The sequence below is a fragment of the Lytechinus variegatus genome, chromosome 3, assembly GCF_018143015.1.
Source record: "Lytechinus variegatus isolate NC3 chromosome 3, Lvar_3.0, whole genome shotgun sequence".
NCBI lineage: Eukaryota > Metazoa > Echinodermata > Echinoidea > Temnopleuroida > Toxopneustidae > Lytechinus > Lytechinus variegatus.
The window spans coordinates 35,666,554-35,779,283 of record NC_054742.1 but is presented as its reverse complement, the minus strand read 5'-3'; the positions used below and the strand labels follow the sequence as shown (position 1 = coordinate 35,779,283).

Genomic DNA, 112,730 nt, shown 5'->3' with positions numbered 1-112,730 from the left:
ACAATACTTTTTCACTAAATATTAACGGTCAAATTTTATAAAACATCAGGTATAAGTCTATATGAACCTAGCACACTGAAACATGGTTTTGATGAGGGCGATGGTGGCGATATCATGCTGCTGCTGCTGCTGCCGATGGTGATGATGATGACGGTGATGATGATTGTAGTGGTAGTGGTGGTATCCTTGGTGATGGTGATGTTGCTAGTTATCATAGCGATCGTGTGGGAGGTAGTAATGGTGGCAGTAATTGTCATGATGATGGTGATTTTAATGTGTATGATGATGGTGGTGGTGGTTATGGTGGTGTATGCTGGTCTATGGAGTCATATTGGTGGTATTGATATATGGATGTTGTTATGGGAATGATGATGATAATGACGTGGTGGTGGTGGTGGTGGTGGTGGTGATGGTTGTGAAATGTTGGGACCGAAGCCGGTATGAATATATTACCCCCCCCCCCCTGATATTTATAATCGGTGGCTTGATGAGGAAAAAACAAATCAGGGGGCACAGCGTGTCGTATAGGATACGAATTTTAATAAGTGGCGGAAAAAATTCTGGCCTTTCTATAATGAAAATCTAATATTTGTGATATATTATTTTGTAGGTATTACAAAAAGATATATCATATTTACTATGTTCCCTTGCATGACTTTCTAATTTGCCCTTTCAGGGGTTTGGAGCCCCAAAGCCCCCCCCCCCCTTAATGGCCAAATGTATACACATTACCTTAACATATACTAACGACGAATCACGGTACATTTTCATATAGTTTAATATACAACGATCTTTTTTGATTGAAAATTACTTTGTTTATAAAAGTGCATAAAAATACTAATGATCAAAAAGGCATGATATAAATTGACTTGTGTTAATATCCAATGAGTATCACATTTATTAACATTTTTTATATGGTTAGTTGCTAAAGCAAGCAATTATGATCAACTATCGTCATATTATAAGCGTCCAGATTTGAACAATATTATTTAAGCCAATTAGCCTCCAACGTAAATTCATCAAGCGCTAATTAGTATGATCGATATACAACGAGCTAGTTAGATCGATCAGTCACTAAGTCCTATAACATTAGCGTTAACGGTCAGTGATTTCTGAATTAATCGTAAATAATACCCAGTGTCCATGTCGCCAAATTATGTTCCTAACACTTCCATGTCTAGACTATCCCAGTAATGATTAGACTAATTAGAGAGAAGGTCTGAAACTGACTACATTATTATAGTCACTTAATATCGCATTGTTTATAGTACAATACCCTCTGATACAGAAGATGAAAATGGCGAGGTGCCGCGATATGTCGTAATGAAAAGGTGGAATACTGGATACTTTGCAGGGCATCGCGAGAACGTGATGGAACTAAATACAAGAACTGTTTGACATAACGTGTGACTCATTGAAATCTGTCTAATTGATAATTTAGATACCGTGTGTGAAATAATATTTAGAAATCAGATAAACTTTGACGCTTAAAGTCCGTGCGCCGTTTGAAGAATGGGGTTGGTATCAAAGGGCTTATCTGACGCGCTAATTAAGAGTGCTAATTGGGAAATAAGTCGACTCATAGGTTCGATGCTCGAAGCGTTTCCTCGGGTTAAGATCTTTAATTAAAATCCACCGTTTTCATTTGATTTATCTGTTAATCTCTCCCTCTCGCTCTCTTTCTCTCTCCTCTCTCTCACACACAAACGCAACCCCCCCCCACACACACAGCCCTCACACACACCAATCCACACCCTCCCATATCAACTCACCTTCTCTCCTTCACACACCCACACACACGATCTCACTCACAATCACACATCCTCTCCCCCTCCCTCACTCCCTCCTCTCCCTCTCCCTTCCCTATGTCCTGCCCCTCCCCGCCCTACCCATTGGCTCTCCTCTACATTGCTCTCTACTAGCCCATTTTCCTCCTCCCCTGTAATTCTCATTCCATCTATTCTATATTCATCCCATCCCCTCCCTCTTGACTTCCTTTCGCTCTCTCCCCTCTCACACACAAACACGCACACCACATTGTTTTGTCCCTTCAGCGTCTCGCGTATTGTTCCCTTTCTATCTCTTTTCATAAAGTGCATGTTTTTTTTCATGATGCAAGTGTATGAGGGTGTACGAGAATGGTATACTTGGTCTGTCCTTTTCGTCCAAAGCAGAATAAACTAGCTCGATGAATGTCACTTTCTTTTCTATCTTTAAATTCAATAGTTTATGCTGAATTATTAAAACAGAAAATCTGTGTAAAAAGTGAGTAAATTGGTATTCAATTATAAGGTAACAATCACGTTATTCTTTTCAACCCAAATACATACAGGAATCCCCCTTACCAAGCTAGTTGTATACTAACCATTGTAGAATACGAATGTACTTTTAATCTTTTAGTACTGAAACGAAAATGATAAATGGAAATATATTGGGTGTCTACCAATTCTTTGAAAACACTATCTGGTCTTTGGATTATGTACATCATTCAATGATATCATCATTAACCTCACTATTGTCATATTAGCAGCACCAGTGTCGATTCCATCTTCATAACTGTCATTACTGTCAGACCTCATAATCAATATTGCTTTATAATAACTATCTAACTTTAATTTAATTTGTCTTAGCAATATAATAAAATAATAACAAATTTACACTGATAGAAATAGATAAGCTTCGTTTCCACTGAAACTGTTACAAGACAGTGTAAAGTCATGTTACATCGGTCCTTCTCTAATTTCAAATTTATGAAAATGACTGCAGAGAGAATTCTGCATCACATTTGCACCTCATAAAAACCCACATGCAAGGTGAAATCTTATAAAGACACAGAACAGATATTTATTCATGTACCACTAGGCAACGCATTTAGCAGCCGCGGTATGTTTATTCAGCATTTATTAACTCGCGATTTCTCTTTAGATATGATCTTATCACTGTCGCAAATCGATTGCATATTACGTTTTCCTTTCGATTTAAATTGAATAGGAAACAAAATATTTATATAGCATAAATTACTTCTCAATAAATAATTGAAGTTAAAGAGCAGGTAGAGACAACATCAATTCCCCATTACTTTTATTTAATTCTGATATTGCATCATCATAGTGTTATTTCATTTTTTTTCCTGGAGGACCCCATAGTACCCTTATATTCCTATAATCTAGTGTACTTTGTCCCCCCCCCCTCTGTCTATCTCATTCTCTGTCCGATATATCCTCCCACTTTACCGTTATCTCTATTTACTATTCTATTTATCTATTTATTTATTCATTTGTTCTATGTTTATATATATTTCTTCTATCTATCTCTACAAATTAATCTGTAATTTACATGTATGTATTTCTATATACATGTATCTACAGTGTATACATTTTTTCGTTTATCTATCTACGTAATCGTATCTCTCCCTCTCTGTGAAAATTCTATTAAACAACCCATGAAGGCCTATTTGAAATAATTGTCATGTCGAATTTATTGACACGTTAAAGTGTCAAGCAATCCTTTTTAATATATCACACGTCATGCAGAATATATATATAGGCCTTGTAATAACTTTAATCTACTTTAACATCTAACAAAGATGATGAATATCGTAATCAAAACTATTATGTTTCTCGGTTATGTTTATATGGTGGTCAAACTTTCTATTTGCAGAGCCATCTTAAGCCCTCAGCCCCTAGCCACACATCCGTTTGATCGAGATATTTCAATTTGTTTAATTGAGCCCAACAAGACAGCATGAGATCGGTTTCTTTGAGGGTAAAGCCGCGTCTATAATCCAATCATAAAACTTCAAGTTGATTTTGGCGGTTTGTCCAAGTGCTGGTTGAGTGTCAGCATGAGGTGTGTGGAGGCTGAAAGTCATCGGGCTAGCTTCGGCGTGCTCGACAGTTTATTTTACACCTTTCTCGTGCTTCTCGCTGAATGCGACACGACACCTTTTTTTCCCCCTCCGTATTTTCATTCCATCTTTTCCCTCGTATATTCCGCATGGCGATTCATCGGATTTTGAAGCACGGCCCGGTGATTAGACGGCTATCAAAAAGTGTCGAAACCATACAGCCAAATCGGCTCAAATCTAATTTGGTCATTACGACTTCTTGGCTCGGGGCAATTGAATAAACGCAAACATCTTCCATTATTTTCCCTTTCCCTCGTCTGTGGGAGAGCATGATGATAGGAGGATAGAATGAGATTCTATGGGCGAAGTGGATATGAGGGTTGATCCAATATTCTGTCTGTTTAATCTGTTTACTACTCCATGACCTGAGCATTTATCCGCCATCTTACCCTCTTATAGGATCTACAAAATGGTTTAGCTTACCGGATGATGCCCAGTCAACCTGACAAATATATATAACGATCATGTTTTAACGAGGCTCTCTTTCCTTATAAGCTTATGGGGTTCTAAAGTAGGATGATGTTCGCCATAGCGGGTGTCCATGATGTTCATGATGACTCTCATTTGGGTGGAATGCAATGACTTAAATCTAAATTATTATTAATCACACAGCTGTCTTTTTCTGATAAATAGGTGATACGGACATGATTTTTTTTTTATACAAAGCACTCTTTGAAAAATGTTGTTTTTTAAAGCAATTTCAAACAGATAAATGATGGCCTATTGAATTTTTAAAAAATGCATTTTATTCTTTCCAAAGATATGAATATTTAGTGAAGTATCTCTCGGTCAACCAATACCGAAACTTTGTATTACTTTTGTCAGAGAAGCATTCAAGAAAAACAAATACCAGATGCAACCTAACTAACTGGAAGTTTAACTTAACATGACAACGATGGACGAGCTCTTTCTCTCCTGAGCAAGACTTGGACACACTTTAATATTCAATGGGACATAAAATTGATTGGCGATAGATATCATGTATCTGGGACTGGGTAAACCAAGATGCGTATGTCAACTGACGATCGTGGGTATGTCCCCGATGATTGATTGTAAACTCCACGAGTCGGGGACTTAATTAAACTCATCTTCATTTCTAACTTGTTCGGATTGCATCGTTAAGGTCAAATCGACCGACGCTTGCTTAGCTCTGTTATGTACTCTTTTTATATTAATGACTCTGTGAGTTTATGTGTGGTAAGGAGCTCAACTCATTTTGGTTTGGGGTTGGGTCCGTGCTCAGGTAGGAACGCTTTTCTCTCTCCATCAGGGAATACTGTCTTGCAAGATGAAAACATGAGGTAAGAAGCACGTCTCACCGTTATGCGTCCATGTTTGTAGAGGTAACTGAATAAACTCGAGCAGTAGAGAAAGACGAGAAGGATGGGTAGGTTTTATTAATATCTCCTGAACTGTGTTTCTCCTCGATCTCATTTGACTGAAATCAAGATTTCGATGGGGAAAATGGAGAGAGAAACGGTAATAGACAGTTTATTTGATGGGCAATCAAACGCTCGTTTCCATCAATTTCCTGACCATTGGTACAAGAATAACTAGCGAGATGGCGGCTGGGTAAGCGAGCGTGCGCCCACATATCCCGGCGATTGTTATGGGTTGACTGCTGAGGTCCACTCTTCCCTCTGAAATGTGCTATCGCTTTATTTATATCATCGTCTGTTTCTTTGAGCTGTCGATCAGGCTGTCGACTATGCTATCATCATGACGGAATTCACAGGTCCTCCATGAAGGACTTGATGAGAGGCTGGTTGACAGTGGGAAGAGGAAAGTCAACTTTGAGGAGAGATAGTGGGACTGATTCGTAATAACAAAAAGGGGCATTATCCAAACAGATCGTTGTTTCAACCCTGACACGTTTGATGTCTAATCATTACCACATATTATTATGGAATCTTATTAATTATATGAACAGGGGAGGGGGAGGTCTTGAAGAGAATATACACATTATAGTTTAATTCAAAATGCACCATTTGCTAGATCCCTATCTCAATGAACCATACGAATATACGAACATCTGTATAGTAATATTAATTTTAAAAACGATTCCACGAGTGATCAATATAGATTCATTAGAATAGGGAATGATTTGAAATACGATTATTATCATTCTATTCACTGCCAATTGTTTAAATAGATTATTTACTGGCTTTCCGACAGTGGCTAATAAAAAATATTGTATAATCACCACCAGATGTCTCAATAATATTGTTTTATTGAAGTATTTTTTTTTAATTTCATGTGATTGTTATTGTGTGGGTGTTACTACCATGACTTCGGAGAAAGGGGACAAATCAACAGATTAAGAGGGATACAGAATAGAAAGAAGATTAGAGAGTGAAGCAATAAAAAGGGCTATAAAGTGAGAAATATGTGAATTTGGCATTTTCTTTATCTAATAATTTTTTCTCACAGTAGTCAAAGTTTTAAGAAGTGTCACATTCGCTTGTAAATTCTTCTATTTCTACAGCCCCGTACAACATAAACATAACAAAATGCTATGACAAAAAATATTCTTAAACCATAATTATTTTTAAAAATTGATGATTAGCCAACATGGATTCCTCTCTACATTATAAACATTGCAAAATTATACTCTTATCTGTTTTCCGTGTTATAATTTTCTCACTAGATCATGTTTGGCAGTCAAATCCCTTTGAAATAAAAAGGATTGTAAGGCGAGGATGATTTATACAGTGCGTATCCAAAAAAAAGTTTACACTCTGAAAAAGCCCTAGGAATTTAAAAATATGCCAGATGTGGGTAATTTTTTCACATATATAATCTTGGGTTTGGGTCTCATCTATCCAATAAAAGTAAACATTTTGACAGAATATTATACACTTGATTGAGCACTGTCCATTTTTGTAAAGCTCGCAGAAATCTGTTTGCGCAGAAATGCTCGTTTTCACGCTGTGTCAAAGGGAAAGGGCGATATCAAACTTACCCTTGCGAAGCATTTCTCATACATTTCCCTTGCACTTTTAGTCAATTGAGATCAAATGTATACATTCAAGCATTTTGTAACAATTTTGCCATCCAGATTGAAATTTAAACACTCAGTAAGCACAACCTTTACCCTTTTTGTGCCAGCTGGATCTGAGGACATAACTGAATATGAACAAAACTTTATATTAGACATTTCCAACATTTTTTCACTAGGTTTTTATCATTTAAAGTGGGTTTACATTTCATGTTTGACTTAATACTTGATTCTCCACACTTTTCCCTAATAGTCAGGGGCCTTAGCAAAATTTTGGGGACAGGATTTACAAAAGCGCAATTTTTTGCATGTGGGTCCCTGGTATCAAAAGCATTAATTCTAGATAGGGTGCCCCGAAATCGGTGAAGGGCACCCTATTTTAAATTGCTAATTTATGCAAATTTTATGCAAAAAACTCATAATTCACCATATCTCACTAATAATAATTTTCAAATGCCCAATTTTTGTGTATTTGGGTCTTCTTTTGCTAAACATTCAACTGTAGGTCGATTTTTATAAGATTGGTGAGTATGAATCAATTTTTAAGGTTAATTTATGCAAATTAACCTTAAAAATTGCATGTAAAAACACATGTATTATCATATATCGACATATAGAATTGTCAAAATCACAATTTTTTTCTCCACATGTGTCACTGGTACCAAAAGCATTAATTCTTGATAGGATGCCTCGATATCAATGACTGGAATCCTTTTTCATAGGGCTAATTTATGCAAAATCACACTATTCACCGTGAATTACTGTATATGTATAGTACAGACCGAAACTTTTCTATAGAAGCCTATTTCTTTTCTTTTTTTACGGGGGGGGGGGTATTTGGGATTTATTTTGACAGGGCATCAAATCTATAGATTGATTTCTGTACAGTTCCTGAATAATAATCAACTTTCAATGTTAATTAATGCAAATTTATGCAAATATGTGTACAACTCATCAACTATCCTATTTCGAGGTTTTAAACCGAGGGACAAGCACAACACTATGCATAGGAGACACTGTTACACAATTCATTCATTATGATGACTTTCCATGCGACCAGAGGAGAGCATCATGTTTTAAATGCAAATTTATGCAAATTATAAATCCTGTGCATACCCCTTTCACAATTAAAAAAAACCCAAATCATATGAAAAGGATAAACAGTAATTCATCTTTCTTTTCAAAGCAATTCAAAAAACTCATAATTCACCATATCTCACTAAAAATAATTTTCAAATGCTCAAAAAAGTTTGGCCCCTTTTCCACTGTTAATACCCAATGGAATGGGACTAATTTATGAATTTATGAATCGGTAAATTATAGATTTTTTCAAAAGAATCTGGCACATTTTCGGGAAATTCTGTGGCTGTACTGTGCAAATTCTTGCATAATCGTTTGATTCGGGTCGTTATTCAGGTCGTCATTTGGCGATAATCGGAGGATTCGGGCTAAATTAGACTCGATTCTTTTGCCACAGTTCTGGTTGGCATACGGCTTTATGCTTTATGTAATATATGATTAGTCAATACAGCTTCATACATAAATTATTGTTAATTTACATAATATTACACGCTTTTGCATGGAAGCGGTATTTTAAATAGCATACAATTGAAGATTTTTAACTGAGTGATAGAGGTATTCAAAAGTTTGGCCCCTTTTCCACTGTTAATACCCACTGGAATGAGACTAATTTGTACATATAAAATATTTGCTAATTTATATAAATTAGCATATTTTGCATGAAGACGGGATTTTCAATAGCACGTTTGATAGGGAAAATTAAATCTATGGACCTGACAGAGATTTTCTTTAAGTTTGGTTTCTTTTTATTCCTTTTACTAATTTTTATTATTCATGCATAAATTAACTGCTAATTTACATAAATTAACATATTTTTGCATAAAGACATGATTTTCAATATCATGTTTGACAAGGAAATTTAAAGCTATTGACCTAAAAGAGACTTTCTTAAAGTTTGGTATCTCTTTATTTACTTTTTTTAATTAATTCCTATTGGCATATGACTTCATGCATAAATTACTGCTAATTTACATAAATTAGCATATTTTTGCATAAAGTTGCAATTTTCAACACCATGTTCTGTGGGAAAAATTAAAGCTATTGACCTGATAGAGACTTTCCTAAAGTTTGGTATCTTTTTTATTAACTTTTATTAATTAATTCCCATTGGCATATGGCTTAATGCATAAATTACTGCTAATTTACATAAATTAGCATATTTTTGCATGAAGATGCAATTTTCAACACCATGTCCTGTGGGAAAAATTAAAGCTATTGACCTGATATAGACTTTCCTAAAGTTTGGTGTCTTTTTTATTAACTTTTATTAATTAATTCCCATTGGCATATGGCTTCATGCATAAATGACTAATTTACATAAATTAGCATATTTTTGCATGAAGATGCAATTTTCAACACCATGTCCTGTGGGAAAAATTAAAGCTATTGACCTGATAGAGACTTTCCTAAAGTTTGGTATCTTTTTTTAAAAACTTTTATTAATTAATTCCTAATGGCATATGGCTTCATGCATAAATCAATGCTAATTTGCATAAATTATCATATTTTTGCATGGAGATGCAATTTTCAACACCATGTTCTGTGGAAAAAAATCAAGCTATTGACCTAATAGTGACATAGGAAAAGTTTGGTGCTTTTATAAACTCTGTCCCCAAAACTTCAAATTTAAGGCCTAAGGCCCCTGACTATAAGCTTGACAATGATTAACAAAATGAAAATCAAGCCTAAGCCATTTCATGTAAAGCACAGCTCAGGGTAAAGCTAATATCGTCACGATTGCATTGGTGTGTGGGGGAGTGGAATGGGCGCAATGCACTCTTCGAAGTATATATTCGAAATATATCTTCAAATCAATTTTAATAGCTAAATTCCATGTGTTCTTCATGACTAATGTCTATTTTTATTCGCACAACGATTAAAAGTTCTGCGCAAATAATTTTTCACTAACTTTTTCAGAAGAAAGTGGTGCTCACTCAAGCGGAAATATTTTTCGACAGTTATATCGTAATTTGCTTAAATGGACCTGTACCAATGTTAAAATGTGAAAAATCTTCAGGATATTACAAATATACAATTTTACAGGATTTTTTTCTAAGTGTAAATATTTTTTGATTCGCGCTGTATATTGGAATGGAAGTGGTTTATCACCACGGCATTTTCATTTCATTTCATTTATTTTCCACAAATCAATCAAAATACAAAGAAAAACATACAACTCATTCCGAAATAGTATGCATAATTACAATATAAAAGCAGATTCTAAGTGGATGGACCTAAAGTAAAGCAAAAGCTTGTTGTGGATAGGCCCATGGTGACCAGACGTCCCGTATTTCCCGGGATCGTCCCGTATTTTCCCTCTGTGTCCCGGCGTCCCGACAAACACTTCCCGGGACGCCTATTTGTCCCGTATTTCAGAATGTTGAACAAAGTATAATTAAAACATAGAAAAGTGAAGAATATTCATCAAATAACCAACAGATGACGTAGCAGAGATAACAATAAAATCGATAACTGTTAACCTTTGCAAGTTCTATGGTGATTTTCTTACTACCCAATATACATTTGCAAACAAACTGGGCTCCTGCCTGTGTGTGGCAGGCTGCTATAGCAAGGCATGTTGGATCGAGCAGATTCTCAATGGTGCAAACAAATCTCATGATGATAAACAGTTCTTCCACCAAAATAATCACAAAATCGGCAGGAAATTTGTATAGTTATATTATGGCTTCTCAAATTACTGATTAGGTGATGTAATCGGAGGAGAAAATTATTGAGTTTTCATAACTAGATCTAGTTGTTTCAGTTTTCGTTTTGAGTCTTGTTGTGATAGGTGCGAACTTTGCCTGTGTGTGATGCTGTGAAGTTTGACATTGTTTTATTTTGAATTCTATTAATTTCTAAAACATTTTAATGTTTTTTAAAAAATTTTAAAATATATTTAAAAACCCAAAATATATCATTATAGACTTTAGTTAAATTGATTGGATTTTTTGGTTTGCTTGAAATTTGAACATCTTCCTCTTTCTTTTTTTTTCTTTTTTTCTATCCTTCTTTCTTCATCCTTCTATCCTTCCTGCTTGCATTTTTGTTCCATTTATCCTTTTTTCCAATCTTTCCTATCTTTCTTTTTCTGATCATCTCTCTCTGTTCATTTGCCTTTCCTTCTTTTTAAAGTTCCTTGTTTTTATTTCCTTCATTCTTTCTTAAACTTTTCTTTGCTTCGTTCTCCGCCTTCTTCCCCTTTTTCTTTTTTGTTCTTTCTCTCCTTCCATCTTCTTTCTTTTTTCATTCTCTCATCTCTTCATTCATTCCTCCCTCTTCAATTCATCATTTCTTTCTCTCATTCTTTATTTAATTTCTCTTCCAATTATTTTCCCTAATTATTTCTTTCCTCCCCTCCTGATTTATTCTGTCTTTCATTGTTTCTTTCAAAGAATGAAGGAAACATTTTTCTTTCCTTAATTCTTGAATTCTTTCTTCCTCTTTTTTTTACTTTCATTTTTACTTTCTTTCCTTTATTTTTTCCCACACATTGATTCCCTTTATTCATTTCAAATAATGACGGAAACCTTTTTTTTTATTTCTTTTATTCTTTCTTTAATCATTTTCTTATTCTAACTTTCTTTCTTTTATTTTTTTCTTGTTTCCTTAATTTTCTTTACTTCATTTTCCCCTTCCTTTTTTTTCTTTCCTCTCAATTAGTATATTTTCTTTCTTTCCTCATTCTTTCATTCACCCTCCCTTTTCTTTGTGTTTTATTTTGCAAGTCTAACACTGTGTAGCCTTATTTGTTGATTTTTTTTTATTTTTATTATGACCTGGCTCGGTCGATCCACTCGTGCAGCTGCAAGCTTTGTCGATTATCCCGTATTTCATGTTGTGAAATCTGGTCACCCTGGATAGGCCCTTAACAAATAATTTATGTGTAATCATTGATTGCTACAAATAATTATAGAAAAAATAGAGCTGAGCTCGGAGAAAAGTTACAGAAACTGGACAAGGACGAAAACAGAGAACGTTACAAAGAACAGGGGCACACAGGTTACTAGACTAGACAAGGAGGACAAAACAAGACATAAAAGAAAGAAAGAAGACCCGTCTATTATATTGCTGTTCACGATTGCGACGTTTAAGCATGACGTAGAATATTTTGACAGAATTGATCGTATGCCAGTGAAATAGTAGACGGGTCCTTTGTAAGGGTATCTGCAGCTGTAAATATGAATATACATGTAATTCATTACAATGGTAAAACATACGGACATAGTGAGGGAATGGAGCACCTGGCAGACGATCGAAGAAAAGAAAAAAACTAGATAGTTGCTAGGAGAGAAAAAGTATCAAAGGACCGAAGCAAAACTTAGAAGAGGTATGTGGCTTTAAAGAGTTTCCCTGGCTACCAGGTGCCCAATCCACTCTCTGACCGTCTTAAAAGTAATACGCAATTGAGTATAGATAAATATATGAATCACAAAAATCGAAAGAAATAGTTTTGAGATTTATACGAGATTCCTACTTTTTTCCTTTGTGCTCGTTTCTGAGCCGCGGTCATTCTATATACCAGCATGACCAGCAAAATAACGATGATTGTCTGGAAATGAGACATCTGACTCTTAGGACATGAAGGAGGTTTACCTTTCTTTGTTATACTCATGCAGTCAGTCGGTTGCTGGTATAGACACAGAAACAAATTTTTGAATTCAAGCAAAGTAGGCCTATCAAAAAGGTCCATATCCAGCAGACTTTGTGATTGAAAATATATTAATGTATTTGATAAGGTTTATTTTCATTTGGTCCATTACCAACTCGTCTACTATCATTTTGGTCTACCATCAGTTTGTCAAATATCGCCATGGTCTAATTGTCATTTCGTATACTCACCATTTCATCTAATAACCAGTTGGTCCATTAGCCATTTAGTAGTTCATATACCATTTGATCTAATTATAAATGTTAATTAGGCAAAACGAATGATAGACCAACTGGTTATGAGACGAAATGGTCATAGACCAACTGGTGATTAGACGAAGTGATGATTGGACCAAATGGTTAATAGACAACATGTTGATGGACGAATTGGCAATTTACCTTTGATAATTCATGTGCTTGCCATGATACTGATAGAGTATATTGATAACAAAATTTAATATAGTGGCAGGCGGGGAAGTTTGTGTTCCTTCTCGCGATGCTCTAGTCTGATAGCATTGTGATAAAATCTGAAATAGTTGGATAACGGTAACAAAATAATGCTTATATAATATTTAGCGATCATTTAAATGAAAGTCATATACCCGTCTACATGGTAACATGAAGACTAGATAATAAAGCATAGTCCTTGTAGGCCTATAGCGCATATCAATTGTGTGGGACTTGGATAATTTCGGCTTTGGCCCCGTAGCCCATTACACCCCACCCAAATTTAAAGAATAAATTCCTGACAGGTACCTCACCTGGGTTGAGTGCAGCATGATTAGGATCAATAATCCATCGCAGAAAGAAACTATGCCATGTCTAAGATTTTAAAAAAAATCTCTGTTCCAAAATCAGGAGGCTGTGCCACAAAGCTCCAAAATAAATTATTCAAATTAGGTGAACATTATACAAAAGGAAGTAGGCCTATTGGAGACTGATCTGATGAATTAACACTATCATTGTGTTCTTTGAAATGTCAAAACTAATAGAGCCCCCATGCTTCGACATCCTTCTTCCTATAAACAATGTGTAAACCATTAATGTTTTATGCGTTTTGAAGTTCAAACGTGGCTCTTGGTGCCCCGCCCCCCCCCCCGCATTTGTTGTTGTGTTTGATCGGAATAGTGAATCGATTTAAAGACAAAGAAAGAAACCTTTGATAAACCAGCAATGTTAATATGGATGTTTTTCTACCCCCCTTCCTGTTAAAAGATATTTAGTTAACAAACCGATTCTGACCCAATTTAATTTAAATACCTTGCAATGTATCCCCTTCTTTGTTATTCTTCGCCTATATAAATCCAATTATTGATTGGATTTATATATACATTGATCTATTTCGACGTATATTTTTGTATTAATGCAGTATATAATTTAGCCTTTATTTTCGTCAACATTTTCGGCCCAAACTTTCACTGTCCCTTGGAAAATTATTAAACGTGACCATCACTGTTTTGTTAGATCCGGCGGTTTATATTATCTTTTAATGTGTTTTGGCCTGTCAGCAACATCTCGTTTTGAATGTATTTTTGCAATCTTTATATATTCATTTTTCCCTATATGAGAGTGTAATTAATTTTCTCCTTTTTAAAACATATTTCAATACCTTATTTTCAGTAATATGGATTTGTTATTTCAGCTATTTCATGTAAAATCTTTCCAAACTATCATTATTGAATTTCATGATCTATTCGTACCATCAACGGGTTATATCGTTTTTATCAATTTGCTTAATTTGTTATGTGCTTACCTGTTTACTTGACTGATGAAAGTGCAGTATTGTGTTGTAAAATTTATAAAAAGAATGGGTTATCCATCCGTTTTGTATTTTTGTTGTTTTCTATATACAGAAAATAAAGTTGTGTTCAGGACACAAGAGTATTTCTATAATCAGATCAGAATGGGTATTTTATCCGACTTATTCGGCTGATCACAATTCTAATGCAATTACATAAACATAATTTCATGACCGTTACGTCTAGAAATGTCTATACTCTCACCCGTATAATGGATCACTAAGTAGGATATAAGTTCCTTTTAATAAATCCTTAATTGGCGATTATATCGTATCTATGCCCAGATAGCAATTACTGTCAAGGTTAATAACACGTGAGGATGATCAAGTAAAACATGAAGGTTAATTCGGATTTGCTCACTGGGCAAGAGCTAGGCCGACTCCATTCGTCTCTTCGTCATTAATGATGTAATTTTTAACACTTTAAATGGAATCAATATCGATGACTCACGCAAAATACTAGTAGTTCAATTTGGATAAAGATCATTCCCTCAATATTTGATATATATATCATTATCGGTCCATTGAAACAATATGTCTGCTTGTGCATGGCTTTCATTTAATAGCGGTCGTTCTGTAAGCGAATCCATTATTTTGATACGCGTCAATGTATGCCCATACTTTCTCATGAATTTTGAAAATGAATAGATTGCGTATAATTACGCAAATCACAAAGAAACTACATGCTGCAAGCAAGGACGTTTCCTCATTAGGTTTTCAGTCAAGTATCTGTTCTTTGGGTTCAGTACGTTTACAGCAGTAATTTATTCTCCATTTGAGAGTAATTTCCATTTAATTTCAAGATTGAATTTAAAGGTAAGATCGCATTTAATGATTATGGTCCGTCGGGTTTTGATATCCAAAGAAAAACTGTTATGCTAAAAACTTTTAATCATTTTCCCCAACCCATTATCATGATTGGCATGTTTATGTGAGACTTGTCATTACTTTCCTACCTTGATGCATCATATTATAACAATATTGTGTGTAATACCCTATGCCTTTCTAAATAAATTATATTCGTTGGAAAATAATAGATGATCATAAATCAAACTAATCGACCAACCATTACCGAATATTGTATGAATGAATTTTAATAACACTTCATCACATAGCGCCAGCCATGTGTAACAATTTCTTTTAGGCCTATAGCTACATAAGCATATCGCTTGGTAGGATTTCTGAATTTCTACATAAGGCACAACAAATATGTCATTTTATATACAGGTTGCATCTGCTGAGGAAAAGATCAATGCTACTTTAAACTCCTGTTCCATTTCCCCTCGTCACAAGTGGACGATGAGGGCGAGATAGATTATAAAAGAAGGTAGTCCTCGCTCTGAGCTGAAGAGCGTTCGTTATGCGTTAACTCATCTCAAGTGGATGAGCGAGGGATAATAGGGCATTTATCACCTATGCAAGTCAAGTGCGTGTCATTCTGGTCCTATGAAGAAATCTTCATTTTGTTGGATGACACAGTGGATACTTTCACCATTCATAAATTTTACTGCAAACTTGTAAAGCGATTGTAAAAAATAATGTGAATGATGCAACAAATTAATCTGTTCAAGTTAGATTTTGACCATCATAGACATGTATTATAACATGTCCCTACCACATTGATCAGGCCCATGATTGTAGTAACAATGGGTCTGTTGCATTTTAAAAGAAAATTATGGCAATTTTTGTGACCAATTTTTCGATGTGTTACTTGTTGATGGCATTATTTTGTTTGCCAGAGTTTGTTTTTTTTTAAATTACGATTGTAATTTGAATATTATCTGTACAAGATTATAATGGGCATGGGTATGCCGCATTCTGGATTTCCATTTTACAATGACGCGATTTATTCTGTTCTGAGAGTTAAAATTGTTGATGAAATACTGGAGTTTCAATAGTTAGCTACCTTAAAGTAGACACCATCCGATTATCAATGTTTCATCACTTTGAAGGGTAACATTCGCTCCGGTCTTGATGTCTCAGAGGGCATAGGGTTAGATTTAGGATTGTAATGGATTTTCGGTTCAGAATAATGTAAAGATTAAAATTAGGGTTTATTTAGTTTTGGAGGATGGGTGTTATGTTTGGCTTAACGTACAGATTTTATTTTCCATTGGAGCAAATGTCGACGGCGCAAATGTCATGCAACCCTTTCAAGAGCTATATACAACTCACAAACGTTAAAGTAGAAGAGCGCCAACACTTGCTTCAAACACCACATGCTTGTTTTACTTATAGCTGACAATATCCAGCATTTCGTGATCTGCCGATTTGCGTTTTACATGTAGGACTCCATGTAATTCTTCTTCATTTGTCCCCACCATTTATTTTTTGGGGAAGACGAATCTATGGGTCACTATGTAAAAAAAATGCCTCTCAGAACTTTTTTTTCCAAAACACTAAAATGTACTCTTATTCATTTTTATTTTACCATAGAGTTCTACCCATCTAGTCTGCATATTTCCCTTTTTTTAATGTTTTTTTTTCTCCATCACTCCCTCCCCCTCTCCGTTAATCTGTCGGATTCACTCCCTTATTAAAATTTCTTCTTTCTTTCTCATTTAACTTTTCCCCTCTATTATTAATCACCTTTATCTATAATTCTTTAGTCATTATATGATACATGTATTTTTTTGTAATTTCATTGTCGTCCCTCTCCCCTCCGCATCCCCCCCCCCCCTCTCTCTCTCTCTGATAACCTGCTTACACCCCAACATGTATTCAGATCAAATGACTACCCAAAATACAATTACATATTTTCTTATGTTTATAAACAATTTTTTAAAAAACATAAATAGTAGATGTTGTACTCAATTAGTCACAAAGACTACAAATTCCTTATAAGGATTGAGGTTTTCTCCATAATCTAACAATTTGGTATACAAAGCCTTTGTATGTTATAGAATGTCATTTTTTTAATACATATAATGTAACTTCAATCTATCCATCTCAAGGTATCTGTCAAATGCTACAAAAAACTGTTATGTAAACAGTACACAATAGGGACTTGGTGCACAAAGAGTTGCATATAAAACTAAACCTGTAAAATTCATTATTCTACAAAAGTTACTTTCCCCACTGACAAGATGTCATTAACTGAAACATACCAGAGTAACATTTGGACATATAGCTTCACTTAAAAAAAACCAGGAAAGTTTTCAGATCTGACAGCTTGTCAGATGACAAATATTGATCATATGCTAACTGACACTTCTAGTTATCAATCAGCTTGCACTTAAATTCTGGATTGTGTTTAAATGGCAAATTTTGAGCAAAGTGTCCCATGTAGCATTTAACAGTGTGTCAGGATCTGGAGTGATGAACCTTTTAAATCCAGGACTCTCTGAATTTAACGTCTACAAATAACAAGTGGAATGCCTCTGGCCGTCTCACCTGCATCACGCGATTCAACATAGCAGCAGTGGTGACTTTGAAAACTACTATAACTCACACAAGATGTTCAGTGATACTTGGTTACTCTTATTTCCACGTTTTATGAACTAGACCAATACACTTTACAGAGATAGGATGGTAATTCAACAAATACCCCCAATGTGGAAAAAGTTCATTGACCTCACATGACCTTTGACCTTGATCATGTGACCTGAAACTTGCACAGGATATTCAGTGATACTTGATTACTCTTATGTCTAAGTTTCAAAAGTCAGATCAATAAACTTGCAAAGTTATGATGGTAATTCAACAGATACCCCCATTATTGCCAACGTTCATTGACCTTTGACCTTGGTCATGTGACCTAAAATGCGCACAGGATGTTCAGTGATACTTGATTACTATTATGTCCAAGTTTCATGAATCAGATCCAAAAACTTTTAAAGTTTTGATTGTAATTCAACAGATACCCCCCAAATCGACCAAAGTTCATTGACCCTAAATGACCTTTGACCTTGGTCATGTGACATGAAACTCATGCAGGATGTTTGGTGATACTTGATTAACCTTATGTCTAAGTTTAATGAACTAGGTCCATATATTTTTCTAAGTTATGATGACATTTCAAAAACTTAACCTCAGTTTAAGATTTTGATGTTGATTCCCCCAACATGGTCTAAGTTCATTGACCCTAAATGACCTTTGACCTTAGTCATGTGACATGAAACTCTAATAGGATGTTCAGTAATACTTGATTAACCTTATGGCCAAGTTTCATGAACTAGGTCCATATACTTTCTAAGTTATGATGTCATTTCAAAAACTTAACCTTAGGTTAAGATTTGATGTTGACGCCGCCGCCATCACCGTCGGAAAAGCGGCGCCTATAGTCTCACTCTGCTATGCAGGTGAGACAAAAACAACATATTTTACAGTAGAGTGTTCACCTTGTCTGTCAGTGACATTTTTTTAAAATTGAATTTGAATACGAAGAAACCATGAAAACACAACTCATGTACTTCTCATAACAAGACACCATTCATGATAGACCACAAATGTATTACTTTGTCTTGTAACATACATTTCCATGGTTGGGATATTTTTAAACTAGTCTGTCCGTTACAAAGTGATCACACTCTTAATCAGCCCTCAAAGCAACCCCCTTGACTGCCCTAGGTTAACACAAGCCCTAAAACAATCAATGAAACTTAAAAAGGTGATGTTCTGTCAAAAACACTTTACTGTGTACAAAAGCTCAGAATAAACAGGCTATTTATCATATAAGTCAAAGCCTGATTTGACTATAGTTGAATGCAATATCTGACACTGCATCTTTTACCTTCTAATCCTTATATTTCTGTGAAAGATCATGCAAAATCACACGGCCATTGAAGATAATGAAAGTGGGAAGGAGGTAACAATAGGCTACCATGTACAAGTGGGTCTGCTTAAGATACCTTTGGACTAGAGATATATGTTCAATGTAAGCAAAATTTGACTTGAAAGACATGCATGCCTTGCATGATCTGTTCCAGAAAAAAAAAGCTTCCACTTAGCCAAATGTATGACTTTTAGAAAATCAACATAGGCAGCCGCATTTGTGTCATGTTTAACGAAGTTCACACTTTGTAGATGGATCCATCTTCTCTTCATGTCCAATGGGTAGACCTTTAATCTTGTTAGCCATCACATTTTCTCAATAGAAAGTCCATCTTGATGGTTTGACACGACAGTCCTCAACATTGTCTATTCTGCAGTTATAACAGAGTGCATGACAAGTGAAGATTATAAGGTTTGACAGCATTGCCAATTTGAAGCCTGTCATGTCCATAGGGATCTTTGTTCTTTGGGAAGCTCTTGGTTCAGGTTCTGAATTTCTCTTAAACCCTGGAAAAGAGACAAATTGAAAGACAAAAATATGAAACATGATACTGATAAGATTTTATATTTTTATATAAGAAATATACAAGATTTAAATAATGTTAAGACTTCCCTAAATAAGTATCTATTTAACTTGTAATGAATTCAGTGCCCAACACTATTCATTTAATTTCTAATTTCTTTCCTGAATTTCATACAAGTGCATAGGGACATGCATAGCTATGTGTTATGCACTATAAAAGAACTGAATATTATTATTAATTAACTATATCAAACCCAATAAATTTGTTGATCACTGGGTTGATTGCAATAGAATACCAAAGTGTGACGTCAGGTCATGACAACAAATTTACTGGTTCTAAACTGAGTCGCAGCTGCACGATCGTCTATACACATTTGTATTTGCCAAAATGGTGATGTGTTTTGTCACTGGTTGTTACCATCACTCTGAGAGTCATAATACGGCGCCGTCTCATAAAGCTGTTGGTAAGTTAAGAGCGACATTAAGATAGACTGGTGATCCTTTCTTGTGGTAAATGAAATAATAAATTGGCAATGGTTTAGCGTGTAAGAAAGGATCAACAGTCATTCTTAAAGAAGCTCCTAACTTATGAACAGCTTTATGAAACGTGCAACAGGTTCATTATTTTGTTTAGAACTAGGCCGCCATGACAACCTGGCAACTGACATCAACGCTTTGGTACTCTACAAGCAAAACATAATAATTTCTTTGCAATAAGCATGACTTGACTAGAGACATTTTCTTGAGCTAAATAATACCACAAAATTTCCATGTTTTAACCTCATGGGAGGGCATTTCCTATAAAAAAATAATAAAACTTTCATATGCTTATTAAACTTAGAATTTTAATCTACAAAATTCAGATTATAAATGCAGCTGATATGAATGATTGAATCCAATTTAGAACCCAATAAAGGGTAACCAGTCATGAATCAAATCATGAGGAACTAATAAATAGCTTAAAACATCATCCGGAACTTAGAAGTTGGGTGTAGTGTCAAAAGCATCATTTTCACCTCATCCATTTGCTACTTCTTTTTTTTAACTTTGAAAAAAAAGTTGAAATGAAAAGCATTATCCATTACTTCAGAAATGGGAAGAATACTATAATACATCTACAATACAATGCTATATAATTATAACTCATTAGCAAATAATGTGTTGCTAAATGGAGTAAATGAAGAAATGAAATAAAAGAAAATGAATAAAATCTTCTCACCTCATACACAAGCTTGATGTGGGCTTTTATCTTAGCAGAATCTTGGGTAAGTTTCTCACTGTACCTGAAAGAATAACACATAAGGAAATAGGATGAATTGTGGTCTAATAGTCATGACTTCCAAAGCCTGGTTTAGTGATTGATTATTATTTCACATAAAGCAATAGGGGAGGGTTCTCAGAGCAGAAAAACTTCTGCTGCTAGAATAATCTAAAATAAGCAAAATACATCATATTTTCCATGTTTTGAGGGAATTATACTGTCTTTCAGTCAAGGAATGAATAAAATTCAATATTCTACTTTTAACCTTCAAAGGTCTCGGGGCGGAATCCGCCCCCCTCTACATTTTTCACGATAAATCCGCCACACGAAATTTTTTAACTGTGCCACTCGCCGACTTATTACTTTCAAATCTCGCACAACTTTTGAGACCAAATTTGCGATGCCCGGGTATGCGGTTACGAAATTACACAACATTATGTAAGTGCATGTCAGAGCCAAAACTGCTCAAAAACGTAAATTCATGTACAAATCCAATGCAAATTGTGTATTTCGTCAAAATTCATAAATGTATCATTATTTCTACTTTTACTGATTAAACTTAATAAATTTTGTCTTGTTTCTGATTATAATCAAGTCTGCAACAATTTCCATTGAAAAAACAAGGATAAAAAAAAAAAAGAAATTAAAAAAACAATATAATATAAAATATACAAAAAAAAATTGCGATACCAGATTTTTTTAAGTACATTTGATCGGGATCATACAAAGAGTCTGTGAATAAAAAATTAGCAGTTTTTGGGGCCGTATGATAGTTGATGAGAGCAAATGTTTTATTTCATGCATAAATTAGCACAATTAAATCATTAAATAAAAAATCTTTTTATTTCAAAAAAATTAACCATACAGCCTTGTAGATTTTATCGCACACTACCACCGTGCAAATTTTTTGCGGCGCTCGAAGGCTGAGATCTCAGGGTGGGGGCGGAATCCCCTGGCTTTGAGATGGGTCCAAATAACATAACTCTTTTAGGGTTAAGTTGAACAGCAATTCATGGTCTGCTCAATCATAACATGCAGTTGTATGTCATGTTTAATATGGTACAGCCTGTAGTTTGCATCTTCCATTAGCCCAGAATACATAGTCATGTTTTGGTAAGAGGGCTTTCCTGGCTGCTGAACCATGTCTATGAACCAACTTCCTGCTCAGATACATACATGTAGAATCTCTTTTTCCTTTAATTCCTCAAAAGATCCTTACTATTCTTAATGCATATAGTTAGTGAATGTAATGATAACTCTGTAATAATAATAATATCATATTTCACCCAGGGTAGCCACTTTAGTTCCAAAAACTCTTCTCCCAGCGGGCCGTGCTATACGTGATAATGTTATTATCTGTCCCTACTCTCTTCAGGGTTCTAGAAAATAGTTAGACTAGGATAGCGTTTCATGACTTTCATCAACATTTTCGTCCAACAAGTTTTCAGATCTGACAACTTTCAATGATTTTGCAATAGCTGAGAAGCACTGTTGCTATGGTAACTGTTGGATAAAATTGGATCAGATGAAACATCTGACAAGTCCTGTCATGAAACACTCCCCAGATAGATGGTGAAAAATAAGGGCATTTTAATAATTATTATTATCATATATTGTTATATATTAGTGACTGATTACAGGAAAAAGGTATAATTTAAAGTATTTGGAAAGTCAAGTTAACATCATTTGTAAAATAAAGTGTGGAATGTAAAATGATCAAAGAAAATTACGGACATATGACTCAGGTGGCCAATGTTGTGTTATAAATAGTTTTAATACTTACTGAGTAAGATGCTTTGTTTTCTTGTCAATAAACTTGAGAGCTTCTTTCAGAGTGAATTCCACAAAGAATCCAAAGCCAACATGAACAAAGATCATAGATGGATCTTGGCTGTGATTTGAAATAATAAACCAATGAGAAGTCTGCATAACTTGATGATAACACATGAAACGTCATCATACTTGTCAGATCTAAACATCAATCAAAATTTATAAATTGCTATATTTGAGTTTTGTTTGCAGTGGCTTTCAAACAACATGCTCAGATAAAGTCATCTTGATTGGCCAATGCTTTAAATAATGATTGATTTTAAACCTTCCTTTTACAAGATCTTTGAGGTGTTCCTTCACTGGGGGACCTAGATATCAAAGTCCTATGGACCTCCTTGAAAGAAATATGATCCAAGGTCCAAAACTACTTCCTTACAGATTTTTCTTATCTGATTAAGAGCCATCAGCTTTAGAAAATGATATAAACCTTCTGAAAATGTATCTAATTAAGAGTATGAAGAGAGGTCAATTTATTTTCTTTGACCTTTTGAAAAGCAACAAGGTGGATGGCTAATACCGTTAAAAGTAGATATCTTCGATGTGACACTTGCACATTATGAATTAAGCATTTTTATATCTTTCTTACCGTATATGTCGATAAGAATGACAAGATCAATATGGTCATTCATGATAAGGGCCATGTAACAATAACACAAAGCATTTGGTCTTGGTCATAAAGCTAATTCATTTACATTCAATTAATCATTTATGTGCAATCAAGTGTACATATCAACTTTGTGTTACACTTACAGGCCGCTGTATATAATAGGAAAGAAACAAAAATGTAGAAAAGTTGAAACCAAATACATGTAACGGAGTCTACTTACACCTTTGCTTGTGCATAGAAGTTACAACCAAGATCTATTTGGGTTTTAAGCTCTTCATTTTCATATCCTGTCTCCTAAAAGAAAAAAAATAAATAAAAATAAAAGAAAATCTTGAAACATAGTTCCACTCTCTTTTTAATATGTCACAGGATGACAGAGTGTGCATCATGGAAATAGTGATATACTTAAATAATCAGGGGTTGCGGTAGTGGGGAAGGGGGGCTGGGGGGCTTCAGCCTCCCCCCTCACTTTTTTCCAAAACCGTGTACAAAAACTTAAAATGACCATATGACTATGATTTTTTGCATGGTCCCCCCCCTTTAAAAACCGTTCCACGGCCCCTGGTTATATTAATTTCAGTGCAGTATGGATGAAGGTATCCTCTCTTCATTTATGTCCAGCTCCTGGTGGAACTAAGTGGCATCTGAAGAGTGAGTGGCACAGTCCACGGAAGGGACCGTCAGGAGTGATCTTAAATTGCAATTAACGCAATGTGAGTTAACTTATACTACTAATTAGGGCAAAATTTTCATGAATTTATTAGTGAATACAAACAATTTGGAATTATTTTTAAGTGTAATTATTGTGAGTCTTTCAAAGTTAGTATCTATCTAGGAACAGAAACTTCTAAGGTATAGTAAGTAACAGAAATAAACCTACACTTCAATTTTCTGTTTGTGTCTTTCTCTCACTCCTTCATGTACAGGACAAACAAAACAACAAAAAAGCCAACATACACAATTGATATATATGGGCCTTGCACAATAACTTTGATGATGCATGTTGCAACATTGTCATGTGCAATTCAAATAGAATTCAAGTCATTCTCAATATAACTGAAAATCAACTGTAGACAGAAAAAAGCAACAAACTTGTTTACGAGTCAAATGTTTTATTAATAAGTTATAGCTCCTCTCATTGGCTCCAGAATTTTCTCTTTTGTTGAGTGTGTCAATCTACATTTTTATGCATTTTGTCATAAACACCAACAGCCATGAGACCAAACTTGTAGTTCCATACAAAGCTTTCATCTGTGAAAGAGGGGAGACTGAATCTACCAGAACAGGCAGAACATTTTTATGTAACTATACTAGGGAACTTTGACAGGAATAACCATCTATTATGGGAATTTATTTTATAAATTTTTGGCATTTGTCTACCAAAAGCCAAACAACCAATAGTTCATTGACTGAAGATTTTGATGTAACTTAAACTTATGATTATTATCTTGTTATAATGGCTATATACATTTGAAATAACTATCTGACAGAATATGATAAGGCCAAGGCATAGACCAATATATTCTGTCTAGACTATATATCGTCGGTTTCAATCTGGGTAGCTTTTTAAAAAGGAAGTCTTCCCAGACCGTGATTCAACAGAACAGAGATAAAAAATTAGTCCAGCCTATGGTATGACCTTGCATAAATAGAGTTAAGTATAGTATTCAGTATAGATTCTACCCACCTGAATCTTCTCAATGGTTGTTTTAAGCTGGAGGTACTCTGCAATTTGTGAAAATATCTCATCTCTTGATGCAAGAACTTTCCTGTAAATATAAATAAATGACAAGAAAACGGTATAGTCTAGATCGAGAAGAACCACCTAACAATCTACCAAACAATATTTTGCTAGATATATTGTTTACAAGTTACTTTTCATGGCCATTATTTAGGGGACTAAATTTTTTGCATCCATTAGTTATTCGGGCATAAGTGACCATTACCTTCACCAAACTTATCTCACACTGCCATTCATTATTGATAGCCCCTCCCGGCCCCACCTCCCTGCCCTGAGTCAGGGGCCGGGGGAGGGTACGTGGATAGACGGAGGTGGCAGCACCCATAATAGGCCCCTCATTCAATGAACAAGGTTATGATATAACCTTGTTCTCTGTTAGTACTCAATGGGTGGCAAAATAAGGTTGGGAATGTTTGGCTTATTTTTTTCTTTTTCTTTGGAACAAATGCTTGATTGTTTGACACTGTCAGATTCCATTACAGCTATTAAATCAACATCTAACTTGACTCTTAAGTAGATTTGAATCTTTTAATTACCTTTTCTACATTCAAAATAGAGATTGAAAAATGAAAATTTTCTTGCCATAATACTGTCCAATTTACTTAGGTAGAAAAATCAATTTTTATATCGGAAAAGGGTCTCTTTCGTTGAAATATCAATGAAAGGTGTCTCTAAAAGGACACTGTGTTCTAAATAAGGGAAATAATGAAAATTTCGATTTTATCCAGTTATGTTTGTGAATCTTTAATTATTTTTCTTTTTTTTACCTCATAAAGTAATCTCTATACATCAATTCTAAAATCAGTAATAAAACAAACATTAAATAAAAGGTTCAGGTGACGATGAAGACTAAATATTTTTCCGATACTATCCATATCAAACGATGTTGTGGACTTGGAAGATAAAATTGCCTTCGTGAAACGGAAAGCACTGGTTTGTCGCCAATCTTCCTATCTCGGAAGAATGGTCCTAGGACGTTCCTACATATCGCTTATCTCGTCATGCAACAGGCCCCAGATGTCTGCCTAGTATTACACGGACGAGTCCTCGGCTCCAGCCCGCAAAGCGGGCCAGAGCTCCCCGGGTTGATTACTTTGACAGACCTTCCCCGCAGACATGATGTGATATTATATTACTTTCAAAAATTATAGACTGTTCATGTCTCATCTAAATTTTATTTAATTCCTTTTTTCAGAGCTACCAAGTCTCACGCATTATGCGTGAGACTCAAGCATTTTGGACTCTTGTTCATCCCTTCAAATCTCTGTCTCACGCAACTATCACAGCCTATCCCCATATACATTGTACACAATGTCTGTGATCTCACTCAGATTCACAGAAAATCTCACGCATAGCTAGTCGTTGGAACTTGGCATCTCTGTTTTTTAATTTGTGTGAATTCCGAACTAAAAACTAAAAAGTCTAACTTACTAACAAGTAACATTGTCATTACCTATTTCATTTTCAATTATGATAAAAAAAATTAAGGCAGTGTATACAGCCACACGCGTGTGTCTTTACCATCCAGCCACACGCGTGTGGTTATATCCAGAACACCTATCTGTGGATACCGCCACACGCCGCCAGTAATAACAGTAAAACACGTACTGGTATGTAGGTCTGACCGTCTATATCACGATCAAAATAACCTCATTTCTTCATTAAATTCTTACATTCTAAACCCCTTTGATATCCTTAGATCGTTTCAATTTCATTCTCACCGTCTTCTTTCCTTGCTTTTCTTGTCTTGTTACAAACGGTCGTCTGTTTAACAGCAAATTCTCTTTTTCTACTTGTGTCGATTCTGGCTTCCTTCGCGGTGGCAGACCCATACAGCGTTAGCGCAGCACAGTAGTAGACATACACAGTTTGGGTTTACGTAAACCCAAACTGTGTATGGGTCTGCCACCACGAAGGAAGCCAGAATCGACACAAGTAGAAAGAGAATTTGCTGTTAAACAGACGACCGTTTGTAACAAGACAAGAAAAGCAAGGAGAGAAGACGGTGAGAATGAAATTGAAACGATCTAAGGATATCAAAGGGGTTTAGAATGTAAGAATTTAATGAAGAAATGAGGTTATTTTGATCGTGATATAGACGGTCAGACCTACATACCGGTACGTGTTTTACTGTTATTACTGGCGGCGTGTGGCGGTATCCACAGATAGGTGTTCTGGATATAACCACACGCGTGTGGCTGGATGGTAAAGACACACGCGTGTGGCTGTATACACTGCCAAAAATTAAAGGTTAAAATACTTACTCTAAATCTTTCCTAAGCACTTCATTGACGAATCTTTCATATCCAATCACCTTTTCTGGTATATCTTCAGACATTTTGAAGAAGTTTGATGCTGATGGTGAGGTCTTCACTAGTATGATACAAGCAGGATTTGCTGGTTTTAAAGTCAGATCTACTCCCCTGTACCGGTTTTGGGTCTGTGGACTGAGACTACAACTGTAAATTTTGTTTAAAAGTGCTTTGTAATTTAATTATTTCTAGGTTTTTTTATCTTATAGTTTTCATTCATGTATTAAAATATATATTGAACAAATTCTTAATATTTTTAAAATAAAAACTGCACGGATTACAAAAAAACGGAGTTTGAAAAAATTAAATTCAGATAATTTTCATTGAGTTGTTGGAACTTAGAGATGGCCGAATTACTCTTGGATCCCAACATCAGAATTTGGGTGGTATTACCCATAGTTTTTATTACCTTTTTCGTTGGTATTATAAGACATTATGTTAGTTTATTGCTTGCCAGTCAGAAAAAAGTTGATTTGCAGAAAGTTGGTGATAGGTAAGTTCATAGATGTTATATTTTACTTTTGTAAATTTCCTTAGTACAGGCCCATATACTGTGATACGTGTAAGTTCTATTGCAAGAAGCTCCCGCCTCGCACACCACACGCCAGGCACACTTATGGCAGTGAGTCTAGTCTTGAGGACGCAATGATCATCATCATTGCGTCCTCAAGACTACAGTGAGTCCAAACTTCGCGCGTGTCCAAACTTCGCGGACGGTCATTATCTCCAAAACTAGCCAATATCCTTAAAATCTGACATCATCAATGTGAAAAGCGACCTAAAATTACCCTTCGCTGAAAGTTTCTTTAGGATTAGTCCAGTATTCATGAAAATATTGGCAAAAGATCGGCAAATTTGGCACCGTTAGCGCCCGTTTTGAAGAAAGCAACAAGCATCACGATATCACCATTTTACAAGCAGAAATCATAAAAAATGTGAGTTAAATGTGGTACTAACCGATTCCATAGCATTTTGCCATCAATCTGATATAAATATTTCACTTTTTGAGCTTGAGTCTTTGTTTAAATCTCCACAAAAGCTTTGGTGCGCGAAGTTAGGTCACACTTTTTCTGAACGGTTTTCCAGCACAGCCCGCATTCGCCGATCGGAATAGAATTTTGAGATCGCGATACCGGCGAAACCCAGTGACCTACTTTACATTTTCGTCCATGATTTTATAGTTTACGATCTTGCCGTCAATGTGGTTACTATTTCTTGAATTGGTTTTGTATAAATTATGAATAATTTGTGGACAAAATTAAGCCTGATGAATATTTTTGAAAAGTGCGCGAAGTTTGGACACCCCATCATACTACGCACCACTCATGACGCATACATGTAGCCTGGAGGCTCCTGGGGTGGTATTCTGAAAACGTTCTTTTCTCTTATCTCATTGAGAATGAGACGCTAAAATCATTGCAAATCGGTAGGATGGGAGGAGTTGGTGTCCGGACACTTTATCTTTTTGACATGTTTGAACTCAAAAGCCTTCTTTTTGTCTTTGGATTATGATGGGGTGTCCAAACTTCGCGCACTTTTCAAAAATATTCATCAGGCTTAATTTTGTCCACAAATTATTCATAATTTATACAAAACCAATTCAAGAAATAGTAACCACATTGACGGCAAGATCGTAAACTATAAAATCATGGACGAAAATGTAAAGTAGGTCACTGGGTTTCGCCGGTATCGCGATCTCAAAATTATATTCCGATCGGCGAATGCGGGCTGTGCTGGAAAACCGTTCAGAAAAAGTGTGACCTAACTTCGCGCACCAAAGCTTTTGTGGAGATTTAAACAAAGACTCAAGCTCAAAAAGTGAAATATATCAGATTGATGGCAAAATGCTATGGAATCGGTTAGTACCACATTTAACTCACATTTTTTATGATTTCTGCTTGTAAAATGGTGATATCGTGATGCTTGTTGCTTTCTTCAAAACGGGCGCTAACGGTGACAAATTTGCCGATCTTTTGCCAATATTTTCATAAATACTGGACTAATCCTAAAGAAACTTTCAGCGAAGGGTAATTTTAGGTCGCTTTTCACATTGATGATGTCAGATTTTAAGGATATTGGCTAGTTTTGGAGATAATGACCGTCCGCGAAGTTTGGACACGCGCGAAGTTTGGACTCACTGCCATACACTAAAAATATGAATTCAATACTTGTAATCATCTTCTATTTTGTTCTTTATAATATTTCCTAACATTTTGTATTAAAAATTGATAAAACTTCGCTTGTAGTTTTTGTCTCACCTGCGAAGCAGAGTGAGACTATAGGCGCCGCTTTTCCGACGGCGGCGGCGGCGTCAACATCAAATCTTAACCTGAGGTTAAGTTTTTGAAATGACATCATAACTTAGAAAGTATATGGACCTAGTTCATGAAACTTGGCCATAAGGTTAATCAAGTATTACTGAACATCCTATTAGAGTTTCATGTCACATGACCAAGGTCAAAGGTCATTTAGGGTCAATGAACTTAGACCATGTTGGAGGAATCAACATCGAAATCTTAACCTGAGGTTAAGTTTTTGAAATGTCATCATAACTTAGAAAATATATAGACCTAGTTCATGAAACTTGGACATACATGTAAGGTTAATCAAGTACATGTATCACTGAACATCCTGCATGAGTTTCACGTCACATGACCAAGGTCAAAGGTCATTTAGGGTCAATGAACTTTGGCCGAATTGGGGATATCTGTTGAATTCCCATCATAACTTTGAAAGTTTATGGATCTGATTCATGAAACTTGGACATAATAGTAATCAAGCATCACTGAATATTTTGTGCAAGTTTCAGGTCTCATGATTAAGGTCAAAGGTCATTTAGGGTCAATGAACTTTGGCCGAATCGGGGGTATCTGTTGAATTACCATCATAACTTTGAAAGTTTATTAGTCTAGTTCATTAAACTTGGACATATGAGTAATCAAATATCACTGAACATCCTGTGCGCGTTTCAGGTCACATGACCAAGGTCAAAGGTCAATGAACTTTGGCCGAATTGGGTGTATCTGTTGAATTACCATCATAACTTTGAAAGTTTATGGATCTGATTCATGAAACTTGTACATAAGAGTAATCAAGTATCACTGAACATCCTGTGCGAGTTTCAGGTTACATGATCAAGGTCAAAGGTCATGTAAGGTCAATGAACTTTGGCTATGTTGGGGTTTTTTGTTGAATAACCATCATATCTCTGTAAGTTTATTGGTCTCGTTCATAAAAAGTGGACATAAGAGTAACCATGTATCACTGAACATCTTGTGTGAGTTAGAGTAGTATTCAAAGTCAGCACTGCTGCTATATTGAACCGCGTGATGCAGGTGAGACGGCCAGAGGCATTCCACTTGTTTCCAAAAGACTTTCTAAAATTGATCGTCCGGACAGTAGAGGCGCACGGCCAATATTGGAGACTGTCTCCCATGAGAGAGATTATCTCCAATATCAGAGACTTTTATAAAGAATTTGGGTATCCAATTTCAGAGACAGTCTCCAGTTTGGGAGACCAATTTTCTTTGTTTACATTTGCTTAAAAAGGATTACCTTGGCGGCAGATAAAAATGTGATAAGCAGATTCCTCATGAAATATTACCCCTTTTCACCGTCTACTTTAAAAATCCACCGTCTACTTTTGTTTTTATAAGGATTTTTGTTGTCATCCACACACAAAACAAATGGGCTTCTGACCTCAGTGGGACAAAAGTTTGGGTGGAAAAAATCATGCTTTTGTTGGTGTTGTTTCTTTTGTTCTTTTGCAAAGCAAGTCTCTAATATGGGAGATTGTCTCCCTTATTGGAGAGAGTCTCCCATATTGGCCGTGCGCCTCTACTGCCGGACACACAACAACTGGGTATATTCTAAAAATCTTCTTAACGCATTCTTACCTCTGTAAGGACTGCCTCCTTTAGTTTTTATCTTCAACGCACCCATTTTTATCATATTACCAATCAAAATGCGCTTTATATTGGCAGTTTAACCAATAGAAGTGTTCCTTATGTCAAGAGAATATCATGGGTGCTGCACGTACACTGTTTCTGGCGCATTGTGCGAAATGTGCATTTTATATGCAATGACTGAATATTATTTCGTGACACGTGCTCAAATAAAGAAAGAAAGTAAAGAAAAAAAGTCAATAAAGCAGGTACGAATAAAGAATAAAACAGGAAGAAAGAAAGTAATTAGGTATGAAAGGAGACAGTAAATGATCAGAGTGAAGCAGAATATTTTTTTTCCTAGGGAAATCCATCTTTGTTTACATAGGTCTCTTATACATGACCAGGGGTTCAAGACTCCAATGATGAAGAAGTATGTCTAGATAGTAATAAAACATCGTCATGGAGTCCTCAAGACTAATTTTTACCCCTGGATTTAAGGACTGGAATATTTTTTTTTTGAGCAGCAACCTGGATCTATGTACTGTGTGTGCAGTTCAATAGCAGGCATGTTCATGTATCACATGCATGCAATTCTCGCTAGTGCGAGTTCCTGTAGGCTGTAGTTGTAGGGAGGGATATAAAGTAATTTTTGTCTTATAGAACAGCCAAATAGAGTTTTTACTCTAAATCTGTTTAGAAGATTTTGAAGTTGGATCTCTAGATCTCTGTTCATACTTCGCTTAGCCCTAGCCCCTAGAGGACTCTGTGATGAAGTTGTATTTGTATTTTCATTACAGAGCCTAGACATGGACCTATCCGTGTAAAACTAAAAGCCTGTAAACAATGATGGATTTCCCTAGAAAATACTCTTCTAAATTACAAATTTGATTGGCGAAAAAGACAGAATTTATCAAATTTTCATATTATGGGGGCCCAATGTTGATCGTCTGCACACTTTAGAAATTTAATTAACTTAAGACTAAACCTGATTTTTTTTTATTCTTAAGAAAGTTTCAGTTTATGAGTATGGGAGATCAGGGTTAGTTGGAACACGATGTAAGTTGAAACATTGTAATTTTCTTTAACACCTGTAAAATAAATATATGCAATACTGCCCTTATTTTATTGTTATTAATAATACAACACTGTTGTATTATTCTCATTTTGTCTGAGTTTGACTGGCAATTAACAATATTTTCATTTTTTTCCCTTTTTATTGCAGTCAAGCTCTGATGAGAAGTAGATTGTTGAGAGAAAATGGACGCTTTTTGCCAAGAAAGGTGAGAAACAATGTTCATACCAATAATGGTTTCCTTTTTTATGACAATGATATATACTTCAACAGAAAATTGCAATATATTATTATTATTTTTATTTAGTTGACCAAATCATGAAAAAAAAACAAATGACTTTTATACATACATGTAGTAAATACAAACAATACAGAATGGAGCAGTGCTTCATGCTGGTCAGGGATGATAAAGCATAATAAATAGCTGTTGCTCGGAAGCCTATTACCCCTGACATGTAGCACTGCATACAAATATCACATTACAAAACATACAAATTACACAAAATAATATAGCTTTGTGTTTTGTGAAATTTCGAAATTTCTATAAAAGAATAATGAAAATGCATAAGCAGATTGATGTTATAGATTTAACTGTAGAATGACTGAAATATAATAATTACAATGGTGGTTTACTGGTCATTGATATTACAGACTGGTGAAATAACCTATTGTGTTGTCTGTTCTGATCCAATCTGGCAATATAGAGATAAGCACAGTAAATTAATATAAGCATTAAGTATGGGTGCATCGTGGTTCAGACCAGGGGCCGCGGAACGGTTTTCAAAGGGGGGGGCTGACCTTGCTAAAAATCACAATCGTATGGTCATTTTTGCGTTTTGTACACGGTTTGGGAAAAAAGTGGGGGGGGGCTGAAGCCCACCCAGCACCCCCCCCCCCCCCCCCCCCCCGGTTCCGCGGCCCCTGCTGACTCGTCTTTCAAACAGAGGGTCGTGGGTTCAAATCCTACCTATGGCGTGTTTTCCTTCAGCAACTAAAGCAAGAGATTAATGATGCTTTGAGTAATTTATTTTAATTTTACTATTTAGTCTTTCATTATGAGGAAACATTACTTCAATGATGAGGAGACAGGATTTTTCAAGACTCAGAAGAGAGAAGGTCCCCCTCAAAACCCAATGACAGGTACGTTAATAGTGTAGAGAGAGAGAACAAGAATATTGAGACACACCATTGGATCATCTGCAATTAATATCTGATAGTGTATGTCACATTTACTTAATCTTCATGGATTAAATCTGTGGAATATTTTTATTCCTTTAAAAAAAAATAGTGGTGAAGTTCAGATTGCAAAAAATGAAGTCAACAATTTTTGCTCTCTCTCCCTCTCATTGCCATTATTGTTATACCATTCTAAAATCCTCTACCTGTAACTATCAAAATGTGCATTGACTGCCCAGTGTGCCCAGTTCTGACAATTTCTGCAGACTGTCCATCCAAAGCAGCTTCTCCTTGTTCTCTTTCTAGTTGATGAACATCATTTGCAAAGTCTAAGTGTGCCATTGTAAAACAGGATTTTCACATAGGTTTAGCCAATTTCTTTTTAAAGAATATAACTTTTTATACAAAATATGACTTTTATGTACCACTTCAATGTATATTTCAAACTAATTCAAATGAAACCAGTTCTATTTTCATAAGTTTGTTATTTGTCATTGATAATGCATGTTTGTTTGTTTTTCGTTTTTTTTTTTGTTAGACCCATCTATGATGACAGACATGTTGAAAGGAAACCTAACCAATATCTTGCCAATGATTGTCATTGGTGGATGGATCAACTGGACCTTTTCTGGCTTTGTCATTAGTAAGTTGATCACCCAGAGCCCTATTTCATTATAGTGTCATAAGTGACAGGTTACAAGTCTCCTTGTTACCTATTAAGATTGTTGCTTGATTGGCTTATTGTAAATTAGTCACAGAATCTATGTATTTGCGATTGATGATAGTTTTAATGAATTAGTACCCAGTATTTTTCATTGAACCCAATAGCACATTCAAGGGTGATGCCCTTGGTCCCATGGGATTTTTTCCTGACTTAAAAACGACCCGTCCATAGTTTATGACACACTGGACACGGTATGGATTTATAACTGAGGTACTGTACTCAATGAAGAGCAGTTTGCTTTTTGCAATATATGTGGAGAAATAAGTGATCAATTATTTTCTGTTCATTTGCTCAATACATTGAACCAGAAAATTTCAAGACTGACATTATTTTGGTATCATCAGCTCCGTATAACAAGTGTATGTGTTTTATTCCTTGATTTTATATGACTGTTACCTTCTTGCAGCCAAGGTTCCATTTCCTCTTACGTTGCGATTCAAACCAATGTTACAACGAGGAGTAGAGCTTGCATCCCTTGATGCTTCATGGGTTTCATCAGCCAGCTGGTACTTCTTGAATGTCTTTGGTCTCAGGAGTGTCTATTCACTCATCTTGGGAGAAAATAATGGTAAGTCTTTCTATTTTTGTTGTTTTGATTTTATTCTAACATCTTTGAAAGATGGAAAGTTTGATCTCCCCATTGCAGTTAATGTGACATTTCAAAGTTTTGCTCTTTTAAGGACGTTCCACAGTTGAAATGAAATCCATGTCATTTTCGCCAAATTTTGCCCAGAGTTGCTTTAGCACCTAAATATTCCAAATGTGTAAAAATCAACATGGGTTCATGTGCTTGATTTTTTGCTATCAGGCTTTGACCTTAACTCATTTGAAAGGTCTCAAGAAATGCACTATAAGAATAATTTTGCATTTTTATACCCCACAAGATCACAATGTTGAGTTTATACCTCTATTACTCGGTCAAAAATCCATCTAAATTTCACAAAATTTTGTATTATGTTCAGAATTACATACTTTAGATTTTTATTCGTTCGCTATTTAAAGAGTAGCAGCACCTTCCATTTTCAGAATAAGGTGTGAAAGATGACAAAAACATATCTAAAAATTCAAAATTTATTTAACAAATTTAAGAAGTACAATAAATGCTGTACTTTATTCAAAACCCATGTAGTTTTCACAAAATTTGCATGGTTTTAAAGGATATACTAAAGATGTGTTAATTTAAAAAAATGGGGTTCATGTGCTTGTTCTCAATCTGTCAGCACTTTTGTTGGAGCAATTGTACTTTCAAAAACAAAAAAAAACGTGTCAACAGGCCTGCACAATATCTACATGAAGGAAAATTCTACACCCTTCATTTAATCGAACTCGAAGTCTTATTCGTCATACTTTGCAACGTTGCAGAGTAAAGTATTCTGAAGAGGTAGAGGCATTTAAAAATTTGGTCAATAGATAATTTATTAGCAAATATCTTCATAAAATAACACATCAAGTTTTGCTGTTAAAGTGCCAATGTCTGGAAATATCAGCTGATATCTGGAGCTTAATGTGACGTAAACGCGCATGGCGTTAATGTGCACAGATAGGGATGCACACAATTGTACATGTATATGCATAACACAGGTGATATGAGAGAGGTTACAATAACACACTGTTTCTCTTGTGTTTTAATATATAAATCATAGGACATTTCAATTTTCCTGAATTGACCATTAGGAGGCTATTTATAATAGCAGCTGAATAGCAACTTTCAAAGAGTAAGCAAAGTTTGTTTCACATTATAATAAGGTAAAATAATAAAGTAGAAATAATACAATTCCTTAAATGTGGTGTAAGCTCTTATATAAAAGACTTTCTCCCATTGTTTCAATTTTACAGCTGCAGATCAAGCTCGTCTGATGCAGCAGCAGATGAATCAGGGTATGGCTATGGCTCCAGACCCAACCAAAGCATTTAAGGTACGTATCATTATTGTAAAATAGAACCAAGTTACTTACTTGCAAAAAGAAAAAAAAATCACTCCTTTTGCTCCCATAAATTTCATTACGGATTTATAAGGAATATGTGGTCATTTGTATGTCCATCCATGTATTAAGAAAATGATTCAGATATTTGATTAATTTGAGGTTGAGTTATACAAACAAACGAGTTCTTCATGTCATCCTAGTTCGTTGACATGCTTCATTCTTTGAGAAACTTTATTCAAGGTAATCTTTATCTTGATTTTTAGCTAGTGAACTAGCAATCATTTTCAAGATCATATTTGTGTGACCAGGCACCACAAAACCCAAAAGAAGTCATCAGAAACTATTTTTTAGTTTAAGGTCCTTTCTTAAGGGGGAGTCAGAGATTCTCAGCTTTAAATGATGGTAAACTTGATAAAATTATATCCTAACCCTCTTTACCAATGAGAATAATCACTACCACAGTGTTACTTTTGATATATAGAAGATTAAAGTTTGCCAGTCCATTGAAACACAATTGCTGTCCATCTATTGTGAGAAAGTAACAAAAAGATTAGAAATCAATAAAGTATTCATAGGAGTCATGAGATTACCCCCAAATTGGTAGAGTAATTAAGCACATCCTGTTCATTGTTATGGACAAGAATCAATGAAAGAGTTTACCCATTTCTTAATTCATGGAAGTTCAAAGTGAGGCAAATATGTCATACGTCAGAAAGAAGGAATTGCAGTGTAATAAAAGAATTACAAAATACAAGTCTAATTTAAGCAGTCAATAGGTACATCCATTCTATTTCACATTACAAGTTTTTGCATGGAAAGACATTTACTTTTGCAAAACTCACTGAAAATGAATTTTGACCATTCTTACCAAAACCAATCTTGATCATCTCCAAATGTACATATACGCAACATAACTTTTAGTGGGTTTTGTGGTGCATGCTAACAATTACTGAAGATTCAATTAAAAATTGCAAGTCATTTATCTCATGATTACTTAAATTGGAGGAAAAGTTCACCTGGACAGTCGACATGAATTTTGAATGCAGAATAACAAAAGAAGTTCATTAGTGAAGGTTTGATGAAAATCCAAAGAAAAATTATGAATTTTTAAAGATTTGATTTGTGACATCACAAATGAGCAGCTCCCCATATGCCATGTGATAAAAATTCCATGAAATGCAATTTTTTTTTAATGTACTTGTACGTTCAATATATCATCAGATGATCAAGTACATCATCTTATTACCCCTTTTATAAGAAAGGTATTCTTATACAGTATGAAGCACTTAAAAATAAGAATTTATTTCAATTTATATGGGACTGCTGCTCACCTGCAACATCACAAATTAAAACACTTCAAAATAATCATCACTAACAGATTTCTGGATGGATTTGTCAACAAACCTTCACCAATACTTCTCAATTATTTTCTGCTTTATTAAAAACAACTTAGCAGGCTGATCTTCCACTTTAACCTTATAAAGACTTGGTTATTTTGATGCCTTAGAAGACTCCTCCATTATGATCTCAGTCATCAACTGATCGTGATGAAAATTAACAATAACATGCTCGTTACTCATGGCATAATCTACAAAACTGTATTGAAGATCAAATTATTTTCTAATATACGCATCAAATCAAAAAGTTTGTTCAGATTAACTAAATAGACCGCAGAAATGCTTTTGTTTTTATTGTTTTAGAGTAATTCAGACTGTTTATAGGATTCTGATGAGATGTATTTAAAAAAAAATTCAATATCACATTGATTTTCTGATGTATTTTATTGTTTTGTAAATTTCCTAGATGTATTTCTTGTTTTTTATCCTTTTTTTCGATCAAAATTATCAGGGACTTTTTCGGACCATAAACAAGATATTGATTGAGTTTAATCAGGAGTAAAAACATTTGCATTGGATTTGTAAATGAATTTACGTTAGTCTGCATGCACTTACAAAATGTTGCTTTACTGAAAAAAACATGTATCCCGGTGTCATCAAATAACTTAATAGTTTACCTCAGTAATATTCTCCTACATGAAATTTGATGTAGATTGAATTTAAAACAAATATTTTATTTGAAATAACTGTGTCATTCTGTAATTATTTGCCTTTTTACAGGGGGAGTGGGAAGCTCTTGAAATTGCTGAACATCGCTGGGCCATGCAGAACGTAGAAGAGGAGTTAATAGGCAGGACACCCATGCCAGAGGATATCTATGTTAAAGATAAATATATTTGACCTGCAAATATGTTCATATTCTTTTTCATTATTTAATATACTGCACTGTATACCTGCTCAGTGTTGGTGCTTTTTTGGGGGGGGCTGGGCTTTCTGCATGAATAATGATAGATGATTTGTGCACCGGCATTGTAATGAATTTCGCTTACAACCCATTTAATCATATTGTTTAATTCTTTTAGTAGACCCCGTTATGGCTAATGTGTTAAGACATTAAACAGATTTGTGTTTATCCATAAATATTCAGTACAATTCATATGTATACTACTACACACTGGCTTGTTGTTTCATAAAGCTAATCATAAGTTACGAGCAACTTTACAAGTGACTCATAATCCTTTCTTGTGGTAAGTGAAAATGAAGATTTCTATTGGCAATGATTTAGTTTCTAAGAAAGGTTCACCAGGAATTCGTAAAGTTGCTTGTAACACCCATCTGATTCACAATAGTGTTTGCATTATTATGTTGAAACAATTATATTGAATTCAATGTTCTTGAATATTTCTTGAATGATGAAAAAATACTGTTTGTAATGACATTTCCAAAGAGTAAATTTGAAGTTTGGGCTGCCTATAAGAACTGACCATGCCACACTGGATACTATTGTAGGTGCTTTATGTATTCCTGTATTTCATTTGACATCAAGGCATTACTATACAGTAGAAATATTGCACATGGAATTCATGAGAAATAATTAAAATGATCATTTTTAGCAGTGAGCTTGTATCGGGGGGGGGGGGGGTTCATTAGGTTATTATGTGCTTTGACAAGGCACATTACCTTGCATCAGGAACATTATTGCTGAAGTGATGAAATGTGAGCCCAAAATTGCACAAGACTGTTAGGCACAACTGTATTTCAAATACTTTTTGCTAAATTGCTGTTTATCTTACACTTTACACTGAGAATATGTGTGATGAATAGGACTGTTGAAGAATAGGACAGTTGAATAACATCCACATATTCAAGTTTCAACACAATTTGAAATGATTTAAAAACCCAATGACCTGACATATACATGTACCAGATCTATGTAGTGTCATTTCATAAGTCTCTTAATGTTTCATTGCTTGTTGTGTAAAAGGTACAATAGACTTATAATGACACTCAAAGTATATTTGATGAGAGGAATATCATGTCATTTGCTGAAAATCTCTGGACAAGTAGACAAGACTGACTTTTTACAGCTCTTTATAAATATTGAAGGATATCTGACTATAAAATGTGATCTGTCTCGTCTCATGGTGTTATGTCTTTAATATTTTGTGTGATAACTTTTAAGCACAGTGCATTGGTGTCATCATAGTAAGTACAGTGATCTGATGACAATTTATTATCCATTTAGATACAGTAGTCTCTGTGATTGAATAAATTGCATATTTGATACAATTGAATATTTGATTTTTTTTTCATTCTTTCCTATTAATTTGAGAAAAGCCCAAAATACATTTTTTGGTAAATTTTACTTTATTAACACATGAAGACTCTACTGCTAGTCAGTCGATTAGTTCGTAGTCCAAAATGTTAAATCTGGTTCTGTCTGTGCGAATGGGTGTGGCCAGAATGGACGCATGCAAAGTTTGTTTTGTACAGCTCCTTCCTTGGACCCCTCCAAAGCTGAGCTGCCCCCAAATCTCAGTGATGAATAATACCTCGGTCACATTTGCTCTACGGCAAGTCGAAAACAGCAGTTATCTTCATTTTTATTCAAACCACCTATATTCAGTTGGTACAAAAAAGATAAAACAGCCGTTTTCGACTCGTCGTACGGCGGCCGTAGAACAAATGTGACCAAGGTATTAATGAGTTTGTAATGACAAGTCACATTGATACAAGCTATGTGGCAGAGTGTGTGAATGTTGCATTTCATGCCAAGTGCACTGCTCTTCAGCGAATGCTGGTGTATTATCCTGAATGTCATGTGACCAAGAAGATTCTATGACTGGAGTTCCAACAGGCAACAAATTTATTCAAGCACAAAAGAAAGAACGGCAATATGGACCTTTTGATGTCCGCCTTCGAAGCCGCCAGTTTCAGTGAAGAAAGCAGAGGGGTAGAATTTTACGAATATCCATTTGTATCAATTTTCCATCTTTCATATTAATAAACAAACTGAAATTTCAATGCATGACAAAACATCAATAACCAAGCACTATTACGACGAGATATTTGCCCAGATTATATCAACCTGTAATTAGTGAAAAAAGAAAGAATTTGTCCTTTACTGAAACCAGATTTTAACACTTCTGATCGTTTGCGGCAAATGAAAATTTCAAATGTGGTCTGTAGAATATTGATGCTTATTACTGTATATGCCAGATGAGTGCCCACACATGCCCAGTCGAGCAAATTTGAGTCCTATTTCAGGAAATATTGCATAGTTCATTTTCGCATGCCTCCGAATTATGTACTACACATATAACCAGACCAAGATGCGGCGAAAAAGTAATTATCATCACAAAAGTATATTTCCCTTTATGTATGACCTATAGCTGCGGAGTCATGCAGGAATCATTTGTCTACACAATTGCAAGAGATGTGCATGCCTGACATACTTTCTGCTGGCGGCTTTTAACCTTGTTCAAAGAGATTTTATTTGCTGTTACTCTAGCTCATTTGAAACCTCCTTGATGTTACTAGATTTGAACCAATCGGATTACAGACCATATTCTTGTAAGTTGGATAAAACAATCTAGAGTATGGAATGGATTAGCCGTTCATGGAAAAGCCAGCCATATCGTATATACTTTGCAGTCTCAAATGTGATAGCACTCAACATGAGTGTGAGTGCCGCTATGCTTGGGAAAGTTGATGTACACATGTATGGATCTTAACAGTTACTAATGTATGCAAATAATTTGTTTGCACCTTGGTTTATAAATTTTGACATTCTTTGTGCAGCATAGTTTGATTGAATAAATACCGGTAGGCTTGCAAGGGTCAATGTAAGTCCTGGGCAGCAATCCTAACACAATATTAAAACATTTGTCACTGCTTGACTCCTTCAGGACAGTTGATCACCTTACTGCCTATCGGTATCCTACCAGACTCTTGGCGAGGCTTGGTTCTGATTGGTTGGATCTTACTCTTCCCATTAGATATCCTGATAAGACCCGTTTCCAAACAAATTATGTTAAAATATCTGCTATAGCTAAAAAGGTCAACTTGCATTTCAGTTTTGGATGCAACATTTTTTGATCAGGCTCTAGATCATGGAAGAATCTGTTTTCATTTGCTGTCGATGAGTGAGTTACCATGACAATATCTAGAAAACTCTTTGATTCATTTCAATTAGAATTTTTCTTTCATAAAGACTTGCAATTATGTTAACTATTACATGATACCCTTAATAGTTTTGATTGCCTGCTAAGTTCTTTTACCATTGTAGTTACTATGTAGCATAATGGCAAATTTACTGTAATTGTAACAATCTTTATGGATACAGCCCGAGCTTAAATCTAAAATCAATACCCAATCTTGTAGATATTCATTAAATTTATTTTTAAAAAAGGGAATCAAAAATATTGAAATACTCTCCATCTTGACACTACAGCCCAAATAGTAAGCATGTTTCACCAATAATTCTTTCTTAGAATCAATCCTTCATTTCATTCACTTTTATTGTGAAAATATATGATGAAATATACATTTTTAATGAAAATATTCTGTGACACAAAAATAAAAATACAAATAAGTACACTTTTAAAGTACAAACATACGTAATGCAAGTACTTTTTAACTGAGAACAAGTACTGTTAAGTCCATTGGTCTATTTTTCAAAATGCGGATATTTTATGAACACAGTAAGACTGCTATATTTTGCATTAAAACACATAGTTTCAGTTCAAACTATTATGAGATGAATATTATTGATATGAGTAAAAAGAGCATAAAATGCAATTTGGCTTGAAGTCATTTCATGGCCTATTGCACCGATGGGTCAATAAAATAGCCAGATGTTACAAAATGTGATCAGTGACAATATCTTGGTGGATAGCGGCAATAAGCACACAAGCAAAAGTAAATGCAATTTTCATTAACACATAATTGGACCGAAATGGATATAGAAGTAGAATTGCAGATTCATATCAAAAATACATATACTACAGATAACTACAAAAGATTCTGGTATAAAATGTTTAAAAAGAAAAAGTGATGATTAGCTAGCATAAAGACTACTTACGTTTGTTTTGTACCTTTGTCTTTGTATGAGTCTAGTATTTCAGTGACTTTATATTTGAAACAATCTTTTATGTTACTTTGTGCTCATAAAAAAGCATTCAGATTCCCAGCTAAAATAATTACCATCAAAATTACAAATGCCAGACAATAAATATAAAATATGTTGAGGGTTTTACATACATATGTAATTTGGGTACACAATTTTTATGATTTATAAGAAAAATGTTGAACTATAAATCCATGAACGCATTACTACAATAGAGTATAAGGCACAGAATATTATAAATGATATTCTATAAGATATATATCTTTAGGCAAGAAAATAACATAATTTCCAAACAAAGAGCACGTAACAAAATCCCAGCAACATAATAAACTATACCATTACTGTAAATAATATTGCACAGTGGGGAAAAAATGCATTCACATAAAAGTAATCTGATTTCTAATAGGCAAGGAAACAGGCATATTCTTTCAGAATTATTATCAAAATATAGTGCACATTGAAATGTGTATGATTGGAGATTTCTTTAATACTGTCGTGGATCCAAAGACTACATCACACATCTCAGTACAAACTAATAATTTAAACAAAAAACACTAACTTGTCTTTAAGGAGCAAGGCACTCTCTGATGAAAAATCTTGGAGGTTTTAGATATACTAAGACAAATTTTGTAGAACATTCACAAACAAGTAATTCATGAATAAATTGAAGCATTTTTCGATAATCTGTTAAAAATTAATAACATCAAATTCAGCCATAAAATTTTATTATTATAATAGATGATTGAGACAACCTAAAATTACATGAGAAAATTGTCCCATTTACAACTACATGAGAGGCCTCCAGTGATTTAAAAGGTAATCAACAACTGTTTTTCATAAAGTGTTTATACATATTACGAAGAAGAAGTGTCTGCAAATAAGTACCACGTCATGAATAAGTAACAGAGATTGCTTTGAGTAACAAAATAAATATATTTTACTCTGTACATTACACAAGGACCTGCTGTACATTATACCACACAATAGTATGTGCCTGGAATGTTAAGCATCTTGGTTTTCTGGCACAGCAATTGAAAGAACAATTTTAATAATGGATAAATCAATCTTATACTTTAAGTCACTTCAAGGCACCATACAAACCTGTGTTTTCATTTTCATTCTAGAATAATCTGTTCATGATGTGAAGGTTATACTGACAAAGTAGAGGAAAAAATCATTTAAAAAAACACCTCACACTACCATACAGTGTTGTATTCAAAGTAATTTTGTTAATTCCTATTTAGCACCTAGTCTCCAGATGGGTCGGCAAGTTTTCCCCAGTTTCTTCTGACATCAGTTGGTCAAACTATCAAAATGAGATCATGGAAAAGGAAATGTTAAAATGCATCAAAGGATAGGCAGAACATGTATCTAATTTTGTAAATACTATTTTGATTTTTTCTTTTCTTTATGACACAAATTTGGAAATGAATTAAAAGACAAATGAAATCAAAGATGAGATGTGATTATTTACATTCAAGTTCAATTCAATATCAATATCTCAAACTATTGTACATCCCTATGATTCACAACAAGGCAATAGCAATTTGTGTCTCGCCCACTTATGAAAATAACCAGAAATATCGTGATTTGCAAGGGCACGCAACAGAATTGTATCGCAACTTCATTGTGAAATGACTGGGATGGAATAACGCTTGTCATAAAAGCCTTGCAAGTAAACTTTAATGTTGACCTGAAGAAAACATTTGACCTTACCATGTGACCTCCAACTGCAGCACATGATGTACGTCCCCAAAGTCCATCTACCATCCAAGTTTGGTTGAAAAGTAACTTACGGTTGCAGAGTCAGGTGTCATACAAAAGTTTCATGTAAACTTTAACGTTGACTTGAAAATGACCTTTGACCTTACCATGTGACCTCCAACTGCAGCACATGATGTACGTCCCCAAAGTCCATCTACCATCCAAGTTTGGTTGAAAAGTAACTTACGGTTGCAGAGTCAGGTGTCATACAAAAGTTTCATGTAAACTTTAACGTTGACTTGAAAATGACCTTTGATCTTACCATATGACCTCCGACTGCAGCCTAACATGCAGGTCCCCCAAGTCCATCTACCATCCAAGTTTGGTTGAAAAGTGACTTACGGTTGCAGAGTTTAGGTGTAATAAGAGAATTTTGCATGTAAACTTTAACATCAACCTGAAAATGACCTTTGACCTTACCATGTGACCTCCGACTGCAGTATAACATGCAGGTCCCCCAAGTCCATCTACCATCCAAGTTTGGTTGAAAAGCGACTTACGGTTGCGGAGTTAGGTGTCATAAGAGAGTCTTGTATATAAACTTTAATGTTGACCTGAAAATGACCTTTGACCTTACCATGTGACCTCCAACTGCAGCATAACATGCAGGTCCCTCAAGTCCATCTACCATCCAAGTTTGGTTGAAAAGCGACTTACGGTTGCGGAGTTGGGTGTCATAAGAGAGTCTTGCATGTAACTTTTAACGTTGACCTGAAAATGACCTTTGACCTTACCATGTAACCTCCGACTGCAGCATAACATGCAGGTCCCCCAAGTCCATCTACCATCCAAGTTTAGTTGAAAAGCGACTTACGGTCGAGGAATTATGTGTCATTAGATTTGTGACGGACGGACGACATTTGGATCCCTAAGTCTCGCCTTCCCCTCTGGTGGGCGAGACAAAAATACATTTGCTTCTGAACTTCATTTGATTTCCTAAAACTGAAAATGAAACTGTACCTGGGAATCCTTACCTCACTATATTGTATATCCCCTTGATCTACACTGGATACAGGAGAGACTGGAGGGGACTGAGAAGCAGTAGGAGGTGTGTTCGGTCTACCTGCTTCTGTTCCCTGCTAATAACAAAAAGAGGCAGGAGTTAAAGAGATTCAGATAAGATAGAGTCAAGGAGGTAACACTCAATTGGATGTAACATATTTTACATGATCCATATCTTGACTATACCTCAAAGGTTAGCGAGTATAACCATTTGCAAAGTTTCAAAGCAAAGACCTCATTGGAGATCAAATTGAAGAAATAACTTAATACCCCCCAAAATTTGAATCATTAGAACAGTTTGAATGTATATGTATTTGGATGGATATACAATGCATATCAAATATTTTTATATAGTTTGAAAAAGTCCTGAGAATTGAAAAAGATACAAGAGAATATTTTGGGGGTTGGGTCTCAGCTCTCAGAGGGAGGTAAAAAAATTGACAATGATACACTTGAGTGAGCACTGTCCATATTTGTAAAGCTTGCAGAAATCGGTTTACGCAAAAAAAAATTCATTTTCACGCTGTGTCTAGAGACATAGGCAAAAAGCAAACTGACTGTGTTGTGAATCTATCACATTTTACTTTGCATTTTTAGTCAACAGAAATAAAACAGCTATATTTTAACCCTATCTACGCCAGGAAGGGGGCCCCAGAGGCCCCCCCAACGAGTTGCGCGAATTTCTTTTACCGCGCCGCTCGCTGAATTTTTACTTTCAATTCTTATGTAACTTTTGCGACCAATTTTGAGTCCCCCGTGTACGTGGTTCCGAAATTACACAACATTATGTAAGTGCATGTCAGACCAAAAATTGCTCAAAAATGTGGTTTTGTGTACAAAGTCAATGCAAATTGTGTTTTAAACCAAAATTCATAAATGTATGATTATTTTTAGTTTTGCTGGTCTAAATGAATTCATTTTATGATCTCAGAAGAGTCCCCAACAAATTTCATTGAAAAAACAATGAAAACCAAAATGACAAAAAACAAAGAAATAAAAAAAAAACAAGGAAATTGCAAAAAAAAAAACAATATAATACATAAGAAAATGATTTGATATCACAATTTTTTTTCATGCACAATTACCTGAAGACTGCATGGTGTGGTTTGGGCTACAGGCTGGTTACTCCGGGACAGCTCCCGTATCTTCATTCCCCTGATCCAGTAGAGGACAGCCACTGTGATGAAGGCAAGTAGCCCTAGAGGGACGGCTACTGCAGCAAAGATACGACTTGTAGAATTCCAACCCATTCTCATTTCAGACTCGTTCTAAACATTAAAGGAAAAATGAAGATAGGATACATGTACATACATCAATCTACATATATACATTTATGTATATGGTTATGGTATGATTTGATTAGTATTCAGAAATTGAAAATGAACCAGAAAAAGAATAGTGCAGTTTGTAAATATAGATAACACAAATAAGTATACACCACATCATCAGATAATTTGTACTAAATAAAACATATAATTTAATTTCTAAGATGGTTGTTTACGACCTTGAAATTCTAGATATAGTTAAAGAACATATAAAATAAGATTTTTAAAAAAAGAAAATTTTTGCTTTGTGATGCATACAAAGAGAAAGACTAAGAAGAAGAAGAAAGAGACTACTAAGCCCTATGAAGGAATGTCAAGATAGCACAGAAGTAGCTCCTTGTCATCTATCATTAGCTCAGCACAAATACACTATTTTAGCCAATTTGAGGAGATCGATATAAAATCACTATCATCCACACTGAACATACCATTTGATCATCAAACTGTTCATCATTAATATAATCCATCACACTCCATATTGGCAATGGAGCCTCAATCATATGGATTATACCATTAGTTGCTTCCATTCCATACCTCACAATTGGAACATCCTCAATAGTAACAATCGCCTGCAAATCAATTAAATAAAAAGGGCAATTATGATGAAGCATCAATCAATCAATCCTCTTTTTTAAATTAATTCATATTGTAGGACAAAAGATAAAGCCAACAAATGGATTAACTAAGGTACATATAATTTCATTACATTGAAAATGTATGAAGGTATAGACTTCACAAATAATTAAGCTGCTAATAAACATGGTATATCAGAAAAATAGTGAAGTGTTGTTTTATTGTCAACAGATTAGTAATCTTGAGTATTCATGAGTTTTATTTCTATCAATTCATATAATCTATTCATTACCAACAGATAATGCTATTTTCATTTCAATTCTCATAACTGCTTTCAACATGAACCTACTCGATGATTTACCCATGACCCTTCCCTATCCCATTACTCCAATATATATAAAAATGCAGGGCAGCTCCATATATGTGGCAAAAAGACTCATTTCATTTCATACTACAAACCTGATGATGTTCGTCATAATGGACATCAACATCAAGTTTGTCTCCAGACCATGTCTCCAGGTCCTCATCATCCTCCCCTTCAAGAAGATCCTCTTTACTCCATCGATCATGAACCACATGGAGCAGGATTTGGGATGGATAGAACGTCTGATGAAAGACAGATCAAAACTTTACTTTCTGATATTGATGATTTCAGTAGCTGGAGTCAATTTCATAAAGACTTATCAATTGCAATAATTATTGAATTGAATTATATAGTCCCAAATGTATTGTTAAATCTGATTCTTATTGGCTTTTTTTGCAAGGGTTTACAACATAAGAAAGAGTGTACAACAAACGCTTAAAATATTTTAAACAATCTTTACACTTTATAAGAGACTTACATGTGCATATGTTACGAAATGGCTTCTTATGAACTCCCAAAACAACTACAGTTCCTTTTCAAATATAATAAACATTGAATAAACCTTTTATTCATGTTTCCTACTTCATAGTCAGAATACTTACCAAGCCTGATGATGCTGGATCAAGAGGAACAAAGATTGTAAGTGGGTCATTCGGTTTCAGGAAGTCTTTCACTAAACGTTCCCCAGCTCGGGACTTATTTGCCAACTGCATCATCATCTAAAATACAAATATTCAAGGAGTTCACAGGCAACAGCAGTCACGAGCTACTAAATAATTTAAAGTGTTATAATGTTGAATCTAATTTCAAGATGTGGTGATGATAAAATGTAAACTTCGTAATTAATATTTTTCAGTTTACAATAACAACTAGTAAAAGTACACATTATAAGATGTAAAATAAAATTGAACATCCCAACATATCTTGATAAATGAATAAACCATTAAGTCATAATGGTCAACTGAACAAACATAGGTCCAGATCAAGACCATCAGTCTATAGAAATAAAATTTGTATATTTGCCTCTAATTTGGTATTTAATTAAAGCATTGATTAAGGTAACCTGTCCATAAAACACCTGCAACTTAGACCACATTTGTGACTCGGCATACCGAAATGAGAGAGAAGTCGCAAATGAAAATTCCTAGAAATTCGACAAACTAATAAAAAGTCAAAATTTTGAAGATTTTTTTTTTTTTCATTTTTAGATTCTTCCATGTTTCATAATTACTGTGTGAAAAAAATGAGTGAATTTGATGACGGGAAAGTGATAAAAAAACAGTTTTTCTGCGAGTGTTTTTTTTCGGTCAGTTCGAAATTTTTTTATACTTGGCACGCTCGATTTCATCGAATTTCGCTTCATACTAAGCTCCGCCCCTAGCAACGTAACGCCATTGTTGATTGGCTATTCATTTAAACTCAAGTACAGCTGGCAGCGTCCGCCGACCATCCGCTCGATCGGTTCAATGAGCCTCAAAAGAAAGATCAAAAGCATCGCTTTCAATAGGTATTCTGAAATTGAAAAGGGGGCTTCTGAAAGTTAACAAACGGGATTCAACTTCTAAATGGCTATTTTTGTAATAATGGTAGTTGGTACTAGGCGGGGGCGTTAGCGATAGATTGATAGGCCTACCTGATTTAGAGTGTATAGCTAGCTTGTCTCGCGAAAAAGGTCATGCGTAAACGCAAAGTGTTTATATAACACGGTTTGTTGGCGAGGATTAATTTCATAAAACATAACATGGACGTGATGAAGATTCTCTTATTATTTGCAAGTGATCGGGATGTTTCGATGAGAAAACTCTAATTTCAAAATAAAGGGTTTAAAATACATAAAAATGTTGTATGTTCGCGAATGTGGGTTAATTGATCTGCAGTATATCATTAACAAAAGAAAAAAAGTTCATCATGAAAGCTTTGTGGGCTTTATTATTTCCAACCAGTTTTGCCTTCAATTTTTTTATCATGTTTGAATGAACAATAGAGAAAGAAATAAATGTCAGAACTTCGACAACTGAGGCACGGATCCAGGGGATGGCACGTCCCCCCCCCCCCCCCGAGAAGAAAAAAAAACAAAATTTGTAATGTAAAAATGCCATTGAAGCCGAGATGTACCCCGGGATGTACCCCTCTTTGAAATCGAAGACTTCTATTCTTTTTTTTTTGCTTGTCAGTTTTTTGGCGGGTACGAAGTATTTAAAAAAAAATCCTTTTTTGGTAAATCCTGGATCCGCCCCTGACTTTGACCAATGAAATATGGGACCATGCAGTAGGCCTGCATTTTTAATTTTTGGATAATGGTATACGGGACTTACGATATTGATTGAAAATATTAGTCATTTAAAATACACCTATTGAAATTATCATTTCCTAAAAGTCATTGTCATGTTGTCCCATTCGACTTTGCCCAGATCTATTCTCTCTTTCCCTCTCTGTTATTCTCTTACCTTCTTCTTTCGTCTTTCTTGTGTTTTATTTTTTCCTTTCTACTGCTCCCCCTTTTCGTTCGCAATTTTCTTTCAGATCAGTCGGTCTCTTCTTTCTAAATCTCCCCCCCCCTTATTCTTCCTCAACCCCTTTCTCTTCTTTAATCTTATTCGTTAATTCCTCTTCTGTTTTCCGTTCTTTTCCCCTTTCGATCTCTTTTTTTTCTATGTCGATTATTTTCTCCTCTTTTTTTTCTTCTCTCTGCCCTTTCTTCACCCTCCACCTTTCCCCCCAATTTCACCTTTTCTTCTTTTTCGTTTCACATAATTCTGTTTTTCGTTCTTCTCTCTTTTTGCCGGTTTTTCTTTCTTCTTTCCTTCCGTCTTTTCTCCCTCCCTCACCCATCGCCTCATTCCTCTTCCTTTTATCTTCGTTCCTCCTTAATAATTTATAATATTATTTTTGTTTTCGTTCTCCCTCTCACCTGCTCATCCCCACGATCTTATTCCTCCCCCTCCATTTCTATTTTCTTCCTCTATACCTCATTTCTTCCCCCTTTCCTTCTTTCTCTTTCTTGCTCATCCGAACGTCTTATTCCTCTTCTTTTCCCCTCTTATTTTTTGTTGTTCTATATCCTTCTTCTCCCCGTTCGATCTTCTATTTTTTTTTATATATCACAGCCGTTCTTTATTCTTCCTTGCCACATCCATCGTCTTTTCCTCCACGCCCTTTTTCTTCTTGTTCTTATCTTTGTTTTATCCTCTTCATATTTCGGTTTATCGTTCTTTCCCAGTTTGATCTTCTCTTTTGTGTGTGTAAGCAATTTCGTATGCCAATTTCTACCCCCAAATGCCATCACAAACGTGTTCTGTACGTGCAGCCCATTTCACACCCGAGAATTAAGGGCCCGTTTTTATTCCGTTAAAGGGACCCCTTTGCTTTCTGATATAGGTGACCTTTCTCTTATCAGTGCCCCTTTTACCCAAATAAAGTGCCCCTTACCAACACGCTGTGCCTCTTTCACCTGGGAAGGACAAGTTTTGTCACGGTGTATAACGAGTGCCCCTTTTAAACAAGAAATAAAGCAATATTCTGAGGGAAAAAAATAATCATACGTGCATTAATAAGTTTCATGAGTCAGGTGAGTGGGTAGATGAGTACAGATGGGGGATTATCCCCCCCAAAAAAAAAAAAAAAAAAAAAAATCACAAGCAAGAAAAAAGAAAAATAAGAGAAGGAAAGAGAGATATGACATTATTCTGAATAGGCCTATGTAAAAATCTAACACAAATTGGATTTTCGTGAGAAAAAAAGTTGATATTTGCTCGCTCGCAGCGTCGATACTACAGCCAATTAAAAAAAAAATTCGCTCACCACACTACTGTAGATGCCTTTCTTTTTAAAAAAAAAAAGATTTAGTTCCCTTTTAACGAGAAGGTGCCATTTTTCCTAGTGCCCCCCCCCCTCCCTTTAAATTCGCTCCAACGCCCCTGAAGTAAAGTGCTTCAAAGGGCTTGTGATTATAATTTTTAATCTACATAAAATCAAAAGCAATAGAACGGGCTGTGACAGAGAAATAAAAACAAAGGATCCCCCTTATCCTTTCATTCCCGCCCGTGCTTTAAAGAGATTTTAATGTGTGCCTTTTAATTATCTTATCTTATCCAAGAGTTTATAGGCTAACTAAGATTTCGCCGGTTTGACGGTTAGTAATGGCGAAATGAAAGCCAAGCACAAGAACTGTGAATTGTTTCTGTAGAAGGATCACAGGAAATCAGCGCTTTGTAACTTTGGAAAAAGCTCTTAACAAGAAGTAATTATCATTATTAACCCAAGCTCACAACCCGTAGTTTGGGCGGCCAGAACCCCGTAACACAAAGGCTAACGATCAATTGTGAATACGAAAGTACGATTGGTTGGTGCCGTAATCACCTTTACAGTATAAACAGACCGCGCCGGCGCTGGGCGGCCGGCCGTCGGATCGACCGTTGTCTGGATTTTGTATGTTACTCGCGGGCTACGTCCGGGCTTTTGTTATTTCAAAACGTGCTAAGTGTCGATCATCAACTCAAAAATGGCGTGTTCAGTGCGATATCAAAAGTCGAGACTGCATTTAAAGACGGATTATTGTAGCTTTTTAATCAGTTCTCGCACAGTTATCATCGTATGCATACAATATTATTCGTCTTCGTTCAAACCGAGTTATTCAACAAGCAATTCCGTGTTTCGCCTTCGCTTCGGTACACTGGGCCAAGGAATAAGCGAAAAACGGGGGTGGAGAATGATGGGAAAGATTAAGCGAAAAAGGGGGTGGAGAGTAATTGGAATTAGCGAAAAGGAGCGAGGAATGGGAATGAATGATCAAAAACAGGGCAGAAAGAGAGAGGGATGATAGGAATTAGCGAAAACAGGGGAGGAAGAGAGGGATGGGAAGGAATAAGCGAAAACAGGGGGGGGAGGAATAAGCAAAAACGGCAGAAAGAGAGAGGGATGATAGGAATTAGCGAAAACAGGGGAGGAAGAGAGGGATGGGAAGGAATAAGCGAAAACGGGGGGGGAAGGAATAAGCAAAAACGGCAGAAAGAGAGAGGGATGATAGGAATTAGCGAAAACAGGGGAGGAAGAGAGGGATGGGAAGGAATAAGCGAAAACAAGGGGGGGGGAGGAATAAGCAAAAACGGCAGAGAGAGGGATGATAGGAATAAGCGAAAACAGGGAAGAGAGGGATGGGAAGGAGTAAGCGAAAACGGGGGGGGGGGGAGGAATAAGCAAAAACGGCAGAAAGAGAGAGGGATGATAGGAATTAGCGAAAACGGGAGGAAGAGAGGGATGGGAAGGAAAAAGCGAAAACAGGGGGGATGGGAAGGAATAATTAAAAACGGTGGGGGGCGGAATTAAGAAAGGGAACAAAAAGAGGAAAGGGAAAGAAAGCGAGGATAGGGGAAAGGAGAAATGGAAACGGAAAAGTGAAAGTGAAAAAAAAAACAATGGAGGATCCAGGGGGGGGGCCTAATATTTGAAAAAATAAAAGAACGAAAAGGCGCCGCTTAAAAAAATAAAGGAAAGAAAAGAACATTTTGACAGGGTAAGACTTTACCCCTTTTTCAATTTGTACTTTTATGGCGCCGGTGAAGTACAAAAATATGTATGCCGCTCGGCATTACGCCCCCCCTCCCCCTTCGCCAAAAGCTGGATCCGCCTATGAAAAAGTAAGAAAAACATACAAAGCGGGAAAGGAAGGAAAGAACATGTGAGAAAGAACAAATCATTCCATTATGCTAGCGTGATTAGTCAGAAAGGGAAATAAATGACAAAGATGCACAAAATAGCAAACAATTAACGGCGGGAAATCAAGCTGAGGTAGAATGGAATGAGTCAAAAGTTCGATTGGAAAATTAACAAAACGGACAAAGAAAACAGAGAACTATAAACACAACCGGGTTGTCTTGTTTTAATGTTTGAATCATACTTGCAATTAGATTTAAAATGGCGGCTAGTTTTAAGGTTTAAAATGAGACTTGGTGATTTTATTATTTATTTTAAATCTATTATTATTACGTTTTTCTCTCTCTCTTTTAGGGGATCTCTCTCCTCCAAAATAAATCATTCAATCTTACAAAGGCTTTTGCATGGTCTCATTCTTTATCTGTTACTGTGTTAGAATAAAATATTGGTTGTGCTTGATTTGATCCGAATCAGCATTCATGTTGGAGGTGCCATGGCCGAGCTGTGTCTGGCTATACATGGAGAGCGCGGTCAGGCGCCGATCCCCGCGGCTACATTTTTGCTCTTATATCCTGCATTCAGATACATGGAAATCCTTTACGCATTATTTGTAACTTGGTGTGCACTTGTTTGTTAAAAAGTGAAAGCGTATCTTCCCTAATCCATCCTCTGTTGGAAATTATGATGGGACTTAATTACTCATGGTACCTCCTGGCTCTTTTTGTTGTAGAATTAAGACGTTTATGTCAAGGTTTTTTTTCTCTGCATCACTTTTAGAATCACTTTAATCTTTTTTCATTATACCTTTCTGTATTTTGTTCTAATTTTGAATCATTTCAATGCTGTATACCCCCCCCCCATGATGGGTACGATATTGAACCCATTTATTGAACAAATTATTCGCGTTTTTACTCACACTGTCTCAATCTAACTTGAATATTAATAAAACATGAGCACATAAGTAAAGGTGAGGTACGAATTATTTTGAAGGCCCATATTACCATTTTACAAGGGATATTTTTTTAGAACATGCGGTTAAAGTTCAGGTCATAATGACACGCTTGATAGACTACATGTCACGAGTCCGGGTAAGAGTAAACGCCATCGACATTCAAACAAGCCGATGGCACAATCCCTCCTCCATGGTTTTAGGTCCAACTTTTTAACCCCGCCTTTTATTTCATTAATAAGGGAGATCATGGGCATTCTTTTTTTCTTTCACGAAGATTATTATAAAACCCCGGTTTAACCAATGATGTGTACGTAGGCGATAATTGATTGACGTGGAACGTTGTTTCGTCTTCCAGTCGCGCGTGACTAGCAAGTTGACTATTGTTCTCAATGCAGCCTCCTCATTGGTTAATCGTTTCGCCTTTTTTGGCACGCGGTTACTAGGGCCTTTCGGTTAGCTCGGCGGTGGCAAAATATATTTTTTTCATGGAGCAGGGTCAAAACGGAAGTCAAACTTCGAAGGCGTTTTTCTCTTGATTTTTATTTTCAAGAGCCCAATTCTTCCTCCATTCTAAAGCTAATATCTCCACTAATATTTACTCCTAAGGGTCGAGTGATATATCAAATTAAAGGTAAAAAAACGGGGAATAATAATCACTAAAAAAGTTGGATTTGAAAAATTCCGACTTGTCTCTCATTTCGGTATGCCGAGTCACATTTCTCCTTCCTTTTGACCAGTCTTGACATGACTGATGATTGAGGTACTCTAAATTCTCACTGGATTCTAACAGGGGTGACCTTTTGGGACACTTTTGCGAAAAATAACCTGAAACCTAGACATGTACATAGGCAGATTTCCAAATCATACCTGATGGTGGTGGTAGGGGGGGGAACTTGGCACATTCAAAATACATAAACAGGTGAGTATACCCCCTCCCCACTCCCGATTCAGGTCATCATCAAACAAAATCATAAAATCACAAGCAGACAATTGATGCCAATTACTGAAATAAACTTGACAAATCAGGAATTAATACCTTGAAAAAGTATTGGAAATCGGGTTGGCTTGCTAAGGTGTCATAAAGATTTCCGTTGCAGATGATGCCATCACCGACATACCCAGAATAACAAGTGCATTCAATGGGACCTAGGGTGTATTTATGAAAAAAAAAACAAGGCAGAAAAAAATAATAGTAAGTAATTATAATCCCATAAGCACATCATGACATATCTCTGAGTAACAGCTTTGAGGCATTTTGAGGACTCAGTAGGGCGGTCTGCACCATCCCGAGTTTTCAAATTAGCGCGCTATTTCTGATCCGGCAAATTATCCCGATCTGAAAAATCTCGAGATTGTTTGTAATGCAGACGCAATTATCGCGCTAGTTCGTAGGATTAATCTCGAGATTGCAATCCCAAGTCAACTCGGATTTATTTGCGAAATAGCGCGCTATTTACGAATTATCGCGCTAATTCGTAGGTGCAGACGCACTCGGGTTAATTTATTCATGACCTTCAGTCCATAATACAATTCGCGTTCCATTTCCGCCTTGGTCAAAAAATAAACACATCGCGATTGTACCGAACGCATGCGAAAGTCAACTTTATCGCGAATAGCGTTCATCAATTCCCCAATCAGCAACCATGGTGTCCAGCCCCCCAGTGAATGGATTTTGGGAGAGACCAGACCGATGGGGAAGGCGCTCATTATCGCGATGGTCATAGTCAATAACAATACTGACAGCAGTTTCGTCTTATTCCTTCGCAAAATGTGAGCAAATAGCATTTCTTTCCTCCTCTCTCTCTCTCTCCCCCTCTGTCGTTACCTCCTACGCCATCATATTAAACGAAGAATACTTCACTCGCCTATAATTAAAGCGCGGCTGAGCTGAGGATTGTTGCATAACAACAGTCGAATTCGGCGAAAGTGCTAGTGAAAAGAGTACATGTACTTAATTGCATATCGCAGGAAGTTATTCAAAAGCGCGGGCCATTGAAACTCCAAGATCGAAGGTGCGCATGCTCGGAATATCGGGCTTGTTGCCTCGCTCGAGCAAGAATTGCTCTAGCTTCTTGCGATGGTGGAGACGGGGTTTCTTGAATCTCGAGATTAATCGCGAAGAGGGCTGATCGGGCTAAAATCTCGAGATTGAGCAAACTCGGGATGGTGCAGCACCGCCTAGTGACCATATAAAACAGTGCCTTTGTCTTTTCTGTAATAAATATGAGCATTAGTTTTCAAAGAAAATGTGCCCCTAAAAATGAAATGTAGTTTGCTGTTGTTGTGAGGTTTGGCAATACTGGAAAAATATTGCAGGAATGGTAAGCATCTTGAAATTTGCCAATATTGAGTAGATTTAAAAAGTAGACAAGTTTATGTAAGCATTATTTTTTTTTTACAAAGGCTTGATGAAAATGTAGTAATCATTTTCATTCAAGAAAGGCTAATAGATTATTTTCATAATAAATGATATCAAATATATATACATTTATCATTCAGAACAGCCTGGAAACAAAGGATTTAATTCAGATGATGGTAATGATCACACTGCAATATTGAGAATGCAAATTGGACAAACATTCTGCTTTGTCTACATGACATTTGCAAATTGCACAACCGTTACTACTTTGGAAAAATATTAAGCATATCAAGTCTAACAACACAAAATGCAAAGTACATTCTGACTACTGGAATTTAACCAGTGAAAAATGTTAATACATTACAAATATATCCTGGAATTTTTATCAGCTGGCATTTATTAGCCTGTGTTCTTATTTACACCTTCTTGCACAGTGCTCACTGATTAAAGATGTTTACACCACAGCTAGGAATTCATATAAATGTACATTTTTATAGTCAAGAAATAAACACCACCATAATATTCCCCAGGGAGTGGATAACATATATGCCGGCAAGTCTGAATCTTATGTTCATAATAAATATATATATGTACAACCACACTACTCCCCAAGGAGTGGATGATATGCATACACTTCTGCTGGCAAACCTGAATCTGATGGCTAGAGTTAACGTCTATGCTCAAAAAAGCATAATTATGAGCTGTATATAAATAGATATGATCATTATCATTACAATTAAGCTCCTCCTGGATTTATAGGGATACTACATACCTCCATCTTGTCCTTGTTGACAATGAGCATTGTGTGAGCATCCACCGTTGTTTGTTAGACAGGATGTAATGGGAGGATGACATTCTAATCCATTGCCCCAGTACGGTGGCCTACACATACAGCTTCTCAAATTCTGAGGGAAAAAAATTGAACAGATATTGGCCCTGATTCATAGAACTTGATTCATAGAACAACTGCTTGAAATCTGTGACAAATTTCCTCTAGACCAATCAATCACCAGATTCCAGTACCGTCATTAATGTGTGATGTTGGACACAACTTTGCAGGACACAACTTTGGAGAAATATATGAATGTATTTGTGTATCTCCCTTTTACCCAATTATTTTCACCTCCTTACTATGACTCAGCATTGCCTCATAATGTAACCCAAGAATTTCACGGGGGGAGGGCATGATTTATAGTATATATTTTTCCAGAGTTGTGTTCAGAGTTACCGAGGTTGACAGTAGCTTATCATATCAGCTCACCCCTGTGAACAAGTTTTATGAAACAGAGCTATTAAGATGTTTTTATCTTGTTTGAATTACATGACCGTCCTTCCACAATTATTTTAGGAGCAATATATTGTAATTACCCCCCCCCCCCATTCGACTACACTGAAAATTGAAGAAAGATGTATCTTGAATATCCTTTATATATCTGAAATTAAATAATTAGGACACAATATTAAAATAAAGGAGAAGACGTATATTGAGCAAATTTTGCAAAAAAATAACATAGATATTGTACACACCAAAATTTCAAGATTTGGGTGAGTTTCCAAATTTTGTTTTAATTTCTATCTAGTGTTGTAATATAATGCAAATGGAATTGATTTCAGATAAAATAAATATAGGCATATTGAAATTGTGGATGGGAGAAAAAACAAGTGGAGCGCCTCTGGCAGTCTCACCTGCACCACACAATTCAATATAGCAGCAGTGCTGACTTTGAAAACTACCATAAATTATTCACAAAAAACACTATTCATATAATGATAAAATACTACATTCAGTGACAATAAATGACATTTGACCTTGATCATGCGACCTTAGACTTGTCATTGATACTTGATTACGCCCTATATCCACATTTTATAAACTTTATCTATAAAATTTGAAAGTTATGACAGGAATCTAATAATTACCTCCAAAATGGCCAAAGTTCAATGACTTTAAATGAGCTTTGACTTTGATCATGTGACCTGAAACTTGTATGAGATGTTCAGTGATACTTGATCACTCTCATGTCCCAAGTTTTATGAACTAGATCCATACACTTTCAGAGTTATATGGTTGTTCAACGAATACCCCCAACATGGCCAAAGTCCATGGACCTTTGACCTTGGTCATGTGACCTGAAACTCGCACAGAATATTCAGTGATAATTGATTACTCTGTTATCCAAGTTTCATGAATCTGATCCTTATACCTTCAAAGTTATAATGATAATTCAACAGATACCCCGACTTGGCCAAAGTTCATTGACCCTAAATGACCTTTGACTTTGGTCACGTGACTTGAATCTCAGGCAGGATGTTAAGTAATACTTGATTAACCTTATGTCCAAGTTTCATGACCTAGGTCCATATGCCTTCTAAGTTATGATGACATTTCAAAAAGTTAACTTGAGTTTAAGATTTTGATGTTGATTCCCCCAACATGGTCTAAGTTCATTGACCCTAAATGACCTTTGACCTTGGTCACGTGACCTGAAGCTCAAGCAGGATGTTTATTAATACCTTATTAACTAGGTCCATATATTTTCTAAGTTATGCTGCTATTTCAAAAACTTAACCTTCGGTTAAGATTTGGTGTTGACACCACCGCCGTCGGAAATGCAGCGCCTATAGTCTCGCTCTGCAATACAGGTGAGACAAAAAGACTATCCCATTGCATGTAGTGCTATCACAGGCATGTTTTCTTATTTTCTAAAATTGAAACACTCAAGGTTTTGTAGCCATCGTGGTGACGATCATGGAAACACAAAGGACTAATTGACATTAGCCACAGTCAAAACCAAGCAAAGTGCTAAAAAACCTTTTTGAAATGTAAGTCAAATATTGTTGTTCATTGAAACACTACTTTTCTTATCATGATATACACTTACTGGTCCTCTGAACCTGCACATTGCATTAGGATGACAACCGCCATTATTCTTCTCACACAAGTTGACTGGGAGACAGACTATACCATCACCATAGTAACTATCATGGCATGTGCAATTAACATTAATGGCAGATGCATTGTGGGAACAGCTGGCATGGATACTACAGCCACCATTTTCCATGAAACATTTGTTGACAGCTGCACAAAAAATGAGTAAAAAAGATAAAATATTAGATTATCTATAACTTTTTACAAAATCATGTTCTGATACTCGTTAATGTAAATCACAAAACAAGTTTCAATATTCAGTAAAAACAACCTTCTTTTGTATGAATTCAAGATATGGAAGCAAGAGTGTTTTCAAGTTTTACAATTCACAGCAAAACCTTGAGAACAGACCAACTTGATATACAAAAAATACTAGTTGGTTTATTTTTCAATGTGATCTAGTCATCAGTCAATGTTGTGAAATTCTGGGATTTGATTATATATCATTCAACCTTGTCACTAATAGCACATAGGTTCTGTCTTAAATTTGGGTCCTGGTATTATGAATGAATAAGAAATACCAAAACAAACTGATTAATGATAGAGGATGACCTCTTCTATTGGTGTGTCACAAAAAGAGCATTTAATTTGGTGTACAGTCATTTATATAACATTTGAGACAAAGTTACATGATGCATTGATGAGGAACCTCCAACTCTTTCAAATAAAAGAGTACATCAAACACAAAACACTAACAACACATTACTAATAAAAAATTAAAAGGCCTTACTATTGCATGTGTAGCCATCTCCATGGTACTGCGGAGAACACTGGCACCTGTTGCCATAGCGACACACAGCATTCTGATGACATGGAGGATCACATGACGGTATGACAGTCAGGATATTCTCACAATACCGACCATCTTGATCTGCAGCACAGAAGCACTCACCAGACTGGCCGTAACATATGGACGAACGGGAGCATCTGCATTCTGCAGTAAAACCAGTCAAATACAATGTTTAACAAGACAAGTTTCTCCTTCAACCCTATCAATCACTTTACATCACAGTAAATGAATGTATTCTTATTAAAACTACACGGTAATAGGGTAACAATTTTTCATGGTTTCTTTCACCAAACTGATCATGCATAGGTTCAATAGAATACAAGGCAAAAGCAATTTTTTTATTTTGTGTCTCGCCCACTTATGAAAATAACCAGAAATATCATGTTTTGCGAGGGCACGTAACAGAATTGTATCGAAACTTCATTGTGAAATGACTGGGATGGAATAACACTTGTCATAAAAGCCTTAAACGTAAACTTTAATGTTGACCAGGATATGACCTTTGACCTTAACATGTGACCTCCGACTGCAGCATATCATGCAGGTCGCCTAAATACATCTGCCATCCAAGTTTTGTTGAAAAGTAACTTCCGGTTGCGGAGTCAGATGTCATAAGAGAGTCTTGCATGTAAACTTTAACGTTGACTTCAAAATGACCTTTGACCTTACCATGTGACCTCCGACTGCAGCCTAACATGCAGGTCCCCCAAGTCCATCTACCATCTAAGTTTGGTTGAAAAGTGACTTCTGGTTGCGGAGTCAGATGTCATAAGAGAGTCTTGAATTTAAACTATAACGTTGACCTGAAAATGACTGTTGACCTTACCATGTGACCTCCAACTGCAGCATAAGATGCATGACCCCAAGTCCATCTACCATCCAAGTTTAGTTGAAAAGTGACTTACGGTTGTGGAGTTAGGTGTCATAAGAGAGTCTTGCATGTAAACTTTAACGTTGACCTGAAAATGACCTTTGACCTTACCATGTGACCTCCGACTGCGGCATAAGATGCAGGTCCCCTAAGTCCATCTACCATCCAAGTTTGGTTGAAAAGCATCTTACGGTTGTGGAGTTATGTGTCATTTGATTTGTGACAGACGGACGACGGACGGACGACATACGGACGACATTTGGATCCCGCCTTCACCTCGGTGGGCAAACAACAAACGATAAAGATTTAGACAGAATAAAATTCAAGTTTCAGAGTTCCTACATTTCAGCAACAGATCATGCACAGAGTAAGAAGACAATACGAAAATGATATTAGATAATACAATCATTTCTGAGACAATGTTTGTATTGAGGGAAACCTTTAATTTTTTAGTTTTCTCCTAAGTAATTGAATTGAAAACAGCTTTAATAAGCTCTTAGGGGTTATCCCAAGGGATGTAAGACTTTTTTACGGATTAATTTGGACTAAATGCCTAATATCTTGATTCCTGCAATGGGTATGTAAAAAAGGCAATGAGCTATAGGGTTAGGGTTAGAGTGGGTACAGTGAAATGCTGAATTATGTTTGTTTGATGTATTTAAATAATTCTTCACATTTATCAATTACCTAAAATATGTTTAAATAAATAGTTTATTACAAGAAATTACCTATAGACTTAGGTTAAATTCCAGGGAAAATCAAAATAACAATGTGACTTACAAATCAACAAATCTACTCTGTAGAGTGCTCAATCATTTAGAAAATAGCTCAGATAGCAACAGTGAGCATCTAGATCCCTATACCACTAGATCCCTATACTATTCAATAGATTCACAACACAAATCGACACCCATGACCTACATAAAAGCCGGGTGGGATTTTTCACTTCGCACTTATCACAGATAATGTGCGCACATGATTTTGTTAATCAAATAATTTTCAGATCCCCAAATAAATTTTAGACTCTTTGGAGGAGATCCATTGGCATCCCTGTAGATTCCACATGAAGAGAAATTTATACATACTTAAAATAAAAAATCCGAAACAAGAAAGATAAAGTAAAAAAAAAGTATGGTCATTCTTGGGCAAAGGAGTCTTGCATGGAAAATATGAGGTTATGCTAAAAGGTGAACAAAACACATCTGCAGGTGTGATTGAATCACACAAAAAAACTAAATTAATTATTATAAACTTGCAACACTACATATATAAGCACAAAGACCTAAAATTTGCATGTACTGTCTTTATCTTTGGTGAAGGGTCAATTATTTGAATTATACTAGAGTATCACTTAACAATCCAAGCTTAAAAACATGAAGTTGCTGTTTGATTGTTTTTTCAACTGCCAATTCTCTGTAAAAAAAAATTAAATAATCAAATCAAACATATCTAGCAACTTCTCTAAGCAATACTTCATTTAGCATTTATCTTACAAATTTAGGGATTAGATAACAAAAAGTTACAAAGATTACATCCTGAAATTTTCAGCTCATTCTATACTTAGGAATATCTTTTATGTCACATAAAAACCCCCAAATATATCATTTGATTGGGCGCCCAATCAAAATACAATTTTATGTAAAAATCGCTAAAATATCCTGTAAAACACGTTTTCATTTCATATCTTCCACATCCTATCTGTTTGAGGGCATTTTCATTTATATGATCTAGTAATGGATTGGAAATTTTTAGGAATTTACAAAAAATCGCTAATAAAATAGATGCTTTAAACCCTTAATAGGAGTTTAAATACATTGGCAGGAAATTCAGCCTCATTCATACATAAGTTATCATCCACTCATTTGTCTCTGACCGTCACTAGCCAAGGATCTACAATGCTGATAAAAATCAGCATCGCAGAAGAAATCTTTTGTCATTCATCTCTCAACAGACAATGATTCGACAAGTTAGCAATTCAGGAGAGGAGATAAGAAGATAGAGACCAGACAGACAGAACTCACTTACTTTTACATGTTGGACCATAGTACCCTGGTGAGCATCTCTCACATGCAGTTCCTGTAAAACCTTCATGACAGGTGCACACTCCATCATTATCATAGCCTTCATTGCAATGACCATGGTTGTTACATGGGTAGGTTGAGCCTCCTGGACATTCTTCACATGATGACATAAATATGAAAAAAAGAAGAGAAAGATAATTATCAGCACAAGTTATCCACAAGGATTCTACTCCTGCAATGATTTGTGGAGTAAAATCATATTACGTAGCAAGACCATCTTTTTTACAATACAAATAATATGTTGAGAAATATTGCACCTCTCTGATTAAAAAACATATACATTATTTTAAGGTTAGTGTATTCACCAAATAATGTATTTTGTATTTCTTATATTAAAAAAAGAAGGGAAAGAAAATGGGGAGGAATCATAAATTTTTGGATAGACAGTTTGAAGAAGTTGTCTAAAAAAAGATGGGAGAGAAAGGACAGAAGGAGGCACTAGAGATAGTTGTATAACAAAATGACAGCAAATAATAATCAATACTTATAGAGAAATAATTAGAAGTAAATTCTAAAAGACAACGATATATGGATTGTCACAAAGCTATTGTTCATTGATACCTTGACAGCTAGGGCCATAGTAACCTAGACAACATGCTCTAGTGACCTCACTAAATTGGCACTCTCTACGACAACCTGATACACTTGAATACCAGCCATCTCTATAGCGGCAATCAGGCTGCTCAGCTCCCTGAAAGAAATAGTACATTACATCATGAAGTACATACTATAAATTGAAAAACTTTACACCAACTCAATTCAAAGTAATTCCAATGGATTGTTGCACGAAACTTTCAATTGATTGCAAGTCAATTTCAGGTCCCCAAATCATTCACAAATCTTGCAATTGATTGCAAATTTCCATTTGGTTTAATGGTCTTCTTTTTCCATCAATTACTGTAAATTGATTTGCTTTGCCAACATTGTGCTATCACTTGCGTATTTCTGACTGAAATTTTCAACTGATTGCAAACATTGTCTCACAACAGTGCCTTACATGCCTATAATAAAAATATGAGCCCTTTCTAATAACAATAACAAATGTGAGCTTTCAAATATTAATAATATCATTCATGTAATCATCAGTATTTCATATCTGAATAATGATTCCTTGTACTCACCACTGGTTCTGCAAGAGGTGGACACATATTATGAGAACCACATTTCTTGCATCGACCCTGATTAAGAAAAAGATGCAAAAACAAAAAATTTATGCAAAATAATATTTTAAATAAGACAGAAATAAAATTTAGAATGGCTATATTTCTTTTCTGTTTCAAATCTTAATACATTTATCAAAAGAAAAAATATCAATTGTGATGTCCAGTCACACATCATATTAATCATATTGATAGAAAAACATCATATTAATCATATTGATAGAAAGAGAAGGAATGTTGTGATTATATTTGTGCATTTTCATTTTTTTTAACCTTCTACGAGGGGCTACATACTTCAAATGATAATATTAACAGATTAATGGAAGAACATGACAGAAACTGCACTTAATCCCCCCTTCCATTTCGATAACAATGATAATAATAATAACAATTATATTAATAATAATAACAATAATAATACATCACTCATATATGGCATAATACACATAATGTTCTGTATGCAGTTTTCAATATAGAAAATTGATACCATAACACAACAAAGTAATAAGTCTATATAGGCCTACAGTATGTCTTCAAGAAATATTTGATCTGACAAAAGTAAAGTTTTAATTATTTGGTTATTAATACTAAGAAATTTTACACCATATCCAATTCATACTGTACTATGATAATACAGTAAATAATTCTTACTAATCTGATTTGTGTTTCTATGACATCGCATCTACCATCCATCCTTGGCAAGGAGATGACCTCTGACACTGGAAAGAGAACACCGCCCTCAAATTCCAGTCCGACACCAATCACCCGGCTCCTCTCATTCACAAATAGCTTTCCCTGTAGAATAAGGGATAATTTCATTCAGGAAATGTCGGTCAAAAATTTTGTGAGCTAAAGAAACCAATTCATCTAGTTGACTGCAAATAGAACTGGTCAGTGAAAATCATTGAGTCATTTTTATTAATGTAACACTCCCGGAGAGTGATCATCATTAACAGCAAACAAGCAAAGTCACTAAAATAAAGCATTATTCCTAGACATGCTTAGAATTATAATTGAACATTCAAGTATATGAATCCAAGCATAAATTGTTGATAATTTCAAGTGATTCAGAATTCCTTTAAATTCTATAGGCTGAATTAATCACAGAATTCATCAAGACATAAGAATTAATATCATAAAATTTCATTATCATACAAGACTCGTAACCTACATAAACATTTAAAAATCTGACCAATTCTGAAATTCTACCATATATTATTACGAATAAAATGCAACTTATAAAGCAGTCGTATCCACTCTGCAAAGCAATCAAGACACTAAATATTTTCATCATCAGCTGTAACTGACCACTATCAAGGCAAACATTTACTAAACATGGGTCAAGTGCAACACAATTTTGATAATGCATTAACTCTTTGCCCGCCACGTACACTATCCCCCCTGCGCCACATTAATTTTGGGGTGCCGTATGCATTGCGTGCGAACTGTGACTTGAGTCGTCGTTGGCAGTCCGCTGTATGTGCCGCGAGTCGTCCGTGGCGGGCAAAGAGTTAAAAAACAAAAGCAATGTCATCTATTTCTGTCTCTGACTCAGCTCCAAACAATTCATTATCAAAGTTCCTAAAATCTATGTATCTCATTTACATAGCAAATATGTGTTGTCCTACCTGTGCTATGGTGCTAAATCTGAGATCAGACCCTTGCAGACTTGGTACAGTATAAGGGTCAAGCCGAGGCCAAAGGTCATTGAAGAATCGCTTTGCAGAGAAAAGAGAAAGAAAGAACGTTCTAAATAATACATTTAAAAATATGAAATAAAAAGGGAGACTGTTTCTTTAAAACAAAAAAAAAGTATTCATATTCCCTCAAGGAAATAATAATTAGCCAAAGAAAAAATGGCAATAAAAGGGAATGAATGAACACACTGATCATCAATTTAATACTGATAAAGGAAAACATCTACAGTATTCATTAAGTAATATGTATAAACATGAACAAAGGTAAAGAAAACAAAGAAAGGTCATAATACTCTGAAGTGAAGGAATAATTGACAGCCCTAAATTGTGGTAATAGCATTCAAGACACAATCAGAGATAGACAAAGGATAGATCAGTTGAGCAGCCATACACTTTATGTGGCTTGTAATAAATGCACAACTAGGGAGCATTTCATGCAACAATTGGTCAATGATTTTGCTGAAAATTTTGCTCTCAGCCAATCATATACAAGGATTTTAGAAGATTATAACAAATATTCAGTGAAATCACTATTGAGCTTCATGAAATGCTCCCCCTGGTGATCGGCCATGCAAATATATATCCTGCAATTAATACACCTCTAACACCATACCTCATCTGGGATCACATGATGCGCAATGAATTCCTGCAACAGAAGGCGGTTGTCTGGATCAGTTAATTTATCTAGCTTTCCTGGAGGTAGCTTCATGAATGCTTCATCTGTGGGAGCAAAGACTGTACTATCTCTATGAAATCCCCCATGCCTTATACCATGTGGTGTGTGTCTTCTAGGCGGTCCTCTTTGCCCCTCAGGTCGGTCAAGAGATCGTTTACGTTGAAGACCATGATTGTTGGAGATTCTCTTGCCTTGACCTCTTTCTCTGTCCTCTATGAAATGGCTACCAGCTGCCTCACCATGCCTCTGACGCGTAGATGTGATGTCATCTAGTCTGAGAGTGCTACCTTGCTGCATTCTTCCCTTTCTCCACTTATCATTACCTTTAGTGTGATATCTTCTTCCACGGTCATCTTGGTGCATACCTCTTGGTCTTTGCCGACTGTTGACAGATCCCCCAATTCCACTTGATCCTTCTCCAGACATATCACCTGACTGACCATGCTCACCCATCCTGCCAGAATCATGTGATCCAGTTATCCATGGAGGAGGTCTACGGGGTGGACTCCCACCATGACCAGGACGTGGGGGACCATCAGAAAAGAATTCTTGGAACATTGGTGTCAATTGCAGAAGCTGCAGGAAGGTAGAGATGTTGTGAGTGGTGCCAAGGATTTCCAGGTCTCCACCAACGTCTGGATGTGGACGACGACGACCATGGTTATCAGAAGAAAAGGCCATGTCCTTAAGAATAGAACAAGAAGTCAACCAATTTGAAAAATGTCATCAGGAATGGTGTGCTTCAAAAAATGAAACCTGATTTAATAGTAACAAACAGTAAGTAAAGATTAATTACAAAGTAAAATTACTACTTTGGGCTTGAATTTAGTATATTACCACTCAACTGAATAAAAGTTTTATATGGATTATAATTCAACTACAACATAAGTTATACACAGAGATGAATATGGCAATAAAAAGGTTGTATAGCTATTATGCAATTTGCCTAGTACTACAAACAAAGTGAATTGCTCAGAATCAATTTACTGCATTAACAATTCAGAACTCAATATTTGGTCCAAAACCAAAACCTAAATACAAACCAATCAGAATAAGCCTCAAACTTAACTTTTATCCAAAAATATTACTATATCTTCATGTACCTGTATGATTGATTTTAAAATTAAACATGTATTAGGACTAAAGCGATTGTGCAAGAGCAGCAATCATAATACTGTTGATCAGGATGATGTATCAAGTTCAGAAAGAATATAAAGTTGGTTAACCCCACCACTGCCTACCTGTTCTTGAGGCCATTCATAAATTCTGGATGGTATTAGCATGTTGTCAATGATATGAATGATGCCATTAGATGCATTGTGATCTGCTACAATCAATCTCACATCAGATCCTAGTATGATAGTGTCATTCTGTGAATAAGGCAATGATTCCACTTAATCTACATATTACAAAGTGCTTCATTGAAAATATTACAAAGTGCTTCATTGAAATAACATTCACAATTATCGTTCAAACATTGACAATAAAATCAATTTTGTTAAGATGAATAGAGAGAATTATGCACATAGTAATTACTAATGATAATTCCTTTCAAATTTGCAATATTACTACCAAAATCCCTTATTAAATATGAAGTCTCTACTATTATATGATAGCGAACAAAAAATACTTTTATTAGTAGTTAATAACTGCATAAGACACCAAGAAATTACAAAACAGATGTAATTTTCAACCCTGTCACTAAAAATGCTAATTCATGTTATTGATATTCACCTGATCGGTTGCTACACCAAGGTCTTGACCATTCATCATCCCTAAGGTTGTGTAATTACGAAGGTCATTCATGGTCATGTGACTTCCTGCGATCACATGATACAAGACATACTGTGTCAGGAGATAGGTGTATTCATACCATTCCTCAGGAAGTACCTGCAACAAACAAATGTGATTACACACTTCTTAGGGTGACATTAGCCATTAAGGTGAGTGTTTTCCATACTGAAGGAGGTTGTGTGAAATATCAAACATTTTGTGTTGCATTATGGGATCAATTTGTGCTTGACAGCAATTGACTCCTTGATATGCAAGAACATCTTCTTGGCAGCTGTGCCGTATAAATATGGTCTCTTTTGTTTACAAATGTTATTTTGTTTCACTAAATTGATTTTGAAGTTATATTTTCACTGATTTCAAAAATAATATATCACAGGTTTCCAGCAACTTTCATTGCTCTGTAAATTTTTATTTAGTTTACAGTTGTATCATATGATATATATGCATAAATGAATTCATACTCAATATCATAATAAATGTAAACAAAATCAATATATGTCCTTTGGAAGTGAAACAATACAAGTGACTTTTCATAGACAAGATATATGCAATATTAGAAATACAAAGAAAATCATCATGAACAAAATGGAAAGTGGTCCGCCTCTATCCTTCTCAAGGTTACAATGATTCCAGCTCATAATTTAGGATGATGGCATGGTTTTACATTAATCATTTTTTTCCTGAATCCTCAATCCATTAACACTAAAAAGATAATACCTCAGACACCCACATTAGTTTGTGAGTATCAACTTATATTGCATTCCACATCATAGAATATAGAAAGTAACACTCTGGGAAGTTATACTCATGCCGGTTAATACATCAATCTCTATGGAAATAAAACAAAAATCCCTGAAACACTTTTAAAGTTCAAGGTTCTACAAAATAATAGATTTTAAAAGAAGTCATATGTGAAGACAATACACACTACTAGACCTAATGTAAGGGTTTGTTTATACCTGATCTTGGAGGAATGCAGTGATAGCTACATTAGTTGGCACAAACAAAGTGAAATAGCCTCCAGTTCTCATCAGAAAGTTAGGAGAGTCCAACTGAAATGACACCATAAAGTAATGTTTGATTACTGACTGAAAATAAGTATATCATGATTCCATCCAAAAATAGTAACAATGATGTATGTATTCTGTAATGCACAATTTCTCAGGGTGTTTCTATACACCTGGGTTCCGTTTCACAAAGGTAAGCAAGGTACGCTTGATTTCTACGATTAATTGTACATTGTAGCCAATGGAATCAATCGTAGAGAAATGTTCTACGATCATTGCTAAGCTTTGTGTTATGGGACCCAGGTCTTTGCATTCAATCAACCTTCTTTCACACACACATACATTCTTCACTCCCTGGGAATAAACCAGATTAATATACACTGCTATACACATTCTTCATTCCCTAGGGAGTAAACCAGTCAGTCACATTATGAGGAACTCACAACTCTAGGAAATCTGACCATGAGAAACTCATCAGCAGAGCTAAGAACAGGTTTTTTTTGTTCTACGTCCAAGGAATATGTGGTGTCAAAATAAATATTTTGCTGAGGAAAGCAACTTTGATTTTGTCACAAGAAGAACAAATCTGTGCCCCAATCATATAAAATTTGGCCTAAATTGAAAAAAAAATAAACACAGAATGTCTGGTGTAATAACAAAATCATTTGATGATAAATTACAGGAGTCATAGAATCATAAATGAAAAAAAGTTTTTTTCAGTTGCAATTTTGGACCCCTTTTGTGCTATGAAGGAGAGGGGGTGCAAACTGAACTGTATGTGGTCTTTCATTGACTATGAGTTATAGTCTCAAACATTTTGTGATAACTATTAATAATACAGAAAAGAAAAAATGGACTATAATTCAATTTTAATATAGAAAATAAGGCATGAGAGGAACATAACCTGTTTTGCTATTTGGAAACATAATTATTGTGGTATGAATGTATTAGCAAGTGTTTTATCGGTTAAGTGCGTACAAGACTATACTGCTCTGAATGTTGCATTATGGGTGAAGGCCCTGGCCAGATTTAAGTAGTTGAGGCCTTCAGGTGGTGCTACACAAGGCTGCTGGTTTGTATTTGCTTTAAAGGGTGCATGGCATAATCATTATCATTAGTGGTGCAATATCCTTATCATGTATAAACAATATGAAGAATCCGATGATCTTTTTAGGTTTGCATGGTAGAGTTTATAACGTGGAGAAGGTTTATGGGTTACCATGTGTAATATGAAGAAGGGAAGGAAAAACAGGCACAAAATTTGATATGGAAAGACGAGAAAAGATGAAATCAGAAGTAATCTTTTCTTGTAAGTGAGTGAAGTCCTGAAAAGGACCATACACTCCTGAAGACAGACAGTCAACCTGCCCAAAATGTCAGGTAACCTCTCTTCACGTCATCCTGCTACTACTCAAACCATCTCTACTCAAGCCATATTTAGCTCATCTCATCTGGTTTACAATCCTTTTCAGGACTTCACTCACTTTCAAGAGAATACTTCTGATTTCCTTTTTTCATCCTTTCTCGGCTTTCCATTTCAATTTTTCTGCCTGCATGACGAAAAACTTTCATTTGAGAACACTATACCCCAGTTCCCCTTCTCATCAATTCTCTTCTCCAGCCGTAACTGCCTCAAGAAAGCAATTTAAGTATCAAAACACCTGTTTCTTGACGTTGGTCCGAAGATAAAACAACAGCCCGGCATATACAGTCACAGCAGGGGGCCACACACGATGGGATGCATGCGCAGCGCTGAGTGCGGTCCCTGTAAGCATGCCGTCATTTTTATTCGATTACTTTCCTTATTCCGAGGTCGATTTTCTTCGTTCGAAATTGTAAATGGACAAACATTGGGTTACTGAATACAATATGCCTTTGAAAACGTGATTAAATATGGAATACAATAATTTCATTCCGAAGGTCCTACTACAGGCAGAGAAGTCTTACGTAATAGCGCAGCTGTTGTTTATCTTTTCGTTCTTTGCTCAACGCTCATTACTGGCCTGTGGGGGTGAAATTGAGACAGCGGGGATTACCCCTGGATTACTTGGCTAAGCGTGGTTGATAAGGGCTTGAAAATGATTTTTAGGAGATCCAAATGGAAAATGGGGTACAACACCGCAGTTCGCAATCCGAACTGCGGTATTGTTTCAAAGGAAAGTTTGACGTAATGGTATTTCCTTCCCTTCTTCATATTACACATGGTGAACTGTAAACCTTCTCCACGTAATATGAAGAATGTTGTTGAGCTTTTTGTTGCTTCACATCTGAATAAGGCTAAATATTTCAAAGCACGATACTTACATATTGTAAGAAATCCAAAAAGAGGCTGGCTTCTGGTATGCTCCAAAGCTCCTAATTTCATGTAAAGAAATAGGAATAATTATATCCTACATAGATTGATTCCTGTATAGTGATTGGTTCAAATAGCATCATGTGACTGAATACATTTCAACTATGATGTTGCATGACGTCAGACCTCGATTTCTTTTTTGGATATATCGAGGTCTCACGTCATTATTTCACAAAACTGGATATCTCGCTAAACTCTCGGGCGTACCGGCCAGCGCGCTTTCTCTCCCAGGCAAGTCCAGCGATGCGTCGGCGCAGGCACAAATTTGCGTCCCGCTGAGCGCGATGGCTCGGAGAAAAGAAGGTAATTCACGGCAAGTAAACAGACTTTGCAAGATCAGCGCATAGATTTTGGTTATGAATTATCAAAAGTAGGATATAAAACAAATATATCAGGCGTTTCATTCGAAAGCATAGTGGAAATTATTAATCCTCGTTTGGACTAGCAAAACTACTATATTTATTACTTGCCAGACCAACCTTGGATAAATAATTCCACTATACTTTCTCAAAGCCTGGTATATTTGTTTACTGTATCATTATAATACATGTATGTGTCCTACATTACAATCACTATCTATAGAAAAAGTTTATTGAAAATCCCACAAGGCTGTGAAGAGTACCATGGATTTGAATTGAATCAAAGTGAATTTATTAGCATCAGCAATGTAGATTTATGTCTTCCATTGGATTAGACATTAATTATGAAAAATACATAGGCCTACATATATATTCCTTAAGTAAAAGTAATACAGATAAAGAACAAGGCATAAGCTTTGTCATGTCTCGCTCATGGCACTTGTGAAAATAACCAAAAACATCAAGATTTGCAACAGCACGCAACAGAATCATCAAAATAATTGTAAAGTAACTGGGATGGAATAACGTTTGTCATAGGAGAGTCTTGCACGTAATCTATGACATTGACCTCAAAATGATCTTTGACCATACCATGTGACCTCTGACTGCACCATGACATGCAGGACTCCCAAGTACCTCTTCAACTTAAAAATAAGATGAAGTGACTTGCGGTTGCAGTTATGTGTCATAAGAGAGTCTTGCATGTAAACTTTAACGTTAACCTCAATGACATTTGACCTTACCATGTGACCTCCGACTGCACCATAACATGCAGGTCTCTTAAGTCCATCTACAACCCAAGTGAGTGAAAAGTGGCTTACGGTTGCAGTTATGTGTCATAAGAGAGTCTTGCACGTAAACTAAAGTTGACCTGACCATAAACTTTACAGTTGACCTCAAAATGACCTTTATACCATGTGACCTGCGACTGCACCATAACATGCAGGTTCCCTAAGTATATCTACAATACAAGTTTGGTGGAAAGGTGACTTTTTGTTGCAAAGTTATGTGTCATAATGTTTGTGACGGACGAACAACAGACGGACAACATTTGGATCACTTACAAAAGACAAAAATGAGCAAATGAAATAGGTCTACTTTAGAAAAGACACTGACATGAGAGTTGATCATTTGTAAATTGCCCCTCCCTGGACTCATTTAAACTAAAACTGAAACAACTTCAATAAAATTCATTCCACACACGTTGCGCTACTCTCTTCACTACGTTAGTGTGGTTGTGTCTCCCAAAGACATTTTGCTGACCCAACTATTCAGATTCAGAATATATGAATTGTAATACCACTATCCCTTCTAACCACCCCAACCTTGTTATGGAACTATAATTGTACAGATAAATAATAAGTGAGGAATTTATCAATCACAGGATTTCTTTATATCCCACCATATCCTGTTGAGATACAGATTCTCAAAATAGCTTTCACTTTGAAAAGCACTTGCATTTATAAAATGGATGTGGGTGACAGGTGACTTGCAAGATAAATTTTCACAAAAATGAAAAAAGAAAATCTGTGCACATGTATTTCTGAAATTTTCAAATGAGTTTATATATGTACCACTAGTAAAGATCTATTTTTTATTGATAAACTTTGTGGGTTAAAATGCAATAACAAAGCTTGAAGCTTACTTTCTGTATCCTTTATAAAATCATTATGTTACCTCCAATATGCTTCCTATACACACAATTCCATCTCCTAGGTAACCATAGTTACAGCTGCATGTTCTTTCTTCTGAATTTACTGGGGTGCAAGTGGCCCTAAAATGACAACCACCATTGTCATGGTAACATGGATCATAAAGTTCACAGTAAGTGCCATTACCATGGTAACCATGTACACACTGGCACTGTAGCTATAGAGAAAAGAATATTAAAAGGAAAAGTGAACAATAAAATTACATGTATTATATTAAATGTTATATTAAAGAACACAAGCAAGTTAAAGTCCAATTCAATTCCAAAGATGGTTAATATGATGACTTTTAAATGTGAAGGCATCACCTGAGAAGTAACACAAAAATGGTAAGTACACTTACAAGAATAATAAATACATTTTGGATTATCAATTTTATGGGATAACAAACATGAACAAAAAGTATTAAACAATTTTGCAACAATATCAATATCATTACATGTAAAGCACATTTCTTTTTGTATTTCAATATATCTGTAACAATTTAATAATATGTAAATGAATGGCAATCTATTTGAGCATAACACAATGGAAAGGAATAGTAAGGGGTATTTCACAAAGAATGAAGTCTGATCAAAATGTCATGTTAAAGTACCATGGTGCATATAACATCAAAAATACAATCATATATGAAGTAGAGCATGTTCTATGAACACAATCACACCAACACAATGATGCATTATACACCACATCCTATTGGAAAATTAAGTGTGCTTTTTAGTCAGACTGAAATCTTTGTTGAACCTTCCTAAAAATAGTTACCATAGATGATGTTTTCTGTAAGCATGTAGCCCTATAAGAACATCCTCCATTCCTTCCATCTTCACATATTCCATCTCTTAGAGAAGCAGAAAGAACACCAGTTATACCATGAGCAATACCAGAGGGTAGGAGAAGTATGTCTGGAGCTTCTATTGGAATCATATCTACAGACACCTGCAAGATGAAATGGGATTGTTGTCAACTTTGAATTTGGATTAGAAGCAACGGCTAAACTTAAGCTTTCTTATAGTATTCAAAGTTTCCAGCATTGACATGTTATTTTCAGCTACAAGATTTCATTATCCATCTAAGTTCTAAATGTATAATTGAGATATATACACATGTATATTGTATTACAGGTTTGTTCTCCTACTTAAACGTTTATTATGATTGTATTTCTATAAATTTAGGGCTGTACTGATGGAAACGAGAAAAAAATATTAAAGAAAAATAAACAAAACAAAAAAATAGAAAACTGAAGTTTACAAAAATTTAAAGCTTATTTTGTAGGTCGATATAAAAATCTAAGGTTTAATGCTGAAATATCCTTACATCATTAATCTAATACATAATTAATGATAAACTATACAAAATCAATATTATCATTCATTGAATTTGTTTGGCATTCTCAAACGTCCTTTAAGATTCACAGATCAACCTAACACTAATTAATCATTTTATTGTCACACTTTTCTATACATGTTTTCTGATGTATGGAACATGAAATTCACACTTACTTGTTCACTGGATGCAAAGAAATGAATGTGTTGTCCAGAGGCTGAGGTCACATCAAGCTCTTCTGTTAGGTTGTGATAATACAGTGTCTTCCCTGTCACCAAGTGATGCTCCAAAAACTCATTCTAGTTCATTAAATTGAAATAATAATAATGACTGATTATAAAACAAGAGACAAGTCTTATGTAGACCAATGAAAGAAGCTCTAACCAATAAATAATTATAACCACCTATGCCCATGCATGCTTTCTCATCTACTGTCCATATGGCCAATGAAAGAGTAACATTTTGATATAAGCTGGACCCATTCACTTAAAGTATATCTATTCAGTCTGTCTTATTGCAAGTTTGTATTTAGGCATATATATTGAGTCATTCCCTCATTACCAGATCCTTCATTATTCTACCCATTCAGTCACCATTATTCATACACTCACCAACTCCACTTATTTATTAATTCATTAAATTCAACAACTGTTTTATTTATAGAATATCTTACCTCAGAAGACCAATCAAAAGATGACATGGCATCATTATCTGGGAGAAAGATTGTGTATTCGGTCATATTGGGTAACAATCTGGAAGACTAGATGAAGAAAAATTATCAAAGAAACAAAGTGAAACATTCAAACTATGTATAAAATCACGATAGAAAATTATTTCATGTCAACTTCATTTGCATACAAATTTTGGAATGTCACTACGGAGTACAAAATGTGACAATGACTTTCACTTCACTCCAACCCCCTTCCCATATGTATATATAGATATATGTCTCTCTCATTCTTTCTTTCTCTCTGGCATAGATTCAAGCAGGGAACTTACTGTTGATCTATTGTGTTACCCCCCCCCCACTTTAATAGCGCAACACCACGCATCTACATGTATGCTCATGCATGCTTTCTCTCTCTCTAACACAATTTGATCTTCATCTACTGTCCTCACTGAGAAACAGTTAATATTGAATAGCATAATTTTAAAAACAGCTTCCCAATTATTGTTTTTGTCATTCATAATTGACAATCTGAATATCTTTCTGCTCAATCATTTCCTAATTTCATTGGTGGAAAAATAAAATCAAATTGAATTGGAATGACATAGAATGACTGAAGCAACAGACCTGTATCATTCGCCAAGCCAGGGAATAATCTTGAACATCGCCAGAGGATGGAGTAAGATGATCAAGCTTTCTTTGAACGTCCTGTAATCTCTTGATCCAATAGTCACTGGTAAAACTCTGCAGGATGTAATAGCATTACAGGTACAAACTACAACGTCCATTAATAATATCAGATCATCATTCCCATATGAATTTTGATTATCTATGGGATATAAAAGCTATTGTGACAAGAAGCAAATGACCATTGTGGTCACCAGGGACTTTTCAGTGGTGCTTGGAAAATCACCAGACACCTTGCCATGGGGATTCATGAGGGGGACAAAATCTTCTTGGTTTCATCATTTTAGAATTATCTTCTTTCTCAGTGCGGGTCATGCAGGTGCAATATTACATTCCGAGTTAGATAATTCTAACGGGTGCCGACCTCCATAGTTACAACACTGGTCATGAACACTAAAATCAATCTACTCTCTTTACTTACAGAAGGCAGGAATATCAATCCATTTGTTGCATTCTCAACTCGTGAAACATGACCACTGATGATAGATAGGTTCCCATATGGCCCCTTGGAATAATAAAAAGGTAAATCAATATATGAGATCATTTTGAATTACTGGTACAATACATTACCAAATAGAAAATATCTATTTAAGTTTAGCCCACATGAAACTTTTGAGAAATTGGTAACATTGAATTTCAGGAAAGTTGAGATTTTTTTCAAGGATTTTTGGAGTCAGTATTGAAACATGTCTAAATCTGAATCATGTAGTCTATTTGAGCTTAATAATGGCCAAACTAAAAGTTATCTGCTATGAAATTATATTAAATATAGGTGTGAGGAAGATGACTCATGTGATACATCAATATCAATTTCCTGTCATTTCTTTACACATGTAAAGATATTAACTACAACTCACTTTATATTTATATATCAATAGAATATGAGTTTTACTTCCTCATTTTTTAATGTTAAACCCTTACTTCAATACAACTACCGGTAAAACAATGTATTAAATGAACTTACATCTATCACAATATCCTCTTCAGGTTGCAGGCTGGGTAATGTCTGATTTAAGTACCTCTGTGATGAATTCATCAAAAACAAATGAGACCTACGAGGGAATGATCACATATTCATAAATATGGAATTATAAGGACCTTTATTACACATATACTTGTACAATATATTCTTGTTTTCTTGCCAACTGAAAAAAAAACTTCAAAAACAATCTATTTGAGAGTATTTTTCTTTAAACATCACACACATTACAAGTCTCTTTTAACATACTGCCATCCAAAATAGTTTCCATGAAAGAGTTAACTATTGGTAAATTAATTGCTCCTATATTCAACCTAAACAATGGTCTACAATTTGTATCTGAAGTAGAAAATAAACAATAAAAAATCAATTTACCGGTACATATCAATTTCATCTTAAGACAATGTTGCCATTAATAATTCTTGCTCACTCGAACTGGAAACATACATGGACATCTAGTCAAAAATGTTTATAGATATTTACCAAAACATTAGTGTGGTAAAAGTTTAAAATCAATTATTGTAAGGAAATAAAAGTTGCTAAGATACAACATGTTTAATACTATATAATTACCTGACAAAGTATGCCTTAATCCTGTGGATTCTTAGTGCTCCCCCTGTGGTTGTATTAATGTATTGTAATGCATGATGTGGTGGTACAAACACTCCAAGAGATTGGTCAGTATGACTGAGATACCCATCTAAAGAAACAGACTTAAATACAACACAAAACTGATTTCCTCAAAATCATCAAATATGAGCAACTAATTAATATCATCCAATTTTAAAAACAGAGTTTACAAGCTAGAGTAAATCCTAATATTTGGTAAGATAAATATTATACATGATGACTGGAGAAAAAAAAGGATTATGAGTGGTCAACATCACTTTGGATGGAAGCTACAGACAATTTTTGAGTATTTTTCTAGGACAAACACACTGAAAAGTTAGATGCAAGCATTGCTAATACCTACATGTAATCATTTAGAATATAAAAAGATGGTAAACAGGACTTTGACCATAAAAAGAGAGGCTATTTCACAAAAAGCTGAAATCAATACTGGAAATTCCACTGAAATTGAATAAGGTTAAAATTGAATATAAAATAAAAGTTATGACACTTTTTAGGTTTTACTAATTTGAACAAAACATTGTTGTGTACATCATGGGCAGTATGAAAATGAGGGAACTGATGCCATGACTTGCTCACTTTTCTCTTTTATATAGTGAGAACACAAATCAATATTCATTTCTTTCCCCTGATAAAAGTGATAATGCAAAACTTGGCTGATTCTTCTTGGAAAATTCAAAAATCATTTTCATATTGATTTACACATGTGTTATGATTTCATGGAGATTCGCTATATCATCACATTTATAAAAACAAATGTCTTTAATAATTTACTTGGGTTTTTGTTTAATCTTCTTGAATTTATTTCTCTGAATTTCCTCAACTTATTCAACAAATGAAACTTTAAGGGTGGGCTTGACTTAAAATTACTTATAAATATGTATACATTGGAAAATAGCCACAAAAACAGTTCAGTTCAAAACCATGATATTCCTGAGATAGGAAGGAACAAACCTGAATCAACTCCCAAAATAATTGAGCATCTGAGATGGCTGACAGCTCCTGAAAACAGAAAATTATTGTAAAATAAAACTCTCAGGTTGTTTATAATTTATGAAAGAAGAAAATTACTCACAAAATTGACTTCATAAACTCCTATGAAGTTATACTACTGATAAGATACTGCGAATGGCAATACATAATACAAATGAATTTCATAGCATAAAAGTCATTTGGCCTGATATTGGGATATAATCATTTCAAATTTTTCAGTAATAAATCATTATTTTAAATGAGATTAGACCAGAAAGGCAAAAAGAAATTATCCCCAAACAAATCATGAAAAAAACCACATTAATTCAATCTCTGAGAGAAAGAAGATTCCTCATCTTGAAATTGAAATGTATGCATAATCTAAGTTAATAAATATACCCCCTGGAATAAATAACACATATTATCAATTTCCTCAAGTCCACATACTATATTTATTTTTTGTTTCAAATAATCTAAACAGGTTTCGTTCCTTCTACAGATATTTCATCAAGTTTTAAATAATTTTTTTTCTGACACATCTCTTGATACTGTCTGAGACAATATCTTTCTTACCAGTGCTAAGTTTGAATAACAATTTCTCTTGTCCAATTCCCATCCAGGAGGACATATGCATTCATATGTACCAGGCCCAGTAAATTCACATTCAGCCTAGAAGCAATAAAATAGATAAAGGATCAATTCACGCAACCTCCCACACCAAATTCAATCAATAAATTTATATCATTGGCTGATATTGCCAAATTCGGATGGATGGACAGACAGAAGACTGACAGACGGACGGGAATATGACCCCACACCCAAACATAACAGACTCAAGAATAACAGCAACAATAACAACATCAATGGCTTCCGCAATTGCAAGTAAAAAAAGATGCATCTTACACAATTACACAACAGAGAGTCAAACATATATCAGCAAAATCATCACTGGCCAGACATACCCCATCAACTCACAACTCAATTGCAAATCTGAAAGGATCATTTACCTCATCACATGCAAGAAATTTCATAAACAATCCGTGGGTAAAACAGAAAACACATTCTACTCCAGATTCTTGAACACTAGATCAGTAATTCGCAATTACAACCCCACTACCAATCACAACACTAAGATCATGCTCTATGTCCTCCTCTTCAACCTCCCTGACCATTCAATTAACGATGTCTTGATCATGGCAATAGAACAGATAGACAACAAATACCGCTCGATCATCTTACACCGAGAATCATACTGGATCACCACTCTACACATCCTCTCCCCAATGGAATCAATGTTGATAATTAGAACCGATGATCCGTAACATACCCCCCACACCCACCTTCACATAAATTTACTATATACATTACCCCCATCGACATACACTTTCACTAGAATACAATTTAGGTACTGTAACTCTTTCTGATTCTCAATTATCTAATCACCTCCAAATGCTTTTCATATACTTGATAGAACGCATACTTGATATAATATTGAACTGCTAATATATTTCTCTTCAATTCTTTTCCTTGTTTTATATTCACTGTATTGTACTTCTCAACTTGCGTTGTATGTCACAGAACACACTGTGCTTTAATTACGTACCTCATGTACTGTATTTTAATCACACATTTTGGAATTTTGCAGAGGTATTTTGGGATTATTTGTGATTTCATTGCTGTTATGATTGCTATGTTTATTATGGTGTAAATTGCACAAATACTAATATGGATAATACAAATTTATTTTTCTGCGCATGAACTAAATATATTTACATACAAAATAGAATATTGAATGTTATTTTGCTCAACTGTATTTTGTATGAACCCATATCATGATTATTTACTTTAGTGTCCGATTTGAACCATTTGAATATATACATATGAAACAGATAAAACCACCGTACATAGACTGGATGCTATGAATAATACAAAGACTCAATGTCTGCTGACATGAATTATGACCTATCATTTCAATTACAGTGCATACAACAAAGAATGCACACCCCGATGTCCCAAAATTTCAGATAATCACCTTGCCGGTAAATACCTTGTCTCCCTCTTTCTTCCTTCACATTTTCAGTTACCAAAAAATTTTCCAATTATACCCAACAATTCTGTTAAGTTCACTACCCCTTCTTCTGTTACCTTTCAGTTACTTTTTTGTGATTACAACTTTATTTGCATGGTTTTTGTTGTTTTGTTTGTTTCAATTTATATAGGCCTGATGAAGGCCCGATGATGAACGGCTGAAAGCTCGACAAATAAATAGTGAGAAAACTACATCTTGCATCTATGTCTCCATTCTTACGTCTTTGAAAACTGATATTTACTTGACAAAAATGATGCAATGGTATGTGATCTCCCTCATACACTCAGAATAAGTTATTTAGCCCTGTCACGTGCTGTTTGTCTACTAAAGTATCTAATGAATGGGGACCACATGACACTACTGGAATTCTTCACTTTGTTCTTAATATAATTTTTCTGTTGTTAGCTGTATACCTGAAATTTCCATCTGTTTATGTTTAACATTTTTTTTCCATTTGTATTGTATATATGCTTTTATTTTGTTTTGTTTTATGTAATACAGGGCCCCAAGTACAACCATATTTGACTTATGATGGGGATAACCTGCTTAAATAATATGTAATAAATATTTTACTGCCGTTGGCTTGACAAAAATATCTCTGAAACTCTGCAATGTGCCATCTGATAACCTTGGAGACATTTCATTGTCATTTTCATCAATACTTTTCTTGGTATTGGTCAGCTGAGGGGCACAGATGTCTGATTGCTACTACGGAAACTGCCAAATAATTACAACTTGCCAGTGCAGAAAACTGTCACAAATTCTCCCTTGATATTTCTTTTATCTTTGTCGTGATCTAGTGGTTATGACCCTCCTCTTTCAATCTGAGGGACATGGGTCTAACTCCCACCCATGGTGTGTTTTCCTTCCGCAAAAAATTAACCTATGTTGTGCTGCACTCAACCTACATGTAGGTGAGGTGAATGGGTACCCGGTAGGAAGATATTCCTTGAATGCTTGACCGCCTATATGCCAGCTCCAATATAGCCGGTAATAATAAAATACCAAGTGTTCAGCGCTGTAGAGAATATTAATATAGTAAATGTGCTATACAAATGGTTAATAGTATTGTTATCAATCTTTATTTCTATCACAATCATCATGGTCTGCTGATCACGATTGGTGTATCCCATTTGAATATTTCAGTTTCAATTTTTGGAGTAATGTGGGAATTTTTCATTTACAAGTGGTCTGAGGTTACATTAGTCTTGTTCTTATGTTCCATCTTAGAAGCTCCAGGATATATAGCATCTTGTTTTAGCTGAATGATTTCAATAATATCACTTGCATTTCAATTATTTGACTGAAGTATACCTTACACCAGGGATTCTCAAATGGTGGCGCGCGCGCCACTTGTGGCGCACCGAGCCTTGCGGAGTGGCGCTTGGGAGTTGGTATAAAAAAAAAGTAAAAATAAGGAAAAATTGGGGAAATAAAAATGTATCTACCAGTAACCTGGAAATAAGGATTTGGTGATCATTTTAATACAAAGAGAAAACAAAAACTCTTTACTTGACACTTAATTGCTAATTGATTTCCTCAAATTTTGTCCAATTTAGCACTCGATAACCCCTATTATGGAGGATCGATGGTGTTCTCCTTTTTATTTATTCTTACAAAGTTTTATTTATTCTTACAAATGTGCCACAGAAGTGATATGAAAACCCCGTTTGTAGGATTTCTATTTCAACGGCGATAAATTTTGCATTTCCAGAGTATAAGTTTTGGTTAAGAGTTAAACATCAAATAATGTGATATTTAAAGAACATCCTGATCATAATAGATTATGAATTTGGGACATAACAAGCAGAAACCTTGTTTCCGGAGCCGATTAAAATCCGAAGTTGTAAAAGTGAAATATATGTATGCTCAGATGTATTGCTTGCCGTGATTGTCTGCATGCACTCTTGCTAAAGACGAACTGAATGAATAATACTGCACGTGAGTTGTAGAGAAAGATGGGCAGTTTGGGGCGCTAGGGCAGTGTAACGCCTAATTTTCAGCCCTTGCAAAATCGGGGAACGTAACTTTAGCCACTGGGGTACAGATGGGGGCCCCCATGTGTTTCACGGCCAAGAAAAAAAAGGAGAAAGGGAAAGAGAAAGAAAGGGAACGAGTGGAATTATCTTAATATTATGTCAAAATATATATTTTTGTATTGAAAAGTTCAATATTTTTACTTCAGCTGCCATATCTAGCCCTCTTGATTTTTTTTTACCCATTACGCCACTTGCTTCAGCCAATAGATCTGGTGCAGAACAGTCTGAACTAGTGGTATCAGTGAACAAGTCACTGGTCATTTTTCTTTTAATATTAATATTGTATAGTTTGTTGGCATTTGTATTTTTTCTGTTGATATTAATTGCAGCACCTCTGCATGGGCAATTTAAAAGGCCTCATATTCCAAAACTTCTGGGGGCTCTGCCCCCTCGACCCCCATCAGGGGCCTCTGGAACCCCTCCGCTGATATTGCGTAATGGATAGTGGAGCATTACCGATTCTCAACAAGAAATGTGGCGCTTCCAAAAAAGTAATTGAGAATGACTGAAGTATACCTTACACTTTTCCCAAACACAACCTTCAAACTAACTTAATCTAAACCTCCAAACTAACTAAATCTAAATCTCAGACGAGGTATAACCTAAATGAGTTATTGGTGTCAAACTTACCTCAACATCACAGTCATGTGGTCTCAAGCATGCATTGATTGGTTCACATTGATATCCATTGCCCTCAAAGCCAAAACTACAGATGCATTCAGTCTTTGAATAAATAAGAGAATAAGTTTTAAATATGAGGCATTTCTTTGTCATACACTTATGTACCGGTAGCAATAAACTGATAATTTCAAAGAAGCCATCTAAATAAGAACATAAGTCTATTTAAAGATAATAGAAAGCCCTTGCATTTTTATTAAATGCACTTGCTTCACTTCCACTATCATTAATTCTGTACATATTCTGTTGTCATTAATATCATGGATATTGTCAAATCTATATTGTAAACAAGTTTTTGAATGATTAATATCATTTCAAATATGTAATTTGATTATCAGAATGTAAAGTTTTACCTTTCAGTCATTTAGTATATAAAGCAAAACGATCAAGTGCATGTCTGTTTTCATCAATTCACTATGTACAAGTTTCATAAAATGCTTAAGTGCAGCAAAATCTAATTTTTCTTTACCAAATCGAGGATGAATTCATGAAAACAAATTGCATTCTGATGGCATCCTCCATTATCTACAAGGCAACGATCTCTTGGGGTACAGGCCATATTCCTTCCTGTAAAGCCTTCTTTACATGCACATTGATATGCTCCAGGCCCAGTGAAGATACAATCCGCCTATCAAATGATGAAAGAAAAATGTCTCAGTATTATGTTATATGGAATTGACAGGATAATGTATCCAGAGGAGTTTTAACAATGGACTTAAAAGCGTAAAGAGATAAACTAAAGCCTATATGACATAGTTTGCCTACATTTGCCCCAAATTGAACACTCCCTTGTTGTGTATTCTAGGTCACATGGCCATGGACTTATGAATAAATTACCAATGTAATGCTATCACATCATGGTAGTGTAATATGAAGAGATATGTGTAATACTTTGTACATGATTTACTATAGACTTTCACTTATGCTCATTTGTATAACTGATTGTATATTTTATGTTACAGGGCCTAGGTTGTTTGATTTAGTAGGTAGCAGGATGCAATACTGTAATATCCAATCTGCATCTGTACCAAATTAATATTTTTGCAACCAAATATGAAGTACAATGTCATGAATAGAAGTTTCATGGTAGTGTTTCAGGTAGTGATGCCCAATCAACCGTGCGCTCACATCCATATGGTCTGCTCCCATGAAAAAAAAACGTCTTTTCCACTCTTTACTTGAAAAGCGTTTTGAAACCAGCCTGGTCGAACGACATATGCTGGCATTTTGAATCGCAGGCTAAGCCAAAAAGTAAAAATACTGCTCCTCACATAATCATGTGACACACAAGATTTCGAATTTTACCTGGGTTTGTGGCGTTTTAGATTGTAAGGTGAGTACCTTCACTCCAAAATTATCTAACATTAGGAAGTAATGCATGATGATCTTATCACAAGAGCATCTGGCAGCAGAACTATCTATAAAGCCGAACACAACTCTTCTTTCTGATGAAACAAGTATGGCATGGGAAAGGGTGATGGGGTTCCATTGTTCAGATGATGATAAGAGGTTCTATGTCTTGTGGTTGTAAGAAATGGCAACAAATAGTGCGAATGATACCATAGAAACATTCAAAGAACTCATTGAAAACATAAATTACCTCAGCAGGGAAGGAGGTATAGGAAGCAAGAATCTGATGAACATAAACACAACAACAGATGGGGCTGCAACAGAAATGAAATGGAACCTGCTGTGTCACCAGGATATGCACCAACCATTCCAACAAAACTGAGTATCAATGGACCCAAAAGAACAGAGACCCTTAAAGGAACTCAATCCTTTTTTCAATAGACTCCTGCAGTATGTAGAAGTGACAGAAGCTGCACTTCAGGAGACAGAGAAGGCTCTGTATGGGGAGGGTAAATGTGGAGCTGCTGGTAAGGAAAAATGCTTCAATAATGAAAGCAAAAACAGTGTCCCATGTCTCAGCAAAAATGGCAGCAAAGCCTTTGCAAAAGGTGGGAATGAGCAATCATGCATGCATGGTCAATTAAGGATTGACATTCAAGGTTACATGGAAGAGCACAATCTAGGGAGATTACCACTGGAACCATTTCATGGGAAGGTTTGAACATCATCCTCTCCAAAGCAGGGAATATGTACTTCCTACATAAAAGGATGGCAAGCTTTCTTGAGAAGTATGGTGCTATGAACAAACATGCAGATTGTTCAGTGCAACCTACAAAGGATTTCATACTTGCTGGGTTGCATAGCCTTGGACTTATTAGTGAGTTTGTGACAGGGCCTCTATGGAGAAAGCTAGAAGACAGGAACATCCATATTTTGGATATGTCCAGGACAAATGTGACCTCTACAATGTTCTTCAACAGGCAACAGATGATCCTGGAAGATTCATAATGGGAGAGCTGAGCCTGTCGGAAAGAGAAAATGGAAACTAATGCAACCTACCACATTTAATGGACTTCAAGTTGAAGTCATTCTACAAAATGTGCTCCTTGCTATGACTAAATTTGTCAGAAGCAATGCATCTAAGAACAGACCAAATATTTGCATATGTGCATTAAGAGGATCGAAGGCACTACAGTACAGCTAACATGGGAAGAGATGGCATCAAACCTCAAGAATTTAGTACAAGAATCCTTTGGTGTTTCCAACAGAGAGTGAAGATGATACAGCTACTCTGATAGTTAGTTAACAGGTATGTCTGGTATTCTTCATTCCACACATGGATTTGAGTTTCAATTTCTTCCTCAATTTTTCTTTTACTTTATTCACCGTTTGTGTTGAAGATATGAAACTGTTTGTGATGTATGTGCATCAAAGCATGGGAGACCAACGATAGGCATTGCCTCATACAAATCTTTGCACAACACCACAGAAGAGTATCTTCAAAACAATATCTGCTTTAAAAAAAATTGCATATATCATTCTGTTTAATGTTACTGAGATAGTAATGTTCCATGTTAAAAAGTAATGCAAAAACAGGCAACTCATATACAGGCATCTCAGTGATCATTGTTAAAAAAAGATCATGAAGAATCCTGTGACTGATAAAGTCATAAATCATCAATTTGCACCTGTAGAATAAATTGTATTGAAGGATATGTAAGGTCAGACATGAGGCTATCAAATCAACTATTCTTGATGTTGAATATATTTGTTTGAAAAGAAGCAACAGCTTACTTTAAAGAATCCTTTATCATGAGTGAACATGCTTTAAGGGTAAAAAACAAATGATGCCCATGTGGCATATTACTGCCACAAGAACTCATTGAAAACATAAATTACATCAGCAGGGAAGGAGGTCTAGGAAGCAACAATCTGATGAACATAACAAACACAAAATCAGATGGGGCTGCAACAGAAATGGAACCTGCTGTATCGCCAGGATATGCACCCAACAATCCATCACAACTGGGTATCAATGGACCAAAAAGAACAGAGACCCTAAGAGGAACTCAATTCTTTTTTTTTGTGGACTAAATAGACTCCTGCAGTATGTAGGAGTGACAGAAGCTGCACTTCAGGAGACAGAGAAGGCTCTGTATGGGGAGGCAAAATTGTGGAGCTGCTGGTAAGGAAAAATGCTTCAATAATGAAAGTCAAAAACAGTGTCCCATGTCTCGTAATAAATGGCAGCAAAGCCTTTGCAAGAGTTGGGAATGAGCAATCATGCATGCATGATCAATTAAGGGTTAACATTCAAGGTTACATGGAAGAGCACAAACTAACGATATTACCCTTGAAGCCATCTCATGGGAACGGTTTCAACATTTTCTGCTTAAAAGCAGTGCACATGTACTTCCTACATAAAAAGATGACAAGCTTTCTTGAGAAGTATGGTGCAATGAACAAGCAAGCAGGTTGTTTAGTGCAACCTACCAGAGGATTTCCTACTTGCAGGGTTGCATAATCTTGTACTTATTAGTGAGTTTGTGACAAGGCCTCTATGGAGAAAACTAGAAGACAGGAACATCCATATTTTGGATATGTCCAGGACAAATGTGACCTCTACAATGTTCTACAACAGGCAACAGATGATCCTGGAAGATTCATGATAGGAGAGCTCAGCCTGTTGAAAAGAGATAATGGAAAGTGATGCAACCTATCAAATTTGATGGACTTGTTGAAGTCATTCGACAAAATGTGCTCCTTGCTATGACTAAATTTGTCAGAAGCAATGCATCTGAATTCCTGCTAGAAGATTCACTACATGTTGATATTCAACATAAGTAACGTTAAGTGTGGAGAAACACAATAAATTTGCTGAGTGGGTATTTGCTTACTTTGACCAGCTCATAAAGTGGTGCCCAAATACCATGCTGATGGCCCATGAAGCAATATTCATGTATAGCCCAAAATACGTCATCATGGCTTTAGTCGACGTCAGGTAATGAAGCAGCATCAGTAATTGCTGATGCATGAAGACAAGAGATGTCAAGAAAAAGTACACAGAATGGACTCACAGCGAATATCACAGAATAGAAGAGACAGATTCCTGAAGGGAAAGAGTAGTAAAAGGAAATCAAGGGAAATGAAACGCATCCATGACTTGCCCAGATATACAGGAGGTATCCAGTATTATGGGTTTGGCGACATTAATGGCATTAAAATAGATGAAATATTGAAGTCCTTAGCTAGTAAGTAACAGAAAGTTGCTGCCCAGCACTTAAATTCAGGCAATGCATATTGAGGTAGCCCCCCACAGACCAAATATTTGCATACGTGAATTAAGAGGATCGAAGGCACTACAGTACAGCTAACATGGGAAGAGATGGCATCAAACCTCAAGAATTTAGTACAAGAATCCTTTGGTGTTTCCAACAGAGAGTGAAGATGATACAGCTACTCTGATAGTTAGTTAACAGGTATGTCTGGTATTCTTCATTCCACACATGGATTTGAGTTTCAATTTCTTCCTCAATTTTTCTTTTACTTTATTCACCGTTTGTGTTGAAGATATGAAACTGTTTGTGATGTATGTGCATCAAAGCATGGGAGACCAACGATAGGCATTGCCTCATACAAATCTTTGCACAACACCACAGAAGAGTATCTTCAAAACAATATCTGCTTTGAAAAAAATTGCATATATCATTCTGTTTAATGTTACTGAGATAGTAATGTTCCATGTTAAAAAGTAATGCAAAAACAGGCAACTCATATACAGGCATCTCAGTGATCATTGTTAAAAAAAGATCATGAAGAATCCTGTGACTGATAAAGTCATAAATCATCAATTTGCACCTGTAGAATAAATTGTATTGAAGGATATGTAAGGTCAGACATGAGGCTATCAAATCAACTATTCTTGATGTTGAATATATTTGTTTGAAAAGAAGCAACAGCTTACTTTAAAGAATCCTTTATCATGAGTGAACATGCTTTAAGGGTAAAAAACAAATGATGCCCATGTGGCATATTACTGCCACAAGAACTCATTGAAAACATAAATTACATCAGCAGGGAAGGAGGTCTAGGAAGCAACAATCTGATGAACATAACAAACACAAAATCAGATGGGGCTGCAACAGAAATGGAACCTGCTGTATCGCCAGGATATGCACCCAACAATCCATCACAACTGGGTATCAATGGACCAAAAAGAACAGAGACCCTAAGAGGAACTCAATTCTTTTTTTTTGTGGACTAAATAGACTCCTGCAGTATGTAGGAGTGACAGAAGCTGCACTTCAGGAGACAGAGAAGGCTCTGTATGGGGAGGCAAAATTGTGGAGCTGCTGGTAAGGAAAAATGCTTCAATAATGAAAGTCAAAAACAGTGTCCCATGTCTCGTAATAAATGGCAGCAAAGCCTTTGCAAGAGTTGGGAATGAGCAATCATGCATGCATGATCAATTAAGGGTTAACATTCAAGGTTACATGGAAGAGCACAAACTAACGATATTACCCTTGAAGCCATCTCATGGGAACGGTTTCAACATTTTCTGCTTAAAAGCAGTGCACATGTACTTCCTACATAAAAAGATGACAAGCTTTCTTGAGAAGTATGGTGCAATGAACAAGCAAGCAGGTTGTTTAGTGCAACCTACCAGAGGATTTCCTACTTGCAGGGTTGCATAATCTTGTACTTATTAGTGAGTTTGTGACAAGGCCTCTATGGAGAAAACTAGAAGACAGGAACATCCATATTTTGGATATGTCCAGGACAAATGTGACCTCTACAATGTTCTACAACAGGCAACAGATGATCCTGGAAGATTCATGATAGGAGAGCTCAGCCTGTTGAAAAGAGATAATGGAAAGTGATGCAACCTATCAAATTTGATGGACTTGTTGAAGTCATTCGACAAAATGTGCTCCTTGCTATGACTAAATTTGTCAGAAGCAATGCATCTGAATTCCTGCTAGAAGATTCACTACATGTTGATATTCAACATAAGTAACGTTAAGTGTGGAGAAACACAATAAATTTGCTGAGTGGGTATTTGCTTACTTTGACCAGCTCATAAAGTGGTGCCCAAATACCATGCTGATGGCCCATGAAGCAATATTCATGTATAGCCCAAAATACGTCATCATGGCTTTAGTCGACGTCAGGTAATGAAGCAGCATCAGCAATTACTGATGCATGAAGAAAGACAAGAGATGTCAAGAAAAAGTACACAGAATGGACTCACAGCGAATATCACAGAATAGAAGAGACAGATTCCTGAAGGGAAAGAGTAGTAAAAGGAAATCAAGGGAAATGAAACGCATCCATGACTTGCCCAGATATACAGGAGGTATCCAGTATTATGGGTTTGGCGACATTAATGGCATTAAAATAGATGAAATATTGAAGTCCTTAGCTAGTAAGTAACAGAAAGTTGCTGCCCAGCACTTAAATTCAGGCAATGCATATTGAGGTAGCCCCCCACAGACCAAATATTTGCATACGTGAATTAAGAGGATCGAAGGCACTACAGTACAGCTAACATGGGAAGAGATGGCATCAAACCTCAAGAATTTAGTACAAGAATCCTTTGGTGTTTCCAACAGAGAGTGAAGATGATACAGCTACTCTGATAGTTAGTTAACATGTATGTCTGCTATTCTTCATTCCACACATGGATTTGAGTTTCAATTTCTTCTTCAATTTTTCTTTTACTTTATTCACTGTTTGTGTTGAAGTTATGAAACTGTTCGTGATGTATGTGCATCAATGCATTGGAGACCAAGGACAGGCATTGCCTAATACAAATCTTTGCACAACACCACAGAAGAGTATCTTATAAGCAATATCTGCTTTCAAAAAAATTGCATGTATCATTCTGTTTAATGTAACTGAGAAAGTAATCTTCCATGTTAAGAAGTAATGCAAAAATTAAAAACAGGCAACTCATATACAGGCATCTCAGTGATCATTGTTAAAAAAAGATCATGAAGAAACTTGTAACTGTTACAGTCATAAATCATCAATTTGCACCTGTAGAATTAATTGTATTGAAGGATATGTAAGGTCAGACATGAGGCTATCATATCACCTATTCTTGATGTTGAATATATTTGTTTGAAAAGAAGCAACAGCTTACTTTAAAGAATCCTTTATCATGAGTGAACATGCTTTTAGGTAAAAAACAAATGATGCCCATGTTGCATATTACTGCCACAAGAACTCATTGAAAACATAAATTACATCAGCAGGGAAGGAGGTCTAGGAAGCAACAATCTGATGAACATAACAAACACAAAATCAGATGAGGCTGCAACAGAAATGGAACCTGCTGAATCGCAAGGATATGCACCCAACAATCCACAACTGGGTATCAATGGACCCAAAAGAACAGAGACCCTTGGAGGAACTCAATGCTTTTTTTCGGTGGACTAAATAGACTCATGCGATATGAAGAAGTGACAGAAGCTGCACTTCAGAAGACAGAGAAGGCTCTGTATAGGGAGGCGAATATGTGGAGCTGCTGGTAAGGAAAAATGCTCCAATAATGAAAGTCAAAAACAGTGACCCATGTCTCGTAATAAATGGCAGCAAAGCCTTTGCAAGAGATGGGAATGAGCAATCATGCATGCATGATCAATTAAGGATTGACATTCAAGGTTACATGGAAGAGCACAATCTAACGAGATTACCGTTGAAGCCATCTCATGGGAACGGTTTCAACATCATCTACTTCAAAGCAGGGCACATGACAAGCTTTCTTGTGAAGTATGGTGCGATGAACAAACACGCAGGTTGTTCAGTGCAACCTACAAGAGGATTTCATACTTGCAGGGTTGCGTAGCCTTGGACTTATTAGTGAGTTTGTGACAGGGCCTCTATGGAGAAAACTAGAAGACGGGAACATCCATATTTTGGATATGTCCAGGACAAATGTGACCTCTACAATGTGCTACAACAGACAACAGATGATCCTGGAAGATTCATGATAGGAGAGCTCAGCCTGTTGAAAAGAGAAAATGGAAAGTGATGCAACCTACCAAATTTGATGGACTTGTTGAAGTCATTCTATAAAATGTGCTCCTTGCTATGACTAAATTTGTCAGAAGCAATGCATCTGAATTCCTCCAAGAAGATTCACTACATGTTGATATTCAACATAAGTTAAGTGTGGAGAAACACAATAAATTTGCTGAGAGGGTATTTGCTTACTTTGACCAACTCATAAAGTGGTGTCCAAATACCATGCTGATGGCCCATGAAGCAATGTTCATGTATAGCCTGAATAAAACGTCATCATGGATTTTGTCAACGTCAGGTAATGAAGCAGCATCTGTAATTGCTGATGCATGAAGAAAGACAGGAGACGTCAAGAAAAAGTACACAGAATGGACATCACAGAAGAAGAGCCAGATTCTTGAAAGGAAAGAGTAGTAAAAAGAAATCAAGGGAAATTAAACGCATCCATGACTTGCATAGATCTACAGAAGGTATCCAGTATTTTGGGTTTTGGCAACATTAGAGGCAGGTAGAGGAAATGTTAAAGTCCTCAGGTAGTAAGTCACAGAAAGTTGCTGCCCAACACATAACTTCAGGCAATGCATATTGAGGTAGCCCCCTCCAGACCAAATATTTGCATATGTGCATTAAGAGGATAGAAGGCACTACAGTACAGCTAACATGGGAAAAGATGGCATCAAACCTCAAGGATTTAGTACAAGAATCCTTTGGTGTGCCAACAGAGAGTGAAGATGATACAGCAACTCTGATAGTTAGTTAACAGGTATGTCTGGTATTCTTCATTCCACACATGGATTTGAGTTTCAATTTCTTCTTCAATTTTTCTTTTACTTTATTCACTGTTTGTGTTGAAGATATAAATCTGTTCGTGTTATATGTGCATCAATGCATATTGGAGACCAACTATAGGCATTGCTCAATACAAATCAGGGCAAGTACTTGCACAGTTATTCAATGACTCTCATTTACATATTCATCTTATTTGCATATATTTGTAATTCTAGTGTAGAAAATAAGACTTTATGAATAATTTGTCCTTGTGCAATGGAAACATATCATGGATATTTTATATCCAGTTTGCTTGTGATGAAATGTCCCATGCAAATGCATGTAAATCTTTGTGTAAACATATACACGTTTATATGCACTCTATTGCATTACAATCTCATTGCATATGCATTTGAATTTGCATATTCAATCAAATATTTTCTTAATTTGCATAAATTAAGAAAAAAAAACATAGTCTTATTGAGCAGGTCACAAGCTTCAAAGTGAATGGTCACAATATATGGATTCAATAGATTTCTAATAATGGTGAGGCATCACCATCACAGAGGACTTTGTTGGAAAGGATTTGTTGAAAATCCTTGAATCTGACTGGCAAAGGGCAAGCATGTCTGTGGAAATCCCTGACTTTTCATGAAAAACTTCTCTTTAATACTACCTTCAGGAGGAAGCTTAGAACCACCTTAACTCAGCACTTTATATGATTTATGCATCTTTTTTTTTCTATTATATGTTTGTATTCTTACATTCTTAATGTGTACTGGACCCCTCAGAAGAACAGACTGTGTTTGAAGAGGGCCATCCAGCAAAAGAACAAATAAATAAATTAATTTAAAAAAAACCTTTCCCAGATGCACACCTTCTAATGAGCGCCCCAATATTTTCACTGGAGCTCTGATTAATTTGTGATCTATGAATCAGATGATACAGATGAAGCAAGCCTGCCAATTTAAAACTGCTCACCCAAATTTGAGTCAACTCAACCCATGCACTGCTATCCGCTTTACACCGAAATTCATTATGATGTGAACATTCAGAGCTAACCATCTACTTTTAGAGACCTTCGACAAATTTGTCTACCCTGAGTTACATATACTACTCAATCATGATTTAACTCAGAAAACATTTGTGAATATGGCTAGAACATTGAAATAAATCTCAATAAAGGTATTTTGCTTGATTGGTATGACGAAGAGAAAGGGGATGAGGGATATACCAACTCACCACATCAGAGTCACATGGGCTATCAGAGGATTGCGTGCAAGGATTGATAGGCACACAGTCTGTTCCATTACCTGTATAGTTTCTATTGCACACACACCTGTATAGACATTGAGATTATAATTATAATTCAACAAAGTGGGCACTTGCAAAAGAAATTGGTTCTACATGCAGGAGTGCATGTCATGCAACCACTTCTCTACTGTACCATGTACCATGCAGTAATCAGTGCAAGGACCGACTGAAATTATGGTTTATTATAATGTTGTGAAAAAAAAGACAGGAGTGTGTCGGGAACAAATACCAACAAATCAAAATTATAGCTTAATCATCCTATGAATTGGGCTCTGTCAAATTGATTGTTTAATATGGAAGGAGAGATGACCCTGTTAAACTCCTTAGTAAATGTTATTTTCTGAGGAGACACCACAAAACATGCAGTGAACCCTTGACCACTTGTTTGATTTTGATAAACTTGATACCCAAAGAAAACAAGTTTCGAAGACCTGTACTGCCAGCCCCACCCCAGAGTTGGTTAAGTTTATTTACCTTGATGAACCTTTCTCAATGACACACATGGAATGAGCATGACACTGGATTTCTTCAGGTCCACAAGGGGTAGTTTGGAGATGACAGTCCTCTCCTGTGAATCCTGATAAACAGGTGTCAAATTTGCAATGACCTGTACCCCAAGGACCATTGCTGCACTCCCCATGAATGCATGAACATGCTGTTACATAGATATCATAACAGAAATATAGAGAGGAGAGAGGGAAGTAGAGAGTGAAGAAAGAGACAGATTGAGAGAGGGGAGGGAGAGATAAAGAGATTTAAAAGTATAATTTAGAAGGTAATAATGACAGAAAATGACAAAGTACTTTAGTAATAAACACAAGTACAAAGGTACTTTACATTAATTGTTACAGAGGAATTTCAAATCTAGGTGGGAAAAACTATCCAAACTGTAGAAATTGTTGATATTATAACTGTTGCTCATTCACATCCCCAGTTATAAATCAAAAGTGATTTGGAAAAGTTCTGAAAAATCATTCAGAAAAAATAATTAATATTCACACAAAGCAAAATTTTTATAGCTGAACAATCCACATCATTTTCCGTAACAGACCCCTGACAGGCACCTGCTTAAATTTTGAAGCATTTTTTTTTCTCTTTAAATAAATTCCTTTTAAGATCTAAACCCCTGCCTTAATAATTCCAGATGTGGCCAAGACTCACATTGATTACAATGCCATCCAAACATTGTGCTGTCTTTGCAGAGATCGCAGTCTACACCATCATAAGCAGATTCACAAATACAACTTCCAGAACCCTGGATGCCATCATCACACTAAAACAGAAAGAAAAGTAGAATACAACATATACAGCCATTCAGAACAAAAGTCTGTGAGTACCCAAATGGTTACTTTTCAATCTCTTATCCAAAATATTTTTATAATGTAAAAGAAGCAATAACTAATGTTATAATATGGTATAATATGGTAAATGCTATCCTATTTGCCATGCTTTACAAATCCATACAATAAAGGAATTCCAGTATGCTGCAAAACATTCCTGTTTTCTAATCAAGAACAAGTGGCCAAATAATTCATGACAAAATGCACATTGTATTTCATAACGTGCATGAGAAATTATCATGAAACATGTCATGAGACTATCAATAAAGTGTGCGGGCTCATCACCACAGATACCAAACTGTGCGATTGACATCCACAGAGGACAGGTTTATTAAAATCACATAGATGAAATATCATTTCAACAAATTGTATGATTCAATAAAGTGTAACAGATTTGATAATCAATTTTGTTTTTATTTAGTTCATTTTTCATATTTCAACATTTCAACAATATAGTAAAATTTCAACAATATATCAATATGAAACATTTCATAAATTGTAAAGTAAAATGAATACAGTAGATTAACTAAAGAATTTCATCTCATAAAACAAAAATACCAGTAAATGCATGTTTTATACTCACTTGGCCACCCCAATTACATCCACTACATCTTAAGCATGCAGGACTATAGAAACCATCACAACACTCCTGTATCTGTAGGAAAAAACAACAACAAAGAATTAATCATATCCTTTGGAGAGTATGAAGACTATGTCATATTTACACATCTATTCCATCTCTGATCTGTTTTTGTCTACCTTCCCCTCCTCTGTTCATCAGTTTTTGCCCCTCCCCCCTCCCCCACTTTCTCTCTCTTTATCTGCATAAAAAAGATAAATAATTCATGTTTCCTCACGAAAGTTCCAAAATATTAACAGAACCCAAAAGTTGTTGCAATTTTAAGTACATCAATATTTTCTATTTTTTAGTTCTAATAACATAATATTCTAATAATTACCATTTCTTCTGTTTGGTTCTTGAAACATATCTCTGGGGATTGGAAGAATGAACTAGAGTAAAATATTGAATGAAGAATGTGAATGACACCATTAGTTGCTGCTATATCACGAGATGTAATGTTGCCAATGCCTGGAACACTAATACAACCCTGGAAGAAATAGAAACAAATGAGATGTTTCAAAGTGAGAAAACACACTCAATAGAGTACAATGAAAAATAATCTATAGTGATTTTGGCATGTACCAATGCCTTTTCTATTTTTCATTCACTAGTAGTGTTTTCCCCACCACACTTGCCCTTTCACACCTGTCTGAAACTGTGGCCAACAAACAAATTAACCATGGCCTGCCAAAATTTTCAAGTGAAAAATAATAAACATTCAAATATTCCCTGGTATTTAAGAAATTTCCTGACCCAAAGGGGCCCTAACAGTTAATCGCTCTGCTGTGAAGTCATATCAAAGTCAATTTGCAGTATGTAACTCAAAATCAGAATGCATAAAAACAACTGTGAAATGTCCTTAATTGGCAATTTTTAATGTTTAGAGGATATTTCAGAGAGAAGTTCAGCTGTGATACAACATGCCTCTGACTTTTCATTTGGGCATATCAAGAAAAAAATTTGAGCTCCATTTTCAATATTAACTCCAAATCATTCATTGAGAGCTTAAGTAGCCTGATCACCTTGATGAAAATGCGGCTTGCTTCTTTTTCAACAAATTAAATCTTGTCTAAAGCTGTAAAACCAATGTTTTTCACTTACATTCTCAGATACTCTTATTTCAAAGCTCTCCTGGCGATAATTACGGAAAACACCAGCCTTTATCAAGTCATTGATGGACAGCTGAAAAAAAAAGTTTTAAAAAATAATGAGATCATTCATTTAACTTGAAATTTCTCAAAAATCTTCCAATAATACATTGAGTAAAATCAAGTGTCAGGAAACTTAATAATCTACAATATAATGCAATCTATATAAATATCAAATTGGATGCTAAGTAGCACATGGAAAAACATTTGCAAAACTCAAGTGTACCATCCCAAATTAATCGTATTTGTCTGTTAGAAATACTGAATATCAGAGGAAATCTGTGAAGCTTTTTGAAAAACACTATTTTCACTAAAACAAACAACTAGTTTGCTTAAATATATTTACATTACCTGGAAAACTTTTAGCAAGGTTACTCTTTACTTTTAGCTTGCTATCTTGCTTGCTAGGCAGAGCAATCAATTCATATAAACATACCAAACTATCATCCTTATTTCATGGAATAGGACAAGGTCCTAAAGAAAGCAGATTCTACAAGATGCCTTCTAAAAAAATTTGTTGACCGCCATTTTCAACTTTGTGTTATCTAGAAATAAAGAGTGGCATATAAAGCAAAAGACATAATATCATTCTAAATATTCTTTGTTTTATTGATATAGAATAAATACTAAAGAGTAATCAGAAATTACAGCTAAATTTTCCATAAATATAAACATTACAACTTCAAGGTATTAGATCATAATAACATAACATTATCTGACTCGGTATATACTTAACTTACTTTTTCTGGAGCCAAATGTTCATGGATGAAATATCTCACAAACTAGAAAAGGGTAAAAGTACAAGAATGGATGTTGAGTTGGAAATGATTATGCTAAAAAGTTCAATCATAAATGCTTTAATCTTTGGTTTACACTTTACAAATACATACATAGATAAAATACCCCCCCCCATCCTTCCAACACATGCACAAGAATTTGTTTGTAAATATATGCACTTCTGGCCATTCAAAATCTATTTTTGTATGAATATTCTATATGAATTTACAGTAATCATTTTTTCTAATTAAATTACTATTTTATAGTATTTGAGGGGTGCATCAACCACAGTCCCTTACTGTTGAGGGCTTTGCAGATAAGGATTGATCAAAATTTGAAAACATGATGGTAAACCAGTACAGGGAGTGACAGGAGAAAATATCAGCAAATACAAGGAGGTTGATTTCGCGATCAATGAAATATGCAATATGATCTTTTGGCCTCTAAATGACCCTCATAAACACACATGTGGTATAACCTCATGATTATTTGAACCAAGTATGAAAACAATTGATGCAGAAATAAAGAAATAAGAGCTAATTTAACAAAAACTTGACATTTTGACCCCATCATCTTCAACAAGACATATGCGGTATTACCTAAGGATCATTTGAACCTAGTGTGATCAAAACAAATGCAGAAATAAAGAAATGAGAGCAAATTGAAAAAAAAATTAAAAAGGATGGACATGACCTCATTTCATTGACCTTTGACCCCCTAGATGAACTTTGACCTCATTATCCTCACTGACACACAAAAGCATGTGGTATTACCAAAGGATTATATAAACCAAATGTAAACATAATTAATGCAGAAATTAAGAAATGAGAGAAAGTTGAACAAAACATTTGACCCATAGATGACCTTTGACTTCAACATCCTCAACTACACACATTTGGTATTACCCAAGAATCATATTTATGAAGTATGAACATAACTGATGCAGAAATGACAGGTGTCTTCTTCATTGATCTTCCTTATTCATCTTGTCATAATAATCAACTTGCACGATTGTGGGCAACATCGGGAAGACAATAAAAAATGAGAACAAGTTTAACAAAAACTTTAAAAAGGGATGGACATGACCTCATATCATTTGACATTTTGACCCCTAGATGACCTTTGACCTTATCATTCTTATTGGCTCACATGAGGTATTACCCAAGGATCATATGTACGAAGTATAAACATAAAGAAATGAAGGCAAGTTGAACAAAACTTTAACATTTTTGTAACAAGTCAACAGACTAAAAGGAAAAGTGATCACTAGGTCTCTGCCAAACTTCGTTCAGGTGAGACAAAAAGTGAATATATTATAAATATTATAAACAATAATGGGCTTTTTATTGATGCATTTATGATCCTCATTAACTACCTGTGAAATATCAGAGTGCAATGCACAATGTACTAAAATCTGGTGAATTTCTTATTATCATGCTGTCTTGTTCAGCCTTACGAAAATTAATCATTGAAGAAAATAAATGATAATTGCAAATGATTTTCTTCATAGGATACCAGATTTCATGCTTGAGTTGAACCAGGCAGTCCACCTGACCCTCCTGACGATGCTGATCACTAGTGCAAGTTTGTCTAGACCGGCGCGCCACTAAAATGAAGAAATACATAAGATATTCAATGTCAACAGACTGAATAATTAACCAAGTTTAGGCTTACATTTCCTTATCTAGATCTATATATACTTTTCACATGATACTTCTATTTCTAAACCATGGTCAACCAAGTTTTGATAAGGAAATAATAGAAACAAGAAGGATTTCTCAAGGCTCTTACTTGAATTTGTTGGCTCAAAACATTCTAATCCCATTGCATATGCACAGCAGTTGTTTTGCTTGCCACAAACAAAAGTAAAGGTAGTTACCACTTTACAGTGAAAACAAACAGAACAACATGGCTATGGACACACAAAAAGAATACAACACTTCTGGCAAATAAATTCAAGCAAGAAAATCCTCCTTCATAACGTTAGTTTTTAACTCTACTTGGTTGGTAAATGTTTGGAAACAATAACATCATGTGAAAATTTGATATATGGCTCTAGATAAGGAAATATAAGCCTAAGCCTGGATGATAATTCAGTCTTCGGTGTCACTAAATTTCTAATGTACATGTATTTCTTTATTTCAGCAGGTAACCAGTCTCCTAAAAAAGAAATCCCCAGTGGTCACCAGTCAAAATAAAAAAAGGGATGATGACTCAGCCTACCAGAAATATTTCGCTTGGGTCAATATTGCACTCATCTAAATTCATCTAATATTGGAGTTCATTCGTAAATTATTTCTGGTATCCTATTCTGAATCATCCAGTAAAATATAATTATTTTTCAATGCAATGATTCAGGCACTCTCTATCTCTCTTCATCCCTGTATACATTACCGATTGCCATTTGCCTGATAAGAGTAACAAAGAAGCCTTATCAGGGGTAAATTGTTGCAAGGCATCATCTGGGATGGCAAAGACGGTGTAAGAAACTTCCGGAGAATCTAGGGCTAATTGGAGCGAAGGAGAACTCTGGAAAATACAAGTCAATACATTGCACATGTTTACTAACAGCCAAAAGAACAGATGACGAAGAAGAAAATAAAAGAAGGTATTAAAAAAGGAAACAGAAGAAGAGGAAGAAGAAGAAAAAGAAGAAGAGGAGAAGGAAGAAGGAGAAGATAAAAATAACAACAACAAAAGATGAAAAAGAAAAAGAGGAATAGCTCAAAGTCAAGTGATATCATATTCACTTCTTACCTTAATCATTCCTGTGAAAATCCCAAGATTGGTGTAACTTGAAAGAACATCTAACATGGAACCCTGTTAAATGATGACAGATCAAAACACTTTTACAAGAAATCTTTTAAGAGTACACCTTAATTGCCAAGTTAAAGGTATAAAAATAATATTAATTAAAGTGGACCTTATGCCTAGGTTTGTAAACTAAACTTCTGAATATTAAACTTTGACCAAAGTTTAATGTTTAAATTTTTCAATTTCAAGTATGAGATGATATCACTATTCAGGCTAGGGAAACGCCTCAGAATACTGCCATATTGCAGAAAATTGTTGTATTCTGACTGAGGCATACTAAGTAAGTCAGAAAGCTGTAATCTACAGTCAATAATCAATATCTCCAAAAGGCAGAGCATCATTTATTTATGTCACAAAGGAAATGATTGCACAATAATAAAATGACTAAGCACATTATGTGACAGCTAGTTTGTTCATCTGCAAAAAAAGCAAATGAAAAAGTCATTGTTATAATTGTCGGCATAAGACAGTCAGATCCAGAGTTGTAGTAAAAAGTATTTACATTTATCTTGCAATTATTTGAGGACATGAAATATGAATTCTAGCCATCCAAATGAGTTAGACTTGTCAAGCTAGAGTTCTTTTAAAATATATTACAGAGAAGCTATATCAGTATAACATTCGTTATAACCTGTTATTTTCCATTTTCTTCATTGTAAAACAAAATATTGGAAAATCAAGAATTATTTTTTAAAAATAAGAATTATTGAATCATTTATTTTATGATACTAAAATAAAAATAATTATTTTGACACTGCTTAACATAACAAATTTATAAAGGTCTAAATATACCAAGAGATTATAGAGTCACATGGCTCATCAAGTTACCACCAATGTTCCCCATTACCCCAATCCCATGCACTAACCCACAAGATGGGTTGTATTAGAGGGTCAATTGCCCTCTTTTTGCAATTACATAATCCAGTATATATGGCCACAATCATGGCATATACCAGCAATTTCTGCAAATGGTACATTTCGTAGTTCAGGTAAGTTCAGATATATTTTGATACAATTTCAAGTCAGAAGAGTTCCATCTTATATAACACATAATACATGCTAATTGTCGGTTAATACACAATAACATTTGTGTACATAAATTTCAAATTTCAAGTAATTTGAAATCTATGGACACTCATATTATGGTATAATGAACTCCTTTGCATGCACTATAATGCCACTTAGTCTATACATTGCACTTGGGTAGTCTTACTATACAATAATGTTTAATTCTTCCTTTATCACCAGGTGAAAGTACAATTACCAACTAATCATGAGGACCAAAGCACAGTTCTAAAGGATACTCTGGAATCAAATCTTTAAAACTCAAATCAATTTATAACTGACCTGAGCCCTTGTGCTGACATCATCAGGAGGAAGAAGAACTCTATCTATAATGTGGATTACTCCATTTGATGCCACTAGATCAGTGTGTATCACCCTTGCCATCTCTCCATCGCCTTCCTCACCTAGACCTATAGTAAGTTTGCCAGAACCCTGATAAAGGATTATAATAGAATAAAATAGAAGATGCACACTTTCCACCAGACACAAAAAATGTGACCATTTTAGGAGGCTGCCACCTTCGAAACCTATACACTTGTATGGATGGCCCTTTGGCAATGTACAAGGAGAACACAAGAATGTACATGGAGGTTAAAAAAAGGATAGTCTCAGCCTGACGTATTGGTAATGGTTCAACCTTAGTCTGAAATTTCTGAAGTGGATATTGCTTATTCTGAAGAATTTTTTTTTACTTTTAGGTTATGAAAATAACTTAATTGTAATAGAATACAATGATGTTGGCATGACACAGGCAGATAGCAGGCCCTTTGTAAAATTTTATTGATGTCAATAGCAGGATGTTTTCCAGCTGATTGCCACATATCAAAAGCCGGAGCATCACTACACAACTTCCAACAACAATTACAAAGTCTGCTGAGGTCGCCATCTTTTCCAGGAATGCTGATCAGCCATGTCAGCTCTAATGACTAGGGGCTGAATGCTGCTAAGGAGTGTTGCCAAGCAGTGGATAAGACTCTAAATACAGAAAGACCATTGTTACCCCAGTGTTACATATCATTTTCAAGCATATCATCCTGCCTATTTTATTACAGTCGAGATACAAACATTACATCCCAAATCGCAATTTGATGTGCGAAAAGATGTCAACAAGTATGCTAGATGGGGGTCCAGCGGACAGGAAGTACTCGTACATAAGTCACTGCCAAGAACATTGGTATTTTAGCAGAGATGGAGTGTATCTCTTGGACGGGGGAAGTAAACTGCTAATGGAGAACATAGCATCAGCGATATGTGTGGCCTTTCATTAGCACTTCTTTATTTGCATTAGCTATGTGATTTTTCTTTCAATTTTTTCTCATTCTATGCAGACACTTATCTTGTTCTATTTCACAAATTTCTTCATTTTAGTATACATAAATTCATACAAAAACAGTTGGTCTTTAAGAAATGTAAATATATACACCCTTGTCGTTTGAACCCAGATCACTTATGGCACTCCGGCAGTCTAGTGGTTATGACACTGGTCTAGTAAAACAGAGATTGTGGGTTCAAATCCTGCTCGGTCTGCCTGTGATTTTTTTTCCACAACAACCAAGCTCTTTACACAGCAGTAGTGTGTTTTTATATCCATGTGGAAAAGGCTAAATTGAATTGAATTTCCTATTACAATTCAGAAAAATATACAAGCATATCCCACCTGACTGACAAAAATTTTCTGGCCAGCTATGTTATATACAGTGTTGATTCTATTCAGGATGTGATTGTCCACATAGCCAGGTACAATATGTATTCTAGACACAGCCTCCAGGAAAACCTCAGCATTGTCGTCACTTCCTCTTGATAGGCCAGCCACTAGCTGTGTTGCAAACTTGAGAGTATTAAGTTACAAAATGAAATCAAGAAAATGACTTCACTACAGTGTATATCAAACTGAAATAAATATGTTAACAAATTGCAGGATAAACTTACATGCAGCTATGTTTAGAATATTTTCTTTTTACTCAATAGTATGCATTCAATCAAGTGATTTAAAAGGCTACACATGCAAAGTACAATATAAAAGTAACTAATATTCTAGAGTCAATATTTAAAAATCTGCAAAAAAAAATCAAACTGTGTAGAGATCTAAAAAGGAAAATATGCATAGATCTGGTTTTGACAATAGAAACTAAAAATAATTCATTCAATTAATAATTACATATTGCAGGCTTCAGATCACCTACAAGCTTTTTTATCATGAAAACCGAAAGTAAGCAGTAAATTCCTTTCCAATAGTCTCAAGCAACCAGATATACCGTACAATCTTTATGCATTGCATATTGGCATCTAATCAACAGCATTTGCTGGCCTACTCAAATATGTTTTGTATGCTCACAAAATTATGATTTAAACCCTAACAGAATCTTGGAATCTAACAACACAGTTTTTGCTACCTCTGGGTTGGCAAACTCAGGAGCTTCATCAAGAGGTATGAAGACAGTGTATAAGACACCTCTATCCCTCAGCCATTGACATACAGATGAAGCCTCTAGGAGCAGCAGGGCTTCAGTTAGCCTTCCTTCAAGGTCACCTTCTTCTCCATTCAGGTGTTCTAATCTCTGAAAACAATTCATGCAAACATGTATGACAGAAATATTCAATCTTACTTAAGAAAATAGCCAAATTTGCTAATCATAATGATGCAATTTGCTCAGACACCAAAACAAAGTAATAGTGATTAATAATATTGTACAAAAACTACATGTAGGAGAGATAAATTAGTCTAAGATAAATACTCATAGTGGGAGAGTAGTTAAACAGCCAGAAAAGCCAGGTTTGTAAAGATGTAAGCTGTTATGTATTGTAAATATATAATTTAGTAATACTCTCATACACCAAAGGGGGTCAATAGAATTAATAAATCTCTCTTTCTTTCTCCCACACTGTGGTCTAGAACAGTTTTAGAAATAATCAAGTCAAATGAAATATTAATTATAGGTTTTGAAACAAGATTAATTCCCTAGCATCAATAGCTATTTGTTCAAATGACTTTGATAATCCACAATACAAACACTGTATTAAATTTAAACAAAATGTTAAAAGAATTCAGTTCAAATAAAAATCATAGTGGTGGTCTAAGGGCCATACCATGTCCATGTTAATACAAAAAAATATTTATATATAGAAAAATTTGACATTTTAATATGTTGAACAAGCAAATAGGTGTTACATGTACAGGACTTCAAGAAGCTCTCCGTCAAGGTGACTGTCCACAGAGATTCTGGGGGTTACCAACTACTTATAACCCTCCATCATAAAACTCTTCAAATTGTGAAATCTTAATTTACAATTCTCAAAATATATATTCTGTGAATCACATCAAGATAATACTAGCCCAATCTTCTGGGTTTTTTTATATATGTAATAAACCTGATGGAAATCGTGGCATTATTGAGGAAAATCAGAAATAGAAATAGTCTGTTTGCCATGCATTGTTTTGGCCACCAGATTAAACTCTTATTGTTAACCTAGGATATATGAAGACTTTAAATCTCACCTCAATCACATTTCCAAAGCATATCAAGCCATTGCCAACATAACCTGATGTACACTGACAAAGAATTTCCCCAGGGCTAATTGTTGCACACTCTGCACCAGGCACACATGATACATTATTGCCTTGGCACTCGTCTTGGAAACATCCTACTTGAAATTCTGAGTATCCAGGCTTGCATTCACAATGATACTATTGTGCGAGTCAAGACAATAAAAATTTACACCTCAAGAATTGCTGATTATTAAGAAAAAAAAATTAACAATGCTTTGTTATAAATTACATGAAAGCGTTTAATTCAATTTCTTTTAGAAACTGAATTGAATTGTGGTTTCTAGTTCATACTGAATAGGAGACACCGTTTGAGTGCAAAAAATTATATGCACCAAAGTAATCCTTATAAATGGAAAGCTTCAATCCTCTGAAGATTAAATGAGACATAACTGATCATCCTTCCCATACATGTATGTCATGTATTGGGGATTTATTCATGATGATTTTATGACTACATCAATTTTGTAGTTACCCATATAAAAATTAACATTATATAGAAAATAATCCTGTGAAACTAATTTTTTTCCTTGAATATAAAAATGGTATCTGACATGATGCACATTAAATGAGCCCATAGGAAGAAACAATCCATTCATGCACTATTATGTTCTGAGATCAGAGGGAAATAAGTTGCTTGGCACGAATAACTTGAGTGTGAATGGACACAAAAATATTTGAATTAAAGTATTGGAAGTTGGAGTAACTTGATTTTTGCAATTCAATATCTCCTGTTTATGCAAGGGTAAATATACAACATACAATAGGATACCAAAAAAAATACAATAAAATGCTCTTTCTTTTTCTGATTAATGCTCAGTCATTCTCTATTTGTTATTGTTTGAGTATAAGTACAGAGGAAAAAGAAATGTTGAAGTTCACAAAACAATCATTAATTCAACATTTGTGTCATAATTAAAGGTACTATGTTATTCAACTTATTAGATGGAGTTATTGTTATAAGAAAGCATTTAATATAAAAATTTTGCATTCCAATAAATGTTTGACTGTTTAATTATATAGAATAAAAATAATTCAAGAAGAATTAATTTCAAAGTGACCAATCCTTTTCTCTAAGTGGGACAAAAAAACATTTTTTTTAAAATGTTATCCACATTAGTGTATAGCAAGGGAGAACTTGACTACCATTTTTTCCCTAGAGTGAATCAAATTGAATTGAATTGGAAACTATATCATCCCCATAGGAGATCAAAATATTTATAAGCGACTAGTGAAATACTTCAACATTTTAAAGAAAATTGAACAAAGATTTATGAAACAATGCAAAAAAAAAATCTGATTAGGATAAATGTAAGAAATTACTTTGTTTGGACCATCATAAACACAGAGCGATGTACTGGAGGGACAGTGATAAGAGTTCTCCATGCAAGGGTTGATTGGATGGCAATTCACACCATCACCATGGTATCCATCCAAACACTGACAATATGAATCTTCCCGTGAACGGAACTCACAATATGCACCAGTACGACAGTCGTAATTATAGATGCACATTTGTTTTTCTATCAAATACAACAGATAAAGACATGATATTCAGCAGGTATCAGCATCACACTCTTTTCATTGATATCACAGCATACTGGGTAGGAATTTGTCTTGCAATAATGGTAAATGTGGTATTGGTAGGAATTTGTGATAGCCTAGTAGTGATTGGTGGCAAAAGAGTGGTAGTGGAAGTAATATTATAGGAGTAATAGGAGTTTGCACATGAGTAGGAACAGGGGTAAGATCAGTGGTAGGATGAGTGTTTGTTATAGCAGAAATAGTGGTGATTGTAATGGTGGAAGTGGTACTATGTAGAAGTAGTAGTAGATGTAATAGTAGTAGTAGTAGACGACATAGTAGTAGACGACGTAGAAGTAGACATAGTAGTAGTAGACATAGTAGTAGACGTAGAAGTAGTAGAGTTATTAGTAGACATAGTAGTAGCAGTAGACGTAGTAGTAGCAGTTGATGTAGTAATAGCAGTAGACATAGTAGTGGTAGACGTACTACTAGTAGACGTAGTAGTAGTAACAGTAGATGTAGTAGTAGTAGTAGACGTAGTAGTAGCAGTAGACGTAGTAGTAGACGTAGACGTAGTAGTAGACGTAGACCTAGCAGTAGACGTAGAAGTAGCAGTAGACGTAGTAGTAGCAGTAGACGTAGTAGTAGTAGTAGTAGTAGTAGTAGAACACGTACTAGTAATAGTAGTAGTAGACATAGACGTAGACCTAGCAGTAGACGTAGAAGTAGCAGTAGACGTAGTAGTAGCAGTAGACGTAGTAGTAGGAGACGTACTAGTAGTAGTAGACATAGACTTAGTAGTAGCAGTAGACGTAGCAGCAGTAGACGTAGTAGCAGTAGACGTAGTAGCAGTAGACGTAGTAGTAGTAGTAGTAGTAGTAGCAGTAGTAGTAGTAGTAGCAGTAGTAATAGTAGTAGTAGTAGTAGGGGTAAGAGGATTTACATGATGGTAGGTGGAAAATATACTCAATATTTGTGAGAATTTATTTCTTTTCCTGAAATGAAACTTTTCAAGTGTAAATTCTTAAGTTTGAACAAGAAATAAAAAGAAGGATTATATCAGCAACATTCTAAAAAATATACAGCCCCTCCAATTATTTTATTTACATCATTATGCAGCCATATTTGCAGATGCTGCCAACTTACCTGAACAAGAATTTCCAGTACATATGTCACAAGCTGTGCCAGTACATAAACCATCATCACAGATACATTCTCCTGTTCCATTCCTGCCATCATCACACTTCCCATGAGAAGAGCAAGGATATAATGGTCCTCCAAGACATTCTATATTCATAACATTCATTAGAAATTAAGAAATGTTGAAAAGGAGCCAATAGAACGGTTGAATCTACTTTTAGAGCTAAAGGACAAGTCCACCACAACAAAAAGTTTATTTGAATAAAAAGAGAAAAATCCAACAAGCATAACACTGATAATTTCATCAAAATCGGATATAAAATAAGAAAGTTATGACATTTTTAAGTTTCGCTTAATTTCACATAACAGTTACACATCCTGGTCAGTATGCAAATGAGGAGACTGATGATGTCATCCACTCACTATTTCTTTTGTATTTTATTACATGAAATATGAAATAATCGAATTTTCTCCTCATTGTCAAGGGAAACAACAATTAATTCCTCCCTAAAAAAATGTGGAATTGCCATTGCTTAATACAATATGGTTCAGTCAAATTGGTCCTTATTGTCAAATCTGTAAAAAATGAAATACTGTATAATTCAAACAATAAAAAACAAAAGAAATAGTGAGTGAAGGACATCATCGTCTGTCTCATTTGAATGTCGATCAGTTGTGCATATCACTGTTTTGTGAAAAATAAGCGAAACTTTAAAATGACATAACTTTCTTATTTTACATCCAATTTTGATGAAATTTTCAGTGTTATGCTTGTTTGATTTTTCTTTATTTTTCAAATCAACACTTTTCTGGGGTGGACTTGATCTTTAAGATTGTGAGTTTTAACTTTAATCATTTCCTTTCTCCTCCTTTTTTTCCCTTAGAACTGCATCCTAATCCATCTCCTTATTCTCTATATTATTCTTTTATTTTTTTCCCTTCCTCTTCCATCTTCTTCTCCCTTCACATTTTTCTTCTTTTTTCCTCCACCTCTCCCTCCATTTTCTTACTTAGCAAGCAAGTTTTGTTAGGTACCTTGCCAAAATTCAGAGCCATGTCTTTCCTGCAGGAATCATGTAGATCTCATTTTTGTATAAACCTCAAATTTCTGCATTTACAAATAATTGGAAACATGGGGAAAGTTGCTTAATAGTGGGATTCCTATTAATAGAAACAATGTTGACAGGCTTTTAGTGCCTAAACTAGCCAGCATGCTAAACATTATGAACAGCACATTAATTCAAGGCCAAGGTCAAGTGCAAGTTCCAATGCAGTCAATAAGCCACAACATGGTCATGATGGTAGATGAGCACATCTGTAATTAATTATATGAATAATAAACTTATAGGCTTGTATTTTTGGGGGGGTAGTAAAATGAAGATACCTGAGCAATGAGGTCCCCAATAACCTGGACAGCATTCTGTAAAGTCTGAGTCGCTATCAACACACTCAAAGTTACATCCTTCAAAACTGAAGACTGGAAAATACCCAGCAATACAACCTCGAGTTGCTCTACCAGTTGGTCGTTTATGAAGAGGACATACGTTTCCCATCGAGTCTTCTTGAACTTGAAGGTTACTTACTGCACACATCGTGCATGTCGTATATTCAACGCTATCTGTGAGCTTTGCACAGTATTTTGAATTTGGCGCAGTCAACAGAGACGCATTACGAGTTGAGGCGGTTGCTGATCGTGTGTCGCGAGGAAGTACGGGGTGCTGAGCGTCCAGTTCCCGATGCCTGCGTAAGATCGGTTCTTCACTCGATGTTTGTTGAGAGGTAAACAAGAAGAGTACTATAAGAATGATTGAACAGTCAATATTTAATCTCATTAGACCTATATCACCTTTATCCATCGTAGCAATATATCATGGCATCTCAAAATCATAAACAAAACGTGTGGTCAGAAGTTATTGATGTACCCTCACCTCAGCGTGCTCAAACAGACCAACTCGCTAGTCGCTAGCATAGCAGACGTCTATGGAGCTGGCCGCGGTTACACCGTACCGATATACCGCACCGATATACCGCCCGGATATATACCCCCCCCCCCCCGATTCGATCAATTCAATTCAAATTCAATTTATTCTTGATATCATGATTAAAACATAAAATTGTACATTCGTATATAGAAATATCACTACATGAAAAGGAGGGGCAACAACAAGTTTACACTTGAAAATAAGAATAGCCTCCGACGAATGTTCTTCGGAACGCCATGTGGATTTTTTCAGCCCCCCCCCCGCACCATCCCCAATTAATTTTTTCAGTAAACATTTTTATACTGTAAACGAAATTTGAAAATGCTACTGTTATTTTGGAGGCCATTTTTGATAACCCCGCCCTCCACTTAATGTAGCCATTTATTTTGTTTGTACTTTAATTGTTCTCCTAATTGGACTGGTTTGAATTGAATAAATTCAATTCAATTTAGGTCCCCCCCCCCGGATATTATATCACGTCCCAAAGTTTTTTTTTCGGAGTGCTTTTGAGTCCCAGACTTCAATATAAAGAAAAAAGACAACAAAATACAAAATAGCCCCCCCCCCATAAAATAAACACACACACCCTCACCTGCCAAGAAGCGAGTAGGGCTTTCGTTTTAACCAACACTAACAGGTATAATGCAATTACTGTATCCACACATCTGAATCGAGTTCGACAATAACCTTTCATAGTAAAATTGTTGTTAAATAATGAATACAACGCTGTTACTATGAACTTTGTAGTAGTGCATATAGGTCTAATTCATTGAAGATTGAATAATAAATATTTAGATCATGTAAAATTTTGACCATAATTTAGTTTTAGCTGTTAAAAGTAGAGTTAAAAAGTGGCCTAAGCTGTCGATCTTAGCAGAATCTTCGTCGGAGGCAAAATGACAAACATAATTATAAAGTGGAACAACCATGTAGACATATTATGCAGCAACACTAAAAACAAGGAGACAGCAACACTAGAAACAAGGAAACAAGCCCCTCTTTGTCTGTTGTTTCTAGTGCTGTTGCACGTCTGTGGTCTATATGGTTGTTCCACTTACATATTTTGTCTCCGACGATGATTCTGCTAGGATCGAAAGCTTATATTAGACCCCTTTTGACCCTTTTGAAAGAGAGGAGAAAAAATGAAAAGGAAAATGAGAGGAAGGAAACTAGTGAAAAATAAGATGAGGGGAAGACTTGGAAAAAAAATCCTGTCACTTTATAAAATTTACACTCGCGCTCGCATTGCCTATTACGTGATTTACATATCTTATTCAAAATGGAGCTTAGAATATCAACTTCTGAAGTCCATACACAAAACATATTTCATCTCGGAAATCAATTTTTCATTATTATGTTTGATTTACAAATTTATTTTTATTATCATTTTATTATTATTATTTTGACCTAGGACCTGGACATTCTAGGCCTAAGGACATTTTGTAGTCATATGAAAATGATGACTATCTTTCTATTCCTCTTCCTAAGCGCGATATTCCTTTCTGAAATATATATATATATTTCTGAAAAGCGGACAATTTAGTTATTAGGAATACATGAATATTTTATTATCATATTTATTAATGTAATAAGCCTAATGAGTGAGTGAAAGTTGTTGATATTGAGGCCTGAAAACTGGATATTTTAAGCACTTTTGTAATCATGAATAGGATTCATGGGTTGATATATTTGTAAAAAAAATCAATGCCAGCGCAAATCGCGAAACGAAATTTGTGATAAACTGTCATAATAGGGTGTTTTTAACTAGTTTGTAATATAATTAATATGTAAAGAATCTTATGGAATAAACAAGGACAATAGGCCTACTTGGCAAATCAAACAATGCAAGCGCACAGCGCAAAAAGCTGCAATTTATATTCTAAAATAAAACGGACATTTTACATAGCACTTAAAAGAAAAAAAAATTGTAAATCAAACAAAAAAATGAATGCTCGATGTTTGAGATGAAATATGCTTTGTATATTGACTTCAAAACTTGATAATTTAAGCTACATATCAGCCTATTGAGCAAGGGTGTATCTCATCGAACATGCAATGTTCGCGCTCGCATATAGTGACATAAAATATTTTTAACATCATTTT

General features: G+C 35.3%; 3 protein-coding genes across 3 annotated transcripts; 1 reads left to right on the top strand and 2 right to left on the bottom strand.

Annotated features, from left to right (window-relative positions):
* Positions 1-19,062: 19,062 nt before the first annotated feature.
* Positions 19,063-27,541, bottom strand: LOC121410885 (protein UXT homolog). The gene is made up of 6 exons (XM_041603242.1): positions 27,433-27,541; positions 25,115-25,196; positions 23,648-23,721; positions 22,774-22,881; positions 20,949-21,012; positions 19,063-19,713 (listed from the first exon to the last, which is right to left on the bottom strand). Exons 1-6 carry the CDS (start codon positions 27,504-27,506, stop codon positions 19,648-19,650), a joined length of 468 nt encoding a protein of 155 aa, XP_041459176.1. The 5' UTR covers positions 27,507-27,541; the 3' UTR covers positions 19,063-19,647.
* A 260-nt stretch (positions 27,542-27,801) lies between these two features.
* LOC121410884 (ER membrane protein complex subunit 3-like) lies at positions 27,802-39,895 on the top strand. The gene is made up of 7 exons (XM_041603241.1): positions 27,802-27,973; positions 32,590-32,647; positions 33,486-33,579; positions 34,154-34,258; positions 34,746-34,907; positions 36,176-36,255; positions 38,382-39,895. Exons 1-7 carry the CDS (start codon positions 27,825-27,827, stop codon positions 38,499-38,501), a joined length of 768 nt encoding a protein of 255 aa, XP_041459175.1. The 5' UTR covers positions 27,802-27,824; the 3' UTR covers positions 38,502-39,895.
* Positions 39,896-43,488: 3,593 nt separating this feature from the next.
* LOC121412015 (stabilin-2-like) lies at positions 43,489-110,606 on the bottom strand. The gene is made up of 48 exons (XM_041604928.1): positions 110,030-110,606; positions 108,652-108,792; positions 107,302-107,501; positions 105,931-106,119; positions 104,828-104,992; positions 104,092-104,262; positions 102,717-102,866; positions 101,313-101,375; positions 100,950-101,084; positions 98,519-98,560; positions 97,732-97,812; positions 96,968-97,117; positions 96,592-96,663; positions 95,830-95,941; positions 95,143-95,323; positions 94,597-94,693; positions 84,680-84,838; positions 84,163-84,255; positions 79,978-80,073; positions 79,387-79,434; positions 78,376-78,515; positions 77,788-77,875; positions 77,245-77,328; positions 76,764-76,880; positions 76,143-76,229; positions 75,646-75,768; positions 74,909-75,082; positions 74,115-74,306; positions 72,030-72,080; positions 69,678-69,770; positions 68,659-68,814; positions 68,166-68,294; positions 66,862-67,608; positions 66,180-66,269; positions 65,203-65,346; positions 64,513-64,569; positions 63,953-64,082; positions 63,336-63,485; positions 60,380-60,583; positions 59,603-59,799; positions 57,493-57,625; positions 55,398-55,507; positions 48,360-48,476; positions 47,853-47,999; positions 47,249-47,389; positions 46,581-46,763; positions 45,468-45,572; positions 43,489-44,035 (listed from the first exon to the last, which is right to left on the bottom strand). The coding sequence occupies exons 1-48, from the start codon at positions 110,499-110,501 to the stop codon at positions 43,970-43,972; spliced, it is 6,972 nt and encodes a 2,323-aa protein (XP_041460862.1). The 5' UTR covers positions 110,502-110,606; the 3' UTR covers positions 43,489-43,969.
* Between the last annotated feature and the right edge of the window lie 2,124 nt (positions 110,607-112,730).

Bases quoted from the DNA above. Each gene is read 5' to 3' on its own strand.
- LOC121410885 (XM_041603242.1), bottom strand. From the start codon at position 27,506: ATGTCTGAAGATATACCAGAAAAGGTGATTGGATATGAAAGATTCGTC. The intron at 23,722-25,114 runs GTGGGTAGAATC...TTTTTCTTTTAG, and splicing joins CAACCATTGAGAAGATTCAG to GAGACAGGATATGAAAATGA. The intron at 19,714-20,948 runs GTGAGAAGATTT...TCTCTTTTCCAG, and splicing joins ACATCAAGCTTGTGTATGAG to GGTTTAAGAGAAATTCAGAA.
- LOC121410884 (XM_041603241.1), top strand. From the start codon at position 27,825: ATGGCCGAATTACTCTTGGATCCCAACATCAGAATTTGGGTGGTATTA. The intron at 27,974-32,589 runs GTAAGTTCATAG...TTTTTATTGCAG, and splicing joins TTGCAGAAAGTTGGTGATAG to TCAAGCTCTGATGAGAAGTA. The intron at 33,580-34,153 runs GTACGTTAATAG...TTTTTTTGTTAG, and splicing joins CCCTCAAAACCCAATGACAG to ACCCATCTATGATGACAGAC.
- LOC121412015 (XM_041604928.1), bottom strand. From the start codon at position 110,501: ATGGATAAAGGTGATATAGGTCTAATGAGATTAAATATTGACTGTTCA. The intron at 97,118-97,731 runs GTAAGTGAAAAA...TATTTCTTCCAG, and splicing joins AAATAAGAGTATCTGAGAAT to GGTTGTATTAGTGTTCCAGG. The intron at 60,584-63,335 runs GTAAGTGAGTTC...GTTTTACTGCAG, and splicing joins CTATGGTCCAACATGTAAAA to AATGCAGATGCTCCCGTTCG.